Raw genomic sequence first — 114487 nt, forward strand, 5'->3', positions numbered from 1 at the left:
ATGTGATGTAGGCACAGGAGCAGCAGTGTTTTTGCGAGTTCTGGTGCTGCTCATCTTTTAATCTGTTTCTTTTATCCTTATGCATCATTTTGAATTGGCTGTGTGGACACGACAGTAGTTACTTGATTACTTGGCTCATGGAAGGTACAGTGGCCTTATCATCCTATTGTTAGGGTTTCCCTGATGAGAGGAAATCTTGTTTATAGTGTGGTCTAAATGGCATCACTGGGGTGCCTAGAGATGGGGTTGTTTTCTTTATTCAAAATGTAAGAGTGTTGTGAGGATTTTTGCATTATTGTAGTGTGTGATTGAAAAGGTTAAGGCAGCAGTAGCCATATTTAGCTGGATCAGGTGGAGGGTGGGGGAATGGTTTGCCCTCCCATGAAACACCGCTTTTTGGGGGCCTCTGAACTGCTCTCTATCCTGAGACTCGATTCCCCTGGGGATGTAGTGTCCTGTTGGTTGCAGGGCTAGAGTGCTTTGGTTCAGCATTGTTTGAGTCTTCCTTTTATTGGGGATGAGGGTGGTTGGAGGAGTAGGTTGCCTCCTCCAAGTGGTATTATATGGAGTTTTCCAGTCGGTCCACCTTCTTGAGGTTTGGACTGGCTGGTGGGTGGTGGGGTGTGTTGGGGGCGGGGAGGGTGGTGTTGGAGGTTGGCGGGGAGGTACTCAGTGTCCTGTTTCTATTCAGGTTGTGCTGTTCTGTACCTGGTATCCTTCCTTCAGAAATGTATGTTGAAAGACCATGCTGTCTACTGGTTAATCCTGATGCTGCTCTACCCTTGGAGCCTTCTTTCTTTATTTGGGTAGGTGGGGTGTTGATAGAGGCTCTGGCTTGTTAGAGATAATCCTAGAAGGTTTCACTTCTCTTGTCAGGAGGAGGGGAGTCACATACCCTGTGGATGGGTGTCTTAATGATTCTTCTTCTCCTTGTCACTAGGGTTTCCTTGGTGAAAAATGGTTTTTAAGTTTTCTGGTGATGGGGAACCTGGTCGGTGCGTCTGATATGGCTGGAGAGGAGAAAGGTTTGCCTTGGTGAGATGAATGAATCCTTGGCTTACTGTGGTTCCTGTAATGACAGTGTATGTTGTCACACCATGTCCTGTACTGAAGGTAGTAGTCTGGTTTTCCCCTTTTTCTGAGTTATGCTTTTATTGCTTGGAGGTCCTGGAATGCTGAGCTAGTCCTTGACTGGTTGCATATTACCCCATGAGGAATCCTGTGTAATGTGTAATTCTGTCCTTGTTATCTTATGGAAGGGGGTGTGTACCATATTTCCTAGTGCTCATGGCTTTACCCTGTTATCTTGAGATCCCTACCTTTTCTGGTTTTCTTTTATCCATACGTGCAGAGATGCTGGCTACAATAACTGAAATGATCAATCATTTGAACCATTTGTATGAATATTCACTGATCTTATCTGTATGTTTATATGGAATAATTATTACTGTGTGCTTTGGTAGATTTCTGGGATTTGTTGCATTTTGGGTTAAATGTAAAATTGAAAACATTCAATAAAAAAATTCTTAAAAATCTGAAATTGCAGCTACTGACTTTTGTGTTTTTCTGGTTGGCTTTTGAAAAAGAAAGTGGAACCATAAATCTACCTGAATGTTGGAAATACCTGCACAGCATCAGAGAAGCTGACCCGAAAGACCAGCTTTATTAAAAAAAAGGAACTATCAAGCTGACAGTTCTGATTTTAAAAAAAACAACCCTTCAGCTCTGTATGCTGGCTGGTTGGCTTGGACAACAACAAAAACTGTGTTAGAACACCAAGCCTCCTCTAGCCCCGATCCCCGGTGTTTTGCATGTTGCACACTTCCCTCTCCTGATCAAGTGTATTCTGTCACATGAAGACCATGTAAGAAACCTGTGGGCCTGGGCATATCTCATCCTCAAATTAAGGGTAAGTCGATGGGGTGAATGTCAAGCTTGCTGGACTGTTCTAAACCCATGGTCTCATCTTCCTTTTTTAAGTGAAGCCTCCACCTAATCCTGGCCAGAATTGTCACCTATCTGACAAGGGAAGAGGCCACTGCTGGTCACTTGATGGAACAGTTCTCGGCATATGATAAGTAGGACAATGAGTGTTTCAGACATTTTTTAATTGGGGAAATACCAGTGAAGCTCAGAGTTTACTTGTATGGCATGTATGAAGCATTCCTGATTCTGGGCCACAAGGAAACATTACAAAATGTTTAGACCTTACCTTCCCCATTCTCAGCTGGAACCAATACTGCCTGACGCCCACTTACTTGGACAGGTCCAACGCTCAATGACAGAGAGATGGGCATCCTTGGATTAAGGTTATGTGCAGGTCCAAAGGACATCATTAGGACCATATTTTAAAACATGTTTGGGCTCTCACTTCCTGAAATCTAGGAGGGAAAATTATGACTGAAGGAAGTACAAAGCCAGTGGGTGGTTGGAGGAATTATATCCAATTTTAACCCTTGCACACTCTTGTCAGGTGCAGGCAGTTAAACCGAAGGCTTGAGAGTTTAGCTTTAATTATCCTGAAAGTAATGAAATAAAACATTTAATGATCACAATTACCATTAGTCAGTACTGATTTGTTGCAATGAAGGAAAATATTAAATAAAGTCTGATCACATTAACTGTTCAAGGGAATATTACTTTCAAAGCCCTTCCATACAATGTTAACCAAACAGCAATCTATAATTGATTTTTAAACAAAACTGTTCAAGCAAGTCTTTTAAAAATATTTAATAAAAAATTCCAATTATTCAATATTATTAACCTGTTTTGAGAAATAAATGATATAGTTGGATACGAGTAATCAATATTATTTTATGTAGTTTGATTTATTTTCAATCATTAGGATGAGCCTATTTCTTTTATGAAACATAGCTATGAAGGCAGCTAAATACAACTGCATTCCTTTTTTTGTTTTTATTTGTTGAATAAAGGACCAAATTCCTTCAACAAGGGAAAACAAGGATTTTCTGACAACCAGAGGTTATGGGAGCGGAAAATGAAGAGTCAGCTGAGGAATTTTGGAGACGAGGACTAAATGCCATTGTTCAAAAGCCAGAGTTGAGTTGAGTGGGAAGGAGAAAGGAAATTTAGGGATTAAGATGCATTCTAAACATAGAACATAGAACATAGAACACTACAGCACAAACAGGCCCTTCGGCCCACAAGTTGCGCCGACCACATCACCTACCAACCTACAGACCTATCTATAACCCTCAATCTCATTAAACCCCATATACTCATCCAGAAGTCTTTTAAAAGACCCCAGCGAGTTCGCCTCCACCACCACTGACGGCAGCCGATTCCATTCACTCACCACCCTCTGAGTGAAAAACTTACCCCTAACATCACTTCTGAACCTCCCTCCCCGCACCTTAAATCTGTGTCCTCTCGTAGCGACCATTTCAAACCGGGGAAATAGCCTCTGAGAGTCCACCCTATCTATTCCTCTCAACATTTTGTAAACTTCTATCAGGTCGCCTCTCAACCTTCGTCTCTCCAGGGAAAAGAGTCCCAGCTCCCTCAACCTAACTTCATAAGGCATGCCTCCCAGTCCAGGCAACATCCTTGTAAATCTCCTCTGCACCCTTTCAATAGCTTCTACATCTTTCCTATAGTGAGGCGACCAGAACTGCGCACAATACTCCAAATGAGGCCTGACAAGGGTCTTATAAAGTTCCAGCATTACCTCCCGACTCCTAAACTCAATCCCTCGATTAATGAAGGCCAGTACACCATACGCCTTCTTGACCACCTCCTCCACCTGCGAGGCCGATTTAAGAGTACTGTGGACCCGGACCCCAAGATCCTTCTGCTCCTCAACACTACTCAGACTTCTGCCCTTAATAGTGTACTCGTTCATCCCGTTGGTTCTGCCAAAATGGACGACAACACATTTATCCGCGTTGAAGTCCATCTGCCACTTCTCCGCCCAGTCCTGCATCCTATCTATGTCCTGCTGCAACTTTTGCCATCCTTCCAGATCATCCACAACACCACCGACCTTCGTGTCATCAGCGAACTTACTTACCCATCCCTCCACTTCCTCATCCAGGTCATTTATGAAAATGACAAACAACAAGGGTCCCAGAACAGATCCTTGAGGCACTCCGCTGGTGACTGACCTCCATTCAGAAAAAGCCCCATCCACAACCACTCTCTGCCTTCTGCAGGCAAGCCAGTTCTGGATCCACAAGGCCAAAGGCCCTTGGATCCCATGCCCTCTCACCTTCTCAAGAAGTCTTGCATGGGGGACCTTATCAAACGCCTTGCTGAAGTCCATGTACACTACGTCCACGGCACTTCCTTCGTCAATGTGTTCAGTCACATTATCGAAGAACTCAACTAGGCTTGTAAGGCACGACCTGCCCTTGACAAATCCATGCTGACTATTCCTGATCATGTCAAACCTCTCCAAATGTTCGTAAATCTTGTCCCTCAGAAGCCTCTCCATCAGCTTACCAACCTCTGAGGTCAGACTCACCGGTCGGTAATTTCCCGGGCTATCTCTGTTCCCTTTCTTAAAAATAGGAACTACATCCGCAATCCTCCAATCCTCTGGAACCTCTCCCGTCTCCATTGACGACGCAAAGATCATCGCCAGGGGCTCTGCAATCTCTTCCCTCGCCTCCCACAGTATCCTGGGGTACATCCCATCTGGTCCCGGCGACTTATCTACCTTGATAGAATTCAAAAGTTCCAACACATCCTCCTCCTTAATATTCACGTACTCAATCCTTTCCATCTGCTGCAAATCCATAACAAAATCTCCCAGATCGGCTTCCACCGTGAATACTGAGGCGAAGTACTCGTTAAGCACCTCCGCCATTTCTTCTGGTTCCACACAAACCTTTCCCCCCTCACCTTTTATCGGTCCTATCCCTTCTCTTCTTATCCTTTTACCTTTCACATATTTATAGAAGGCCTTGGGATTCTCCTTAATCTTACTCGCCAAGGTCTTCTCATGACCCCTTCTGGCTCTCCTAATTTCCCTTTTAAGTTCCCTCCTACAGTCCTTATACTCCTCAAGATCTTTAACATCTCCTAATTCCCTGAACCTCTTGTACACCTTCCTTTTCTTCCTGACTAGGTTCAACACATCCTTTGTGCACCACGGTTCCCTCGACCCACCAAACCCCCCTCGTCTCATCGGAACGTTGTCATTCAGAGCTCCAGACACACATTCCTTGAATATCTGCCACCTTCCTTCGGTACTTTTCCCTAAGAACGCCTCCTTCCAGTTTATTTGTCCAAGTAACTTCCTGACTTCTTCGTATCTCCCCTTACCCCAGACAAACACCTTCCTAGCCTGCCTGATCCTATCTCGTTCCAACGCAATTGTGAAGGAGATAGAATTATGGTCACCATATCCAAGATGCTCTCCTACCGAAAGATCCATCACCTGCCCTGGTTCATTCGCCAGTACCAGGTCAAGTACAGCCTCTCCCCTCGTAGGCTTGTCCACATACTGCGTCAGGAAACCCTCCTGAACACACCTAACAAACTCCTCCCCATCTATACCCCTTACCCTAGGGATATTCCAGTCGATGTTTGGGAAATTGAAGTCTCCCATCACGACAACTCTGTTATTAAAACATCTCTCCAGAATCTGTTTCCCTATTTGCACTTCAACTTCCCTGTCACTATTGGTGACAGGGAACCCTCCAGATTGCTTTGAAATGGAAACTATTTTCAACAATAAGTGTAAAATGTATACTTAAAGGCTTTCTCACCATAAATTGTAATGAGTGCAACGTGCTTAGTAAATAGTGGATAACCCCTTCAAACAATTCCATTACAGGAATATTCTGACACAAAAATCGACATTTAAACCTGTCATCTCTAGCTACCATTGACTATTTTTCGTGTGTCACAGTGAGCTTTTTGATTAGAGTGCAGTAAACTAACATATCAACAGTTAAACGTAGGGAAAAAAATACAGGGGCAGCATGGTGGCACAGTGGTTAGCACTGCTGCCTCACAGCGTCAGGGATCCGGGTTCAATTCCAGCCTTGGGTCACTGTCTGTGTGGAATTTGCACATTCTCCCTGTGTCTGCGTGGGTTTCCTCCAGGTGCTCCGGTTTCCTCCCACAGTCCAAAGATGTGCGGGTTAGGTTGATTGGCCATGCTAAATTGATCCTAGTGTCAGGGGATTAGCAGAGTAAATATGTAGGGTTATGGAAATAGGGCCTGGATGGGATTGTGTTGGTGCAAACTTGATGGGCCAAATGGTCTCCTTCTGCACTGTAAGGATTCTATGAATCTGACCCTGCCTTCCCCCAATATCCTTTGATCTCTTTAGCCCCAAGAACTATACCTAATTTCTTCTTAAAATCACACTATGTGAATATCTAAACGTTTTAGTGCAAATTGCACTTCCGGCCACAAAGGGCGTGTCGCTCTTAGCCTCCCTTGTTTTGTTTGCCCATTAAATTCACCACAGAAAGTTAAATTTCTTATTATAAGTATCATTATCCTTACTAGTGCCAATTAATCTCTTTGACACTGCAAACAATCTATTACAAGTATGGAGTTTCATTCCTTCACGTTTTGTATTTTTCTTGAAGAGTTTAAAAATGTCAAGTTTTTAAAAACCATCTTTTTTCTTTCTTCGGTTAGTCTCTCACTTTCTCTCTCTCCATCCTTCTCTCTTCATTTATTTACTAGCACCTTATTTGACAGTGAACTCATGATTCTATTCAGTCTTCTTTTCTTTAAGAACATAAGAAATAGGAGCAGGAGTAGGCCGTCTAGACCTTTGAGCCTGGCCCAATATGATCATGGCTGATCTGAAGTGGATCAGTTCCACCTTCCCGCTTTCTCCCCATAACCCTTAATTCCCTTGAATATCAAGAACATATCTACCTGTGACTTAAATATGTTTAGCGAGGTAGCCTCCACCACTTCAACGGGCAGAGAATTCCAGAGATTCACCACCCTTTGAGTGAAGAAGTTCCTCCTCAACTCCGATCTAAACTGCTCCCCCCATATCTTGAGACTGTGCCCTCTAGTCCTACTATCCTTCCTAACCGCTAAAACTCTAAGGCAATAGCCTTTTAGTGTTGTTATAGAGCCATAGAACCGTTGAAAACTTATGGTGCAGAAAGAGATCATTCAGCCCATTGCATCAGCTTACACTTTCAGCAAACTTTGTGGAAATCTGCTGGAGCTGAAGGGGCAAGCCCAAGTCTAATGACTGATGCTATTAAACATCCTGCTACAATAAATTCTGTAACAATAATGCTGGTGGTAAAATGTGTGGAAATGCGCTGCTGTATAGTCTTGCTTTGTCCTGCTAAGGTTATAATTTACTCATTTGATGAAAGTTGTGAGGAGTCAATACATTTTGGAGTAAATTGATTTATGTTCGTTTTTATATAAATGTAATCAAACTAATATGTATGTTGCATTTAGATGTTGTTTGATTGACCTGCAAAGTTGAAAAGGTGACTTTAGCATTCATCCAAATGATTTTTTGCAAGTTGACTAGCGAGGGTTAAATTTATGATCCGGAATTTATGGAATTTTAAAAAGTTATCAAAGTGGATATCAATATGAATGGATATCAATATGAGTAATGTTTTGAATTAGGAGAGATCTAAGAATGAAGCTTAATCAATTAAACCTTAAGAAGTTACATTTTTTTTATGCACCGGGTTGTCAAATTGAGTCTTGTATTTACAATACTGTCATAACTGCTCTGTTTAGTTTGTAGCATTGTTTGCTGAAGAAAATATCAGTGTTTTAATCTATAGCAGTACTTTTCTCTGAGCTTACAAACTGGTATGTAGTTTGCTCTTGGCTGGCAATGCATGCATGCATAACTTTCACTTATGTATATATAACCTCATTAAATCTATGCAAATTATATAGTTGTGTTTGCTTATCTGAGAAATTGGATTTCTCTAAAGATGTGGACCATCTACACACATTAATATGATACAATTTTGAATAGTTTCTTTGTAGAGTACAATGCATGAGGTTGTTTTTTTAAGAACACAGAAGTAGACCAGTGGTATCAGATTTGAATGAACTTTCTTTGCTGGTTCTTCATTAAAGTGGAAACACTTTCCGAATTTATTAATGAAAAACTATGTGATTGTTGATCTGAAAATTCTCTCCTTCTCAATCAGTTTTGTATACTGCCAGAATTATTCTGTAATTAATGTGACTTTTATTATTTTAAAGCCTGTTGTTCGCTGGAGCGGGCGGAGTGAAGGAGCACTGAGTAAGGTAAGTGATTACCTTTTAAAAACCTTTAAAATCATTTAAAATCATTTTTGTGGGCTTTTTCGCGTTTACTGCTTTAAGAGTACAAAGGGATTGGCTCGCAGGGATTTGTGGGTAAGGAGTTTTTCAAATGGCGCTAGGTTTAAAAGGAGGCCTGCTGTAGACAGCGGGCAGTGGAATGAGCTGTTAGGGCTGAGGATCAAAGGGCTTGGGAGAAAAGGGCCTGTGTCTGTGGGAGTTTGCACGTTCTCCCCGTGGTTGCGTGGGTTTCCTCCGGGTGCTCCGGTTTCCTCCCACATCCCAAAGATGTGCTTTTAGGCTGATTGATTGGGTAACAAATTGTCCCTATATTGGACCTCCCTGATCCTCGCACATTAGGCGTAGACTAAAATCATGAATAGGTCACTGAGACAATGGGACGGCGGCGTGGGCTCGTTGGGCCGAAGGGCCTGTTTCCCGTGCTGTGTTGTTCTTTGTTCTTTGTAAGTTTGACTCGAAAATGGTGTTCAGTATTACTAAAGGGGAATAATGGAGGGACATGTGATGTGCTGTTTCTGTATGCTGTGGGAGCTGGTGGACCCCAGGGTTCTTCCAAGTGACCATGTCTACAGTAAGTGCTGGTTGTTGGAGGAGCTCCAGCTCAAAGTAGATGAGCTGGCCTCTGAGCTTCAGACACTGAGGCTCATCAGGGAGAGGGAGTGTACCGTAGATAATAGGGTGCAAGAGACATCCACACCCCCGAGACTGGCTAACTCTAAGGGCCAGGAACAGGAGGGGGCTGCTGAGAGGAGGAAGGAGGGTGGGGAGAGGAGGAAGGAGGGTGGGGACCAAATGCCTCAGCCTCTCAATCTGCATAACAGGTTTGAGGTTCTTGCTTCCAGTGTGGACAAGAACGAGGGCTGTGAGGTTGGTGAGCAAACTGCACACAGTACAGCGATGCAGACACAGAACATTGACAAAGAGAAGGTGAAAAGGAACGTAGTCGTAATTGGGGATAGTGGGGTTAAGGGTATTGACACTGTCCTTTGTCACAATGACAAAGTGCACAGAAGGGTATGTTGTCTGTCTGGTGCTCGGGTCCAGGATGTTGCATCTGGGCTGCAGAGGAACCTGGAGTGGGAGAGTGAGAATCCGGTCGTTGTGGTACATGTGGGTGCCAACGACATAGGCAAAATGCGAACTGAGGATCTAGAGAGGGAGTATGAAAAGCTGGGAATGGAATTAAAAAATAGAACTGACAAGGTGGTTATCTCTGGACTACTGCCTGAACCGAGTGCAGACAGGCATAGGGTAGATAGGATTAAAGAGGTGAATGGGTGGCTCAGGGATTGGTGTGGGAGGAATGGGTTTGAATTTATGGGGCATTGGCACCAGTATTGGGGTAGGTGGGACCTGTTCAGGTGGGATGGCCTTGGCCTGAACCGTGCTGGGACCAGAGTCCTGGCAAATCGTGTAAATAGGACTGTAGATAGAGCTTTAAACAGGTACGGGAAGAGGCCAAGGATGTCCCAATAATAAAGGGAGTAGGGTGCGTGAGTAAGATTGGTAGCATTCCTGCAAATAGGGTACAGGTGAAGGCTTGGATGAAGACACTTTATCTGAACATAAGAACATAAGAAATAGGAGCAGGAGTAGGCCATCTAGCCCCTCGAGCCTGCCCTGCCATTCAATAAGATCATGGCTGATCTGTCGTCTCTCAGTTCCACATTCCCGCCCTCTCCCCATAACCCTTAATCCACTTGCCTATCAAAAACCTATCAACCCGCGTCTTAAATATATTTAGCGAGGCAGCCTCCACCACTTCAACGGGCAGAGAATTCCAGAGATTCACCACCCTTTGAGTGAAGAAGTTCCTCCTCAACTCTGTTCTAAACCGCCCCCCCCTTTATCTTGAGGCTGTGCCCTCTAGTCCTACTGTCCTTTCTGAGCGGGAAGAGCCTCTCCACCTTTATCCTATCCATCCCATTCATCATCTTGTACATCTCAATGAGATCTCCCCTCATTCTTCTAAACTTGTACTCAAGTACAAGACTAGTTTATTCAGCCTCTCCTCATAGTTCAACCCCCTCAACTCTGGTATCAGCCTAGTAAACCTCCTCTGCACTCCCTCCAAGGCCAAAATATCCTTGCGTAAGTGCGGCGACAAAAACTGCACACAGTACTCCAGCTGCGGCCTCACCAGTGCCCTGTACAGTTGCAGCAAGACCTCCCTACTTTTATATTCAGTCCCCCTCGCTATGAAGGCCAGCATCCCATTAGCCTTCCTGACCACCTGCTGCACCTGCAGGCTGGGTTTTTGTGACTCATGCACAAGGACCCCGAGGTCCCTCTGCACCATCGCATGCTGCAGTTTTTCGCCATGTAAGTAATAGTCCTTCCTACCATTATTCCTACCAAAGTGGACAACTTCACACTTGCCAACATTAAATTCCATTTGCCAGTTCCTGGCCCATTCACCCAGCCTATCTAGATCCTTCTGCAGACTCTCCACACCCTCTGCACAATTTGCCGTTCCACCAATCTTGGTGTCATCAGCAAATTTCGACACCATACACTCGGTTCCCTCCTCCAGATCATCTATATAAATGGTAAATAGCTGAGGCCCCAGCACTGACCCCTGGGGCACTCCACTAGTCACCAACCGCCAATCCGAATAGCACCCATTGACCCCCACTCTCTGCCTCCTATTTGACGGCCAATCCCCTATCCACGCTAACACCCTACCCCCAACTCCATGCCCCCTGACCTTCTGTAATAACCTCTTGTGCGGCACCTTATCAAACGCCTTCTGAAAATCAAGAAACACCACATCCACCAGCTCTCCTCTATCCACCGCCCTAGACACATCCTCATAGAACTCCAATAAATTTGTCAGACACGACTTCCCCTTAACGAAATCGTGCTGCGTCTGCTCTATCAAACAATTCTCCTCAAGATGCCTCGCTATTTTCTCCTTGATCACGGATTCTAACATTTTACCTACAACAGACGTTAAACTAACCGGCCTATAATTCCCTGCCTTTTGCCTGCCACCCTTCTTAAACAACAGTGTAACATTAGCCGTTTTCCAATCTTCCGGCACTTCCCCGGAATCCAGCGAGGTTTGGAAAATAATCACCAAGGCATCCACTATCACCTCCGCCACTTCTTTCAGAACCCTTGGATGCATTCCATCCGGTCCTGGGGACTTGTCCACAATCAGTCCCTCCAGTCTGTCGAGCACCGCCTCTCTAGTAACAATAATGTCATTCAGGCCCTCCACTCCTACCATCTTTCCATCGCTAACACCTGGCAAATTATTCACGTCCTCCTCCGTGAAGACTGAAAATAAAAAGTTATTCAAAGCCTCAGCCATTTCCCCATCCCCTACCACTAAGTCCCCCCTCTCATCCTCTAAGGGTCCAACATTCACCCTAGTTAGCCTCTTCCTTTTTATATATTTATAAAAACTCTTACTACCCTTTTTTATATTAAGCGCTAGCCCAGCTTCATAGTTTATCCTACCCTTCTTTATCAACTTCTTTGTCATTCTTTGTTGATATTTAAACCTCTCCCAATCCTCTTCTTGCCCACTACTCATAGCTACTCTAAACGCATCAGCTTTTAATTTAACATTTTCCTTTACCTCCTTCGTTATCCACGGCTGATTATCTCTCATCCTACGATCCTTTTTAACCATCGGAATAAATTTCTGCTGAGCACCAAGAAAGATCTCCTTAAAGATCCTCCACTGTTCCTCAGCAGACCTACCTTCCAATGTGCTCCCCCAATCAACATTCGCCAATTCCTCTCTCATCCTATCGCACTCCCCTCTGTTCAAACAAAGGACACATGTCCGGGAACCCACTTTCTCCTCCTCCATCTGCATCAGAAACTCAGTGATCACTCTTCCCAAGAGGATCCTTCACCACAAGGTCCCTAATTCCACCCGTCTCATTACGTAACCCCAGATCCAAGATAGCTCGCTCCCTCGTCGGCTCCAACACACACTGTTCAAGGAAACTATCCCAGCAGCATTCCAAGAACTCAAGAACTGAATGCACGCAGCATTCGGAATAAAGTGAATGAGCTGGTCGTGCAGATCAGCACAAATGGATATGATCTGGTGGCCATTGCAGAGACGTGGCTGTAAGGTAACAGGGACTGGGAGCTGAATGTCCAGGGGTATCAAGTGTTTAGGAAGGATAGACGGGAGGAAAAAGGGGGGGGGGTGCGTAGCTCTGCTGATTAAGGATAGCATCAGGGTGGTAGTAAGGGAAGATATAGGCGCCAAAGAGCAGAAAGTGGAATTGTTGTGGGTGGAGATTAGGAACAGCAAAGGGAGGAAGACGCTGGTGGGTGTCGTCTATAGGCCCCCAAATAATGATCTGGAGGTGGGGCGGGCTATTAACGTGTAAATAAATGTGGCTTGCAGGGATGGAACGGCGATAATTATGGGGGATTTCAATCTACATATTGATTGGTCAACCCATGTTGGACGCGATGGGCTTGAGGAAGAGTTCTTGGAATGCTGCCGGGATAGTTTCCTTGAACAGTGTGTGTTGGAGCCGTCGAGGGAGCGAGCTATCTTGGATCTGGGGTTATGCAATGAGGCAGGTAGAATTAGGGACCTTGTGGTGAAGGATCCTCTTGGGAAGAGTGATCATTGTATGGTGGAGTTTCTGATGCAGATGGAGGAGGAGAAAGTGTCCTTTGTTTGAGCAGAGGGGAGAACGATAGGATGAGAGAGGAATTGACGAATGTTGATTGGGGGAGCACATTGGAAGGTAGGTCTGCTGAGGAACAGTGGAGGATCTTTAAGGAGATCTTTCTTGGTGCTCAGCAGAAATTTATTCTGATGGTTAAAAAGGATCGTAGGAGGAGAGATAAACAGCCGTGGATAACGAAGGAGGTAAAGGAGAGTATTAAATTAAAAGCTGATGTGTTTAGAGTGGCTAAGAGTAGTGGGCGAGAAGAGGATTGGGAGAGGTTTAAATATCAACAAAGAATGACAAAGAAGTTGATAAAGAAGGGTAGGAGAAACTATGAAGCTGGGCTAGCGCTTAATATAAAAAAGGATAGTAAGAGTTTTTATAAATATATAAAAAGGAAGAGGCTGGCTAGGGTGAACGTTGGACCCTTAGAGGATGAGAGGGGGGACTTAGTGGTGGGGGATGAGGAAATGGCTGAGGCCTTGAATAACTTTTTTGTTTCGGTCTTCACGGAGGAGGACGTGAATAGTTTGCTGGGTGTTAATGATGGAAAGATGGTAGGGGTGGAGGGCCTGAATGACATTATTGTTACTTGAGAGGCAGTGCTAGACAGACGAGAGGGACTGGCTGTGGACAAGTCCCCAGGACCGGATGGAATGCATCCAAGAGTTCCGAAATAAATGGTGGAGGTGACAGTGGATGCCTTGATGATTATTTTCCAAACCTCGCTGGATTCCGGGGAAGTGCTGGAAGATTGGAAAATGGCTAATGTTACGCCATTGTTTAAAAAAGGTAGCAGGCAAAAGGCAGGGAATTATAGGCCGGTTAGTTTAACGTCTGTTGTAGGTAAAATGCTTGAATCCGTAATCAAGGAGAAAATACTGAGGCACCTTGAGGAGAATTGTTTGATAGAGCAGACGCAGCACGGTTTTGTTAAAGAGAAGTCGTGCCTGACGAATTTATTGGAATTCTATGAGGATGTGTCTAGTGCGGTGGAGAGAGGTGAACCGGTGGATGTGGTGTTTCTTGATTTTCAGAAGGCGTTTGATAAGGTGCGGCACAAGAGGTTGTTACAGAAGGTCAGGGGGCATGGAGTTGGGGGTAGGGTGTTAGCGTGGATAGGGGATTGGCCGTCAAATAGGAGGCAGAGAGTGGGGGTCAATGGGTGCTATTCGGATTGGTGGTTGGTGACTAGTGGAGTGCCCCAGGGATCGGTGCTGGGGCCTCAGCTATTTACCATTTATATAGATGATCTGGAGGAGGGAACCGAGTGTAAGGTGTCAAAATTTGCTGATGACACAAAGATTGGTGGAACGGCAAATTGTGCGGAGGGCGTGGAAAGTCTGCAGAGGGATCTAGATAGGTTGGGCGAATGGGCGAGGAACTGGCAAATGGAATTTAACATTGGCAAGTATGAAGTTGTCCATTTTGGTAGGAATAATGGTAGGAAGGACTATTACTTACATGGCGAAAAACTGCAGCATGCTACGGTGCAGAGGGACCTCAGGGTCCTTGTGCATGAGTCACAAAAACCCAGCCTGCAGGTGCAGCAGGTGGTCAGGAAGGCGAATGGGATGCTGGCCTTCATAGCGAGGGGGATTGAATATAAAAGTAGGGAGGTCTTGCTGCAACTGTACAGGGCACTGGTGAGGCTGCAGCTGGAGTACTGTGTGCAGTTTTGTTCGCCGCACTTACGCAAGGATATTTTGGCCTTGGAGGGAGTGCAGGGGAGGTTTACTAGGCTGATACCGGAGTTGTGGGGGTTGATCTATGAGGAGAGGCTGAATAAACTAGGCTTGTACTCGTTGGAGTTTAGAAGAATGAGGGGAGATCTCATTGAGATGTATAAGATGATGAATGGGATGGATAGGATAGAGGTGGAGAGGCTCTTCCTGCTCAGAAAGGACAGTAGGACTAGAGGGCACAGCCTCAAGATAAGGGGGGGCAGTTTATAACGGAGTTGAGGAGGAACTTCTTCACTCAAAGGGTGGTGAATCTCTGGAATTCTCTGCCCGTTGAAGTGGTGGAGGCTGCCTTGCTAAATATATTTAAGATGCAGGTAGATAGGTTTTTGAAAGGCAAGGGGATTAAGGGTTATGGGGAGAGGGCGGGAATGTGGAACTGAGCCACTTCAGATCAGCCATGATCTTATTGAATGGCAGGGCAGGCTTGAAGGGCTAGATGGCCTACTCCTGCTCCTATTTCTTCTGTTCCTCTGTTCTTCTTGTGAATAAACTAGCTTTGAAGATACAAGTGCTTTTGCAATAGTTCATTTTTCCCTGAAATAAGCAGTAGACGTTCCAGGGGCTTGGCGCTTCAACTGTTTCAAAATAACTTTTCAAGTTTGAGTGAAATTCTTGCATTATCATGTACAATTAGCGAGATGATGCATAGGTATATCCTTCTCTTGTAAAATAACAAGTTATAGCGACAGTGGTGTATTACTTCAAATAAAAGATTGAACCCCAGTAGCAGGAACAAAATGTCAATTTTTATATTAGTGCAATGCTTGGTGCAGCATGCGAATTTGATAATAAAAAAGTAAATTATGAATTGAGTTCTGGGTAGAATGCAGAGTAATTAAAAGAGGAAACAAAACATCCTGTTGTCTTAAGTGCCAGGGAAACACTAATTGCACATCATTGCCTCAAACAAATAGCTCTATAAAATGGTTTCCACATTTTGCTGATTAAGTAACATATAAATTGTGCATCAGAGTGACAATAGTTATTTGGGGTAATTTTCTGAATCAGTGTTATGTGTGAGGAACCCTGACAATGATTTACCAGTCGCTGGTGATCAGGTGTTTCAGGTAGAAAATCTAAATTTCTGATTTGTGCTGTGGATGAATTCCGGAAAAGTACAGTTGCTAGAGAAGTGGTACTGAGTAAATTGTACAAGCAGTAGGCTGACAGGTGCCTGCATCCAAATGGACTTCAACTTAGGGCCTAAAAAGAAATTTCTAGTGATATTGTTGATGTACTGCTTTTAATTTTCCAAAACCTCCAAAAGATTTGGGAAGGTCCCACTTGTTTGGAAGGTAACAAATGTAACTCAATTATTCAAAAGGGGAAGGAGACAGAAAGTGGAAATCATAGAATCTCTTAGTGCAGAAGGAGGCCATTCGGCCCATCGAGTCTGCACCAACTGCAATCCCACCCAGGCCTCACTCCCACAACCCCAGATATTTACCTTGTTAATCCTCTAACACTTGGGTCAATTTTAGCATGGTCAATCAACTTAACCCACACATCTTTGGACTGTGGGAAGAAACCAGAGCACCCAGAGGAAACCCATGCAGACATGGGGAGAACGTGTAAACTCCACACAGTAACCCGAGGACAGAATTGAATCTGGGTCCCTGGCACTGAGGCAGCAATGTTAGTCACTGTGCCATCGTGCTACCCCAAGCTGTAGGCCAGGTAGTGTAACATCTGACACAAGGAAAATGTTAGAAGCTATTATTAAAGAAGTTATAGTGGGGCACTTGGATAAGCTCAAAATAATCAGGCAGAGTCAAAGTAGTTTTTTTGTGAGGGAAATCACGTTTTGACCAACTTATTGGCGTTCTTTGAGGAAGTAGCATATGCCGTAGATTAAGGGGAACTGGTGGGTGTAGTTCGATTTGTAGAGGCATTTGATGAAGTGCCATATCAGAGGTTATTGCGGAAAATAAAAGCTTGTGTGTGAGGTTGTTCACTTTGGAAGCAAAAACAAGAAGGCAAATTACTATCTGAATGGCTGTAAGTTGGGAGAGGGGCGTGTGTAATGGGACGTGGGTGTCCTTGTGCACCAGTGACTGAAGGTAAGCATGCAGGTGCAGGAGGTGGTAAAGAAGGCAAATGGCATGTGGGCTTCATTGTGAGGGGTTTCGAGTGCAGGAGCAGGGATATGTTGTTGCAATTATACAGAGCCTTGGTGAGGACACAGTGTGCGGTTTTGATCTCGTTTTCTGAAGAAGGATGTTCTTGCTCTCGAGGGAATGCAGCTAAGGTTTACCAGGCTGATTCCAGGGATGGTGGGACTGATGTATGAGGAGAGTTTTTGCTGGAGTTCAGATGAATGAGGGGAGATCTCATAGAGACTTATAGAATTCTAACAGGACTAGACAGGGTAGGTACAGGGAGGATATTCTCAATGGTGGGGGAGTCCAGAACCAGGGGTCACAGTCTGACAATTCAGGGTAGACCATTTAGGATGGAGGTGAGGAGACATTTCTTCACCCATAGAGTGGTAAGCCTGTGGAATTCATTATCACAGGAAGTAGTTGATGCCAAAACCTTAAATGTATTTGAGAGGTGGCTGGATATAGCGCTTTGGGCAAATGGAATCAAAGGTTATGGGGTAAAAGCAGGATTAGACTATTCAGTTGATAATCAGCCATGATCATAATGAAAAATGGAGCAGGTTCAAAGGGCCAAATGGCATCCTCTGCTTCAACCTTCTATGTTTCTGTGTTTCTATGTTATGGGGGTAACATATTGGCAAACACAGAAGAATGGTTGGCTAACAGGAAGCACAGAGCAGGCATCAATATGTCTTTTTCAGGTTGTCAAGATGTAACAAGTGATGTGCCACAGGGTCAGTGCTGGGATCTCAACTGTGTACAATTGATATAAATGATTTGGATGAAGAATGGTTGTCCAGTTTGCTAATAACACATAAGTATAATAGAATGTAATTTGTGAAGAGGACATAAGGACCTACAAAAATATATAGGTAGGTTAAATGAGTGGAAAATGGAATACAATGTGGGAAAATACGTAATGGTCAATTTTGGCAGGAAGAACAAAAAGAAACGTATTATCTGGTGCCCTAGTGCAGAATCACAGAAGGCTAGTATGCAGGCACAGCAAGTAATTAGGAAAGCTAATAGAACGTTATAATTTATGGCGAGGGACATTGAATATAACAGTAGGGAGATGAACAACCATGGAAACTTACGTGGAGGTGAGCAATGCGTGTAATGCACAATGGAACTGACAGATGATATAAGCATTCTTCAAACAAGGAGACTGAGGTGGCCGGTGAACATGAAGAGGCCAATGAATGCTTGCCCGCTTGCCCACCTATTTCCCTTTGCATTGTAGCAAAGGCCGTAGACAAATTCCTGGATTACGCTGCAGTGTGAAACCACAGAAAGCCTATTTGACAACATGGTGGACTTTATCGTGCATGTTTGAAAACAGTACAGGGAGTAGAAACAGTTTGCAGAGATTTTCTGGAGCTAACTTCTGACATTTTTCAATGCAAAGTTTGGGTCTTTTACAAGGTCAATTCATTGTAGGATGTGAATAAATTGAATAAGGACTTTTTCACACACTTACTGCTTTACCATCTTTTTAATTGGCATTTTAATGTGTTTTTTTGACATATGTTTGTAGACATAGCAGGTTACATAGAGATATTCATGCAGGTTTTTTTTGGGCGGGGAGGATCAAACACCCTAGGGAGGGGGGAGGATGGACACAATTTTGAGGCGAGGTAGGCTGACATGAAGATGGGAAATGATCTAAGCGAGGAATGACCTTGATGCACATAGGATACCCCACCCCTGCAAACCCACCCAAAGGATGTAAGGTTCCTTCCTTCTCTCCTTTACATCTATTTTGATAAAAAACGGCCTCTCCACCTTCCACTGCCCAGTGTATTATGGTAGCAGAGATGTGTTGAGTTCCTTAAAGACTACATTAGGCCTGAGGATGAGTGAGCTAGTGAGCACCTAACCCGCTTCCTGTATTATGAGAACCATGTTGGGGTGGGCAGGAAAGCAGTGTGTTACACATCATATTTTCTAAAACACTCCCAGGAGGAGTGGAACGTTGGTGGCATAAAATCCAGCCCATAGTATTATGACTGCGAGAAGAAAAACACAGTTTTGAGATAATGAGCCATCACAAACTTAATGAGAAATATGGTAAAAGGTACATGTAGCTGAAATACAATAATGACAGCAGTCCTGAAGTAACAAGCTCTGACAATGACCATTAATCTCACTTAATGTTTTTTCACAATGAATTTGACACTTTCCTGGCCACTGTTCAGCATTGACTTGGTCTCTGTCACACAGGGCTGAATTCTAATGTGCAGGAATCCTGTGGGTTTGGGAGCAGGTGAGGGCTTAAAACTGGGGAAATTGACAGCACAGCAGGAAGCGAGCTCCAACCCGCTGACTTCTGCATTTAATTGTACTACTTTAGGCTGCATGCATGCAACCCCCTCGGGAGAGGCGGATTGTCAATTTGAACATGATAATTGGTCAATTACAGTGCCTTTAACGTGGTTTTTGCAATTTAAATGTGGGTCCACGGGTTTTCTGGGCTTCCTGAACCTTGTTCATTCAGCAGAAGGAACTCTTCAGTTGCAAGAAATAAAATAAAAGAAAAACTTACTCCAACAAGCAAATCAAATAAAAAAGTTTAATAAAGAAACTTTATTACTCCAACATTTGTGGCTACACCCTGGGCCATCTAAGCTCCCCACAATTCCCAGCTGCTTCTTATTTATACTGAGCCAGCTGGTCAACTGACCACCACATCATTTTGTCATTGGTTACATAGTCGACTGGATCAGCTAGTCAGCTGACCATCAGAGCATATTACCATTCGTCACGTTATAACAGATCCAATGTTACCATTGATTCCATTCTAACAAACCTCGCCAGTGAAAGCAAGGCGAGAACACAGCAGCAGTTGAGGAGTGAAGTTTTGATAGGTAAATACACTAATAAATACTGAAGCTTCACAGCTGCTTTCTCACTTGCTGGTGTGAAAAGCTTTGTTGGGAAGTTACTTTGACAGTTTCGGAGTCCAGTTTGCACTTTGAAGCTCTAATCTATAGATTGGTATGGATGTTGCTTATATTGTGTTACTCAGATGAGGCCCAAGCTGACCAGCAGTAGCAGGAGTAGCAACACCCTGCTTCTCATAAATCTGCAGCCCGGTATGAGACAGAATATCAGCAGAATAGTGCAAATGGCAGGATAGCATTCCTGATTTACAGGGTTTACAGGCAGCCTTATTAATATATATTTTTTGTGGGGTCTATCAAACAAGGTTACTGCCACACCTGTTGGGAGGTACTATTTTGAGCATTGTATGTAACCATTTGTCTCAGGGAGCACTTACGGGCTGCAGGCATTAAAAGATCTGTGTGGAGCCATGGCTTAAATATGGCATCCGGAGTGAGGATCTCCTTAGATGGGGCAGGTGAATCACAAGCCATTTGCTGACAGAACGATGGGTTTCCAGCTGATGCATATTTAATGAGGTGAGAGATGGACAATCAGCTGCAAAAATGTACCACTGCAATCGACTGGGAAAGAACTGCATTTCCTGCCCATCACCGCACTTAGTCCATGGAGGAGAAAATCCTGCCTATAGACTCATTGAAGGAGGCCATTCTGGCTCACCGTCAAGCAATCCAATAAGTCCCATTTCCGCATATTATCCCAATAGACCTGCAAGTTTATTTCCTTAAGTACCCATCCAAATTATTTTTGAAATCATTGATCACCTCCGATTCTACCACCTTCATAAGCAGCAAGGTGCAGATCAGTACCACTTGCTGAATGAAAAAAGTTCTTCCTCGCAGTTCATTTGTATTTCTTAACCAAAACTTTAAATCTATGCCCCCTTGCCCTTGTACCATCAGCTAATGGGAATAGTTTTCTTTGACTACTCTGTCTAAAACCTGTCATAATCTTGTACACCTCTATCAGATCTATCCTCAATTTCTGTTGCTCCAGAGAGAACAACTCCAGCATCTACAATCTAACAATGTTGATGAATTCGCTCAACCCAGCTTCTCGAGGATTTTCACATTCTTCCTGAAGTATGGTGACCAAAATTGAGTACAATACTTTAGTTGTGATCAACCACACCTTTACAAAGATTCAGCATAATCTCTCTCCCTTTCTTGTCAATACTTCCACTTATAGAGCCAATGATTCCATATGTTTTGGTGACTAATCTGTCAATATGTCCTGTCACCTTCAACCATTTATGCACATGAAACTCCCAGACCCCTCTGAATGCAAGCATATGAAGAGGGACCAGGAGTAGACCATTCAGCCCCTCGAACCTGCTCCACTATTTTACATAAGATCATGATGCATTGCGCCAGCCACCAACTCCCATTAATCTATCATCCCCTTTCTAACTAAGAATCTATCCACCTCTGCCTTAAAAATATCCAAAGACTCTGTTTCCACCGCCTTTTCAGGAAGATAGTTTCAAAGAATCACAACCCTCGGTGAAAAAATTCCTCCACAATCTAAGACATGTGACCTTTGTTTCTAGTAATCCGAAAATCACGTAATTTTGCTTAATTTCTTTCTTTAGCTAGCTGTGCTGACATAATTCAAATCTGTTAATTTGGTAAATTACTTCTTTAGTAATGTTCATCTCTATTATTTTGCCATGTAGCCTCCCAGATGGCACACCTTTTAAGAGAATCAGTATTTCTTGCCTGGGTTATGACATTGCTGCTCTGTGACCAGCCATTGAAAGTACTGGACAGAATGTTCCAAAAGGAAAATCCTATCAATGTGTTCAGTGTTTGGATAGCCACCACACCTTTGTTAGGCCTTACTTTTCAACAACCCAAATGAGATCATCAATCTGACATTTCAGAGAAGGATGAGTGCAAATGACAGCTGCAACTGAGTTGCTCCTTTTATGGTGCAGCGCTATAATACGTTATCCCATCTGGCCTCCCTCTGTTCACAGGTTTTCTGAACCTTGAGCTTGACAATCACTTTTAGAAAGAATGTTTGATGCCAAAAGCTCAAAATATGTAACATGTAATTTTTTAATTCACAGTTTTGGATTTGGACATAAAAATTCATTTTGATCAGCGTTTAACAAATGATGACAGAATTGTATGTGTTTGTTTGCAGGTTTATGCAAGCCCTTTCCACTGAGTGGCTCAACACTTATTTCAACACTTATTTTCAAGGATTAGTTTTGGATTTTGTGTGCATTATCACCACCTACTGTAGAGAATTACTGAAAAAAATCCCCATGCAAAATAACATAATTTGTTCAGTTTGGGTTCTGTTAATGAACATAAGCGTTATGAGAAAATTAAATATCACTGTCTTAATTACAATTGGTACAGTTACACCAGGTGGGATTCTCTAGGCTCGCTAGCCCTGATTGCGATAGCCCGGAGAATCAAGAGTTGGCGGGAAAGCATGTTTTGCACCGAATGCCAAACTTGCTGCGACCCTCCCAGGCTGCACTGAGAGTGGGCGGGAACCCGGTGCATATTCAAACCCACATATTTAAATGTAACTAGTAGGCTTGCAGTCCGAGTCAAATGGCTCTCGTTATTCATCCGCCTTCCCATAGTGGGAGTGAAACCACAGGCTGTCAATCAGGATTAGACTCTGTCTAGATTGCGTTCAGGATCAATGGGGTACTTGAGGTACAGTTAACCATGAAGGAAAATCGAAATAAACATAGGTGGCTGGAAAACGATAGAAATCTTTTGATCTAACAGTTGAATTTTTCCATGAGGCACTAAACATTGCACTTGCTACAGATCAATGACTTCAAGTGCAATGCGGAGGCTTTCAATGATTTCTGCTTGCTGGGAAGCTGCAGCTACTGCAAATCAATGCTGTATGCATGTATTATGGCTGAGTGTACAGCTGGGCAGACTACAAGCCTGCTGTCTCCTGCCCCCAGGTGAAATGAACATCCCTTCTCTATCAGAGGACTTAGAACATAAGAACATAAGAACATAAGAAATAGGAGCAGGAGTAGGCCATCTAGCCCTTCGAGCCTGCCCCGCCATTCAATAAGATCATGGCTGATCTGTTGTAGCTCAGTTCCACTTTCCCGCCCTCTCCCCATAACCCTTAATCCCCTCTCTTATCAAGAACCCATCAACCCGCTTCTTAAAAATATTTAGCGAGGCAGCCTCCACCACTTCAACGGGCAGAGAATTCCAGAGATTCACCACCCTTTGAGTGAAGAAGTTCCTCCTCAACTCCGTTCTAAACCGCCTCCCCTTTATCTTGAGGCTGTGCCCCCTAGTCCTACTGTCTTTTTTGAGCGGGAAGAGTCTCTCCACCTCTATCCTATCCATCCCATTCATCATCTTATACGTCTCAATGAGATCTCCCCTCATTCTTCTAAACTCTAACGAGTACAAGCCTAGTTTATTCAGCCTCTCCTCATAGCTCAATCCCCTCAACTCCGGTATCAGCCTAGTAAACCTCCTCTGCACTCCCTCCAGGGCCAAAATATCCTTGCGCAGGTGCGGCGCCCAAAACTGCACACAGTACTCCAGCTGCGGCCTCACCAATGCCCTATACAGCTGCAAAGGGGTTTGTTCTCATCTGCAGCTTCTGACAGGGAGAAAGGAAAATCTCTGCTGCCGAATGGAGTGCTGCAATGATTTAAAATCCTGCTAGGTTTCTGTGGGGTGCATGAAGGTTTAAGTTACCTGGTCACTTCAGAGCTTGCTCAGCTGACAGGCAGGAATGCAGATATTGATCACAGGGCTACCTGAAATCACATACCTGGGGTGATTTTCAGTTCTGCCAGGGCTAGAAGGGGCAGTCTAGCCATGACGACCCCATCTGGGCAGAGAGTAGCCCTTGCCCCAAGCTTCAGCCCACCCAACCCCCGGAACCTTTGAGGGACCCTTCCTCTGCAGCCTGGAAGCAGCAGAGGGGGAAATGGCCACTGGAGCTATCTCAATGAGCCAGGGGTGCCGGGGTAGTGCATTGTTGGCACTGCCAAGGTGCTTGGCCTAAAGGGCGGCAGAGTGGGGGTCTGAAATATTGCACTCAATGCTGGTCACCATACTTCAGGAAGAATGTGAAAATCTTGAGAAGCTGCACAGATTTACCAGATTGGTTGCAGGGTTGAGGGAATTCATCCACATTGTTAGATTGCAGATGCTGGGGTTGTTCTCCTTGGAACAGTGGAGATTGAGGATCGATCTGATAGAGGTGCACAAGATTATGACAGGTTTAGAAAGGGTAGTCAAAGAAAACTGTTCCCATTAGCTGATGGTACAAGAGCAAAGGGGCCTGAGTTGGCGGAGTGGGGGGGTTCAGGTTGGGTCACCCTCATGCCTTTGTAGTTTGGGGGGGGGGTTACCCATTACTTCTGCATGGGGGTAGGATGCCCGTCTTTGGTGAGGGGTTGGTGATGCTCCCCTGATTGGGGGTGGGGGGGTGGGGGGGGGGTTCAGGTTGGGTCACCCTCATGCCTGTGTAGTTTGGGGGGGGTTACCTATTACTTCTGCATGGGGGTAGGATGCCCTTCTTTGAGGTGTTGGTGATGCTCCCCTGATTGGGGGTGGGGGGGTGGGGGAGGTGGGGGGTGTGGGGGAGGTGGGGGGTGGGGGGCGTGGGGCAGGGGGTGGGGGGTGGGAGGGTGGGGGTGTGGGAGGGTGGGGGGGGTGGGGCAGGGGAATGGGGGTGTGGGGGGGTGGGGGTGTGGGGGGTGGGGGGTTGGGGCAGGGGATGGGGGTGTGGGGGGTGGGGGGTTGGGGCAGGGGGTGGGGGTGTGGGGGGGTGGGGGGGGGTGGGGGAAGTGGGGGGGTGGGGGGGCACCATTTCATTTTCTTTTGCGGGGGCAGAGTTGTCTCCAAGGGTGGAGGTCTGGGCACCATTTAAAAATGCTGGCCCATTCTTGGAACAGCAGAGCTGGCTGGTGAGTTGCCCAATATGAATAATCTAGCATCTATCAGGTGGGAGAATCCTGGAGGGTTTCCCATTGGCATGGGCAATTAGTCCCAATTCGGAAAGTCATGGCCCAGGTTTCCAAATTAAACAATTTTAGCAGCGGTCACCGAGAACTTATTTTATCTCATTGATTTGCTTCAAACCTGAAGTAATTGAGGGAAATTTTGAATAGTTTTCAATACCTAATTTCTTTAAACACCTTTTGCACATTGATCTGTTATCTTGCTATTTGCTGAATTCCATGCTAATGGAAAAGGCTGTTATTGCCATGCATTTTAAATATATCTTCCTGAGTGATTTCTCAATATCTTCACTTAGCATACTGAACACCGCTTAGGAATGACACAAAATAGCAAAATGAACTTAAGAAGAGGTTAGAAAGAAAAAACTCTTTATTAAGAAGATAGTTAGGATATGAAAGGCTCTGACACGCTTTTGAACAGATCCAAGAGGGATCTTATAAAATAATCCAATGCTTCAAAATGCAAGGATATAGTGCGTAACAGGAGAATGGGATTCGATTGGATAGCTCATGTTAACTGAGAAGTCACAGTTGTTATGATCCCCATGGAGTCCAATAAACTAAAAGAATACCAAACTTATCAAATGACCCAATGGAAGAAACTAATGGACAAGATTTGACTTAGTATAACTTTTACTTTAACAATAAAAACAAAATCAGCACAAGTTAAAGATGAAGTAACATGCTGATTGTATTCAATAGAAATTACAAATTGCATTTTAAATAACTAATACAATAAAGATAAATCTCACAATTTACTGATAGTCTCTTTACCACAGCAGATAGCACAATGTTCATTCAGAAAGTCCTTCAAAAGTCTGTTTTCATCAGATAGAGTTCCCGCTCTTAACTTCGCATGGCCTTTAACTACCTGCTTCTCCTCCAGCAGCCATTCCCAGCCACAGACATGGACCCGCCACCAAAATGAACAGGTCTGTTTAATCAGTCCCTTCAAAATAGCTGGAGCAGCAACACTAATATTCAATTTCTTACCCCCGCTGTTAAGTCCACCTTTAAGGTTTCTTCCTTTTCAGCTGACCCCCACATACCCTCTCCTCAGTTTGCCAGTACTCTGCTGCCAAAATCTGATCTCTGAGGGCTCTGTGTTTTTCTTTTGGTTTCAATCAGCTTCCATTTCCCTAGCAACCTATGGTTACAGTCTGAATTCCCAGAAATCTGATGTTGAGAGCCAGAAACCTAGGCTGGGATTTTCCATCACTCATATCTTCCTGAGTGATTTCTCGATATCTTCACCAAGAGTGGGATGGAAAGTTTGGAGAGGCAGCCAAAAGTCCATTGACTTTCAGTGGGCATTAGGGATTGGAAAATCCTAGTCCTAAAGTCACAGCTCCTTTATCTAGAAACCTGAAGTTCTAGTTTCTCTTTCAGTTCGGAGCTCTCTCAAAAAAATTACATGCTTTGAAACCAAAGTCAGTACACTCACCAGGACATCTGACAAACCATCTGTACAGCCAACAACTTGCACATGCTTCCCTACTAGTCTCAGTGATAGCACTCAGTGACAGTACTCTCATCTCTCAGATAGAATGTTCAAGCCCTGCTCCAGAGACTTGAGCACATCCCAATTGAATACTGCATCATTGGAAGTGTCATTTTTCAGTTGATATATTAAACCAAGATCCAGTCTGTGAAATTGAGAGTTTCCATGGCACTATCTGTAAATGCACAATGGAGCCATCATTCTTTCCTCAACAAAAACCACTAAAACAGCCTTTGGTCTTGTGAGATCCTATGTTCAAATTGACTGTCTCCTTTCACAATGGCAACTTACTTTCAAAAACATATTTCATTGGCCAGGGAGTGTTCTGTAATTTAGTAAGTAACAAGTCTAGGGGAGGACTATAAGTGTTAAACAGAGATACAATTACACTTAATGATTCTTAGCAGATCAAAGAAGAATAGGCATCACATTTTTGTTCTTTAGTATATTTTTTCTTCGTCACAATCTCCCAAATTCCAATTTTTCCACTCAAAGAGGGATACTTCCATTCACGCCGGTAGCAGGAATTGTGATGGGCTTAGTTTGGTATGAATCCAAAGATCAGTTTCCTAATGATGTGAACATTGTTCGGGATTTTCTTCTTTCAAAGCAGGTTAAAAACAGGACTTCGGGGGTTTAATTATGAGGAGAGATTATACAAATTAGGCCTGTTTTCTCTAGAATTTGTAAGATTAAGGGTTAAGCTGATCAAAGCCTTCAAAATATTAGCAGGAAAAGACAGGATGAATAAACTATTTCCACTGGTTGTAGATTCCAGAACCAGGGGCATTGTCTAAACATTAGGGCCAGACCATTCAGGAGAGATTTAGGATAATGATAAAAAAGAAAATTGGCAATCCACAGTAAAAATAATTAACCGGGGGAGAGCTGACTTCAATGGGGCAAGAACAGAGCTGGGCGAGGTAAACTGAAACAAGAGTTGTTGGGAAAAATTGTAATTGAACAATGGGCTACCTTCAAAAAAGAAATGTTCTGAGCAATCAAGGTATATTTTCTGAAAAGAGAAAGATAGGGCAAAGAGATCCAGAGCTCCCTGGATGAAAAAGAAGATAAAGATTAAGTTGTGGACGAAAAAGTGTGTTTATGATGATGTCAGGCAGAAAATGCAGCTGAGAACCAAGAGGAATACAATAGGTACAGAGAGAGGTAATAAAGCAGATGAGAGAAGCAAAAATGGACTTTGAGAAAAACTGGCAATCAACTTAAAGGGGAATACGAAAGTTTTTAGAGGCATATAAATAGTAAAAGGTAGAAGGATAGTGTAGGGTTGATTAGGAACACAAAGGAATTTGCATATGGGGGCATGGCTGACGTATTAAATTAATACTTTGCATCCACCTTTACCAAGAAGGTAGATGCTACATGGCCCTTGGTGACAGACAAGGAAACTGTCTGTAGAAGCATTCAAAATTGATAAGGAGGAAGTGTTTAATAGATTGTCGGTTCGAAGAGTTGATAAGACACCGGGATCGGATGAGATACATGCAAGCATATTGAAGGGAGTGGGAATGGAAATTGTAGGGACCCTGGCCATAATCTTATAGTCTTCTCTGGATTCAGGGGTTTGGGAGCGGTGGGGGCACCAGGGAAGTGGAGAATTGCAATTGTTACTCCCTTGTTCAAAAAAGATGGTCTTGCTGCAGCTGTATAGGGCATTGGTGAGGCCGCAGCTGGAGTACTGTGTGCAGTTTTGGGCGCCGCACCTGCGCAAGGATATTTTGGCCTTGGAGGGAGTGCAGAGGAGGTTTACTAGGCTGATACTGGAGTTGAGGGGGTTGAGCTATGAGGAGAGGCTGAATAAACTAGGCTTGTACTCGTTAGAGTTTAGAAGAATGAGGGGAGATCTCATTGAGACGTATAAGATGATGAATGGGATGGATAGGATAGAGGTGGAAAGACTCTTCCCGCTCAAAAAAGACAGTAGGACTAGGGGGCACAGCCTCAAGATAAAGGGGGGGCAGTTCAGAACGGAGTTGAGGAGGAACTTCTTCACTCAAAGGGTGGTGAATCTCTGGAATTCTCTGCCCGTTGAAGTGGTGGAGGCTGCCTCGCTAAATATTTTTAAGAAGCGGGTTGATGGGTTTTTGATAAGAGAGGGGATTAAGGGTTATGGGGAGAGGGCGGGAAAGTGGAACTGAGCCACGACAGATCAGCCATGATCTTATTGAATGGCGGGGCAGGCTCGAAGGGCCAGATGGCCTACTCCTGCTCCTATTTCTTATGTTCTTATGTTCTTATGATAGCCCCAGTAATTACAGACCAGTCAGTTTAACATCTGTTGTGGACAAGCTTCTAGAAACAATTATTCGGGATAGAATTAGTAGTGACATGAAAAAATGTGTGTGATTAGGAAAAGCCAGCATGGATTTCTAAAGGGGAAATTGTATTTAACAAACTTGCTGGAGTTTTTTGAAGAGGTAACAGAAAGAGTCAATGAGGGTAATCCTATTGATGATGAGTACATGGACTTTCAAAAGGCATCTGATATAATCACATACAACAGACTTATGGGAAATGTTTTAACTCATGGAATTAAAGATATGACAGCAATATGGATATAAAATTGGTTGAATAATAGGAAGGAGAGTTATGCTCAATGGATATTTTGGGCTGGGGGATGGTTTGTAAGATGTAGCAAATTCACCATTTGGATGAACTCCACAGGATACACGGACATTATATTAAACCTAATACAACATGGTCAATTTCATGTGGAACAATGGACATTTTGAAGACAGTATTATTTTAAAAGGCTTACTTTCAAGCAAAATGGCTGCAGACCAGACATCGGAACATACAACACCACCAGACCATCCAAGGAGTGAACAAAAGGAACCATGAGTCGTGGCAAATCTAGCTGACAAGATTATGTGGAGGCATGTTGATAGGCCTGACCAACTACAGGAGAGATAATGGAAATGGTAACGAGTTTTAGCCCAGCTATATAGAATATTGCCTCCACTAATGGGAAAACATTTAGCAGTTCCAGGAAACCACCTTGGGAAACTTAGTGCATCAGATACCTCCATTGTTTTGAAACTGACCGATGGGAGGAGTCAGCCAATTTGACTAAGGAACTGCCCTTTAAAATGATATTGTACTCTGGCCAAGACGACACACAAGGACACACAAGGAGGAGAGGTGATTGACCTTTCAGCAGTTAACTCGGAAAGGAGTTATGTGAAGATTGGGGCAGGAAAGTTGTGAAGTTGGGAAGGAGTGAATTCAGGTGTCCAGCCAGACAACTACTTTGTGGCAGAAGAAAGAACAGGGAAGAGCCAGCAGCAAGGACCTTTTGTTTTTAAAATGATCCGAGGAGTGGCGAGTATATGCTCTCAGCCTTCAGAAATCCCTCAGTTAGGTAAAGATTGAGGAGGGATCTTCATGTAAATTGTGAAATGCTAAGAATTTACGTTGTGCCATTAGAGTTTTCTTTCCATACCATTGTACTGTAGTGTCTATGTTTTATTGACTGAGTTTGGTTGGGGTTATTCTTGAATAAATTATTTTTAAATTAACTTTGACTAGTCTCTCTCTCTCTCTCATCGTCCACCTTGATGAGTCACTAAAAAGCCAGAAAATAATTCCGGGGTACAGAACCATAAAGGATCGGAGAACTTCGAAACTGCTCACTCAAGGGGGTTTACTGGTCAGGAATAAAGTGGTCCCTCTCTCTCTCGTGAAGCTATCCCAGTGTGGCACCTCTGGGTTGCATTTTACTACCTATAGGAAAGAGAGACACAAGGTCGTAGGTGGCAGCCAGGGTATCTCATGTGGCATAAGGGTGAGCTCACTGGTCAGGAATAAACAGTGCGTCTTTCTCTTTCTGTCTTGTGAAGCTGTCCCAGTGGGTTGTGAGTTGAACACCGGCATGAGGGAGACACCCACAGTTATCAGTCTGTGTGGAGAGTAAAAGGACCGTTACAGGTTTTGTAGTGGTGTTCCCTGGGGTTTGGCATTGGATTCTTGCTTTTCCTGATATATATTAATAATCTACATTTTTGTATACAGACGACAGTTTCAAAGTTTGCGGGTGACATAAAAGGAACGTTTCTCCAAACTCTTCAGACGGTCTGTGGGAATCCCAATGCCCTGGTGAATAGGGCATCAGTGGAAAATCAGGATTATTTATTTATAAGTAGGCTTACATTCACACTGCAACAAAGTTACTGTGAAAATTCCTGAGTTGCCACACTCCATTGCCTGTTGGGTACACAGAGGGAGAATTTAGCATGGCCAATGCACCTAACCTGCATATCTTTGGACTGTAGAGGAAACCTGAACACCCAGAGGAAACCCAAGCAGACATGGGGAGAATGTGCATACTCCGCACAGACAGTGATCCAAGCTGAGAATTGAACCCGGGTCCTAACGCTGTGAGGCAGCAGTGCTATCCACTATGCCACCATGCCGCCTAATGGATGTGAGGGCTCTCAGGATTCACCCAACCCATTCGCCCCAATTGGGTTTCTGCCCAGAGCAGGTGGCAACCCAATCATTATGCAAATACCTTCAATAGCGGGACTGAACCCAGATGCAGCAGCCACATGATACTCACCCACCCTTGTTGCTGGAATTCATGCAGGCAGTTTGGTGTTACTCTTAAAAAACAGCCACCTTGTGATAAGGTGTGGGAACTAGGAGGTAAGTGTTCACGTTTCAAGGTTTTTGTCTTGCTGTGGGACAGGTCCATCTCAATGGGGAACTGGGATTTGAGTTTTGATAGAAGGGAATGAATTTTGATGGAAGGGTTTGACCTTGGGTGGAGTTCTTCAGGTTGTACAGGCCCTGCATGATTGCTTTCATTATCTCTTTGAAATGCTGCAGTTAACCCGACCCATGCAAGTTTCAGACATTTGTATGTCAAAAGTCAGAAAATGCAGAAAAATCTCAACAGGTCTGACAGCGTCTGTGGGAAGAGAAAAGAGCCAATGTTTCGAGTCTAGATGATGTTTTAGATTTCAGCATCTTCAGTATTTTGCTTTATGCTACTGTTTTGTCTAAACTGTTGGTTTCTCTGTGTGTTTGATCTCAGCTGGGTGGCCCTCAACTTCTATTGTCAAGATTCTTGCACAAATAAATCTAATAAATAATTCAGTGAAAATCTCTTTAGCCAGAGTGGTCAGAATGTGAGACTTGCTTTCACATGGAGTATTTCAACTGACTAATTTAGGTGTATTCAAGGGAAAAGTAAATAAATGCATGAAGGAGAAAGGAATAGAAAGCGAAAGAGTTGCTCATCTTTGGGAGGAGCGGAGAGGCGGACCTGCGAGGTATACTTGAGGGCTAGTGAAAGGTAGAAAGAAATCGAACCGTGATCTCTCAGCCAGCAGGTAGGTGATTGGCTGGTGACTTCTAAGTAGTTTGTCTTTTTTTTCTCTTGGCATTGTAGTTGTTTTTGTAAGTTAACTTAAGGGTTAGGTCATGGCAGGAAATTCCAGACTGGTGTCATTTTTCTCTTGTGTGATATGGGAATTCAGGGACCCTTCCGGTGTCCCTGGCTCCTTCATGTGCCAGAATTATGTGCAACTGCAGCTCCTGCTAGACTGCTTGATGGCTCTGGAGCTGCAGATGGGTTCACTTCGGAGCATCCACGATGCTAAGGAAGCCATGAATAGCACGTTTCGTGAGTTGGTCACACTGTAGATAAAAATTACTGAAGGAGACAGGGAATGAGTGACCTCCAGACAGAGCAAGAGTAGGAAGGCAATGCAGGGGTCTCCTGTGGTCATCTCCCTCCAAAACAGATATATCGCTTGGATACTGTTGGGGGAGATGGCTCAGTAGGGGAAGGTGGCATCAGCCAGGTTCATGGCACAATGGCTGGCTCTGCTGTGCACGAGAGCATGAAAAAAAGGGCAAAGCTATTGTGATAGGGGACTCAGTTGTAAGGGGAATAGACAGGCATTTCTGCAGATGCAAACAGGATTCCAGGATGGTATGTTGCCTCTCCGATGCAAGGGTCAAGGACGTCTTGGAGCTGCAGGACATTCTGGGGTGGGAGGATAAATAGCCAGCTGTCATGGTGCTTATAGGCACCAACAACATCGGTAAAAAACGGATTAGATCCTATAAACTGAATTTAGGGAGTTAGGAGTTAAATTAAAAAGTAGGACCTCAAAGGTAGTAATCTCAGAATTGCTACCAGTGCCATGTGCTAGTTAGAGTAGGAATTTCAGGATAACTAAGATAAATAGGTGGCTTGAGAGATGGTGCAAGAGGGAGGGATTCAAATTCCTGGGACAATGGAACCAGTTCTGTGTTGTTGATTAGGGAGAACTCATGGCAGTACTGAGAGTAATACATCTGAAGGTTCGCCCATTGAGTCTCTATGGGTAGAACTGAAAAATAAGGGAGAAATCACTTTGATAGGGTAGTACTATAAGGCCCCAAATAGTCAGCAGGAAATTGAAGAGCAAATATGTAAGGAGGTTACAGACAGCGCCAAGAAAAATAGGGTGGTAATAGTAGAGGACTTTAACTTTCCCAACATTGACTAGAACAGCCATAACATTAAGGGCTTGAATGGAGAGAAATTTGTCGAGTGTATTCAGGAGGAATTTCTCATTCATCTAGTTGCCCAACTAGAGAGGGGGCAAAACTTGACCTCGTCTTGGGAAATAAGGAAGGGCAGGTGACAGAAGGGTTAGTGAGGGATCACTTTGGGACCAGTGACCATAATTCCATTAGTTTTAAGATAGCAATGGAGAATGATAGGTCTGACCCAAAAGTTAAAATTCTAAATTGGGATAAGCTCAATTTTCATTATATTAGACAGCATGGCTTTGTGAGTGGAAAATCATATCTCAAATTGTTTTTTGAAGGGGTAACCTAGAAGGTAGATGAGGGAATTGCAGTCGACGTTGTCCACATGGACTTTAACAAGGCCTTTGATAAGTATTGCACGGTAGGGTGTTGCATAAGATTAAATCTCACGGGATCCAGGGTAAGGTAGCCAATTGGATACAAAATTGGCTTGACAGAAGACAGAGAGTGGCTGTGGAGGTATGCTTTTCAAACTGGAGGCCTCCGGGGTCAGTGCTTGATCCACTGTTATTTACAGTAATGATTTGGATGATAATTTATGGGGCATGGTTAATAAGTTTGCAGATGACACCAAGATTGGTTACATAGTGGACAGTGAAGAAAGTTATCTGGGATTGCAATGGGATCTTGATCAATTGGGTCAGTGGGCCAATGAATGGCAGTTGGAGTTTAATTTACTAAGTTTGAGGTGATGCATTTTGATAGATCGAATTGAGGCAGGACCTACTCAATTAATGCTAGGGTGTTAGGAAGGTTTATAGAACAAAGAGATGTAGGAGTACACATTCATAGCTCCTTGAAAGTGGAGTCACAGATGGACAGGGTGGTGAAGAAGGCATTCAGCATGTTTAGTTTTATTGGTCAGAACACTGAATACAGGAGATGAAATGTTGAAGTTGTACAACACATTAATAAAGCCACACTTGGAATGCTGTGTACACTATTATAGAAAGGACATTATTAAACTAGAAAGAATGCAGGAAACATTTACTAGGATGCTACTGGGGCATGATGGTATGAGTTATAAGGAGAGGCTGGAGTGTAGGAGGCTTAGGGGTGATCTTATAGAGGTCTATAAAATTATGAGGGGCATAGCTAATGTAGATAGTCAACATCTTTTTCCAAAGGTAGGGGAGTCTAAAACTAGAGGGCTTAAGTCTAAGTGAGAGGGGCAATTTTTTCACTGAGTGTGGTGAGTGTCTGGAATGAGCTGCCAGAGACGGTAGAGGAGGTGGATACAATTTTAACTTTTAAAAAGCATTTAGACATGGGTAATGGGTAAGATAGATATAGAGAGATATGGATCAAATGCAGGCAACTGGGACTAGCTTAGTGGTAAAAGCTGGGTGACATTGACAAATTGGGCTGATGGGCCTGTTTCCATGCTGTAGACCTCTATGACTGTAATATACTCGTTGGTTTACATGAAGCTTCTTTGCACATAAACACTGGCATGAACCAATTGGGCTGCATAGCTTGTTTCTGTCCTGCAAATTCTGAGTCAGGGTGAGAATGACAGTGGATGGTGACGAAAGCTTTAAAATATTTTCAGAAATGCATAAATGTCGAAGAAATTGTATAAAGTATTTTATTGAAGGTAGTTACAGAAAAAAAACATGAATGGATTCCTTCAAAACTATATGGAAAGAAGCAACAAAGGAGGCTTCTAAGGTCTAGTCTGGGCAACCCAATTTCTATCATGTGAGGAATAAATACGTGATCCAGGGAGACTGTTGCTGCTTCAATCTTAAAATAACAGATGCCTTACTTTGATTGCCTTTTCCTTCATACTGTGTTTAACAAAATTAGACTTCGGGGATGTTGGATTTGCTTTGAACTTTCATTTAGGAGTTAATGGCTGGGATACTCTTCAAAGTGGAGTTCTGATAGGGCAGGACTTCCACTCATCTTAACTCCAATGCAATTTCTTCAAATGGGGTTCAACACAGCAGCAGATTCATAGTAAAATTCTGTGGTTAACAGGAAACTTTCTGTTCACTTTGACAGAAATTCTGATGGTACAGGTTGCTGATTTTAATGACACATGGATGAAGTCTGCACCATGCATTATCTGCCCATGTTTCCTGATATTCCAATCAGGAAAGGAGCAGAAATGAGACTTCAAAATTACAGCAACTTCTTCAGTGCATTGATCTGGTGCACTCTGCCAGCCAAAATTCAAATTTGATTCCACTCCTAATGTGTGATATTACTGTAATATGGGCGGAAGGAGAGTGAGGCAACATAGTAGTAAACTTTACATTGTTGGCTAAATCTTCTCTGAAAAGAGTATGGAGGATTCCTTGAAGCTCCCAGCAGGACAGCTGTTATTTAGGTTCAGTTAAGGTAAGGTTATCTACAAATCTAGTGCTGAAACACAATCAATGTGAGAACACAGAAACATGGCATCGAGAACACAAGATTCTGCACACTTCAGTTTATTGTTTGACATTAAAAGTACAAATAATTCAACACAACAGTTTTATGAAAAAAACATTTACAGCTGTTTTCAGAAATAATCTAAATTAGCTATGCTAACATTAAGTCATTCATAATTATTGAAGTGTATATTTTACTGCCTGGTCCTAGAAATATTCCAATTAAACAAACACATTGTAGAGAAAATTTTACATGCCTTCCCCACTAATGCTTAGTAAATGCAGCAAACTCTCCCAGCAATTCAGCTCATTCACAGCAGATGGTAATATATAATCCCTGAACATTGCATGAGGGTTCTGTTAAATTTTAGTCTAGCATTTTTAGTGATAAATTATATGATGCATCCTTACACACTTGCTCACTATAATCCACCTTCAATTTAAAACTATTTCTTTTACATGCAGTTAGTGGGTTTAGCATGGAAAATGCACAAAATAAGCACATTAACCATAACAACGGTACTATTAAGACAACTTTATTGAAAAGGTTAACAAGACAAAAGCAATAGCAAATTTAACTATCAACTATATTATGCATAGCGAGTTACTTTTCTAGTACCCAGGGAAGAGCATGACCTCTTTACTCTTACAAAGCACAACATACTAAAGTTATCAGTGCACTGGACTAAGGAGAGCCCTCCCTCAGCCATTTTGTTCCCGTAGCTCAATTTTCCGCTCTGCGTAATGGAAAATAAAAGCAATTTGTCCATCCCTAAATATGAAAAAAAATATTCACAACCAACATGACAATATATTAAACAATATTTTGTTATTTCTGCACAAGTAAATATTTAGATACCTAAGTTTCACTTAGTATCATCTGGAACCATTGTCCTATTAACAATTAAACCAAGTTCTTACAACTCATAAATAAAAACAAATCAATTTTTATATACAAGACACAAACTTAAGAAACATCTCTCCATAGATAAAATAAACACAAATAACTAACTAGCTAAATTCAGTTTGGCAATATGCATCAGATCAGCAATAAAATAAATAAATGATTGGATGAAACAATGCCAATAGTGTTCTGTTTGCCAAAATGGAATATCAAGGGCTAAAATGGATTCAAAGTCTTCAACAAATTCAACACAAACAAGTAACATCAGTTCAGAAAAAACAAGTTCTTATTTAGAGTACAAGATATGTAATTTCATTAGCACCTACCTACTGCTTCAACTAAGGAAGTTCTGACATTTATTTTAGGAAAAAACAATTCAGCAATTTTAATGATATTGCCCGGCTGTTACTGATGACTTAAAAAAAACTCTAGCAACTAATCTCCTTGCTTTTGGGTTTTGACTGTGGGGAACTGTGTGCCTGGGGAGATCACTCCCGATTATTACTTTATGAAAGATATGAACATCATCTGTTTTTTCCCATCGTTCAAAAATCAATCTATATCCCAATTTAAAACATACATCTTGATCCTAAAAAGTACCAGAACAGTATGAACATGACAAAGTTGTCCTTTATCCCCCATATTCGCCAGTCAAAATACTTTTTTTCAAATCCAGATCCTGTAAAAATTCTCCTTTTTTTATAAAAATAGATCTTTTGAAACCCATTTTCAGCAAAGAGACCATCTCTTTGGCAACATTGTTTAAGTTAAGTCATGTCATCAGGTGTCCCCCCTTTCCCCTTCCCAACCAGGAACTTATTTCATGTTTACATGATAGAAAGTAAAGGGAATAACTAAAACATCTGCAAAAGCACTTCAGCAGATCTGTTTCTTTGAACAGGGAGTGGGGGGACAGGGTGGGGGAGGGTGGCTGTTTTAAGAAATCAATTTTAGGTGTATATTTGAGAAGTTTTCTTTAAAAATGTCAATTTTTTTCTTCATCTTTTAAATGTGAATGGGTGACTTAAAAAGGTCCACCTTCAAAGAAGGTAGAAAAAGTAGCAGGCTGGGTAAAAATTCCTGCATTTTATCTATGTATATTTTGAACAATAACAGCTATGAAAGAACATTCAATGCATCAAATCTTCTAGCATTATAAAATCATTTCCTGCTTCATCACAGGATATCCTATGTTAATACTTAGGCAACACTGGCTTATGAAGTCCATTTTTAGTATAAGCCTTTTAAAGTTCAATTTGTTCTTGAATGTAACACTTATATCTGCACTTCAGGATTTGTGGGTTTTGTTGGTTTTAAATGATACTTGCAGAACTCTATCACCCAAGCGGTATCCATTTAGGCTTGCAATTGCCATGGCTGCCTCATCATAGTTTGTCATGGTGACAAACCCAAATCCCTTGCATTTGTTTGTGCTAAAATCACGAATGACCTTGACATTGTTTACAGCTCCAAATGGTCCAAACAGCTGCCAGAGAACACTTTCATCTGAGTCAGGGGAAAGGTTGTAGACGAAGATGCACCAGCCTGTTCCAGTGTGTCCAGGAATATTCATTCCAACAAGGCTGGTCATGCCGTCAATTGTGATTGGTGAGAATCTGTCAAACAAAGAAAACTGCTACTTCGGATATTTGAGAGATTAGATCAATTCATAATTGATGAATTTTGTATTTTGGATAAATATCTAACATAAAATTTAATAAACTAAGGTTAACATTTACTATAATAAATATATTTCAAAATTTTTAAAGAATATTTTGTTAACCTGTTTGTTACAGCTTATCATGTGCATATTTTTCTGACATGTATCTAAACAGCTCATAATCAGAATTTCATTTTTATGCTTTTCTATTTGAAATATTTTTCAAGAAAATTTGAAAATCAGCAGTCACTCTGAGAATTTTTTTTTCACTTTGTTGGGGCTTCAAATTCAGCTTCTTCCACATACAAAACTTAATACTGAATTTTGTATAATTCATATATATTGCAGAATAATGGCAAATGTGATAAATACAACAGTTTAAACCCGATTTAAAATAAACAATGGTTAATTACTTCTGTCCTGATATTCCTTCCCATTATTTGCATAGTTCTTTGCAAAAATCGGCCTCAGTCTAGCCTTGAAGTAAAATTCAAACTGCATTTGAAGCTCTAATAAATCACAATGTAACTTGGGTTTATGAATAAAGCAGAAAACATTGGGAAATAAACAGAACTGTAAAAATTCCAAACGTTGTGATAAAGGTGCACACAGTTTTCTTTATTCAACTGAAAAGTTTATGAAAAATTTTCAAGTAATATACTTCATTCAGGGTGTACACATGGTAAATTGCTTCTCATTGATCATGAGACATGGAGTCACTGAAGGCATCTTTCCCTTTAAGCTCAATCAGCAGCAATAGCCAATGTACTTGCCCTCCAGCATTTTTGGTACAATATCATTTGTAGCTGTTGCACCTGAATCAACTAAATAGAACAACCTGCAAATTAAAGAAGTGTGTAAACAAAAGAGTTATGGGTCATTTTTTAACAGAACCAAAAGAACTGAAGTCTGAAACAAAAGTCTGACATGCTGGTGAAAGAAATTAAAAAAGTTAGTCAAAATAAATTAACAATCTGTGCCAACATGGACATCTGGCAGTCCGTGGAGTTCTAATTACCTCTTTACGCCATAGGCCATATTAAGCAAATTGTCCAGCCTGAAAAGAGAAGGAGGTCCTTGGGTTAATGTTTCACAGATGGTAACTCATTCAGTGGAACTCCTGCTAAATGGTCCATTTTGAGCAAGAGATCTAGAACTTCCAAAAGATGTAATCTAGTAACTAGTACTTCCCCAGTCAGACTTTCGTTTTGATCTTTTTTAAAATTTTTATACTTCGCATTAATGCAACAAATATTAAGTAGTTCTGTCTACTATACAGTAAGGCACATTTTTCATTAAATGCAGATCCAGTTTTTTATTGATAAATGGTTGGTGTAAAAAGCCTGTACTTTATAATAGCTAAAGGGATGATTTTAATTCTGCCAACCAGATCAGACAGGTAAGAGGACATTTTGATTGTGACAGAGGGCTTACCGTTCCATACTTTACAGCTGCCATTTTAATCACACAGCCGTTGACTGAGGCGCTTGTCTGATGAAAGTGGCATTTTTATGAAGACATGAAAAAGGGTCTTATGATGTAATTAAGGTCCCAAAATCTTTTTAATGCCAAGTCAGGGAAGTCCCACCAGACTTGCAGATAAAACCTGAAAGCTTGCTCTTCCAGAACCTCATAACTGATCTGAAGAGGTGCTTAGATCCAGGTAACTGAATCAGAGGATCTGGGTGTCTTTGTGTTGCTTGGAAATTCCAGTATCCAGTTTGCATCTTTATGATTTTCTTTTTCCCTTACTTAGTAAATTTTATCTCCTTTTCATGGATGTTTCATGAGAATCAACAGTTGGAAGAAGAGAAATAACAGCCGCCATCTCAGCGTCCAGCACGTCCAGTATTGGAGAACTGTTCGTGGGTGGCCATTCACAGCACAAAGGATACATAAGCCAAAAGTAAGTTTCTGGGATTTATCTGGAGTACTGAATCAGCAGATTGCACTTCTCCAAGCAGATTGTCTGTCTGGTGTTCCTGGCCACTGCTTAACCAACGGTGCTCGAAGTCACCACAGCCATTAACTTCTCTGCCATTGGTTCTTTCCCAACTGCTATAGGGGTCTTCCATCAGTTTTCAGTATGCAATTCATGGATTATGCCTTGCACAGAATGAGAAGCTGGGAGTTTGGTAAAGAGGGGAGATGGGTGAAAGAGATTGTCCTTTCTTTTTCTACCCTTTTCAGCCTCCAGTATTTGGTTCTTAGTTCAGTACAGAAGAAGCTATTGGTGAAAACCTGGTAATTCTATTTATAGTAATTAGTTTGTAAAGTTAGGGTATGGCAGGGCTGCTCAGCTGAGTGGAAGCTGCATCTTGTGCATGTGGAGAGTCTTGGATGCACCATATGGATGAAGTGTCACTGCTACAGCAACTTGAGCTCTGTGTTTCAGAATTTAGGAAGAAGTCTCACAAACCAGGTTAAAGTCCAACAAGTTTATATGGTAGTAAAATCCACGAGCTTTCAAAGTGCCGCCCCTTTGTCAGGCAAGTGAGAGTTCTGTTCACAAGTTCTGTTGTGAACAAAACTCCCACTTACCTGACGAAAGGGCAGCGCTCTGAAAGCTAGTGGATTTTGCTACCAAATAAACTGTTGGTTTTTAACCTGGTGTTGTGAGACTTCTCACTGTGTTTACCCCAGTCCAACGCCAGCATCTCCACATCATTTCAGAATTTAAGCAGCAGCTGGAGTCACTACAGTGCATCCGCTAGGCTAAGAATTATGTGGATAGTAGTTAGGGAGGTGGTCACACTGCAAATTAGGACATACAGGCAGAGAAGGAATGGGAGACGTCAGACAGTTGAGGAGAACCAGACAGTTAACACAGGAGTCTCCTGAGTCAATCTCACTTGATAACTAGTTTTCCATTTAGGATACTGGTGAAGGCAATGTGCCCCAGGTGAGTGCAGCAAGAACCACGTCTGTGTTAATTATGGGAAAAGGCAGGTGGTTTTGAGGCCACTGATGTGGCTTCAGAATGCTATACTGCCTCCCCTGTGCCAGGGTCAAGGATGTCACAGCATGGCTGCTGGATTTTTTTCTAGGAGAGGGTGAACAGCCATAGCCTGTTGTCCACAATGACTGAGGTAGAAATAAGGTCCTGAAAGCAAGTTTTAGAGAGTTAGAAAAGAAATTAAAAAGCAAGACTTTAAAAGCAGTAATATCAGGATTACTCTCAGTGTCTCATGCTTATGAGCAGAGGAATAGGAGAATTGGGATTGGGCTATTTTAGATTTAATGTTAGCTGCTGATTTTTTAGTGTCACAAGTAGGCTAACATTAACACTGCATTTAAGTAACTGTGAAAATCCCCTAGTCACCACACTCTGGCACCTGTTCGGGTACACTGAGGGAGAATTTGGCATGGGCAATGCATCTAACCAGCATGCCTTTTGGACTGTGGGACGAAACCGGAGCACCTGGAGGAAACTCACGCAGACAAGGGGAGAACGTGTAGACTTCGCACAGATATTGACCCGAGTCGGGAATCGAACCCAGGTCCTTGGTGCTGAGGCAGCAGTGCTGACAACTGTGCCACCATGCCACCCCCATGTTATGTAATGAGAAAGGGTTAATTAATTATCTTGTTGTAAAGAAGCCTTCAGGAAATAGTGACCACAATATGATCGAATTTTACATTAAGTTTAGAAGTGATATTGTTCGTTCTGAAATTAAGGTCTTAAATCTGAACAAGGGGAACCATTAAGGTTTAAAGGACAATTTGGCTGTGGCGAATTAAGAAAATACATTAAAAAATTTGATGATTGACAAGCAACGTATAGTATTTTAATAAATATTACATGATCTACAACAAACTTATGCTCCTCTAAGACACAAAAATCTAATAGGGATGATGAATCAACTGTGCTAAGAAAATTAAAGATTGCATTAGATCAGCTTACAAAGCTGCCATAAAAAGTGGTAAGCCAAAGATTGAGGACAATTTAGAATTCAGCAAAGGAGGTGCAGGAAATTGATAAAGGGAAAATGAATGCAAACTAGTGAACAACATAAAGCTGGACTGTAGAAGTTTCTTTAGGTATGTGAAAGGAAAGGATTAGCAAGCACAAATAGGGGTCCATTATCGGAGGAGATAGGAAAATTTATAATTAATTAGGAAATGGCAGAAAAATTACTTTGTCCTCATGGAATATGGTAAAGAAAATTTAGCAGAAATACTAGGGAGCAAAGAGCCTTGTGAAAGTGAGGGAATAAATTAGTATTAATAAAAAGGCAATAATCTAAAAAATAATTGGATTTGAGGTTGATAAATCACCTGGACCAGATGAGCTACATCCCAAAGTGTTGAATGGATACATTGGTTGTTATATTTTGAAATTCTATAAACTCTGGAAAGGTACACTGGCTAGAAAGTAGAAAATGTTAAAGAGGGGAGGGAAAAAAAAACTAAAGATCTGTTAGTTTGCTGTCGGTGGTAGGGAAATGTCAGAATCTTAAGGCTGGCAGAAGTATTACCGGAGATGAGGGGGTTAGCTTATGAAGAGAGATTGAATAGATTAGGTCTATACTCATTAGTGTTTAGAAGGCTGAAGGGGCATCTTACAGAGACTTACAAGATAATGAAGGGGCTAGATAGGGTAGAGGTGGAGAGATTCTTCCCGCTTAGAAAGGATAGCAGAACTAGCGGGCACAGCCTCAAAATAAGGGGGGAGGGGCAGACATAGTGTATTTGGATTTCATGAAGGCTTTTGAAAAGGTACCACGCAGGATATGAATAAACAAAAGTGGAGTGCATGGGATCGGAAGTAATATACTGCTATGGATTGAGAATTGGTTGACGGACAGAAAATGGCGAATCGGAACAAGTGGGTCATTCTCAGAATGGTAGTTTATAATTAGTAGAGTACTTCAGGGATCGGTGTTGGATTCACAGATGTTCACAATCTATAGAAATAATATGGATGGAGAGGCAAATAAAATATTTCCAAATTTAATATGGCCAATCAGCCTAACCCGCACATCTTTGGACTGTAGGAGGAAACAAGAACATTTGGAAAAAACACATGCAGACTCAGGGAGAACATGTAAACTCCATGCAAATAGTCACCCGCATCCGGAATTGAGTCTGTGTCTCTGGCACTGTGAGGCAGCAGTGCTGACCACTGTACCACTGTGAGTTTAGAAGAGTGAGAAAGGATCTCATAAAAACTTATGTAATCCTAACAGGGTTAGACAGGGTAGATTGAGAAAGAATGTTCTTGATAGTGATGGAATTCAGAATTAGGGGGATCATAGTTTAAAGTTAAGGGGTAAATCTTTTAGAACTGGAGAAAATTCTTCACCCAGAGAATGGTGAATATGTGGAATTCACTGCCACAAAAAGTAATTGAGGCTAAAATGTTGTCTGATTTCAAGAAGAAATTAGATACAGCTCTTGGGGCTAAGGATTTCAAGGGATATGGGGGGCAAGGGTTCAGGATATTGAATTTGCTGATTAGCCATCATCATAATGAATGGCGGAGCAGGCTCGAAAGGTGGAATAGACAACTCCTGCATATAATTTCTATGTTCACCAGACTAATGGCTTGAATGATGGGACTGCCTTAAGAGAAGAGATTAAGGAAACTAGGCCTGTATTCCCTAGAATTTTGGAGAATGAGCACATTGAAACTTGCAAAATTCTTATAGTGCATGACAGGGCAGATGTAGATATGTTGTTTCCCATGGCTGATGAGTCTAGAACCAGGAGACACTATCTCAAAACAAGGGGGAAGCCATTTAGGACTGAGATGAGGGGAGTGGTGAATTTTTGGAATTCTTTATTCCAGAGGGCTGTGGAAGCTCAATCACTAAGCATGTTCAAGGCAAAAATCACTAGACTTCTGGATACTAATGACATCCAGGGATATGGGGATAGTGGGGGAAAATAGCGTAGTGGCAGATGATCAGCCATGATCTATTTGAATAGTGGAGCAGGCTTGACGGGCTGAATGCCTACTCTGACTCAAAAAGGTCCCCAGTGTCGGTACACAACACAAGTGACTTCAGAGATTTGCAGCAGTGGCTGGTTCTCTTTATTTCAAGTATGTTATTGCCTAGGTCCATGTAGCATCAGCCAGCAGCTTTCTTGAATAGGAAAGGTAACTACTCCATTAATACATAGCTGGTCTCTGACCACAGAAACAAGTTCCCATATGCAGCTGTCATAACATTTTTATCCCTTGAAATTCAACACTCCCAATATTTGACCCTTTCACCAATTAACATCACAGGTGCTTGCGGACCAAGGTTACACCCTATAAAACTTGCTCATGACACCAATCTGTTACCTCACTATACTTAAGTATCAAAGGTTTGATCAAAATGAGATCATCTGGATGATTACCAAGCAGACAGCAGGGCTACCGAAACATAGAATTAGGAGTCTGAACAAATTTGGGGCTCATCGCCACTATGTCCCCCAAAAGATTTTCTCATATCGTGGTTGTAAGCTGCATGGTGCTCTATAGAAAAGTTGCATTTGAAGGAAGCAGATCAAAAGCAGCATTCCACTTTTCACAAAGATCAGGATGGAGGCAAGGGACTTTAACAAGGAGGACATTACCCTGCAGCATGAGACTCAAGAGATCAGTTAATTGCTGTGATACTGGTTTATCTGCTCATTTTCCTGTCTTAAAAATGTACACAAAGTCTTATTGCATTACCAGTTATCCTTCCCTCTGTTAGTCCTGTATTATCATTCAACAAACTTCCAAATTGGTCACAAATGAGCCCCACATATGAAAAGTCATCTGGGTTTCAAGCTAGTGATGTCATAGGCATCTGCCCTCTGCCCTTGTTAAAAATGTTTTAACATCAAATATAATTGTGTAACATTTGTGATTCATTTGCCATGTTTAAATTTGATGTCATTGTGAATCACTAGGGGCTGGGGATTACAATAAATGGGGTAGTTCTCTTAGTTCAATAACTCACAGTCGTCTAGATACAATATAAAGGTGAATATTTATTTACTGGTCTTCAGATACTCATCAAAACAAAGAAAGGGAAATAAATACCCAATTCTATTTGAGCCTAATTTTACATAGTTTTGCCCACTGTAACTTCTTCCCTCTCCAAGGCAGCCCGCTCTCTCCTCGCTCTACAAGTGGGCTTCTTTTTTTTTCCTATCAGGGTTCAGTACTCTGTTTCTCTGGTGTGATAAAGCTGCACAGCTGATCCTCAATGCACCAATTCCTCATCAATCTGCCACATGACTTCCTGTGGCTATCTTAGTAGGGAATGCTCTTATCCAGGAACTGGAGATATATTGAGGGAAATACTGTCCTTGCAGCACACAGCCCTGGTGACACTACATCATAAACAGGTTATTGTGTGTAGCTTATTTATTATAGCTATGACATTTTTATGTTGAAATATTTTATAATGCAAGGCCTTGAATCAAAGGAAACCTTCAATTTTTTAACTTCCAGTTTGAACTATAGCACATTGTATACAATCTCCTTAGTTAGTATCTTGGTAATAAAATTCTAATTGTATCAATTTAAGTCTTAAGTAAAACAACTGAATTTATTTTTAAGTTACGTAATATAGCTATAAGCAGAATGAATAAGAGTTGTAGAATAGGAACTCTATTCCACGTGAGGCATGGCTATGTTGCTTGAATTTGTTGCTTCTGGGGGTTGTTAAATCAATCACTTGTGGAATATGAAGTGTGATTGAGGGTTTTCAGTGACAACAAATGCTTGCATTTATACATTCCCTCTAACATAAACATTTTGAGGCATTTCATGGAGCGGTAAACAGGCAAAAATAAATGTTAAGCCAAAGAAGGAACTACTAGGAGGGATGACCAAAGGTAAGGATGAGAGGAGATATTCAGATTGTGTGGCATAGTGACTTAAGACCTAGGCTCAATTGGAGAAAGTGCACACAAAAGGCTAGAGTTTGAGGAATAAATGAGGATATGATTAATGGGGTGGAGGATGATGGCTTGGTGGTAATATCACTGATTAATACTATTGGGGCATCAGTTCAAATCCACCATGGCAGCCGATGGAATTTAAATCCATTTACTAAAGCTACAATTTAAAAAAAAATTACATTCAATAATTGTGACCTTGAAACCATTGTAGTAAAAATCCATCTGGTTCAATAATGTCCTTTAGGGAAGGAAATCTGCTGACTTTACCTGGTCTGGTCTATATGTGAGTCCAGACATATGGCAATGTGGTTTACACTGAAATAAATGATCAAATAACCTTCTATTTGCTGCCAAGTCTGAAAGGAATTAAATTGGCATCGACCTTGGCACTGAAAACGATAATGGAAAATTCAGCCCTCTCGGGACACACCTACCTGAGGTGGAGGCACCGTTATATACAATCATGAGGGAATTGCCTTCCATTCCAACTCTGTATTGACTCTGGACCCCATGAGTCTCATTGCATCAGGTCAAACATGGGAAAGGAAACCTTCTGTTGATTACCACTTTCCACTCCCCTCAGCAGGTGAATCAGTACTGCTCCATATTGCACATCAATTTTGGAGAGCAGAGAAGGTACTCTGCTGGGGTGGGTGGAGGAATCTTACTGTCACCAATTGATCTGTTGCAAATGCATTTGTTCAAGACAATGTTGGTAGGAATAACCAAACCAAAGCCCTTGCAGAGACAAAGTTCCACTTCCACATCAAGGATACTCTCCATTGTGTTATGTTGCACTGCCACCATGCTAAAAGAATCATAGAATCCCTACAGTGCAGAAGGAGGCCATTCAGCCCATCAAGTCTGCACCGACCACAATCTCATCCAGGCCCTATTCCCGTGACCCCACATATTTACCCTGCTAATCAGTCCCCTGACATTAGGGTCAATTTAGCATAGCCATCAACTGAACCCACACATCTTCGGACTGTGGGAGGAAACCAGAAGAAACCCGTGCAGACACGGGGGGAATGTGCAAACTCCAAAAAGACAGTGGCCGTCCCTTGTGCTGTGAGGTAGCAGTGCTAACCATTGTGCCGCCAATGAAAGAGATAGATTTTTTCTATCAAGATTTTGCAGTTCGAAAGTGAGCATCCAGGAGGCACTACGGGCCAATAGTTGCACCATAATTGTATTCATCCACAATCTATGGTCGTGAGTGAATGACTGTTGACATGTATCACTCACGAATGGATGTGTGAGATCTGTGAAGAGAGTTGACGTTTGAGTACATGATGCCACGCTGAGAATATGATAGTGGACGAAGCTGAGAAAGCTCTCAGCTGCAGTGGATGAGATCATTCATCTGTTTCCTGCACTACGTGGTGTTTCTGGCGCAGTTACCTCATGTTGACCTCTTGGGAAATGGCCTCCCAGGCCAGACAGGTGAGATTGGTGTGCTTCCTGGAGCCATGCCTTGAGCAGAGAACACGCCTCTGCACTCAAATTTCTTGAATCGAGACATTTCGAGGACATGGTGGTTGAATTGGGGTGCAGACTTCTTCTTGGGGTGCTTGTCTATTGCATCTGGTTTCCAGACAATCTGCGTGACCTTGTGAAGACAGGAGGCCCGATTTTACCATTACATCATGAAAACTTGGTAAAGTCGGGTGTGAGGCCAATAATGCGATCTGTGCCCACGTCTGCGCAGATGCCCACTTTACCAAAACCCGAAAATGGCTGTGATTCAAATCATGCCTGAATAGGCGCAACAGCAATTTAAATGCATTTGCATGCATTTAAATTGAATTAATAGGCTGTCCATCCAACTTTACCAGCACTTCTCCCTTTACCATTGCGTCGCAAATTCAGATTCGGCGCGAAACAGACACGCTCAACAAAGGTCTGTTTCGGGCACTCCACCTTCTGAAGAGGTAAGGTCACAGCTTCCAACAGCTCTCTAACTCAGGACGGTGGGGGGGGCGGGGGGGGTGCAGAAACAGATCATTCTCTGGTGGTGGAGGGGGAGGAGGAGGATGGCCTGATCATTCTCTGGTTGGGGGAAGGGAGGAGGATCAGACATATCTCTGGTTGGGGAGGTGGGGGGGGGGGGCAGAGAGAGGCCAGATCATTCAAATTTTCAAATCTTTTCTCACTGTGCATGCGCACTTCAAAACTCCTATCTGCCGCGTTTTGAGTGGGATAAGCCCCGTCCACAGCCCAATTCAGACTCATGATTTTTTTTCCAGACTACGTGAATATGGGGGCGTCTGAAAACAGGTTTCCAAGTTGGATCTGAATTGTGCCCAGATTCGGCACTTAAAATGAAAATGGTAAAATCAGGCCCAGGTAGGCTGGAGGGACTGACCTGAGTATGTTAGACTGGAGTTTACATGTGGCTCCTCGACTTCAGAACCTGCTAGTTGATGGTGGGTAGGACGAATCAGCTAGCTCCTGACCTGTCAGATGATTCAGGCAAATGTTCAAGTGTGCATGATTAATGAGACTCAAGTTGCTGAATTGGGTGTGAGTGCACACCATTCTGACCAGCTGGAACAGTGCCATTGGAACTGTGTGCCTCCGCATTTAGAAAAATATTTAAAAATTCCACCCTCTGTTTCCTGTCATTCAGCCAACTTTGTATCCATGCAGCCACTGTCCCTTTTAATCTGTGGGCTTTAATTTTGTAGACAATCGTGTTATATGGTAGTTTATCAAATGTCTTTTGAAAGTCCACGTGCGCAATATCAAATGTATTATCCACATCAACCCTCTCTGTTATCTTATTAAAAACGTAATTAAGTTAGTTAAACATGATTTGCCATTTGTAAATCCATGCAGGATGAGATAATTCATTAACTAATCCACAAATGTCCAAATGATTGTTAATTTTGTTCCAAGTTATTGTTTTTAAAAAGTTTCCCAACACTGAGGTTAAACTAACTTGCTTGTAGTTACAGAGTTGATCTTGCATTCTTGTTCACAGAAAGGTGTAACATTTGCAAATCACCAATCCTCTGGCACTATCCTTGTGTCTAAGAAAGATCTGAAGATCATGGCCAGTGCCTCCAAAATTTCCTCCTTACTTGCCCACCCCCATTATTCTCAGATGCATCTGATTCAGTGCTGGTGACCTATCAGCCACTTTCTAGCTGGCTGATAAAGTGCAGCCGCTTTATCAATTATTAGCCCATCCAATGTTGCTACTACCTTCTCTGACTTGGGGAACATCTTCTTTGGTAAAAACAGATGCAAAGTACTCATTTATTACTTCTGCCTCTGGTTCGATGTGTAAATTCCTCTTCTTGGTCCCTGATTGGGCCTGTGCTCCTTTTACTATTTATATACCTGTAGAAGGCTTTAGGATTCCTTTCTACGGTAGCACTCTGGCTCTTCTGATCCTTTCTCTTTGCTTTTCCTATTTCTTTTTTTGCTTTCACCCTGAAATTTCCACATTCAGCTTGGTTCTCACTTATATTATCAATCTCACATCTGTCATATGAATCCTTTTCTGTGTGTCATATCACTCCCTTTCATCATGCAGAGATCTCTCAATCTGTTTGTTCTACAATTCCTCCTTCTGGGAATGTACCTTGATTGTATCGAAACTAATTGTTGTTACCTAAGAGCCATGTCGAATGGTCTTCCAAACTATCCAATCATTGCAACAATGGTTGTTGTTGAGTTCTGATTAAGTGAATCTTCAATGTTGTGTGGTCTAGTCCACCATAGACATCCGTATAGAGTGAGATATTGACATGAATGGTCCTGTTGTCTTGGTAAGAATTGTTTGTACTGACCACATTTAATTAGGGAAAAGGGAAGCATGAGGTGGTTTCTCACTGACTTCCTCACATGTGTTTGAAGGGGACAGAAATGCCCTTCTTAGGTAATCCTCTATTGCAGCAATTTGCTGTGTCTTCAGAGATCTTAGCTTCGCTGCCTACACTGCCATAGAATCCAAACTACGTGATCTTTAAAGGCAGCCTATTGTTTTCTAGCGTTTCACTTGCCAATCTTTGAAGTCAATTTACCTGAGACAAATCCATTCTCACTCCATTGAAGTTGCCCCCCCCCAATTATTTTTACACTTTATTGTTCCTTGTCCTTTTCCATAACCAACCTAAATCTTTTGATACAACGATTGCTGTCCTCTAACTGTTCCTATACTAACAATTGATTCACTTGATCCATCTTATTTCCCTTTGTTTCTTGTTGGACTGTAACAACAGATCTAAAACATTACCCCTGGACACAATTCATAAATTATTGCCTCTTTTTCCCCTTATACTATGACTATCCCTCTGGATATTGGCATAAGTAAAGTGACCAATAATAGCTGCACCATAATTCTTACATCTCTGTATTTTTCTTGTAAATTTGTTCCTCTTCCCCATAAGTTGACAGCCCGATAGAATGCACCCAGTTGTGGAACGGTGCCTCTTTTATTTCTTAGCTGTTCTTAGAACAAATAGATTCAGTCTTAGATCCCTCGAAGAAATTCTCCTTTTCCAGCAGTGTAACATTCTCGTTAATGAACATTACCGCCCTTCTTCCTTTCTTTCCTTCCCTACATTTCCTGAATACCTTATAGCCAGAAATACTTAGTATCTAAACTTGCCTGCGCAAAGATGTTTTGGCCTTGGAGGGAGTGCAGAGGAGGTTTACTAGGCTGATACCGGAGTTGAGGGGGTTGAGCTATGAGGAGAGGCTGAATAAACTGGGCTTGTACTCGTTAGAGTTTAGAAGAATGAGGGGAGATCTCATTGAGACGTATAAGATGATGAATGGGATGGATAGGATAGAGGTGGAGAGACTCTTCCCACTCAAAAAAGACAGTAGGACTAGGGGGCACAGCCTCAAGATAAAGGGGGGGCGGTTTAGAACAGAGTTGAGGAGGAACTTCTTCACTGAAAGGGTGGTGAATCTCTGGAATTCTCTGCCCGTTGAAGTGGTGGAGGCTGCCTCGTTAAATATTTTTAAGACGCGGGTTGATGGGTTTTTGATAAGAGAGGGGATTAGGGGTTATGGGGAGAGGGCGGGAAAGTGGAACTGAGCCACGACAGATCAGCCATGATCTTATTGAATGGCGGGGCAGGCTCGAAGGGCTAGATGGCCTACTCCTGCTCCTATTTCTTATGTTCTTATGTTTTTCTGACCCAGATCTCTGTTATCACTTTGACATCATCTTCCATGTGGCTATCTGCGCCAGTAGCTCACCAATCTTATCACACTCTTGTATGTTCACATACATACACAGTGAACCTAATTTAAACCACACTACATTCTCTCTTACTCTGACCCTGTCTAATAACTTACTATTTCTTGATTTAGTGCTATTTCTCTTCCTCAGCTTTTTGTGTCTTGCTTTGCCTCAATAATGTTACATCGTGGTTTCCATACCCCTGCCAAGTTTAAACTTCCCCAAAAGCAATGGTAAATCACCTTGCAAGGACATTGGTCCCGACTCTGTTCCGGTGGACCAAAAGACAATATGAGTTTCAGTGGAAGATGAACTGAGAGAGAAGTGGATCCAGGTGATCTTACTGAATTGGAAGTCGACAGTCGATATAGAGTATATGGGGTCTAAACTCAATTCATGGTTGAACAGGACGCTAAGTCTAGTTCTTGTCTTGTCTTTCATCCAGCCTCGTTTCAAAGGTTGGCTACAGAATGAACAACTATTCTCCATTGATTCCTATTTTCTGCTGCCCTCATTGCTTGTCCCATAGAGAGGCCAGGTCACATTCTGATAGCCATCGATGTCATCTTGGGTTTTTCCTCATAGCTGCAGCTGATGGATGGAATCTTCTCAGTCCCACGTGGCATAGGCTTCAAGGTGGGATTGGGAGAAATTTCAGAGAAATATGCATTGTGAATCAAGCACATTTCCATTTTTAGATGAATTTCCTGGAGATGGGTGGTATCGGCAGAATCTACTTCCAACCTGACAGCAATGGGCAGACAATCTGCATAATGAAGTCCCAATTATGGACAGATTGGGCACCCAGCCAAGATCTTCCATGTGGCAGATGAAGCCCCCTCCCACTCTGAGGAACAAGCCTGGATGTGATTTTACAGCAGTTGACCTGGGAAAATACACAATGCCTTCTTTTCTAACCACCAGCGGAGCTGCGGCCATTATTTGGCCATAACTATAGCCACTAGCCATCCTGTGGAGGGATTTCCATCTACAGGGGTGGCTTCACACCGTAGGCCACCATTTGTGAGTTCTACTGTATTTAAGGGCACCCTTTTATTCTCCTTCCAAAAGTGGCAGCATCATGACACTGGGGTTCCCGTTCTTCCAAGGTTGCAGGCCCTCTTAATGGCCCTGCATCCTCCGAGACCTGACTACACCCTTAATTGGATAGTTGGGGTGAGGAGGGGCCTCTTAACTTGCTGCCTCCAGGAAAATCTTGCAGATTGACACCCTGATTGTCAGACTAGGTTTGGAACCTGGAAATGATCCTCACTCATGCTCATTGTCTAAAAGCAGAAGGTTCCACTCAGTGTCACCATAGAGAGGCCCACGGACAGATTCTTGCAGGATTTTAAAGGTAACAATGTGGAGGGAAGCCATTGCTGGAGATGCTCTGGCTACAATCCAGTAAAACAACGAGATGAGTCAAAAAGCCAATACAAAAGCTAAGTCTTTGCCTCCTGAATTGAAGATGTTTACATTCAGTGTTCTGAACTTTGATTTCCTACTTTAAACTTGTATGATGTTGTATCCTTTTTCTTTACATTTCCACCTTCGCAATTTCAGACTGGTGTGCCTAAAGTACCACTTTCTGGTAAAAGTACACATTTTACTTAACCTTTTATGAGAATTATGAACCAAGATAAAGGCTATTATAAAACTGTTGTTTATACTAGAAGCCATATCATAGTAGGAAGCTCAAATTCGATTGTAAATATTTCAGTTTCATATTTCACACAATCAATTTTACTTGGAAATGATGATTAAATGAACAAAAATGGCACTAACGTGAATGATTCAGTTTTAGACGTTAATTTTATTTGTAAAACATTCTATAAGATACCTAAATGTTGCTGAGATTAAGATATGTACTTTGTTATTACCTGAACCTCTGAGCCTGGTGATGCAGTGGCCCAGGATATCGTCTGCTCGGTGACTGGTACAACTGTGAAAGCAATGCTTGGCTTGTTTTCTGACTGGGATTATTGGCAAATTTCACAGTAATTGGTTCTGTAGCACTGGAAGGTTTCTGTCCATTCAGTCCCTTGATTGCTTCCTCTGCTTCTATCCTTTTATCAAAACGAATAAATCCAACTCCTCTGGACACACCTGAAAGACAGTTGAGAAGAAAAGATCATTCCCTTTTTTACCTGTTTCTAATATTGAAATGAATGTGTGCCCTTTGCACTTTGTTTTTTCATAATTTATTTTTGGCATGTGGGCATCGCTGACTAGGCCAGTATTTATCCCTGCTTGTCCTTGAGAAGGTGTTGGTGAGCTGTTGTCTTGAACCACTGCAGTCCATGTGGTACAGGTAAACCCACAGATCTGTTAGGGAGGGAGTTCCAGGATTTTGACCCTGTGACAGTGAAGAGCCAATGATGTATTTGGGACAATAAGTAGTTTGGAGAAGAACTTTCAGGTTGTGCTATTCCAGATGCAAAAAAAAGAAAAACAGCCATTTCTTGTTTGGTTCTTCTGACAGGAACCAGAAACTAGCACTATAATTGCTGTCTAATTGATCTCAGGAGCTTGACAGAAGCCATAATTTCCTCAATATGCTTGAACATTAAAGGGACAGAACAGGTTAAACAGTTTCATTGATGAATAATATACCATGGAGGAAAGTTGGAGCTTTGGCTCTATGCTAACAAATGAGAGTTCTAGACATTAAATGGGAAAAAAAAATCACACAGCAATGAGGCAATGCAGACTACATCAGTTTCCTGGAGGCTCTGCACAGTATTTCTCATTAACAGGATTGAAGAAAACAGGGCGTGCCATTTTAAATGGTGCTTGCGAGCAGATTTATTCCCCTCAATCTCTTTGCCAAGATTTATCACATGCCATCACATACATTTCTCTTACTCCTGGTTTATATTAGGTTCATTTATTCAACATTCAAAAGACCTACTTGTCCTGAGGTATCATAGGTGAAAACTTTACAGCAAAGAATCAGGACTTATCTTACGTATACTGGAGATATACAGAGCTGAAGTTTTCTAGCCCTGTGGTGGGAGGCCTGGAAGTGGGCCGCAAATTAACATTCTTAGAGCTCAATTATGGATGATTTTTGAAGCCTTGCTGGCATGCACATATGGAGTGGCCGGCGTTGGACTGGGGTAAACACAGTAAAGAACAGCATTGCAAAAGCTTGTGGCGTTTACTATCAAATAAACCTGTTGAACTTTAACCTGGTGTTGTGAGACTTCTTAATGCACATATGGAGCCAGCTTAGTGCCAAAGGTTTAATGCCCCAATGCCAGGACCATGGGTAGGAAAGGTCCCACAGCCTAAATAATTCCACCAGAGAAGTTTCTCTTCTGCTCGGAGAGTCCTATCAGCTTTGGCTCTCACCAACTTTTATTCATATCCACGTCTCCAATGGTGCTGCCTCGTGACCTCCCTCAGTAGCATCCACCCCACTGCGTGGATGAGGCATGCTGCAGAGGATACAGAATTGCTGGCTGTCTCTGAGCAGCAGAGGTAGCACACCTGAGCAATGTTGTCAATAAAACAGCGAGCGAAGAGTAGCTAATTAGGAAGGTGCCTCCCGGATGATTGTGTCACCAGTCTCACTACCGGCATGTGTGGACTCAGGATCCCATTGGTCCCAACGTCAGGGTCCTGCAGCCTACAGGAAAATCCGGCCTCTAGTTGTTAAACAGATAGATGTATCCAATAGAAGCTGAGAGCTTACAGACGAGATCTGAACCTATCTTGTATAATAAGACAATGCCAGATTTGCTGGTGGATGCCTTATTGATAAACCAGCTGTTTCAGCAAATGCAGATAAAACTCTTCTTTTAAGCCGCAAAATGAAATTTTTAACACAAGATTTAATCCAAATACACTTTCTTCCAACATAACCTCCAACATCTCCCCTCTTGAACTGGAAAAGTGTTCAAAATTAACATACTGTAATTTGTTAACATCATGGGATGAATTTTCAGGTCTTGGTGGGGATGGGAACAAGGTGGATGGTGGTCAAAAATATCAGTTTTCTGATGCCATTCCTGGCACCAGCCAATTTTTGCCAGACAGAGAGAGTATGGCCCTGTGATCCAGCACGATCCAATATGAGTACCAATTAGAATTGCTAAAGAGCTTGCAAAGGATAATTTTAATTTTGCAGACGCACAATCGCTGCATATGCTGTCTGGAGCACACTAGCTGAATAAGGGCCCACAAAGCGGGAAGCTAGTCATTGCTGCTCCAGGGTATTAGCTGGGCCCCGTGAAAGGGCTGACAAAGCAGAGGGGACTTAGCCATTCAGAGACAGATGCCAGTGGCTCATCGTAGTGGGGCAGGGCGAGTGAGCAGTAAGCATTCCAGGGGGTTATCATCCTCAAGGCATCACAGGGCACATGAAAAGTGGGGCAAGACTGCCGAAGGCATCTGGGGTGAAAAGGGCACTTGAGCATAAGGGGTTTACTTAAGTTGTTTTTCCTTGACCCCGTCAGTTTGAGTTATCATAAAAATAACCAGCATTATCCATGATCTATGTTATACCATCAATCCCTTGTTCAGTCCAAGTTAAATCTTGTCAGTTAATTTACACATTACACCCAGAGATGCCTTACCAACCAATAAATGATGTACAATATTCCTTTTAAATTATTTATTTTAGTTTTCTCAATAAATCAATATGTTTACCATATCTATTAAATCTCTCCTCCACCTCTTTGAAATATTACCCATGTTGTTGAGTTAATGTTTAATTGACTCAGCTATTTCCTTCTGCGTATTTGTTTGGTACATTCCTAATACTTCATACAGGTCACCCTATAAGTTCTGAGGAGGGAATTGTTAGGAATGCGAGCAGGAAAGACAATTTAAAAGATCCTTTTATGTTAAAGGCACTATTTTGTAACAGATAGCTTTATAAGTTTTGACTAACAACAACATTCTGGAAAATGTCCAGACTCAGTTTTGACATTCAAGCTCTCTATGATTGGTACAGATAGATTCACAATGATTATACCTGTCCTCATGTAGTCTGAACATTCTCGTGAATAAGTTTATCTTAAAGCTATCATAAAGATTGATAAGTAACATCATGAAACTTGGCACCACAGAAGTTTATACCACTTTGTAATTTTGAGCTGATGTATGTTAGTGTAAGCCAATTGTAAATGTCATAGAATACACATCATGATGTCCAAAATCAGTTTGGACATTAAGCCTAGTCTTATAGATTAAGCCTTAGCTTTATGGGTTATTACCTATTAGTAATTATTATAGTTATTATACCATCCTGTAGATAAGCCCAGATCAGTATTATTAAGACTAGCATAATGCAATGATTTAAAGACATTAGGCTGAGGATAAAATGGGACCACTGACAACCCACAGACTAATCATGCTGGAACTAAGTTCAACAACCTTAACATCCAGTCCCATTTAGCCTTCCCTTCACTGCCTGGGTTGTCAGTATCATTTCCTCAAATTAACTTACTACTGAAAACTGCAATAGAATTTCCACTCCTGCACTGAGACAACAACACCAAGTTTGTTGCTATAGCAGTAATTGACATTCATTTTAGTAGTTTAAAACTTCAACTGTGTTTCAGACTGTGAACCAGATGAGATATGCTGGTGTTGAAAAAGTCTTAAACAAAATGGCAGGTTTTATCAGTGCTATAAATTCTTCAAAATGCTTGCTGTTGTTCGTCCATTGTTGTCGATGAGGACCTTGACACCATTAGTCATTTTGGGGCTGGATGTGATATGTCCGAAGATGACTGATCAGGCCAATTTGGGCATGGAATGTCCTGGCACATATTGGGCAGACTTGTGTAGGCACTGTAGTTGTTGCGCTGGTGGCTCTGGACTTGCGCAGCTCAGGCTTAAGTTGTGCTTCAGCATTGCACTTTGCTTCATAAGCTTGACAGCACTTGATGATGAGGCAGCGCCAGGTAGGGCGGTTTTGCGACAGCATTTCCCTGGTGGTCGTGTCTATGTCAAGCAACTTCAGGGAGACCTTGAATGTGTCTTTGTAACGTTTCTTCTGTCCTCCATGCGAGCATCTTCCAGCAAGGAGTTCCCCAAAAAGGAGCTGCATACGGATGACATGACCTGTCCACCAGGTCTGTGCTCTCATCAGCAGTGTGTGGACTGATGGTAGACTTGCTCTAGAGAGAACTTCAATGTCTGGTACTCTGTCTTGCCATCTGATGTGTAATATTCTGCAAAGACAAGTCATGTGGAAATGATTGAGCCGTCTTGCATGCCTTCGATACACAGTCCACGTTTCAAAGGCATACAGGAGGGTAGTGAATACCATGACATTGTAGACCTTCAGTTTTGTTGCTGGGCTGATTCCTTGACATTCCCATACACTGGAGCGCAGTCTACTGAAAGGAGAACTTGCCTTTGCTATTCTGCAGTTAATTTCTGTATCAATAGTCACTGCTTGGGAGAGGGTGCTGCCAAGATAAGTGAACTGGTCCACTGCCTGTAGTTTCTGCCCTTTGATTGTGATTATGGATTCTGTGTACGGTGCATGAGGAGCAGGCTAGCGCATGACTTTGGTCTTTATAATGTTGATGGTGAGTCCAAAGTTGTCACAAGCTGTGGAAAATTTGTCCATTCTGACTTAAATCTCTGGCTCTGAGCCAGTATACAGGGCGCAGTCATCAGCAAAGAGGAAGTCTCTCAGAACAGTCTCCTTCACTTTGGTAATAGCTTGAAGTCTCCTCAGATTGAAGAGCTTCCCTTCCACTCTGTACTTGAGGCTGATTCCAGCAACACTGTCCTGGAAGGCATCATTCAGCACGGCAGTAAACATCATGCTGAACAGTGTGTGTGTGAGCACATAGCCCTGTTTGACGCCATTGGTGACTGGGAATGCCTTAGAGGATTCTCTGCCATGCAGTACTCTGCCATCATGGAACTGACGTACCATCTGAATGAATTTTTTGGGTGGGGAGGGTTGGCGGGGGGGGGGGGGGGGGGGGGGGGGGGGCAGCTGAACTTTGACATGATCCTCCACAGGCCTTTTTGGCTGACAGTGTCGAAGGCTTTCACGAGGTCAACAAAGGTTGTGGAGAGCTGACAATTCTGCTCCTGACACTTCTCCTGAAGTTGGCGCGTGGCAAAAATCATGTCAATAGTCCCAAAACCTTTGCGGAAGACACACTGTGACTCTGGAAGCAGGCCCAGCTCCAGATGAGTGACCACTCAATTTAGCAGGACTCTTGCAAGGGTTTTTCCTGCAATGGAGAGCAGCAAGATTCCTTGGTGGTTGTTGCATACTTGCCGATTGCCCTTCCTCTTGTAGAGGTGTATGATGAAAGCATCTGTAAGTTCCTGAGGAATGGATCCTTGCTTCCAAAAGGACTGTAACAACTCGGTGAGTTTCTCGATAAGTACAGGACCAGCAGCTTTGTAGATCTCCGTGGGTATGGCATCTGCCCGTGGGACTTTGCCACTGGATAGCTGGCTGACAGCTTTCGTGGCTTCGGCTAGTACCAGTGGGTCATCCACGGGGCTGTTGATATCAACCTGGGGATTCCTGCCTATTGCCTCATCGTTAATAGATGGCGGTTGGTTGAGGATGGCTTCAAAGTGTTCAGCCCATCTCTGCGGGATCTGAGCCTTCTCTGCAATGAGAGTTGTACCATCTGTACTCAGGAGGGGGGAACTCCCGAGAGATTGAGGTCCATAGAGAGCGTTGAGGGCTTCATAGAATCGTTTCAAATTGTTTCTGTCAGCATTTCCCTGTATTTCATCTGCCTTGGTGCTCAGCCAGGCATCCTGCATTTCATCCATTTTATTCTAGACTGCCTTGCGAGCACTGGTAAAGGCGTTTTTAACACCAAAGTAAATAGCCATTTATTATCATCACCACGCCCACGTTTGGAGCAAACTATCTGAAATGTTACATTGCTGGTTCTAAAACATCAAATATTCCAAAAATCTATTTTGACCTCCAAATCTTGGTCAAGTTGTTTCACCAGAAATCACATATTGATATGATTTATAATGTCACAGATTCTCATAATTCTATCGAAACTTTGGAATTCTATTTCACTTAATGCTAAGAAATAGTACTATGCCAACTATATAGAAATTCCTTGTGGGACAAAGTTGTTCTCACTCCAAGTTTAAAGTTTATTTTATTAGTGTTGCAAGTAGGTTTACATTAACACTGCAATGAAGTTACTGTAAAAAAATCCCCCAGTTGCCACACTCTGGCACCAATTTGGGTACATTGAGGGAGAATTCAGCTTGGCCAATGCACCTAACCAGCACATTTTTGGATTGTTGGAAGGAACTGGAGCATCCAGAGGATACTCATGCAGACATGGGGAGAACATGCAGGCTCCACACAGAGGGTGGCCCGAGCATCGAACCCGGGTCCCTGGGGTTGAGAGGCAGCAGTGCTAACCACCGGCCCTTTGTGTCACCCTAGGTTTAGGAGCTGGAAACAGTTTTGGCTTGTTTGCCCTGATTGACTTGATCTCTACTGAGGGAAGATCCTGCCCTAGCCTTTGACATTGATTGATGCAAGGAAACACTGAGCCCAATCCTGCTGGGATGTAAACTGATAACACAAATGCTATATTAACATATATGCTATTTGGGGAAAGAGGAAGGGATCTGTGCATCAGCTCACATGATAAACTCTGTCCTTGCATGTTCACATGGCAATATTTCTGGTTATTATGCTGTAGGAATTATGTATCTTGAACAAATAGCATTCAGTTACATTCAATCTATTCCTGTGGTAACAATAACAACAACTTATATTGATATAACATTATTAAGGTAATAAAATGTCCCAAGGCACTTCACAGGAGCATTATAAAACAAAATATGACATGGAGTCATATAAGGAGATACTTGGTTAAATTACTGAAAGCATGGTCAAAAAGAGATGTTCTAAGGAATGTCTTAAAGGAGAAAAGCAAGGTAGAAAGGCGGAAAGGTGTAGGGAAGGTATACCATAGCTTTAGGCATAGGCAACTGAATGTGTGGTCACCAGTGGTGGAGCGATTGAAATCAGAGAGACTAGAAACAGAGGAGTGCGTATACATTGGAGGTTTGTGAGGCTGCAGATTACTGCGATAGGGAGGGTAAGACCATGGAGGGATTTGAAATGATAATTTTAAAATCAAGATGTCCTTAATTGGGATGCAACATAGGTGAGTGTAAATAAGGATATGGTGCAATTTAAGACACAGGCAGCAGAGTTTTGGATGATTTTAAATTTAGAGGACAGAATGTGTGAGATCAGCCAGGCCTGCATTGGAATAATAAAGTCGAAAGGTAATGAAGGCATTAATGAGTGTTTTAGACGAGGGGCAATGTTGGAGGTTTTAATGATGGCACACATATGTGGCAGAAGCTTATCTCAGGGTCGAATATGCTTCCAAGACTGCACACAGGCTGTCTTAATCTTAGGCTGTTGCCAGGGAGCTGGATGGAATTGATAATTAGAAATGGAGTATGGAGTGAGGACTGAAAACAGTTGCTTCAGCTTTCCCAATAATTAGCTGGAGGAAATTTCTGTTCATCCAGTACTCAACGTCAGATAAGCATTTGATAATTTACCAACTGAGGAATTGAGAGAGATGATGGTGAGGTAGAACTCGGTATCACCACAAACTAACTCTGTGATTTCGGATGAAATCACTGAGTGGCAGCATGTAGACAAGAAATAGGAAGGGGTCAAGGATAGATCCTTGGGGAACACCAGAGATGATAATGTGGGAACAGGAAAGGAAGCCATCACAAATTATTCTCTGACTACAATTAGAAATTAAGAATGGAACTAGGCGAGAGCAGTCCCACCCAGTGGATAACAGTGGAGAGATGTTGGAGGAGGATGATGTGGCAAGCATGTCAAAGGCTGCAGACAGGAGGAGGGAAAGTTTACCTTTGTCACAGTCTATTAGTTCTTTGTGCCAAGATAAATGATGCTGAAATAAAAAAATAATTGTTTTAATTGTATGCCTGACATCATTGCCATGTATGAATTACCCTGAGTTCAAGATATAAGCTTAGATTTTCAATTCTTGTCGGTTGATATTTCACTGGATCTATAGTTGGCAAAGCTGTATAGAGCTACTCAAGCTCACAATCACTGTATCCTTGCATCGCTGGGTGCTGGCTCCAACAAAGCATGATATATCACCCATCCATAGTTGGATGTAATATATTAACTAGATGTAAATGAGGGGAACAGCCTCTGCTGTGATACCCACCATTTGAATGTTGAATTTAGTATTCAGTGGTTGATGACAGGTGGGCCAATAAATAAATAAATGCTCAGGCAATACTGACATACAAAGGCTCTGGGAAAGGTTTAAAAATGTATTGATTTAAACATGCAGTTTTGCAGTCAGCATAGGGGCTGCCTACATTCTAACACTGTTACTGTATCAAAACACCATCCTCCTTTTTTAGGCCCAGGAGCCTGTCTCCAATATGAAAATAGACCCAAGGCTGGAAAATCAGCCAGTCAGAGGCACATCTTTGTGATGGACAGAAATCTCTCCCAGTCCTCAAGAACGTGGAGACATGTTTCAATAAAGAGGGAGGGGAAGAAAGATCATGCTGTCACCTTACAAAGCAATTACATGAATTATTTTTGAAAAACCTGAAAAAAGAGTTGAATGCAATATATTTTACATAATTTCTTGTTTCTTTTTATTATCTTGTCAACATTGTACATAAACAATCAGCCTTCTGTTGCTTTGCAAGATCAGAAAAGATACAGCTCTCACAAAGCAGAATGAATTCTAAGTAGGCTGCAAAACTTAATGAATGAAAAGCCATGTCAGTTCATGTGGCTATTTATAAAATAAAACAAAATCAAAGATTCCTATTGTTTGCAAAAATTCAAAATATTTATTGGTAATAATTCTGTTCCTTGAAATAATAGTGTTGTTAAAAGATTGTAAATGGTTATCTGGAAGAAGTATATCAGTGGCACCTACCAGTGACTTGGTCAACTAAAATTCTGGAAGTGATGATTCGGCCATATTGTGAAAACATCTGCTCTAATTCTTTCTGAGTCATAGATTTAGGAAGGCCACTAACGTACAAATTAGCATCACGAATTGATGCAGAGCTTGGACGAGCATAAGAAACCTGGAGAAAAGATGAAAACAAGAAATTCTGCTAAGTAAGGTTTTATGAAAATTGAAGGAATTGAGTTATGAATAGTAATGTTGGAATAGTCTGAACTATTTTTTGCTTGCCAAAATACCTTCTGCCTATATCAATTTATGAAGAAATTGGTAAATTCATACTGTCAGGTATTTTATAAGCAATCTGCCCGTGACAATTCATTTGTATGGACAAGAAAACAATTAAAAACCTAATTTTTATAAGGTGAAATATAATCTACATTTAAAGTTTTCTGAGCTACTGCATTAATGTTATCTATGTGTGTGTATTAATTGTAATGAAATTGAATGAATTGAGGAATTTATGCTATAAACAGACAGAATTTTTGGTAGCCAAAACCTGACAAGCAAATTTAAACCCCTGATTTTAACTGGGGATGGAGAATGAGAAAAGGGCAAAAGCAGCAGCTCGCAGGTGCACTGTGGAGCTTAGGGGAGCAATGGTACTTATCCTTCCACATGAAGGTAAGTAAAATCATCACAATGTTTTTGTTGGTGGCCAGTTGTTAGGCCATAGCAAACTTTGGAAAACTTTTAGTGGAACATGTCTTGCTCAGCACCAAGGAATTTTTAGGGGGTCCTTAAAAGAGTTAAGGTCCTTGTATGTCTATATATTTAACAACATCTGTATCCCAACACAAAATCAGCTTTGGTTTATTGCGTCCTTATATTGGTCCCTCTTAAGTACATTTTATGCTTGTAAAATGGATACAATGAGGACTAATTTTTAACCCACTGAGCTTTAACTGGCTATAAAACACAGAAGTTTGAGATATCAAGTTCAACTTATGATATCAAAAGCTAAAGTAAAAGCTGTGGTGAAAATTATATTAAAGAAAATTGACTTATTTTCCAAAGCTATATTAGACAAATTAACAAGATGAAAAAGTAAAAAGTAGCAATACATTAGTATCTAACTATATATTCATTCAAAAAGATTTAATGTTTTTCTTGTTTTCCTCTTAGAGGCTGCATGATTCAAATTTGTTGCATCAGATATTAAAAAGCATCTTTTAAGGTTAAAGGCTGCCGTCAGCAGCTGTGTCGGTAAATTATCTGCAGTAGGGGGAGTTTTCATTAGATGAACAAATGATTCAGCAGCCTGTTATACATTTCTAATTTCCATGCGCATTGAAATGTATAACAGGTAGCTGAATTGATGTCTACCATTTTATGTAATCATCCAAGTCAAAACTATCTCGTGTGACTTAACGTTTACACAAGGCAAATATTTTCTTTTTACGTAAGAAAACACTTTGATATGTACCTCAAAAATCAAAGCTCAAAAACAAATAGGATGCCTCTTACCTTTATGGTTTTGGTTTGAAGTCTAAGTCCATTTAAAGTATTAATTGCTTTTTCTGCATCCTTTGGATCGACATAGTTCACAAAACCGTATCCCAAACTCTGCCCTGTTTAAGAGGAATTATAGATGGCCAACCTTTAGTTTCTTAAAAGTAGAGCACAGTATTGCCACACTGCAACTCACAAGGAACAGCTGGAGTGTTGTAATTTTTATTTAGGTTGTTTTTCAAAAACGTAAAGCATTCCCTCTCTCACTCTCCATTTCACTTACTCTCAACTCTTGAGATATCACCTCTAACTTCATAATGTCAGATAATACTAATGTAAAATAAATAAGTCTAAGCTTTTCTTTGTAGCATAGATTATTATTTCACAAAACCAAAATGAAGTTGGACATGATTTTCTGAAGTCTTTCAATGCAACATATCAAAATTAATTAACATTAAAATATAACTATTAGTACTCTCTTTAAATTTCAAAACATTAGGAATACCTATGTTTAGGTAAAACTTTTATTTAATTTCTGTATTTTAAAAAAAATACATGTTTGCACAAATGAATTTTGATAATATCACAAGAGGCAATTGAAATATAATTAATAGGTTCAAATCTTAATAATTGGAGTGGAAATGGGATGGGACTAGCCCTAAAGAAGCTGTGCTGCACTTTCTACCCTGCTGTGACTCAGGTCTTGCCTACCACGTTTCTGGAGGCCTATTAATTACTACATGCAAACTGGGTTCTTTTGATATACATGGGACAACTGATTGGTGCATGTGTGTTCCTTCAGTTATGGATGAAGCATAAAGATGTTAAATCATAAAGGGTCTAAAAGTTAAGTATAGAACCAGTTTTAGGAACAGAAGAAATAATAGCAAGAATAGGTTATACAGCCCTCGAGCTTGCTCCATTATAAGAACATAAGAACTAGGAGCAAAAGTAGGCCATCTGGGTCCTCAAATCTGCTCCGCCATTCATAGACTTGATTAGGTAAATGAATAAACTATTGCTCGGTTTGTGGTTGGCACAAAAATAAGTGACAAGGCAAGGTTGAGGATGACATAAACAGGGGAAACTTCCCATCTTGCCTGCCACGGGAATTGTAGCCGGCGGGGAGGTGGGGGGCATGCAAAAGTAGGTTGATCTCAGGCAGGATTTTCTGGTTTTGGCGCGAGTGTGGTTGCAAAATCCCACCCAGACAGCCTATAAGCAGGTTAAGTGAGTGGGCAAAAACTTGGCAGGTGGAATATATTGTGGGAAAATATGAAGTTATTCACTTTATTATGAATGTTAATTAAATGGAAAAAGATTGCAGAAAGCTGCAACATAAATCACAAAAAGTTAGCATGCAAGTTCAGAAGATAATAGAGAAAGCAAATGCAATGTTGGCCTTTATTTCAAAGGGAATAAAGTATAAAAATGGGGAAATCTTGCTAAAACTAGGCACTAGTTTGAGCATAATTGGAACACTGTCAACTGTCCTGGCCCCCTTATCCAAAGAAAGATAAACTGGCATTGGAGGCAGTCCAGAGAAGGTTCCCTGGGCAGAATTTTACCAGCATGTCCACAAGTTTTGTACAATCCCATCCGAGGCCAACAGAGAATGCCATTCTCCGAGCCTCGCCCACCCTGGTAAAATTCTGGCCATTAGGTTGATCCTGTATAAGGAGGGATTTTGTTATGAGGAGAGGTTGAATGGCTGGGCCTGTACTCATTGGAGTTTAGAAGAATGATAGGTGTCTTACTGAAACATTGAGACTTCACAGTATACTAATACATGTGACAATAAATCAAATCAAATATAGGATGCTCAGCGGGCATGACAGGGTAGAGTCTAAAAGGTTGTTTCCTTTTGTTGGACAGTCTAAGATCAGAGGGCATAATCTCACAGTAAAGGGTTGCTCATATAAAACAAAGATGAGGAGGAATTTCTTCTCTCAAAGGGTATTGAACCTACGGAATTCTTTACTAAAAAGAGCTGTAGAAGCTGAGTTGTTAAATATATTCAAGGATGAGATAAGCAAATTTTTAATCAGTAAGGGAATCAAAGGTTGTGGTGATAAGGCAGGGAAGTGGTGTTGAGGATCATCATATCAGATCAGTCATGATCTCATTGAATGGCAGGGCAGACTCAATGAGTCCAATTGCCTACTTCTACTTCTACATGTTATGGTTACCCTCTGAGTGAAGGGAGTCCTCTTCATCTTGGTCCTAAATACCCTGTCTCTTATTTTGAAACTGTGTCAGGTGACTCTAGAAATACAGCCTGAGAAAAAAACCTTCTTGAATCTATTCTGTCGAGTCCTGTAAGAATGCTTGTATACTTTAATGAGATTATCCCTCATTCTGCTGAACTCTTGCAATGATACCAGCATGGGATTGTCAGCATGATCAACTGGCTGCGAGGTTTATTTAAATATTTAAACCTGAATTTTAATATCATTATTCGGTCCTAGGCTCATTTGCCTTAACGGCCTCATTGGTAGAGGTCCTCACCAGCAAGGATCACATTTGGTCCCCATCAACAGGGGTGACCTGACATGATGGGCTTGTGGGGGGAGCCAGAGGTCATTCAGGCCTCTGTGTGGTCGGGGACGGGGGCACTGTCCACCAGACATTGGGCAGGGGCCTAAGGAGAGGGGTGGGGCCTTAAGGGGAAGCTGCATGTGGGGAGCTGCACACTTCTGCAAATGGGGATCGTCAACACAGTGATTGACTGGGGGTGTAGGGGAGTGAGATATCTCCCAGTGCACTAACTGTGTACACTTTACACTGCACTGGGAGATCATGCACATGTGTAATGGCACCCTCTAGCTGTCAGAAGCCAGCTTCCTGGCATGAATAGACTCAAATCCATTCTGCCTGCTATCATGAACCACACTTTGCCGTATCTTCTTCTCTAAGTGGCTTAAGATTTGAATCTTTCTCTCGCCGAGAAAATGGGTGTTATTCTGTCCTGTTTTCACACTCGTTCAGCACTTGGAACTTTTTTGGTAAGATCAGCCCTAAAGTTTTTTTTAGTTTCCTTGCTATTTTCCATTGTAAATTCTCCTGTTACTGCTATTGTGGGTCCACAATTATCTTTGATAACATTCTCCTTTTACTTCTCTATAGAAGTTTTTACATCCCAATTTTATATTTCTCACCAGTTTACTTTCATATTCTATTTTCTTTTTTGAATTTCTTGATCTCCTTTGTTTAATTCCAAAATGCTCTCAATCCTTAGGTTTACTACTTTTTTGGTAACTTTATAAGCCTTTCCTTTGATTGAACACAATTTTTAAATTTTTCTTGATAATAGTCATTAGGTTGCACAGAACCATAGAAACCATAGAGCCAGTCAACCCATCTTGTCCACGTCAGCCAGAGGACTCCCGGGTGCTCTTTCTTTCAGGACCTTCCTACACCCAGCCCATAGCCCTGTAGCTTACAGCACTTCTCCAGGTACTTTTTAAAAGAGTTTGGGGTCTCTGCCTTCACCAACAACTTGGACAGTGAACAATAGCAAGAATACCAATGTCTTCCCCTTACAATGGTCTTCTTGCAATTTTTCTGGTGAATGCAGACAAAAGCTTTGATAAAATGTCTTTTCCCTTGTTAATCATGAGTTGGATCATTTTTGCAGCTGAGTTTTTGTGCTTAAATTTGTTGTAAACTATGTATTAATTCTTTGAATGCTGCCATTGTCTGTCTTCCATTATATCTTTTAATGTAGATCTCCAGCCTACCTCAGTCAATCTGCCTCTCATACCTTTGTAGTTTCCTCTGTTTAGATTTAAGACCCTAGTTTTGATTGAAATACATTACTTTCAAAATTAAAGTAAAATTCTATATTATGGTAACTCTTCCCAGGAGATTACATGGCAACAAGAGTATTTATTAGTTTTCCCATCGCACAACACCAGACCTAAGTAGCCCATTCTCTGATTGGTTCCTTAACAAAGAACAAAGAAAATTACAGCATAGGAACAGGCCCTTTGGCCCTCCACGCCTGCACCAACCATGCGGCCTGACTTAACTAAAACCCCCAACTTTAGGGGACCATATCCCTCTATTCCCAAGCTATTCATGTACTTGTCAAGATGGCCCTTAAAAGTCACTATCATATCCGCTTCCACTACCTTTCCCGGTAACATACTGTTCTAAAAAAAATCTTGCATTCTTTGCAAGAATTTGTCCTCCACAGCATTAGCACCAACTAAGGTTACCCAGTCTATACGTAGATTGAAATCCCTTATTAGCCCTGTTATTTGCACCTCTAATTTTCTAATTTATACTGGAAATTATCCTAATTTATAATTCATTATCATTATGATTTGGTGGTCTTCTACCAATGTTTGCTGCTCTTTGCTGTTTCCCAATTCCACTCAAATTGATTCTGCATCTTGATCTTCTGATCTAAGATTCTCTCTCATTGAGATATTGATCTCATCCTTTTCTGCCACCATTTTGCACAGCCATTTAACCGATCTAAATCCTTTTGCAGAAATTTTGCGTCATCCTCACTGGTTACTTTTCTTCCTAGCGTGTATCATCAACAAATTTGGGTACATTATGCTCAATGTCCTATCTAAATCATCATGTCAATTGTAAATAGCTGAGACTCCAGCACTGATCCTTGAGGCATTCCACAAGTTATAACCTGCCATCCCCAAAATGACCCATTGATTCTCTATCAGTTAACCTATACTTACTCCATCATAATATACTACCTTTAATTCCATGAACTATTAGATTTTACGGGGCCATGAGAAACAGGAATACTCGTCAGCTAGCCTGATTTCTAGGCTGCCTAATATTGAACCGGCAGTACAACATATCTTTAGAATCTGGCGCTTATGCTGGTGACATGGTACTGCCTGGAGTTAAGATCAACTTCATTAAGTGGGATGGTACGTCTCACATTATATAACATTTAAAGTCCAGCTGATGTGCTTTTTGAAGATTTCATGAGCTATTTTCCATTGTAACAAGTAACAAGATATTAATTAATTCTAAATTTAAATAGGGATACTTGTGAAATTCCTGTTTTCATTTAATAGAAATTACTTTTTGATCTGAATGCTTTATAAGTGTAAATTGTACCCTTTTTGCAATTCATTCCTTGCAATCTAGTGATGAAGTTCAACATAATAACTGCATTTATTGCAAAAATCATAGAATAATACAGCACAAAAGGAGGCTATTTGGCCAATTGTACCTATGTTGCATTGGTCTTTGAAAGAGCAAGCCATTTAGTTCCAACCCCTGCTCTTTCTCCATAGCAGCGCAAACCTTTTCTATTCAAGTATAATGACAGTTTCCTTTTGAAAATTATGAGTTTATCTTTTACAGGAAGTGCATTCTAGATCTTGCCAACCCTCCAATAAATCTTCCCTTACCCTCCTTTGCTCAAAGGAGAAAATATAAAGAACATATCTATACAAATCTTATATGAGTGAATTCACCTATTGTCACATCAGCCTTGCATGCTGTATAAATATCTTATTTAACAATGCCGTGTGTGCTCTCTTTTCACATTTCTGACTGGGTGAAACAGTTTGTAACAAGTTTTCATGGCTCAATGATTTCAAAGCCCAAAACCACAATAATACAATTACATGAATGACCAATACAATACGAACATCCTCTGCTACGTGAATCAGATCATGCTACTTAAATAAAACTGAATCACTGCACTATATATTTAAGAAATGTTTTGCATATTTGTAAACTGAAAGCTAGAATTGAAACTTATTTTGAAATTCAACAGTTCTCTTTTAATTTGTTTCCTAATACATATGTTAAGTTCTGGGTTTGTGTGACTTAAGAATAAATCTGATATAAAATACAATTAGATTAATATATGTACACATACACTCAAACTATAATCAGTGTTTTTCTTGATTCAAAATGATTTTAACAAATGCTTCAAGCATATTATGTTGTTAAGGTTATTTCACTGCTTATCAGTAGGCTGATGAGTCATGAATTAAGCTTCATGAGAAGAAAATAGCCAGATGCTAACTGGGAGTTGCCACCCACTGTTGTGCTGTTGATTTATTAATGCAGTACTAATTATTAAAGGTTGTTGTATGAATTTTCAACAAACCAATTTTAGTTATTTATAGTCAAATAGATATTAGAAACACACAACTGGTTATTATGCACAGACTGATCATGTGAGAGCTCATTTTGAGAATTCAAAAACAATCATTGGTAATCTCAGATTGTAAATAGTTTTGATTTTTAAAATACATTTTCCATACCTACCAGTATTTTTTATATCAGCTGAAGTCAGTACCATTGAAATGCATGGAGACAGGAAACAGGAAGTAAAACAGGGCAAATTTACCGGTACTTATAAGAGCTATGTTTAAACTTTAAAAAAAATCAAGAATCAAATGTAATTTTAAGTTGAGCTTTTTGATTGAACTTATCAGTGTTAAAGTGTTCCACAATATTTTAATATATTAGAGAAATTAATTAAATAAGTACTACCCAAAAAAGAATTACACATTAAACTCTTATTTTGTTTTTTCCTAGTCACAGAATTTCAACAGATGTATATTATGTTGAGCATCATTTATTCAGCAGCCAAATTCAATAGTATGCCAAAGTTGCAGAATCACATACCAGAGGAACTGGTCATTTCTAACAAAAAAAAGGTGAAATTTGATGTTTGGCCATTTGCAATTAAAGGATGTGAAGCTGAATAAGATGCAATATTCCATGGTCCAACTTAGATTTAAAAATATTTCATGTACAATTTTCAAAAAAATAACTCCAGCATGCATATCTAAATAGCAACATCATATCAAAATAATTGTGAAATATTTTTTCTAAATTGCATTTTTCTCTCTGGTATCCTGAGCTACTTATTTTCTGCAGCCAGTCTTCAACGTCAATCTGAACTGGCTGCTCGGAGGAATTTGAAGTGCCTGGTACATGTTCTGTTTCTGATTTCTGTTCAGTGTTTCCCTCAGGATGCAAGATTGAGTTTGTGAACTCAACGGCCTGGGAAATTTTTTAAAAACTGTCTTTGTTATTTGCTGAAAAGGCTGTGTTCATTGCCCATTCTGAGTTGTTTTGCAATAATCTAGCAGCCTTCACACTCATTTTATCCTGGTGCTAGCCTACAAATGATCAAAGTATTGAAATAAATTTCATAACTTGCACTTGCTGGGTTTGTGCTCAGGATTTTGGTTCAGTGCATAACCATAAGGCTTAACCGATCTGTTGTTCTCTTGTATTACAGCAGCAGATGATAATATATTGTCCTACTCTTTCCAAATAGCTTTTCCAACCTTCCACATTATAATTAAATATACATTCATTTTTAAGACGTTTGTTGTACTCTAATAGCAATGGAACAAAGTTTGTTGAGCTGGAAAATTCCCAAAATGAATATTTTTTATGATAAGGCACTAAAATTAACATTAAGAATGAGAATTTCATTGCTACTGGTGTGGTAAAAGAGTGCAAAAATAATGCACACACAGACACAGGGCTGTTTCCTCAATTTTAAGGACTCAGAGTTCAGTGCGGTCTTTTTGCTATCTAGTTACTTTGATATTTCACCTACTTCATTGTATTTGTTTATAAGATTATAATTTTATATTTGTGTAATGAATTAAAAATTTTGTATGTGGCAAGCATAGTTTGAGGTGTTTCCTCTTGCATTCAATTCCTCAGAAAATAGGCAGGATTTTCTCACTGGCTTCAGGACCCTGCTGCAGAACGAAACAGCTAGGAGCTAGACTGCTGAATCCACTTTCCTGGAAGGTCACCTCCATGCATACTAAGGACAGTAGGCAGGCTCCCAATGCGGCTAGCTGTAGAACCTCAGCAGGGGAATAGCAGGGGTACCTCAACATGAAGATGTCTTCAATTTAGACAACTATATTAGAGGGAGATGGCAAATTCGAGGTGAAACACCTCTGCATGAATTGTTGGAGTTATGGCATTTCACAAAATGCCAGCATGGCAGTAAAATTATCCTATTTAGAACTGTCTTAATTATGTAAACTGGTTGCATACCTCTGTGACGCAGGCAGCCAATCTGCAATCCTTCAAATCTGGAAACCTCCCCAGTGGTGGATTGTCGACCTTTCCTTTTATTTATTCACAGGATGTGGGCATCGTTGCTTGGGCTGGCATTTATTGCTCATTCCTAATTAGTGGTGGAATCACTGCAGTCCATGTAGTGCAATAATGTGTGGCTTGGAAGGGAGTTGCAGGTGGTGGTGTTCCTATGTGTTTGCTGCCCTTTTCCTTCCGGGTGGAAGAGTTCATGGATTTGGAAGGTGCTGTTGAAGGAGCTTGGGTACGTTACTACACATTGTTGTTGGAGCTGCAGTCATTCAGCCAAATGAAGAATATTCCATCACACTCTGGACTTGTGCCTTGAAAATCGTTGATGGACTTTGGGGAATCAGGAAGGTGAATTACTTGCCACGGAATTCCCAGGTTCTGACCTGCTCTTGTAGCCATGTATTTATGTGGCTGGTCCAGCTTGGTTTCTGGTCATTGGTAACCATTTGGATGTTAATAGTGGGGCATTCAATGATGGTAACGTGACTGAATGTCAAGGAAAGATGTTTAGATTCTCTCTTGCTGGAGATGGTCATTGCCCAGCCCTTCTGTGGTGTGAATGTTACTTGTCACATAATAGTTCAAACCTGAATAACTGATGCTTCCTTATTTGCTCAGCTTCCACCCCTACTTCCAAGCTCACCACCAAGAGGTTGGGAACATTTTGCCCAACTAAGCAAGCCATGTCAATGCACAGTAAGAATTGGACTGATAAGTGGTAAGTAACAACAGTCATGCCACATTACTACCAAATAATGATCATAAATAACTGAATCCAACATCAAATATATCCAGTGGTGATCAGAATTTCAACAATAACAGCTGCATAAGTGCATGGCTTCTCGAGTGGATCAGAGGTTGGGTATCCTGTGATAAGTGATCCAACTCGAGTTCCTAAAGCTTCCCAACATCAAGGCACAAGTCAATATGATGAAATGTCCATTTGCCTGCTTGCAGCTGCAACTTTCAAAAAGCTCAATACCATCAAAGACAAGGAAGTCTCCTTGATGACTAGTTCATTCAACTTAAACATCGATTCCCTCCATCATTGGCAACAGAACCAGAGGGGGGGATGAGAATTTTATTTTCACAATGAGATCTCATGAAAGGAATATACTTTCTCAGTGGAAGCAGATTCAATAGAAATTTTCAACAAGAAATTGGATTATATATTTACAACAAAAATGTAGGGTTATGGGGAAAGAGTAATAAAGTAAAACAAATTGGAGAGCTTTCAACTGGCATGATGGGCTGCGTGACATTCCATGGCTGCAGTGTGTACACTCAAGGCTTCTTCAACAGCACCTTCCAAATCCTTTAGCTCCATAATCCAGCTGGAATGGGTGGGGGGGGAGAGGGGGGAGCTGTTATATATGAGCACCTTCTCTTGTGCAAGTCTCTGCAGTATTTTAGAATGATATACATGCGTGCATGGTGGAAGAAATGCTTACTTGTATCACACAATTCAATACTGCTAAGAAATACTCAGTCTGTTAAAACTGGAAACTTGTATAATTTGACACTACATGGCCCATGATTTAAAATAAAATACATTATCAAGGCTTATTCTGTAACTGAGTAGGATGCAAAATCTTTACTTTTATGCAACAAAGATTGGTAAGATTTGAAACATATTAAGTAGATACAAATAAATGGTTTAGACATAATGAGCTAATCAGATCTGTTTCTTTTGCATACTCTCCTTTGCCCTTGCAAAGCCCCCCTGCTGACCACTCCTCCTGCAGAGCTTCTCCCTGCATAAGCTCTGTCCGTCATTATACATACCCTTATCATAGTTCCCTGCCCCCACTCAGGTTCTACCCCCATGGCACTGCCCCTGGCAAACTTATGGTGCCAGGCTGGCATTGCCATTGAGCACTGCCTAGACATGCCCTGACTACCCTAGGGCTTCAATGGTCTCTGATCCTCCTGGCATGAACCTGGCACCTGGTCTCTGCTGAGAGAGGCCAGCAATGATTTTTGCTGGTGTGATTTCACACCGGCAAGGGGGAAGATTCCAGAAGGTTGGTTAATGCCGTATGGGAGCAAGATAAGTCCTTTTAACTCTCACTGATTGATTTTGCCGATCTCACTGGCAAAATAGAGCTAGGAGGATAGCAAACCAATTTGTACCTGGTGTGAATCTTCCTGTCTCCGGTAAGATTGCGCCCATTATTTGTGTGGCACGAATGTTATGTGCTATTTATCAGCCTAAGCCTGAATGTCATCTAGGTCTTGTTGCATGCAAACATTGAGTGTTTTAATTTTTGAGGAGTTGAAAATGGTGCTGAATACTGTGCAATCATCAGCAAACATTCCCATTTCTGAACTAATGATAGATGGAAGGTCACTGAAGCTGAAGATGGTTGGGCTGAGGACATTACCCTGCTGAGGCATTTCTGCGGCATTATCCTGAGGTTGAGATGAACAGCCTCCAACAACCAACAATTTCCTTTGTGTTTGGTATGACTCCAATGAATAGAGGGTTCTCCCACTGATTTCTAATGACTTAAATTTTGTCAAGACTCCTTAACAATGCACATGGTCAAAAGCTACATTACATCAAGAGCAGTCACCTCTGGAATTCAGCTCTTTCGTCCATATTTGGTCAAGACTGTAAGAGATTTGAAGCTGGGTGACCCTGGCAGAACCCAAACTGTGCATTGGTGAGCATGTTAGAACAAAGAAAAGTACAGCACAGGAACAGGCCCTTTGACCCGCCAAGCCTGTGCTGATCATGATGCCCTAAACTAAAACAAACCTTCTGCCCTTATTTGTTCCATATCCCTCTATTCCCTCCGTATTCATGTACCCATCTGATGCCTCTTAAATGTTGCTAATGTACCTGCTTCCACCATCTCCTCTGGGAGCACGTTCCAGGCGTCCACCACTCTCTGCATGAAAAACTTCCCTTGCATATCTCCCATAAACTTTCCCCCTTTCACCCTGAACCTATGCCTCCTTGCAATTGACACTTCCATCCTGGGTAAAAGCCTTTGACTATTCACCCTGTTTATGCCTCTCATACTTTTGTAGACCTCTGTCAGATCTCCCCTCAGCCTTTTTCCAGTGAATCCTAGTTTATTCTCCTTATAGCCAATGCCCTTGAGACCAGGCAACATGCTGATGGATCTGCTTTGCATTCCCTCTAAACCTTGCATGTCCTTCTGGTAGTGTGGCAACCAGAATTGCAAGCAATACTCCAAATGCAGTCCAACCAAGGTTTTATATAGCTGCAACATGATCTGCCATTATGATGAGTTAATGCCACTTGATAGCATTGTCAATTTCACCTTTCATCACTTTGCTGATGATTGAGAGTTGACTGATGGGATGGTAATTGGTTGGATTGGATTTGTTCTGTGTTTTGTGAACATGACATACTTTGTTATTTTCCATATTGTCAGACAGATGCCAGTGTTGTAGCTTAATGGTAAAGCTTGGCAAAGGACGTAGCTAGTTCTAGAGCACATGTCTTCAGTACTACAGCCAAATATTGTCAGGGCTCATAGCCTTTGCTCTGTTCAGTGTCTTCCACCATTTCTTGATATTATGTACAGTGAATCAAATTGTTTGTATGTGATGCTGAGGTGTTCAGGAAGAGGCCAAGATAGATCATCCATGTAGAACTTCTGTCTGAGAATGGTTGTAAATGTTTCAGCTTGTCTTTTCCACTTACATGTTGCAGTCCCCCATTGTTGAGGACAGATATATCAATGGAGCACTTTCGTCTAGTTAACTGCTTTATTGTCCACCATCGTTCACGACTGGCTGTGGCAGAACCTCAGAGCTTTAATCTGATCCACTGGTTGTGGGATTGCTTTGCTCAGTGTATTGTATGCTACTTCTGCTGTTTATCAGGCATGCAGTCCTGTATTGTAGCTTCACCAGGTTGACACTTCACTTTTAGATGTGTCATGTGCTGCTCTTGGCATGTTTTCTTGCGTGCCTCATTGAACCAGATCTTCTGGCTTGATAATAATGGTAAAGTGAGGAATATGCTGTGCCATGAAGCTGAATACAATTCTGCTGCTACCGGTGGCCCAGAGAACGTCATGAATGATCAGTTTTTGGCTGCAATATCTGTTTTCAACAGATCCCATTAAAAGCAGTACTAGTGCCCCCAATGAAATGGAGGATATCCTCAGTGTGAAAATGGAATTTAGTCTCTGTGCGATGGTAACTCCTACAAATACTCTCATGGACAGATGCATCTATGATTAATGGATTGATGAGGTAAAGTTGTTTTTTTTTCTCGTATTGGTTCTTTTACCACTTTTGCAGGACATGGCTAGAATTTTCCACCATTCATGCCAGTTGGTCCAGTTGCAGTGAATGAAGATTTGGCTGAAAACCAAATTCTCTGTCCTCATTTGCAGCAGTGGCAGGACGTGAATGGCTGGAAAATTTCAGCCCATGTCTGCCAAATATGTCCTTCAAGACTGGGTCAATCTTTCAGTAGTGGCACCACCAAGCAACCTTTGGTGATGGACATTGAAATACCCCACTTAGAATACATTCTGTGAGCTTGCTACCCTCAGGTTTCCCTTCCGAGTGGTATTCAACATTTGTGAGCACAGGAAGGGTGATGGTAACTGGCAATCAGCTGGTTTTCTTGCCCATGTTACATGCAGCTCAAAGGTGACAAGGCCTCCAACACAGAGGCTACAGGCAGAGAGGACCAACTCTCCCAACATTCTGACCACTAGTCCCTCAGGCTTTCACAGCAGGTTTGTGTGTCAGCTGTAGACCATATACCTGCCTACTCTTTCCCAATGTTGTGCATACATTTCTCTTGAAAGGAAAGAATTATGTACATTAGAAATGTCTGTATGGACAGGAGAGAAGGACAACATTTGTGGAGGTGTCTGGGAGACGTGTGAATATAAGATTTTTTTAATCTAGATGAGGATGTGGAGAACAATGAGTGGATCAGCAAGCTGTATTGCTCTTAGGGATGTTGTGCAGGAGAATGCTGGGAAAGTCAATGTATGGGGCTTGGCACCTTACAGTTCTGTGCTGCTCATTCTCTAGCCTCTAAGGACTTTGATTTGCTTGATGCACAACTTCCATGTAGGAAGGACCACATTTCTGCTGCTGAATTCCTGATCTTTTCCATGCACACCTGCTTGGTTTGAGAGACTGGCCTTTTTCTCCTGTCCTTGGGGAAGATCACTTTTCTGCAGACCTTCAGCAGAAACTGAATTTTTAAAATTTCTTTCCCAGAACATGAGCGTCACTGGTTAGGCCAGCATTTTTATTGCCCATTCTGAATTGCCCTTGAGAAGGTGGTGATGAGCAGCCTTCTTGAATCACTGCAGTTTGTGTGCTGTAAATAAATCTAGAAAACTGTTAGGAAAGCTCTTCCAGGATTTTTCCAGCACCAGTGAAGGAACAGCAATACAGATCCAAATAAGGATGGTGTGTGGCTTGGAGGGGAATTTGAAATGAATGAAAGACACCTACTGGGGACAGGTTGGGGGCAGTCTTGCTTGGTCTCCTCCCTCCTTCTGCGGTTACTGCTGCCTCATGAACGGAAGTCAATTTAAAGCTTTCAGACGCACGTTGAACCCTTTGAATGAGAAATCCTGGGGGACCTCGTCATGCCTGGTATGGATCATGCTGACCCAGAAAAATAGTGTGCAGACGGAAAAATCAGCTTTGCATGTGGCGCCAAAGTTTGTGAGCCCTTAAAAAATGGTGGCCTGGTCTCAGAAAAGTGGCGCTGGCCAGCAGGTTGACTACAATGAGTAAATTAGCATCTATCAGGTGGGAGAATCACGGCCTGTATGTAAGAGTTTCTATAGATATTTAAATAAAAGAGCATTGTTCAGAAAGATAGTGCGTCTGGGGAATTGAAAATGGAAAGTAGGATGATGGTAGATAAATTGAACAGAGAATTTGAATCAGTCTTCACTATAGAGGATACAAGTAACACTCCAGAAACAGCTTTAAATCAGAAAGTGGAAAGGAAGGCAGGACTCGGGAAAATTACACTCATCAGGGAAATGGTATTGCGAAAATTGTTGGGGCTGTGGGCTGAAAAATCCCAGAGTCTGGATGGATTTCATCCTATGACCCTTGAAGAAGTGGCTAAAGAGCTAGTTGAAGTATTGGTTTTAATTTTCTAAAATTTCCTAGATTCAAGGGATGTTCCATTAGATTGAAAAATAGCAAATGTAACTCCTTAATTCAAAAGGAAGATAGCCAGAAAGCGGGAAACTACAGGCCTAGCACCTCTCATTGAGAAAATGTTAGAAACTATTATCAATGGTGTTATTGCAGGGCACTTGGATAAGCTCAAGGTAATCAGAGAGAGTCAGCATGGTTTTTTGAAAGGGAAATCATGCTTAATCAGCTTATTGGAGTTCTTTGAAGGAGTCACATGTGCTATGGATATGGGGGAACTGATGGGATGTACTGTACTTAGATTTCCAGAAGGCATTTGATAAGATGCCACATCAAACTTCAAAAGTTATTGTGGAAAATAAAAACTCACGGTGTAAGCCCTCAGGGGCGGGGGGGAGGGGCAACTGTAGGGGATAACATATTGGCATGGATAGAAAATAGGCTAGTTAACAGAATGTTTGCATCAATTGATCTTTTTCTGGAGAGTTACAGAGCTCTGAGATTCAGAGAGATTTATGGGTCTTACAGCATTAATCAGAAAAGGGTACTATGAAGGTACAGTAAGTAATTAGGAAAGTTATTAGAATGTAATCGCTTATTATGAGGGGAATTGATTATAAAAGTAGATGAATTGCGCTTTGTTTGTACAGGGCACTGGTGAGAGCACATCTGCAATATTGTATACAATATTGATCTTCTTATTTAAGGAAATATGTTAAAACAATGGAAGCAGATCAGAGAAGGTTTACTTGACTACTATCTGGAATGGGCAGGTTGTCTTGCGAGGAAGGATTGGACAAGTTAGGCTTGTATCCACTGGAGTTTAGAAGGGTAAGAGGTGACTTGATTAGAATCTTTAAGATCCTGAGGGGTCCGAACAGGCTGGGTGTGGACAGGTGTTTCCCCTGTGTGAGAATCTAGAACTGGAGCTCACTGTTTAAAAATAAGGGGTTACTCATTTATGATAGAGATGAGGTGAAAATATTTTACTCAGAGGGTCGGAAGTCTTTAGAATTCTCTTCCTCAAACAGTAATGTGTTTACATACTTTTAAGGCAGAACAAGATAGATACTTGATTAATAAGGGGGTGACAGATTATCAGCAGGAATGTGGGTTGAGGTTACAATCAGCTAAGCGACAGTCTTATTTTTAAATGACACCTTTCTTTCTCGTGGAGTTTTTGTTTAGACTGTGCAGGTGCCTGAAGCAGGGGGAATTATGCGTGTGAGGCCAGTTTGTTGTTCTCGGTGTCGGATGTGGAAGGACCTGGAGTCGCCTAGCCTCCCGGACGTCCATATCTGCGTCAGGTGCATCGAGCTGCAGCTCCTAAGGGACTGCGTTAGGGAACTGGAGCTGCAGCTTGATGACCTTCGTCTGGTCAGGGAGAGTGAGGAGGTGATAGACAGGAGTTACAGGCAGGTGGTCACACTGGGGCCACGGGAGGCAGACAAGTGGGTCACGGTTAGCAAGGGAAAGGGGAAAGGTCAGGTACTAAAGAGTAGCCCAGTAGCTGTGCCCCTTAACAATAAGTACTCCTGTTTGAGTACTGTTGGTGGGGACAGCCTACCTGGGGGAAGCAACAGTGGCCGTGCCTCCGGCACAGAATCTAACCCTATGGCTCAGAAGGGTAGGGAAAGGAGGAGGAGGAAGGCAGTAGTGATAGGGGACTCTATAGTGAGGGGGTCAGACTGGCGATTCTACAGACGCAGTCAAGAAACTGATGGTAATTTGGATGGTAATTTGCCTCCCTGGTGCCAGGATCCGAAATGTTTCAGATCATGTCCAAGATATCCTGAAGTGGGAGGGAGGTCGTGGTACATATTGGTACCAATGACATAGGTAAGAAAAGGGAAGAGGTCCTGAAAGGAGAATATAGGGAGTTAGGAAAGGAGTTGAGAAGAAGGACCACAAAGGTAGTAATCTCGGGATTGCTGCCTGTGCCACGAGAGTAGGAATGGAATGGGGTGGAGGATAAATGCGTGGCTGAGGGATTGGAGCAGGGGGCAAGGATTCAGGTTTCTGGATCACTGGGACCTCTTTTAGGGCAGGTGTGACCTGTACAAAAAGAATGGGTTGCACTTGAATCCCAGGGAGACCAATATCCTGGCGGGATGTTTGCTAAGGCTACTGGGGAGAGTTTAAACTAGAAAAGTTGGGGGATGGGAATCAAATTGAAATAACTGGGAAAGAGGAGGTTAGCTCACAAATAGAGACAGCTACTCGACAGTGTGAGAGGGAGGATAGGCAGGTGATAGAGAAGGGGAGCACTCAGACCGAAGGAGGGGATCACTCAGACTGAAGGTTTGAGATGCGTCTATTTTAACGCAACGAGTGTTGTGAACAAAGTGGATGAGCTTAGACCGTGGATCACTACTTGGAACTGTGATGGGGTGGCCATTACAGAGACTTGGATGACTCAGGGACAAGACTGGTTACTTCAAGTGCCGGGTTTCAGATGTTTCAGAAGGGACAGGGAGGGAGGCAAAAGAGGTGGGGGAGTGGCACTGTTGATCAGAGATAGCGTCACGGCTGCAGAAAAGATGGACGCCACGGAGGGATTGGCTACAGAGTCTCTGTGGGTGGAGGTTAGGAACAGGAAGAAGTCAATAATTTTACTAGGTGTTTTCTATAGGCCGCCCAATAGTAACAGGGATGTTGAGGAGCAGATTGGGAAGCAGATCCTGGAAAGGTGTAATAATAACAGAATTGTCATGATGGGAGATTTCAATCTCCCAAATATTGATTGGAATCTCCCTAGGGTAAGAGGTTTAGATGGGTAGGAGTTTGTTAGGTGTGTTCAGGAGGGCTTCTTGACACAGTATGTGGATAAGCCTACAAGAGGAGAGGCTGTACTTGATTTGGTATTGGGAAATGAACCTGGTCAGGTGTCATATCTCTCAGTGGGAGAGCATTTTGGAGATAGTGATCATAATTCTATCTCCTTTGCAATAGCATTGGAGAGAGATAGGATCAGACAATTTATAAAAGTGTTTAATTGGAGTAAGGGGAATTATGAGGCTATCAGGCAGGAAATTGGAGGCTTAAATTGGAAAGAGGTTTTCTCAGGGAAATGTATGGAAGAAATATGGCAAATTTTCAGGAAATATTTGTCTGGAGTTCTGCATAGCAACGTTCCAATGAGACAGGGAAGTTATGGTAGGTTACAGGAACCGTGGTGTACAAAGGCTGTAATGAATCTAGTCAAGAAGAAAAGAAAAGCTTGCAAAAGGTTTAGAGAGCTAGGTAATGTTAGAGATCTAGAAGGGTGTGCGGCTAATAGGAAGGATCTTAAGAAGGAAATTAGGAGAGCTAGAAGGGGTGTTGAGAAGGCCTTGGCAGGCAGCATTAAGGAAAACCCCAAGGCATTCTACAAGTATGTGAAGAGCAAGAGAATAAGACGTGAAAGAATAGGACCTATCAAGTGTGATGGTGGGAAAGTTTGTATGGAACCGGAAGAAATAGCAGAGGTACTTAATGAAAACTTTACTTCAGTATTCACTATGGAAAAGGATCTTGGTGGTTGTAGTGCAGACTTGCAGCGGACTGAAAAGCTGGAGCATGTAGATATTAAGAAAGAGGATGTGTTGGAGCTTTTGAAAAGCATCAAGTTAGATAAGTCATCGGGATCAGATGGGATGTGCCCCAGGCTACTGTGGGAGGCAAGGGAGGAGATTGCTGATCCTCTGGTGATGATCTTTGCATCTTCAATGGAGACGTGAGAGGTTCCGAAGGATTGTGGATGTTGTTCCTTTATTCAAGAAAGGGAGTAGAGATAGCCCTGGAAATTATAGACCGGTGAGTCTAACCTCAGTGGCTGGTAAGTTGATGGAGCAGATCCTGAGAGGCAGGATTTATGAACACTTGGAGAGGTATAATACGATTAAGAATAGCCAGCATGGCTTTGTCAAAGGAAGATCATGCCTTACGAACCTGATTGAATTTTTTGAAGATGTGACTAAACACATTGATGAAGGAAGAGCAGTAGATGTAGTACATATGGACTTCAGCAAGGCATTTGATAAGGTGCCCCATGCAAGACTTATTGAGAAAGTGAGGGGGCATGGGATCCAAGGGGACATTGCTTTGTGGATCCAGAACTGGCTTGCCCGCAGAAGGCAAAGGGTGGTTATAGATGGGTCATATTCTGCATGGAGGTCGGTCACCAGTGGAGTGCCCCAGGGATCTGTTCTGGGACCCTTACTCTTTGTGATTTTTATAAATGACCTGGATGAGGAAGTGGAGGGATGGGCTGGTTAAGTTTGTTGATGACACAAAGATTGGAGGTGTTGTGGATAGTGTGGAGGGATGTCAGAAGTTGCAGCGAGACATTGATAGGATGCAAGACTGGGTGGAGAAGTGGCAGTTGGAGTTCAACCCAGATAAGTGTGAAGCGGTTCATTTTGGCAGAACAAATAGGATAGCAGAACATAATATTAATAGTAGGACTCTTGGCAGTGTGGAAGATCAGAAGGATCTTGGGGTCCGAGTTCATAGGAAGCTCAAAGCAGCTGCGCAGGTTGAAGCTGTGGTTAAGAAGGTGTATGGTGTACTGGCCTTCATCAATTGAGGAATTGAGTTTAGGAGTAGAGAGATAATGTTGCAGCCATATAGGACCCTGGTCAGACCTTACTTGGAGTACTGAGATCAGTTCTGGTTGCCTCATTACAGGAAGGATGTAGAAGCCATAGAAAGGGTGCAGAGGAGATTTACAAGGCTGTTGCTTGGATTGGCGAGCATGCCTTATGAGGATACGTTGAGGATCCTCTCATCCTTGGAGAGATGAAGGATGAGGGGTGATCTGATAGAGGTGTATAAGATGTTGAGAGGTATTGATTGAGTGGATAGTCAGAGGCTTTTTCCAAGGGCTGAAATGGTTGCCACAAGAGGACACAGATTTAAGGTGCTGGGGAGTAGGTACAGACGGGATGTCAGGGGTAAGTTTTTCACTCAGAGAGTGGTGGGTGTGTGGAATGGGCTGCCGGCAACGGTGGTGGAGGCGGATTTTCGATAGGATCTTTTAAGAGACTTTTAGATAAGTACATGGAACTTAATAAGATAGAGGGTTATAGGTAAGCTTAGTAATCTCTAAGGTAGGGACATGTTCGGCACAACTTTGTGGGACGAAGGGCCTGTATTGTGCTGTAGTTTTTCTCTCTTTCTATGAAGGGCTGAGTGGTCTACTCCAGCTCCTAATTTGCATATTTGTATAGAGAAGCTATGTAAGATGGTTACTGCACATGGAAGCATTACAAAAAAATCATTCATGTAATGATTTAAGCATGATTATTTGATTTTTGGGCAGTCATTAGAGTAGAACTCTTGAGATCTTCCAGAACTGTGCTGAGTTAATGGTATCCTTCAGATTATATGTCATTCTTGTTTCAGAAAGACAAAATATTTGGATGATGTTGGAATGAAAGCATTTTTGCAACACACTATTCAGCTCTATTATTCAGGACTTTTGAAATTACTATAGTCCCTGAATCTAATTATTTGCTATTACAATAAAAACATTTCTAATCCTTTGGTACTCAAGTCTGCATTTTTGTAATAAATCTTAAAACTGGCATAAGCATTGAAACATGTTTCCCTATTATCAAGTCCAAAACTCTGCAGTCTATTAGAACAAAAGGTTCTCAGCACTTTTTGGGCAGCTTTTCTGAACTAATTCTTATCCTTTGTTGGTCTTCCCGTCATCCCTACCATTTAGAGTATTTTGCTTTCCTTCGCTTAGTTTTGATTGCATCTTACTCTGGCGTTCTAGCAACAATTCTCCTTCAATCAACTCCATCAAAATCAGATTACCTGAATTTTTTTGTGGAACTATGTTCAAAAATACTTTGCTGTGTTTGTTTATGTAGTAAAAAGTCTGACAACACCAGGTTTTAGTCCAACCTATTTATTTGATAATATACTCACAAGCTTTCGAGGGGACTGCCTCTTCGTCAGGTGAATGGAGAGTTCTGGCCTCAGACAGAGCATATAAAGCACAGGCAGTTTAGAGATTACTGATTAAAATGCGAATCCTTACACCTAACCTGCTGTTCAAGACCTGAAGTGGCTGATAATGTGAGTGGAAGGAGCACTGATCACAGTTTAAAGAGATGTGTATTGTCTCCAGACAGCACAGTAAGGGAGGTTTTGCAAACCCAGGCAAGTCACGGGGGTTACAGATAGTGCGACATGAACCCAAGATCCCTGTTGAGACCGTCCTCATGTGTGTGGAACTTGGCTATCAGTCTCTGTTCAGTGACTCTGCGCTGTCGTGTGTCGTGAAGGCCACCTTGGAGAATGCTTACCCGAAGGTCAGAGGCTGAATGCCCGTGACCACTGAAGTGTTCGCCAACAGGAAGGGAACAGTCTTGCCTGGTGACTGTCGAGCGATGTTCATTCATCTGTTGTCGTAGCGTCTGCATGGTCTCCCCAATGTACCATGCTTCGGGACATCCTTTCTTGCAGCGTATCAGGTAGACAATGTTGGCCGAGTTGCAAGAGTATTTACCATGTACCTGGTGGATGGTATTCTCACGTGTGATGATGGTATCCATGTCGATGATCCGGCATGTCTTGCAGAGGTTGCTGTGACAGGGTTGTGTGGTATTGTGGTCACTGTTCTCCTGAAGGCTGGGTAGTTTGCTGTGAACAATGGTCTGTTTGAGGTTGTGTGGTTGTCTGAAAGCAAGAAGTGGGGGTGTGGGGATAGCCCTGGCGAGATGGTCGTCTTCATCAATGATATGTTGAAGACTCCGGAGAAGATGTCGTAGCTTCTCCGCTCCGGGGAAGTACTGGACGACGAAGGGTACTCTGTCCATTGTGTCCTGTGTTTGTCTTCTGAGGAGATCGGTGCGGTTTTTCGCTGTGGCGCATCGGAACTGCTGATCTATGAGTCGAGCACCATATCCTGTTCTTACGAGGGCATCTTTCAGGGTCTGGAGGTGTCTGTCACGATCCTCCTCATCTGAGCAAATCCTGTGTATACGGAGGGCTTGTCCATAGGGAATAGCTTCTTTAACATGTTTAGGGTGGAAACTGGAGAAGTGGAGCATTGTGAGACTGTCTATGGGCTTGCGGTACAGTGAGGTGCTGAGGTGACCGTCCTTAATGGAGATGCGTGTGTCCAAGAATGCAACTGATTCTGGGGAATAGTCCATGGTGAGTCTGATGGTGGGGTGGAATTTGTTGATATCATCATATAGTTGTTTCAGTGATTGTTCACCATGAGGCCAAAGGAAGAAAATGTCATCGATGTATCTAGTGTACAGCATCGGTTGAAGATTCTGTGCAGTGAAGAAGTCTTGTTCGAACCTGTGCATGAAGATGTTGGCATATTGAGGTGCAAATTTGGTCCCCATGGCTGTTCCATGTGTCTGGATGAAAAACTGGTTGTTGAAGGTGAAGACATTGTGGTCCAGGATAAAGCGGATGAGTTGTAAAATTGCATCTGGAAACTGGCAGTTGTCAGCATTGAGTACTGAGGCAGTCGCAGCAATGCCATCGTTGTGGGGGATGTTGGTGTAGAGCGCTGAGACATCCATTGTGACGAGGAGTGTCCCTGGTTCAACTGCTCCGTGTGTGCTGAGTTTCAGTAGGAAGTCCGTAGTGTCGCGACAAAAGCTGGGGGTTCTTTGTACAATGGGTTTCAGGATGCCCTCGACGTAGCCGGAGAGGTTCTCACACAGAGTTCCATTGTCCGATACGATGGGACGGCCAGGTGTGTTTGCCTTGTGTATCTTTGGGAGGCAGTAGAGATCTCCAATGTGGGGAGTACGTGGAATGAGAGCACGGAGGGTGCTCTGAAGGTCCGAATCAAAGGTCTTGATCAGATTGTTGAGTTGACGAGTGTGTTCTTTGGTCGGATCTGTGGGTAATTGTCTGTAGTGTTCCTCATTGTTTAGTTGTCGGTACACTTCTTTACAGTAATCCGTTCTGTTCAGTATGACGATGGCCCCTCCTTTGTCTGCTGGTTTGATGACAATGTTGCGGTTTGTCTTGAGAGCGTGGATGGCGTTGCGTTGTGCTTGGGTGATGTTCGGGGCTGTCTTGTGAGTGCGGCTGATGAATCTGGTGTTAACGCACCTCCTGATGGTTTGGGCATACAAGTCCAGTCGAGGGCAGCGGCCTTCCGGAGGAGGTTTATGTAACCTCATGGTTTATGTAACCATGACAACATTTCAAAAGCAATCCAATGATTTTAAATACTTTGGTATGTCCTTTTTTTTATTGCAAATATTATATTTTCTTGTTTAGGTTAATTCCCTCCTTATCCATCCTTTTCTGTCCCATTATGTCAAATACTTTGGTATGTCCTACTTTTTTATTGCAAATATTATATTTTCTTGTTTAGGTTAATTCCCTCCTTATCCATCCTTTTCTGTCCCATTATGTCACGCAAGGCATGCCTCCTATCTCAATTTATTTTGAACACTTTTTCTGCATTTGGTGATATACAGTCTGTTGCATGAAAGTCCATTATTCTGACAGGATACAGCATATAACCTCTACAGTTTGCTTCTTTGAAAACTCGACATGTGCTCTCAATTACCATCATTTTGTCACATAGTCTGTCAAAATAGATAAGGAAATTCCATTTTTATCTCTCTAATCATATCCAGAGTATCATTTGTAATTATTTCTCTTCATGGTCCCACACTGTTATCTCTGGAGTCCCATTCTTTGGCTTCCTGTTTCTCATCTACATGCAGCGTCAAGACCAAAATTAGTTCTCTCATGTACGTTGATGACACCCAACTCAACCTCACCATCACCTTGACTTATGCACTGTGGCCAAATTATCAGGCTAATTATCTGACGTCTAGTACTGAGTAAGGAAAAGGTTCCACCAGTTAAATATTAGATAGACTGAAGTCATTGTTTTTGGTCCCCATTCCAAGCTTCATTCCAAGGTGGCTAACTTAATCCTCTCATCACTCTTAGACTGTTTGCATCCCTGGGCCTGAATTTGTGCTCCTGGATTAGAAGTGCAGTTGGGACAATTCCATGCTCCTCAAACCTGACATGTGAGAAAGTGTCCAGAAGTTCAGGTTTTTATTCCATGAACAGTGGTGTGGTGATATTTTTGCTGGACTAGTAATCCAAGGTAATGTTCTGGGGGCCTTGGTTTGAATCTCACCATGGCAGATGGTGAGATTTGAATTGAATAAAAATCTGGAATTAAAAGTCTAATGATGACTATGAAACCATTATCGATTGCCATTATAAACTCATTTTGTTGACTCGTATTTTTTAGGGAAAGAAATCTGTCATCCTTACCTGCTTTAGCCTATATGTGACTCCAGATCCACAGCAATCTGGTTACTCCTAATGCCCCCACAATAAATGACCTGTCAATGATGCCCAGTAATGATCCCATGAATAAAATAAAAAAAAAGACCCCCTCATATACCTGCCACTCTGTCCCTCAATGCACCCCTCATGCCAATCTGTACCCCATCTCATCATTATTGCCCTCTATAGTCCTTATTCCAACATAGTATCAACTCATGCTTCTCTCACCAAACACCTTTGCCAATAAACCCTCCATGCTTCTCCACCGGCTTTTCTCAGGACTTTGCTGAGGTTAAATAAAGTTCTTAAATGTTTATTGCTGAATTTATTACTTAAAAACTAACACTCTTATTAAAAACATTCTCTGTATTTAATTTCCTTCATTTCCTTTTAACAACAATCATTTGTATCCACAGCCCCACATCAAACCATGTATAAACTACTGGAGCCATCAGACTGTGAACTGACACGACACCTCACTGGAATGATCGGTTATGAAATCAGTCATACAGTACTAGTACTATAATGGTAACTCTCAGGCTTACGTCAACATACAGAGTGAAATAGCAAGCACTGATTTTACTAACACTGCTGGCTATTTTTGCAAATATTTAAAGGACAGGCATTTATATCCTCTGACAGCTTGGAAGGTCCCTTTTGACAGCTCCCTTTGAGAACTCACTTGACAACTCTATTGAGTTTATGCACTTTTTACGCACATTCATGCCTATTTAACAATCCTAAAGGGCATTTAAGTTCTCCCAAAGGGGACTTGATGTGTTTGACAGGTGTCCAGGGGGTCATTTCCGAAGGAAAACCCTTAATCTCAAAAGAGTTCTGGCAAGTTTAGATCTTCTCCCACCAGGTCCAAAATGCACAGGTTGTGTGTTGGACATTCCATGAGTGAAAATCAAACCTTACTGAGGCACTTGAAATTGTACAGTTGTCTCTGTGAACCAATAATGCATAATTCAGAACCTGTTTCCTACCTTCCCATCTCCCCTCAATGAAAATGAGAGGGATGGGACTTCTGGATTTGTAAATTTGTAAAGCCATTTTTGCTACGATTAATAGCCGCTCTGTCTGTGTGAAAATTAGGCCTTGTGATATTAACCTTCCCAAAACAGCAAAGCGAGAACCAGGATTTCATTGTTTAAAACAGCAAGCAGTCAGAGTTTCATTGTTTCTATCAGCAAGGAACGAGTCAGAAATTTCATTGTTTAAGCAGCAAGGGGAGAGTGAGCAGAGAGTCAGGGATTGCATTGCTTAAAACAGGGAGGAGAAAGTAGGGAGTTTCATTGTTTAAAACAGTGAAGATAAGGTCCTGACTTTCACAGTTTAAAACAACAAGAGTCAAAAATTTTATTGTTTAAAATGTGAGGAGACGTTTGGAAATTTCCTTGTTTAAAACAGTGAGGAGAGTGTTGGGAGTTTCTTTGTTTAAAACAATGTTTGAAGTGATGAGGGAGTTGAGAGTTTCATTGTTTAAAAAAGTGAGGAGAGAGTCGAAGATTACATTGCTTAAAACAGCAAGGAGGGAATCAGGAGTTTCCTTGTTTAAAATGATGTTAATGATGAGGAATTGGGAGTTTCATTATTTAAAGCAGTGAGGATGGAAGCTGGAGTTTCATTGTTTAAAACAGTAAGGAGGGAGCTGGGTTTTTCATCGTTTCAAACGGCAAGGATGGAGTTGGGCTTTTCATTAAGACAATGAGGAGAGAGTTGGGAGTTTCATTGTTTAAAACAGCAAGGATGGAGCTGGGAGTTTCACTGTTTAAAACAATGAGCAAGAAGTCAAGAGTTTCATTGTTTAAAACAATGCTAACAATGACGAGGGAGCTGTGTTTTTCATTGTTTGAAACAGCAAGGATGGAGTTGGGAGTTCCATTGTTTGAAACAGTGAGGAGAGAGCTGGGTTTTTCATTAGGACAATGAGGAAGGAGCTGTGTTTTACATCGTTTAAAACAGTAATGGAGGGAGCTGGGTTTTTCATTGTTTAAAACAGTGAGGAGGGAACCAGGGATTTCATTGTTTAAAAACATAAGAACATAAGAAATAGGAGCAGGAGTAGGCCATCTAGACCTTCGAGCCTGCCCCGGCATTCAATAAGATCATGGCTGATCTGAAGTGGATCAGTTCCACTTACCCACCTGCTCCCCATAACCCTTAATTCCCTTATCGATCAGAAATCTATCTACCCTTTGACTTAAACATATTCAACGAGGTAGCCTCCACCGCTTCAATGGGCAGAAAATTCCAGAGATTCACCACCCTCTGAGAGTAAAAGTTCCTCCTCAACTCTGTTCTAAACTGACCCCCCCCCCCCCCCCCCCTTATTTTGAGGCTCTGCCCTCTAGTTCTGGTTTCCTTTCTAAGTGGAAAGAATTTCTCTACCTCTACCCTATCTAGCCCCTTCATTATCTTCTAAGTCTCTATAAGATTCCCCCCTCAGCCTTCTAAACTCCAACGAGTACAGGCCCAATCTACTCAATCTCTCCTCATAAGCTAACCCCCTCATCTCTGGTCTCAGCCTGGTGAACATTCTCTGTATGCCCTCCAAGGCTAATATATCTTTTCACAAATAAGGGGACCAAAACTGCACACAGTATGCCAGTTGCGGCCTCACTGGTGCCTTGTATAGTTGCAGCAAGACCTCCCTGCTTTTATATTCTATGCCCCTTGTGATAAAGGCCAACATTCCATTTGCCTTCTTGATCACCTGCTGCACCTGCAGACTGAGTTTTTGTGATTTGTGCACAAGGACCCCCAGGTCCCTCTGCGCAGTAGCATGTTGCAACTTTTCACCAATTAAATAATATTCCATCCTAACCGCCATTTAAGGGAATATTTCAGAATGTAAGAAATGTAACTTCAGATAAATGTAAGGAATGTAACTCCAGGTAAATGGCCATCTTTAGAAATGGAGGCAGGCACAGGCCGCACAATCTATCATCAGGGAGCAAACCTTTCGGTGACTCCGATTGGGCATCTTGCCTTTAAGACAGCAAGGCTAGATTGACCACAAATATGGGGAGCCCTTATGCACTATTGCGTCACTGTAACCCCAATTATATATGGGCAACAGACAGTCTGACTCTCCCTGATAATAGTGTAAGGACCAGCGCCAGCCTCTACAGAAAATCTGCCTGGATTAGCAACACATCTTTAAAATGGATATTAGCAACCTATACAAAGTCTTTGGGAAGTACCCCAAAGTGTTCCAAGAAGGCCTTGGGAAGAATAAAACCAGCACCAAGATCTATGTAGACCCAGAGGTCCACCCTAAATACCTTAAGGCATGACTATACCATTATGCTCTGCATGCCAAAGTAGTAGCCGAATTGGAACATCTAGAGAAATTTGGAATTATGCGTCTAGTAAAATTTGCGAAATGGGCTGTGCCAGTCGCCCCAGTTTTAAACTCAGTCTGTCTCTGTGAGAGCTTTAAGTTAATGATCAATAGAGCTTCCTGCTTAGAAAGATATCCTATGTCGCACAAAGAAGACTTGTATATGAAACTATCTGGAAGGTGGGGGGGAGGGGGAGGCATATATTTTCCAAATTGGATATGAGCCATGCCCACTTCCAAATGGAGCTTGAGGTGTCATCCAGGAAATAGGTCACTACACATACTCACAAAGGACTGTATGAATACACTGGCTTGTCTTTTGGGGTGTCTTTAGCTTGCATCATTTTTCAAAGGCTATTGAAGAACATCCTTCAAAGGATGCCCAGAGTTGCAGAACCTGGATGATGTTTTAATTTCAGCAGCTATAAAGGAACATTTGGAGCATTTGGAACAGGCTTTTCTCTGAGGCTGGCGTCAGATTGAAAAAAAGGAAGTGTGTGTTCCAGGTAAAAAAAAAGTAACTTACCTGAGGTACAGATTTAAAAAGGATGGACTACACCCTGTCAAAGAGAAGGTGAAGGCCATAAAAGGAGCTCCGACTCCCAGGAAAGCAATGGAGTTGAAATCTTTCCTTGGTCTCATAAGCTACTATGGGAAATCTGTGCTGAACCTGGAGACCCTACTGGCACTCCTCCATGTCCTGCTAAAAAAAAATCACAGTTGTGGCAAAAGCCACTGAAGAAAGCCTTTCCAAGTGTCAAACAGCAAATGCTGTCGACAAACATAATGGCCCATGACAATCCACTGATACCACTCAGAGTAACCTGCGATGCCTCCCCATTGGGATAGGAGCAATATGATCACACCATTGGGATGATGGGACAGAACATCCAATTGCATATGCTTCATGAACCCTGGTGGAAGCAGAAAGAAGGTACGCTCAAATTAAGAAAGAAGGTTTGGCAAATGTGCGGTGAAAAAAATTCCACCAATATGTCTATGGTCAGTATTTCACCATAGTGACGCCCCACAAACCTCTTTACAGAAATCAAGGCGCTTTCTCGCATAGTCTCAGCTCAGATTTAACACTGAGCACTACTGTTTGACGTCTATGAATACACCCTAGAACATCGTTCAGGGAGACAGATTGCCAACTTGGATGCCTTGAGCCACCTGCCACTACCTACCAGCCAACCCTCACATCCGAAGACGGACAAAGTCATTCTAACTTTGAATTTCACGGGCACGCTATCAGTCTTCACCAAACAAATTCAGGCTTGGACCCAAAATGACTCCATGTTGGCAAAGCTATGTCATATCGTCCTAGGTGGTGGACCACAAGGTGTACTACAAATAATCTAAAATGTTATACTTTCAAATATCAAGAGCTGAGCATTGAGGCTGGTATCATCTTGTGGGTTGTTCCACATCCAGGCCAGCAAGTAATATATCTTTGAATTGTATAACGGCCACCCAGAGATTTCTAGAATTAAAATGCTTGCAAGAAGCTATGTCTAGTGATCTGATATAGACAAGGACAATGAAAACTTGGTCCAGTAAAACCAGAAGGTCTCACCAGCAACCTCACTGCACCCCTGGGAATGGTCAGGGAAACCCTGATTGCGAGTACATGCAGACTTTGCTGGGCCACTTATGGCTCTATGTTCTGGGATGATGTGCACCGGATGACCTCCACTACCTCTTACAAAACCATCGAAAAAGTCCAGCAATCTTTCTGCACACAAGGTATACCTGAAGTTTTCATAACAGACAACAGGACACAAATTACTAGCAGGGAAATTTAAATCTTTGTGAACACAAATGGAGTGAGGCACATCCACACGGCACCCTATCACCCTTCTTCAAATGGTCTGGTTGAGCAAGCAGACCAAGTATTGAAAAACAACATCAACAAAGCAAAGACAGGCTCTTTGGGAACGAAACTTGCTCATTTCCTTTTTAATTATAGGACAACACTGCAAGTGACAATGGGAGTAGCTCTGGCAGAGCTATTGGTGGGCCAATGCCTTTGGACCAGGCTTAGCCTCACTTTGCCAAAATTGAAGAACAAGAAGCCCAAAAAAGGGACCATGATAGACATAAGCCTGAGAGTACCTTCGTTGGGAGACACCGTCCATATATGGAATTATGGAGATGGTTCCCCTTGGATCCCAGGGGCTGTCTTCTCAAAAACAGGACCAGTATCTACAGGATAAAGACTGGGGAGTAGACTACAGAAAACATGTTGATTACCTCTGCCATCGGGAACCCTCCACAGGGACAGCTACTACACCAGACAAGCCACCATTGGCACCTTGTACATTGGCTTGCAGATGGGAAACTCCAGTAATAGCCAAGAGAGGTCTACAAGGATGCAGCCTCACAAATGGAGGTGGGGGCAGCAGAATTACAGTCAGAGATTGCCATCTAGCACTGAGACCCTGCAATGGTCCTTCATCGTTTCACAATGAAGAAACGTTTGCCCACTCAGTATACATCCCTGTACAAACAATAGAAATGAGGCCATGGGCCAAATGACAAAAAAACCCCCATCACCATAGGAGCGAGGAGTGAGAGGAGTGTGGTAACCTCCACGAGTTCCATGACGAATCTCAAATTGGTCTCTCCATGGGGCTCATTGAATACAGACACCGAGAATTGTCTGCAGAACTGTTCTCCTGGTTCGGACTTGTGTACGTTTTGATTTGATTTATTACTGTCACATGTATTAGCATATCGTGAGAAGTGTTGTTTTTTGCGCGTTATACAGAGAAAACATACCATTCATAGAGAAGGAAACGAGAGAGGCAGAATTTAGTGTTACAGTTATAGCTCGGGTATAGAGAAAGATCTCCTTAATGCAAGGTAAGTCAATTCAAAAGGGAAGAAGCTGTTCTTGTGTTGTTGATAGTAACATTAGACTTTTGTATCTTTTTCTCAAAGGAAGAAGATGGGAGAGAGAATGCATGTACATAACAGAGTAGTGGCTTTATTTTGTGTTTAACAATAAATACCATTTCTTTACAGCCGGGCCTCCTGAGCTATTAGACTGTGCTACAGGGATCAGTGCTGGGACTTCAACTCTACAACTTATATCAATAATTTGTATGAAGGGACTGGCGTTATGTTTGTGAAATTTGCTGATGACACAAAGATAGGTAGGAAAGAAGTTGTGAAGAGAACATAAGTAAGTTACAAAAGGGTTTAGATAGGTTAAGTAAGTAGGCAAAATCTGGCAAATGGAGTATAATGTGGGAAAATGTGAAATTATCTGTTTTGGTAGGAAGAATAAAAAAAGCATATCATCTAAAAGAGAGAGAATATAGGGCTCTGAGATGCAGAAGGATCTAGGTGTCCAAGTGCATGAATCATCCATAGTGTGCAGGTACAGCAAATAATTACAAACTAATAAAATGTTATTGTTTATCGCAAGGGAAATTGAATACAAGTGTAGGGGGGGTTACACTTCAGTTGTAGAGGGCAGTGGTGCTACCACATCTGAAGTACTGTGCACAGCTTTGGTCTCATTATTTAAGGAAGGATGTTGATGTATTGGAAGCAGTTCAGAGAAGGTTTACTTGACCAGTAAATGAACAGGTGGGTTATCTTATGAGGAAAGGTTGGACAGGTTCGGCTTGTATCTGCTGTAATTCAGAAGAGTAAGGTGTGACTTGATCTAAATATATAAGATCCTGCAGGGACTTGACAGGATGGTTAAGGAAGGGAGAACATAGAACTAGGGGGTCACTGTGTAAAAATAAGTGGTCGCCCTTTTAAAACAGAGATGACGCTGTAGTTTTCTCTCACAAATTTGACAGCCTTTGGAACTCTTTTCCTCAAAAGGCCGTGGAGGCAGAGTGCTTGAAAATTTTTAAGGCAGAGGTTAATTGATTCTGGTTAGCAAGGGGATAAAAAATACTGGGGGGTAGGCAAGAATGTGGAGTTGAGGTGAAAATCAAATAAGCCATTATTTTACTGAATGGCAGAGCAGTCTCAAAGGGCTGAGTGGCCTACACTTGCTTCTAATTTGTACGTTGGAGCTGAGTGTCTGACCAAATACTCGTGCCATCTCGAGCACCACTTTAATGTTGCCCAACTTCATCCATCTCAGTTCATGTGCTGCTGAAACCCTCATTCATGCTTGTTACCTCTATACCTGACTGTTCTAATGAACTCCTGGCTAATTTCCCATATTCTGTCCTCTGTAAACTTGAGATAATCCAAAATTCTTCTCGCAGCAAGTCCTGTTCACCCATCAACCCTGACTTCACTGACATACATTGACATAAGAACATAAAAAGAACATAAGAAATAGGAGCAGGAGTAGGCCACCCAGCCCTTCGAGCCTGCCCTGCCATTCAATAAGATCATGGCTGATCTGTCGCTGCTCAGTTCCACTTTCCCGCCCTCTCCCCATAACCCTTAATCCCCTCTCCTATCAAAAACCCATCAACCCGCGTCTTAAAAATATTTAGCGAGGCAGCCTCCACCACTTCAATGGGCAGAGAATTCCAGAGATTCACCACCCTTTGAGTGAAGAAGTTCCTCCTCAACTCCGTTCTAAACCGCCCCCCTTTTATCTTGAGGCTGTGCCCCCTAGTCCTATTGTCTTTTTTGAGCGGGAAGAGTCTTTCCACCTCGATCCTATCCATCCCATTCATCATCTTATACGTCTCAATGAGATCTCCTCTCATTCTTCTAAACTCTAACGAGTACAAGCCCAGTTTATTCATCCTCTCCTCATAGCTCAACCCCCTCAACTCTGGTATCAGCCTAGTAAACCTCCTCTGCACTCCCTCCAAGGCCAAAATATCTTTGCGCAGGTGCGGCGCCCAAAAATGCACACAGTACTCCAGTTGCGGCCTCACCAATGCCCTATACAGCTGCAGCAAGACCTCCCTACTTTTATATTCAATCCCCCTCGCTATGAAGGCCAGCATCCCATTCGCCTTCCTGACCACCTGCTGCACCTGCAAGCTGGGTTTTTGCGACTCATGCACAAGGACCCCGAGGTCCCTCTGCACCGTCGCCTGCTGCAGTTTTTCGCCTCGTAAGTAATAGTCCTTCCTACCATTTTTCCTACCAAAGTGGACCACCTCACACTTGCCAACATTAAATTCCATTTGCCATTTCCTGGCCCATTCGCCCAGCCTATCTAGATCCTTCTGCAGACTCTCCACACCCTCCGCACAATTTGCCGTTCCCCCAATCTTGGTGTCATCAGCAAATTTCGACACTCTACACTCGGTTCCCTCCTCCAGATCATCTATATAAATGGTAAAAAGCTGAGGCCCCAGCACCGACCCCTGGGGCACTCCACTAGTCACCATCCGCCAATCCGAATAGCACCCGTTGACCCCCACTCTCTGCCTCCTATTTGACAACCAATCCTCTATCCACGCTAACACCCTACCCCCAACTCCATGTCCCTCGACCTTCTGCAATAACCTCTTGTGAGGCACTTTGTCAAACGCCTTCTGAAAATCAAGAAAGACCACATCCACCGGCTCTCTTCTATCCACCGCCCTAGACACATCCTCATAGAACTCCAGTAAATTTGTCAGACACGACTTCCCTTTAATGAAACCGTGCTGCGTCTGCTCTATCAAGCAATTCCCTTCAAGATGCCTTGCAATTTCCTCCTTAATGACAGATTCTAACATTTTACCTACCACAGACGTTAAACTAACCGGCCTATAATTCCCCGCCTTTTGCCTGGCACCCTTCTTAAACAACGGCGTAACATTAGCCGTTTTCCAATCATCCGGCACTTCCCCGGAATCCCTCACAATTCTCATTTTTTCTTCCACATGGTGTCATAATGAAGGAGAATGATTCAAAAGTTGAGGGATGGTGGTAAGTGCTAACCAGGAAGAAGCTTCCTTGCCCATTGACTGATGCTACAGGGATCAGTCCCTGTAGCATGGTGCCTGGAGATAGTGCTGAGAACTCCCAAGTCCACACTCTCCTCATTGTATACCACTGTACTGCCAACTCTGGTGGGTCTGTCCTACTGATGGGCTTATGGCATCCCAAGGATGTTGATGGAGGAGTCTGGACCATTTGCTCAAAGGCATGATGCTGTGAGTGTGACGTATGTTAGGCTGTTGTTGCCTTTGGGACAGCTCTCGCAATTTGGGCATGTCCCTCTAGGTGTTTGCAAGGAGAACTTTGCAGGATTGAATGGGCTGGCTTTGTGTATCCAGCACTAGGTTGCTGTGGTTTTATATTTTCTCGCCTTTTATTGTAGCAGTTTAATACAACAGAGTGGCTTGCTAGGCTATTTCAGACGGCAATTAAGAATCAACCACATTACTGTGGGTATGGTATGAAGTGTATACCAAACCAGATATGGACAACAGATTTCCTTCTCTAAGTGACATTAGTGAATCAAATGGGTTTTTATGACATATTAGTAGTTTCATAGTCATCATTCCAGATATATCTAATTAATTGGTTCATATTGCAGAACTGCCATGGTGGGATGTGAACTCTCATCTCTAGAGCATTAGCCTGGTCTCTGGAGGTCTGTAATGTAATAGGCTGAATTTTCTGTGGGTTGTGTGGAGAGGCATATTGCTTGGCCAGCCTGGAAGAAACATCTATCAAAACGAATCACGTTAAACAAGTTCACCCTGCAGCCACAACACACTCTAGGTGGCCTGAGGGACGTGAGGGTGGGATTTCCTCAGTTTTCCTCCTCCCTCAGTATGAAGAAGTCCCAACCTCAAAAGTTGCCAGCCAATCAGGCTGGCTGATCAAGCAGTTGCAGCAGCATCAGAATTCACTAGTGAGCTCTGGCAGAACTCCAAGCAGACCAGGAAGAGGACATCAATAGATCCTGCAGGACCCAGACTCAGGTACACCTGGGGTTTGGATGGGGAGGGGTTGGGAAACTTTGGGGACAGGATGGGAAAGGCTGCTGTGTTGTGAATTTTGGCAGTTAGGTGGAAAGTGACAAAGTAGGGGTAACATCATGGGGCTAAAGGGCACCCCTGGAAGATGTACCCCCAACTTCCTTCCTACCTTATAACAAGTTGAGTTAAAAAAAATCACTGGAAATGCTGGAAAATCTCAGCAGGTCTGACAGCACCTGTGGGGAGAGGATACAGCCAACGTTCCCAGTCTAGTTGACCCTTCATCAGAGCAGGTGTTTGTTTCAGATTCTAGCATCCACAGTATGTTGTTTTTACCTTCCCAATCCTGCTAGTTCGTCCATACCAATCATATTCGAATCAATAGGCTTGTTAAGAAGTTCAACTGCATTTTAATTATTTAAAAAGAAATTACAGGCATGCTACCAAATTAGATGTCCACTTGCCTACCCTTCTGCGGGGATCAAATCGGGGGGTGGGCAGTAAAACACTGAGTTAGCCACCCAACATATTTAACATGCCCTCCTTACAAAAAACATGCCTGACAGAAAGTTGGGGGCTTAAAACATAGCCCAACATGTCATGGATAAAACCCAGCCCATCGTGCTATCGTTTCTGGTAATTAACTAAAAAGCTCACCCTCATCCTGCTATCTGGCATGATGAGCAAACTGTGGAAGGTGTGACTATGGATTTCTTGATTTCCAAGCCAATATCCTCTGTCCTCACCTCAGTCTTCTCCTTTATGATTTCCTTCTTTCAGACAATGAAACAGGTGCCTTCTCAACTACAGCACTGCCATGTGGAGGAGTCAGAATAGCAGCACAGTACTGTTAACGAGGCCCCTTCACTTAATCTTACACTTAGCCACAGCTCAGATACTAGCACTGCACATACTTTAAGGGCTAGTACAGAGTTAGTGTCTGCACTTGGGAGTCACTGGAAACAAATGAGTCACAGGCAAGTCAGGGGCAAAAAAATGTAGTTAATATGCATGTTCATCAGAAGGGGAGGTCACGGACAAATCCTTACTCAGTTGAGGTCGTCAATAGCGCAGCGTAAAGGAGAAAGTTGATGAGGGTGCACACCATATTGCTTGGTGCATTGGCTAACCTGCCAGATTGCCTCCTGACCCTGCCAAAGAGCAAGGAGGAATCTAGGGCTTGCCCTTTCTGCAGCCCCTGATGCATGGCAACTGCAGCCCCATAACTCTCCAACAAATCCAGGATCTCACCACAACCCCTCGAAAAACAACTTACAGTACTTTGAAAGACTTTGCATTGGCTGACGTTATTCTACATTACCTTACCTGCAAGTGTCTGACTTTTTAAATGCTGCTAGTGCTCGGCCCCTCTTGCAACTGAACACATATTCTTTGGTGAGTGACAAGTGAGTATGCTGATGGGCCTGTGTGGTCCAAGTTTGTAAACTGAGTGTCAAATCAGCTGGTACGGCTTGTCCGATGTCAAGATATCATCAGTCAGGGGTGGGCGGTTGGTTCTAGAACATGCGGGGGACGAGTCTCCTCCCCAGCATGTGATGCCATATGGGTCATGGTAGAGACATTGCATGCCCCACTTGAAGGGTCTCCAGATTCCTTAGAGCACTATGGATTGAAATATCACCCGCAGGAAGTTTTAGCAAATCAGCAAAGATGCAATGGTTCAGAACTCATAAAAGCCAGACTAAATTTGTACTGGATCAACAAAGTGTGCAGGAAATAATGAACAGTTGCTGAGAAGTCTAATGTTTCCTAGTGGTTCATCTGACAGTATGAAGGAGGGACTGATGAAGGGTTGGCAAGAGAAGTGCACACAAAAGAATATTTTGCTAATACTTCATTACTTTTGGAGATAAGGGATATTTAACAGAATGATCCTTCAGTCAGTTCAATGCATGATGAAGAGGAATGCACATGATTTATAACTTGATGGAAAAACTGACCATTTCTTATTGCACACTCTCTAAAATTCTTTGTTGGAGGTAATGTCTCAGGTTGGTGAATTAACATCTTGTGCCATAACGGAGGATGCAGATTTATCTGATTTTTCATTGAGGACTTTTTGCTGACATCCCTTGGCAAAGTAGGTGGGAATGGAGTCTAAAGTAAATGAATGGTAATTTAAAACAAAACAAAGTGTGATCTTATATGTTGTCCCCATGTTTGGAGGTGTGGAGGGCATTTAATTATGTGAGGCGGTGACAAAAGGAGACCCACCACCTTTCTGTCTCCATCATGATTAATTTTGTGATCTATGGATGGCTTTTCCATCCTGCTATCAACTGAGGCCCTTAGGTGGCCTATTAATGCCCACTTAAAGTCTCATCCAGCCACCACAGGTATTAACCTAGTGGCAAGCGCAACAACACACCGCGCAGGAAAATTGTGCAAGTTGCTTGTGATTTTCCAGGGATCCCTTGTTCAAAGGCACTCTGTCCAATTGGGGGACTCAACACAGGAAGGTAGAGGATGGCACTGAGAGCCACCTCCCTATCTTTGTTGCCAAACCCCTTACACTCCACTCTCTGTAATCCCCATCCCATGAAACACCTCCCTCCATCACTTACCTCTGGCCTGAGTTGCTCCAGAATCTTCCAGCTTCCCAATGGCACTGCTGAGTCTCTCAGCACCACAGCCATATTGGCTTCGTAAAACCTCCCCCAAATTGTGAAATTGAAGTCAAATATAAATTTCCAACTCCAGAACATATCTGGGAAAATTCTGATCTTTAGCTGAGGTTGAAAATCAGTAGTATCGAATCAGTTGCCTAGCTATGCTTGGCAGCCAATTTTCCTTTCCAATTACTTCAAGGAAAGGTGGATTAGGTTGACAGGTGATTAAGTGGACAATTGATCTACTACTACTGACTTTTCTGTTCCCCCCCCCTTGAAAGTGAAAATTATTCTATTATCTTTGCACTTTCATCATATCAGTAATCACAATATATATAAATAACTTATTTAAATATGTTTCCATTACCTAAACATTTGTGCCTGTAATTTTGACAGACATTTAATTGTGAGAAATCAATGGTTATCTTCAGTGAAGTGATGTAAATAGCTAAAAATGGCTACTTATGGCATTACTATAACTTCCACCATAGTCACAACAGCAGACTGGGAGATATTCAAAGCCTTTCTATTTAGAACTTAAAACAGACAAATAAAATCAAAACTATACAATCTATCATATTGAACCTTACAAGTTGAAAATGTTGCTTGGATCTGCCTCAACAGAATTGCTGCATCTTTACACTTTATTCTCAAGTCCAAACTAACCTGTTATTTTATCTCGAACAAGTTTGCATGATTCTATTTCACCGATGCTCCCAAATAAACTTCTGAATTCTTCCTGTGTCATGTTTTGGGGAAGATAGTTGACAATGAGGTTGGTTTTGCTGTCATCTGTAGGTACCCCTGTCTGCATAGGTGATGGACAGTTTCTACTGTTGCTTGATGGACCATTGGGTGTGTTGGACGTAGGGCCATTTGACACCTGAGGTTCCATGGTGCTGATTATCTAAGAGAATACAAAGTCGGGATTAGAATTCCATGTATAATTACAAGAGAATAAACATCCTTCCAATCGTCAGATATGTCTGTCAATTAAAGATATGCAACTTTGATTCAACTTCTTTAAGAATTACAAAAGATACTAACTGTAATTTCATTTGAGTACATGAGAGATCACAGAGCTTAAACTAAATCAATTATATATTCTGTCAGTTTAGAATCTGTGATTTGAGGTAAGTGTACTGTGCCTGTGGAAATTCAGGGGTAAACCAAAGAAGACCAACATGTATTTGTTAAATGTAAGTTGTGTTTGGAAAATTTAAGAATTTGTTTTCGAAGAAGGGTGTGCGATTGATAAAGCAGATATGTTATATGTAGATTCTCAGATGTTCAATACAGTGCCATATAAAACAATTTCACTTAAAATAAGGAATTAGGACGTAGTACAAGAAGCATAGCGACACACAATGTTAGTTGATGGACAGGGATCCAAGGGGTAGCATAAATGGGTGTTTCTCAGATTGGAAAAGGTTAGCAATGTTGTATGTTCAGGGCAATAAACTGAGATCAATGTTGTTTGCTCATGGTATGTATATGGGCACAAGGAACAGGAATTTCTAAACAGAAGTAAGGGATTACACAAACCGTGAGGATTGTGAATACTTTAGGAAGATCCAAATTAGTCAAATAGACAGGTTAGTCAACTGTTTAAGTGTAGGGTTCTGCATTTTATGAGGAAAAAAAGGAAGCAGTGTCCTCAATTAAATGACATTTCTACATGCACTATCCACTGAAGTTATGACAATTGTTTTGGAATCCCTGAAGCAACTCCCAGCAATAAATCGTAACAAGAGTGAGTGCAGATAAACAAAGCCTTCAAAAGTCATCAAAATTCTTGGTTTAAATAAAGGCATGGAGAAACATTCTGCCCCCATTTTTGGCAGATGGGAAAGTTGGAGAAAGTGGAGAATCCAACAGTTCTAATATGGCACTTATGCGAGTGGGATTTCCCATTGAGATAGTCCCAGTCCCTGCCCCACGCCAGTGACATAATGGGGTTATTGCTATGAACGGTTTACATTTAAATGTAATTAGCTGGTCTGTTTTCAATATTTATCTCTTTCAAATTAGGTCAGCTTTTAAAGTTGCTGGTGGGGCAGGCTCATTCAGAGCCTGCCCTGCCATTGCAACTATCTGTCAAAAAATGTAGCAGGAAAAGCCAGCAGCAAGTTAGACACCATTTACCCCACCTGAATTGACACATAATCAAAAGGAAATTCCACACATGGTATGTATGCAAAATGGTTGGGTCACAATTGCAGTACGGTATGCAGTTTTGAGCATCCCATTATAGAAAAAACATTCGGAACACTGCAATTGTACAACTTAGATTCATGAGAATAATCCATGAGATGGGAAACAACAGGAATGAAAAAAGATTTGAAGAATTGGCACTATTACCTTTGCATCATTGATGACTAAGAGGAAATCAATAGTTAAAAGCAAAATTATGCAGGGTTTTGATAGGTTGAACAATGAAAAAGTATTTCCTTTGGTTGGGAAGTTACGGGTTAATGCCCTTTAGAAGGTGAAATAAGCTACCCCTGCATGGTCCAGGCCACAGTTGTTTCCAGGTCCATACCATATGGTTGAATCTTAATGCCCTTAGGACAACTAGAGTTGGGAATTAAATACTGCCTTGTCAGCATCACCCATATATCAACAGCAAACAAAAAATTTCACTGACCGTAGGCCATCAATTATAAAACTGTCACTAAGAGAGTGAGGAGAAGGGTTAGGAAATATTTCTTTGCTCTGAGTTGTTGTAACAAGGAATGCTTTGAATGGTTAGGTTGAGAACATTGTATGTTTTACTGAAGAATTGAATAAGTATTTGAAACAAAAAGATATAGGATTGTGGGATGACAGCAATAGGTTAAACACTGAATTATTCTAGCAAAGAGCAAGTATGGGCTGAATGTACCTCATTATGTGCTGTGAACCTTCACATTCTACACAAGGTAAGTCCATTTGTCTTTTAGATCATTGGCAATAATTTTAACTTTGGGAGATGATGTAAAAGTGATCTTGGATCTGCTGTCTATTATGGAAAGGATGATCTGTACTGTGGGCAGGTGATCCAACAGTGCCTGACATATAGTATCACTTAGAAATAAAACTGCTTCGATTAAGTCTTCTGATCTGAATAGCTTTCTTAGTGTTACCATCTTGCAAACTTTATTTTAATGAAGTCTGGATTTAAAATGCTGGCTAAAATCGCAACTGCTCAGTTAGAGATCAGAAATTAAGATTGTTACATAGCGGTACATAAACATTATAATGACACATTATGAAAGATCTTAGTAAAAATGAACAAATAAAAACACAATAATCAGTTTTGTCATGATAAAAATTTAGCTTAAATTGCAGTGATCATAATACATCTCAATAGCTACACATCATAAGCTAATCTTCGCAAAATATTTTCATTATAGCCTTTTTCATATTACTTTGCTTGATTTTTTTCATTAGTTTTGCAAAGTGAAAGAAATTGTGCTGCAAAATTGTGTGTTAAACATCACTGGGAAATCTTAGATGTTCAATGCAGGTTCATAACTAACATTTTTCATTTGGATAAACAGATTTCAAATGTAAATGAAAGGATATATGTACCAACAATTAAATAGGACTACTGTGCATATACATACATTAAAGTGAGTTAGTATACAACAAACTACAGCAGTAATCCAAATTTGTCAAAAAATAACCTGCCGTTTTTTTCTTAGGCTGTACATCAAAATTGCATCCAAAATTACAATATGTCCTCATTTAGATTCACTTTTAACTACCCTTTCTCACACACTCAAATTAACTCGATAATTTCTCCATGAAACTCAAGACAAGATGTAATTACCATTGTGCAGCTGCGGACTGTGGCATCAGTAGCACACACTGCAAAGCTATCACTGTTTAGTTGATCACAAGCACAGCACTGCTTTTTAATCTGATTATCGGTGAAGCAGGTTATGGCTCAGAGTCTACAGCTCTCCCTCCAACATTTCTGCATTTTATGCCAAAAAAGACAATTTAAATCACTGAATAGAATATATTCTATTAGTGTTAATTGTTGAAGTAAAATCTTCCTTGGTGTCATTTTTTCAGCTTATCAGGAACTGCCTCAAAATAATGCTTTCATTTCCATTCATTCCATTCTCCTCTTTTTAGAAAAAAGCTAAACAACTAAAATTTCCAAAACATTAAATAATGATTTCCTAAAATTTCTGCTGTTTATAAGTAATCTTGTATATCTTATTGTTAAATAGGTATTATTTTCATATGATATATGTTAGTTTAAAGCATTAACAAAAAAGGCCTTCATGATAACAAAAGTACACAACTGTTAATTAGGCTAAACCTTCTGATGGTGTTAATTATCATTTGTTGCACGTCATCTATATTTTGAGTTTGTGAAAAATAATGGTGTAAATTTAGCTACTCGAACAAGCTTAATTAGGAATGGTTAATGTATGATGAAACACACTAACTTCTCTTTTTCAAAACAATTTTCTATTTCAGTGTGAAGCATAATACTTGTATATTGTAGAATCAAGAGCTATAAGAGATCTCCAGAGGAAAAATCGTGGAAGGGAGGAAAAATATATAAAAAAAGTTGCTATGGATGATCGGATCAAAAATGTGATACTTAAAATTGTACTCCCCCCACCCCCCCTCACCTGCCCCTCGCATAGAGAACGCTGGGTTAGGGAGAAATATGGAAAAGTGATCCAGAAATTTGGTTTACAATATGTAGAATAGTGTGGCTTCAATAATTTTGAGAAATATATTTTTACCCCATCAGTTATTTCAAAAGAAACATTAATTCAGACACACACAATTGTCTTTGGTCACTGAACAGAAATGTCATACATTTAACATAGCCAAAGACAGCATTCTCAGAGGTCAGAAATATATCAAATCTGTATTTCTAATTTTACCTTTTTCTAGAGTTGTGATACTGCCATCACATCAAATACTGCTCTCATAATTGAAACATGATGTGATTTATTACAGTAAATCTGTCACAGTAAGAATTGCATCAATTGAACATAAATTCCGTCAGAGGAAACCGAGATTGAAAAGAATAAAATCAAACAACTTTGGATTAAGCACAGTTAAATAAAATTCAAAAGTGAATTGTAATTTATTGTTTAAAGCAATGAAAAATATCACAATTTGCTATTATGTTGCAATTAATACCCAAAATCTATTTCAACATCATCACATCAATTTGAAAAATTCTTTACATTACCGCATAGAACAACTGATTTAAAGAAAGGGAGTAATAAAGTTTAAGAACCAGTTGAATTTATTTAATTTATTTGGCAATAAAAAGCAAAGTTCAGCAATATCTAGAATTGCAGGAAGAGGGTTGATTTGAGTTGATGACAAACAGGCTACAATACTCTTTAACTTACTTATTTCTGAAGGAAATAATATTTTGTGCTATGCTCATATTGTAGTTATAAAATGGCTATTAGATTACATTTTTTCTTAAAGACAAGTGGCAATAAACAACTTCATTGGAAATAAACTATAAATGTTTGTAGTGTCTCGTTCAGCTTCGTGATCCATTTCCTGTAATTTCCTTTCACAACAGTATTAATTCTCTCAAACATTTACAAAATATCATAGCTACACTTCTAATTAATACATTAAATTTGCCAGTAACCTTAATAGATTTTAAACTATGGCTGATTGATTTTAAGTTCTCAATGCAAAAAAACGAATTAATGGAAAAACGTTAAAATAAAACTTATATGCTTTGAATAGTATTTTTGAAACAAGATCACCATAAAATTTTGATGGTTACTAGACAAAGTCAGCGATTTTTGAAACTGAAATTAACACCAATTCCAACTGTTCTTCAGGATGTTTTGAAACCTTTTTCATTGAGCTATAAAATATTTCCCCAGATTTCAGGATTATTTGTTTATTTAGGATGACTTAACTAGAAATTAACTAGCATTGAATTTTTTATTTAAACTTTCTATTTAATCAAGAACATACTGTAAAAAATGCTCTTCATAATATATATAGAAATAATCTTGCCATTATTTCAAAGGAAAATAAATACATGAGAAAAATCAATGCCTATCTTTATTTGGTGTATAATTTATCTCAGTGATGTTCTACACAAACAAGATTTGTTGTTTGACATGCTTTCTGATCTTTAGGCCTTAAGAAATTTTCCACAATCTACGCTAACACTATAATGCACATCCTATATTCTTTTCAGGACACAAAATCATTTTTAAAACCGATCTCCAAATTTAACAAGGATAAAAATAACTCATTCTACAAACATTCTAAAACGAGTTTGCAGTGTCGCCCTGCTTTAATTGTAATCGGTCATTTTTGCTTTCATCAATCCCTCAGATCAAATGCATCATACATATTGATTTCAACTGAAGAATTAATTATTCCTCTTTGCTAAAGCAAAACACATCCACTACAATGATAAAATTGGTCTCAACATTAGTATCTTCACCAGGTTCAAATAATCCTATTGGCAGACATAACAGGATAGCCTGGTGAAAAATTGCAGTGATGACTGTAACAACCACCAGCAGTGTAGTGCTCACCATTTACTGTTACAGGTTTTATTTGACCAATTTTTTCTTATTGACTTATACAATTTCTTCCACATTGACAGGTACATCCATATAGAAAGAAAATCCAATAAAATGGCATTCACTCTTAAGACACAGATGTCAAATAATAGCTTTAACTGAGCTAGGTTCAGTCTGGAATATAATTAACACCTTTTGAAACAATTAAAGTTGTGACTCTCAGAATGGGAGAGACAATCACAGTGCCTGTTCTACTTTCGCTTCATGGTATTCCCATATGACTGCCACCTGCTCTCAGTTCAGCTTCCTTTAGCTTGTTTCCCTGGCAACCTTTCACAGGCTTTTCTTTCTAGCTATCACTTTCATTTCAGCTGTTCAGTCTAATCTTATTTATATTACACCCATCAAAACAAGTATCTGATGGAAAAAGCCCACAGAACACACTGAATGGAGAGAAAAATATGAATAATTCTATTCTGTTCACCTCCCCATAAATGCTCACGAACACGACAGGCTTGATGTTCATGTATCTGCAAAATAAATATGCTTAAACAGATAAACTACATTCCTCTATTAACACAGAGTTTCTGTTTTCAAATACTGTACAAAACAAAGAAAATGTTACCGATGCTGAGGCAAATAGCAAATCTTTTAAACACCTACCATTTTTAAACCACCCCACTCCATTTTTGATTAGCAAGAAATCTGTAGTCTTCAGTGAATCAAAACCGAAAGGGCGTTATGTAAAAACTAGGCATGCCTTCTCTACAACACTGATCTTTCGAGTTACAACAATTCAACATATTCTACATAGTACAGCACACAAGCCTCCTCCTCTCTGATGAGGTCACGATTGAAAACTCTTTGAAATACAATATGTGTTTGTATGGGTGCTTACATAAATCACATCCTTGAAATCAACCACAGAACAGTATTTTTGGCCCTCTCATTCTGAAGCCTGAATATTAAATAGGTTTTTAATTTTGTTTGTTTCCTCACAAATAGACTTTCATTAATGCACCAATAAAATGTACAATAAACTGAACCATTTTGGTACATTTCTCAAGTAGATTAAAATATACCAAGTCCTAGTACATACCATAACCATTCTTATTGCACAGGATTAGATCTTATCGTACTTGAAATCTCCAGAAGACTTATAATATTTCAATTCCTCTGTTAAGATCCAAAAGCACAGTGAAAGTGTTTGTGTAAAACAAAAGAATAAAGCAGTACTGAGTCTATGCTACAGGAAACAACAAATCAGCTCAGAGAATTGGCTGGCTGCTTTACCCTTTTACTCCCATTTATGGGACCATCTGTCACTACTGCTTGTTTCTGATTGGCTAGAAAAATAAAAGGCTGTCATGACATCAACCACTATTGAAATTAGCTTTTACCAGATTGACGATGTTAATGATGCGGTGACCTCTATCCACAACAGAGAAAAGCTTTTGAACCGCACCATGTCCCTGGTAATTAGACCGAGATTAAGAAACCAACACACACACAAATTTTCACTGAATTTTGTTTACTATAAATTTGCAAGTCACATCTTCAATATGCAATCTGCAGAAGACAAGATGTCATATCTCAGCCATGCATCAATGCTTGCATCTCACATCCATTGTCAAGCAAACTGAGCTTTAAAATTAAAATGTTTCAACTACCTTATCTACTCTGACAGTTGCTTTCTCAAGACGTACATAATTAATGCAAAGCCTTGGGGTTCACAGACTACTTTGTATATAAAAAGAATTACAGAAAGAAACCAAATTTATTGCTGGTATCGGTAACTCTTTTCCCTTAAACTATTATTTTGTAATCTTTATTTTTCCAAACTGAACATGTTTGATATGCTATTCAAAACTGTCCCCACATGATGCTTATGTCCAACTTGAAACACATTTCTATACTGTAGTATCTTTCAAATCCTATTATGTCAACTTATATTGGCTATTTATCATACATGCAAAACAGCATGTTAACTCTATCCTTCAAAACAATAGCCAGACGAACTGTTAACAGTCGACAGCAAATCTTCTCAAGAAAAGCCAATACAAAATAAATTGGAATTAACGTAAATCAGTAGCAGCTACTGCTTGTACAAATAAATTTAACAATCGTACCAGCAATGCGGGATGTATATCTAATAGCTTAACAGTTGAAGATACAATTTAAAAAAGCACTTATGGGATACAAATATTTGGCATAAATTCCTGAAATCAAAATAATATCTTCTCAGCTGTTAAGTAAGGAGCAGAACCCTGTGACAAATTCATGATCCTGTGCACCAGCATGCCATAATTCAAGAAGTCAACCCAGTGAAACAGTTCCAGGAGTATGAGCCAAATGTTTTGCAACAATACAGAGAAGCAAAGAACAATTTTAGTTTGTGTTGAGTGCATTTCTTGTCAATATTCTTTTGGTACTTTACAGCAGTTGATGGAACATCGTTTTTCCATTATAAGCTTTTCCCTACCTTCGCAAAGCAATAATTTTTATGATCAGCCAGATTACGTCCTCACATATGAAGTTGCAACGGCCCATTTTCTTAAAAAAGTGATTAATGATAAACTATACAGAGATCCCGCAGTTGAGTTATCTGCGATCAGCATGATCTTTTAGCAGTTCTGATCAACATGAAATTTGTCCCTAAGTATCTCGGCATCAACTGCCATCAAGCTCACATGAACCTCATTTCAGCTAATTCAGCATTAAGTACCACCGATTCATAGCATTTTAAAGCCTTAAACAAAATCTTCCAACAACAGCCTATAGAATACGACAACTGTATTGAATCTATTGAACAAAAATATAAAGTATCACATTAATCTGAGACTTCTTAACTATATTACCCAAACAGTAACAATTTGCTTTAATTTAAAAGAGCTATGTACAATATGTTAAAATGCGTGCCAAAAAAAAACCTTACCTCATTATTCAATAAATCAGCGTTTACTGTCCTGCTAATTTCAAACATTTTACTGATAGTTCAGTATTACGCAATCAAAATAATTCTTTTGATGCACGTTTAGCAAAATATTACACAAGTGGCTTTTCTTTTTTCCAGATTATACCATGCGATAGATTGGTCAAGTCTTCCTTGTCTTAATCTGCACTACTCCAACAGACAGCAATACAATTTTTCCCTTATCAAATTCACATTAAGACTGTGTTAGACGTTTTGCTCAGGGAGATTATGTTACTCCAACATGGCTGATGAGCAAGTGTTCCTCTCTAGTTACAGTTCTCTGAATTACCACAAGGTGGGCAGTGTGCACAAACTAAAGTTTATTTCTTTTTTCTGCATCTTTGAAAGCAAACTCTTCAAATACATGCACTTAGAGTCACGATACAAAAAAGCAACTTGAACATTTAGAGCTTCATTAAAGATTTCATAAATTTCTACAGTCAGAGCAATATCATACACTAATTTTTAACATGAAACTTGAAAAACAAAGGTACCAAGAAATGCAGATACTGAAATTGAACGTTCAGGCCAATGTAATAGTAACAGTTAACAACATTCAAAAATTCTCAAAAACCTGATAAAAGCAGTAATATCACAAATCGTTGTATAATTTTAACCCCTTTCATTAGATGGAATGAAAGTGAAGAGTTTGGCCATGATTCTCCTGCTTGAAATCTAAGTTCTGTCACCAGCAGGAAAATTGGTGTGTTTCCTGCTGGTGCTGGCAGAGGTACTGAGGTGGGATTCAACCACTTTAAAAGTGAAAAACCTGCCCCCACATGAATCATGCCAGGACAAACTCACCAGGTATGTGAGGCTCCCAAATCAGCAATCAGCTGTTCAGAGCTGACATTCAAGAACAGTTGCATCTCTTCCGTCTTTATGAATAACTGACGGAGAAATAACACAGGTGGGATCTTGTCTGTGACCACCCTGCTGCAAGTGAGAATGGAGAATTTGGCATTTTAGTCAAAATTCCATTCACTATCAGCAATACTGGAGAATCGCAGATACGAATGCAAATGGAGATTTTTGGCGACAATTTCACATTAATGGGGCAAGCATTTGATCTTAGGCCTTTTATGAAACCAATTTTTGTGAGTTGTACTATGGAATTACTTCTAACAGTCTCAACTGCAGCAAGCACCCAAAAAAAACTAATTGAAACCTGTAACTGAACTACATCCCAAACATTTAGTTCATGAGAAGACTAAGTAGCTATTACACACAATGTACATTTAAAATATGTGATAACACTGAATCAAACATGTAGTTTTCCCCATCAGAATTGTTTCTCAATTATTCTATCTTTCACACAGACCCATGATATTAAAATAAGGAGTAGTTTTATAATTGTATCTAGTACAGAAGCAGGCATGTGGCACAATGAACTAGGGTTTGAGTTTGTGTATAATAAAGGAGAGAGATATAGATTAGCAAATGTAATGCCTCATGAGTTACCAATCTTAGTTTACTATTTGAAGGCGAACACTCCGCACACAGGGAAGGAGAGTTACCCCAATAGCAGCCCTTGCATACCTCCTATTGACCAGCTGCTACTATCTTATTCATAAATGGTGAATATGATGAAAACAACCATGAAAAAAGACTTAAATTCCTGCATTGCACCTTATCATAGAACCGCTGAATCTCCAATGGAACATCTCACTCAGTACTTCTAATGGATAACCATGTGCTGTATGTTTTAGAAGTTTTCTGCCTCTACTCCCCCATTGTCACTCATTTCCCCTCAACCAGCCCTTTAATCCTTCAGTTTGTCACTTATAATTTATGTTCCTGGTGATTCCTCTGCTTTTTCGAATAGATCTTCCATTTCCATTCTGTCAAGCCCCCCTCCAGATTTTGAGTATTTCAATTAAATCTTCCCTCAGCCTCTTTCACTTCAAAGATAAAAGCCCAGCCTATCAAACCTTGAAACTTGGCACAGTTTAGCAAAAGGTAAGAGAAAATAGCAATAATATGAAGTTTAAGGGTTCAGTGAGAAGTTTTGCAGGCAAAAAAAAAGGCCAGTGGAAGGAAAAAGTATTAGGAAGCATTTCTGCTTTCTAGGAAGGGTCAGAGATTTAGAAAAAAAATGCAGTTAAAAAAATGGGGCCGGACAGAAGAGGTGTTGTGAAGAGGAAGTACTTCAGGCTGAATGGAGCATGAACTGATTGTACCTAGAATGAACTATTTGATCAGCCCTGGAGCTGTAGGTCAGAAAAGCTTTTAGCAGCTAAAGGACCATCAGTTCCTTTTGTAAACAATCCTGACTAATCCCTTTGATCTGCTCTGGAGCTGCCAATCAAAGCATTCCTAAGGGCTTTCAGAGCTGCTGGGGCTCATTCAAGCTAGAAAGGGGGATTTCCCTGGTGAAATTGAATGTTTCTATCAATCATAGCACTTCAAAGAGGTTTGAGAGCAGCTAGAGCTTATGAGAGAAAGCAAGAGAATCTCTCTGGTAAAACTGACAACCTCTGTAACTCAAAGCACTTCAAAGGGGTCTGGTAACACATTGGGCTTCTGAAATCAACCAAGGGCAATCCTGACCGCAGAGTAGCATGCTCTTTTGATTTTGAAGACTTCGGTGCTTGGGGGCATGCATGGATTCTAATGAGACGAGGTTGTTAAGGACCAGATCAGAAACTCGAAGGTATATTACGACGTTAGACTGGACTCCAACTGTTTTTGATTTTGGCATTAGTGTGAGCATAAGATGTTTCACTCCAGCCGTGATTTTATTGACCTGCTAGGAAGCTTTTATTAATACAAACCTTTTTAAACAGAACAATTAACTACAACAAAAATAACTAGCATAACTTCTACCAACTAAAAGACTTAAACATGAGAAGATACAATTCTTAATTGCTAGACTATCTCTGTTATTTCCAACTTAATCAATATTCCTCTTTGCCTTAAATTCCTTGTCGGAATCAGTTGGTAAAACATGCAGGCCTACATGGGTTGCCAGCCTTCAGCTTACATGGATTGCCAGGAGGGGGCAGGGAGAGATAGAAGGGGTAGGGAGAAAGTGAGGAGGGGGGGAGGGAGAGATACCTATTTTCTAGCAGGTCCCAGGCCTCAATCTCCAGAGAGAAAGAAGGAAGAGCTGCTGCTCCTTGCAAATCTGAACAGATAACTGCCTGCTTGTCTCTCTGTAAGCCTAGCTCCTACCATTAGCACATGGTGCGCTCTTATTCATCTACCTAATTAAACCCTACTCCGAAACCAGAGGACAATCCATAAAATAGCAAAACTGCATTAACTCAGATTAAAATAAACACCCCAGTAACTAGGAGCAACTATTCTTCTTCATTCTCAGTAGGTGGGCTGCCTGGAGCAGACAAAGCAGCACAAGTTTAAAACAGTCCCTTTCCAAGAAACATGACATGAATATATTCCTTAAAGGCACAGTATCATCACAAGGCCACTTCAAAGATTTTATAGAATACAGATGATTTTTTTGCAAAAAATGTCTGAAATCATTTAGGGCAACAAGGAGAAGTCCAGCATGGAGCAGCAAAGTCAACCCCTACACCCCAGCCTCACACCCCCAATACCCAGGTTCTATGAGGTCCTCCCTATGCCACCTGACAGAATCAGAAGAGCCTATAGGTACAGTTGGAGGCAGTACTTACTTACTTACTTACCTCCCATCTCAGAGTCCATGGTACCTGGTCCTTGATTATCAAGACCAGGAAAAATAGGCAACTGCTGGACTTCCAGCTTTGGGACGTGGGGGGAGTGGTGGTGGTTGGATTGAAGGGACATATTGGGTGGCTGCAGTATCTGGCCTCAAACCCAGTAATGACATTCAAATGTATTGACCCCTTTGCCCAATGCCTGCCTCAAAATCAAAATATGAAGTTCATGTTCCAGTCCTATTACATAGAATAGGACTTGGTTACAGTGATTGAAAACAAATAAAACTATCTTTTGGAAAGAATGAACTCAAAGTGAGGTTAAAGTAAAAAGCTGCAACTTAGAGCATTGAAACCCAAGGGTCACAAATTTGTTCAGTAACAGTTTTAATTTATTTTGCTAATTGATTATTTGCAGTAGAAATTCTAATTTTGCTTGCACACCAAATTGTAGCCTAGAATTTATGTTCTGTCTGCTTTAGAGACTGAACTTCAGAGAGTAATAAATCGTTGGAATAGAGCCTTAATTTCAATCTACAGCCCACATAACCATTTCGACATTTTTGCCTTGAGAAATGTTCAGTGCTAAACAAATATTGGTTAAAGGATATCTAGTAGAAAAGGTTGGTCTTCAAATTTGTATACCATTGTACTGAAGTAATAGTACAGTACATTACAGAAGAAATATTAAGTTATTCATGTGAGTAAAAGAGAATCCTGAAATGTTCTGTTTGGAATCAGTCAGTGTTTTATCTTATTCATGGGGAAATGAAAACATAAAAAAGTCATTAAAACACCTACCTAATGTGGTGCTGCCCTAAAGCCAATTTATCCAATCAATGCTGACCTATTGGTGCATCACTATCTGCTGTGCTGTTGAACAATGCTTAGCACAGTATAGTAAACAGTAGTACTGGTAGTGTCATTTGCAGTCTATTAGAGAATCACTGGAGCTTTCATGTGCAAGGGTGTGGTTATGAAATCCCTCTAAAACAGTCTTCATACTAGTTTCTTAACAGTGCTGCATTTCCTATTTCATGCTCAGCAAAGCAAGCAAACATTCTGCAAAGAAAGTGATCAATAGTTTTAGCTTTTCTCTTCTTTAACCATGATCTGCAATTCCTGACAGCTCCCTTCTTGACATTTCCCTCTATGCAAGTACATATACAGCCCTGAAGTACTGATGGACTGGTAAATTGCAAAGTTAGAGTTTATATCGGGGATGGAAAGAAGACTCAACAGTTTTATGTTTCATTTAGATTCCACTGCAACTTGCAGCAAAAGTGAGAAATGGTGTAGGCGCATCTGCCCTAGCAAGGACGCAACCATGCAAGTAATGGGTTTAATAGAGACTCCTCACTCCATCATTTCCGTCCTTGGATTTATCAATCTAATTTATACCTCTACGAGACAGTGGCAACTTGGAACAGCAAATGAACAAGGATGATGATAGAATCTTAAAAGGGAAATTTCTATGTTTCACTGTGATGTGATAAAGAATATTATTATTTTACCACAAAGCAATGTTTTTGGAAAATTATTGTGCATCAATTTAAACTGCTGATGTCATTTAGAAGTTTCTCGAGATTATTTCATGCAAGTGGGGTTTGGCTACAATGCAGGGAAAATTGCAGAATGGTTATTTGCTTGGACATTCCCCTTGTTAAGGTATATTTGTTGGAAAAGAGCAACAGCAGGCAACATGTGAAGTCAGGATCATAAGGCACAGCCATGAGAGATTGCTATTCTCCTACAAATAGCCAGTCTGTAGGCGAACAATCCGCAAAAAATCATTCTTCAATATAATCCAGAAACTTATGTTAGGT

At 41.4% G+C, this 114487-nt stretch overlaps 1 protein-coding gene across 11 annotated transcripts; it reads right to left on the minus strand.

Moving 5' to 3' along the window:
- Positions 1 to 35227: 35227 nt before the first annotated feature.
- Positions 35228 to 109104, minus strand: elavl4 (ELAV like neuron-specific RNA binding protein 4). Of its 11 annotated transcripts, none has more exons than XM_080195486.1 (8): positions 108982 to 109104; positions 100183 to 100423; positions 69446 to 69463; positions 63197 to 63300; positions 61697 to 61850; positions 52634 to 52859; positions 38679 to 38717; positions 35228 to 37616 (listed from the first exon to the last, which is right to left on the minus strand). In XM_080195486.1, the coding sequence occupies exons 1-8, from the start codon at positions 109027 to 109029 to the stop codon at positions 37289 to 37291; spliced, it is 1158 nt and encodes a 385-aa protein (XP_080051612.1). In that variant the 5' UTR covers positions 109030 to 109104; the 3' UTR covers positions 35228 to 37288. The 11 variants fall into 11 exon arrangements, with proteins under 11 accessions (XP_080051612.1, XP_080051616.1, XP_080051614.1 ...); XM_080195490.1 differs by lacking the exon at positions 108982 to 109104 and adding an exon at positions 107146 to 107256; XM_080195488.1 differs by lacking the exon at positions 108982 to 109104 and adding an exon at positions 106710 to 106774.
- Between the last annotated feature and the right edge of the window lie 5383 nt (positions 109105 to 114487).

The sequence above is a fragment of the Carcharhinus amblyrhynchos genome, chromosome 9 (assembly GCF_965287045.1).
Source record: "Carcharhinus amblyrhynchos chromosome 9, sCarAmb.v2.hapA, whole genome shotgun sequence".
In the NCBI taxonomy this organism is placed as follows: Eukaryota; Metazoa; Chordata; class Chondrichthyes; order Carcharhiniformes; family Carcharhinidae; genus Carcharhinus; species Carcharhinus amblyrhynchos.

Bases quoted from the DNA above. Each gene is read 5' to 3' on its own strand.
- elavl4 (XM_080195486.1), bottom strand. From the start codon at position 109,029: ATGTTTGAAATTAGCAGGACAGTAAACGCTGATTTATTGAATAATGAG. The intron at 100,424-108,981 runs GTAAGGTTTTTT...GTATTCTCTTAG, and splicing joins CTGATTTATTGAATAATGAG to ATAATCAGCACCATGGAACC. The intron at 38,718-52,633 runs GTAATAACAAAG...TTCTCTTTTCAG, and splicing joins CACCAGGCTCAGAGGTTCAG to GCTGGACAATTTGCTTAATA.